Source organism: Dipodomys spectabilis, unplaced genomic scaffold (genome assembly GCF_019054845.1).
Source record: "Dipodomys spectabilis isolate Male_0828 unplaced genomic scaffold, ASM1905484v1 ptg000094l, whole genome shotgun sequence".
NCBI classification, from domain to species: Eukaryota; Metazoa; Chordata; class Mammalia; order Rodentia; family Heteromyidae; genus Dipodomys; species Dipodomys spectabilis.
Window position 1 is genome coordinate 4,432,651 of NW_024870771.1, and position 121,896 is coordinate 4,554,546.

At 40.3% G+C, this 121,896-nt stretch overlaps 2 protein-coding genes and 1 pseudogene across 4 annotated transcripts; 1 reads left to right on the forward strand and 2 right to left on the reverse strand.

Annotated features, from left to right (window-relative positions):
* Window positions 1-3,016: 3,016 nt before the first annotated feature.
* On the reverse strand, window positions 3,017-65,817 carry Mre11 (MRE11 homolog, double strand break repair nuclease). 2 transcript variants are annotated; one of them, XM_042685245.1, is made up of 21 exons: window positions 65,689-65,817; window positions 64,926-65,042; window positions 63,813-63,945; window positions 57,651-57,811; window positions 53,268-53,355; window positions 51,918-52,059; window positions 47,607-47,721; window positions 46,912-47,097; window positions 44,564-44,735; window positions 43,246-43,326; window positions 37,326-37,452; window positions 36,132-36,232; window positions 34,409-34,582; window positions 29,697-29,759; window positions 22,708-22,927; window positions 21,105-21,185; window positions 14,260-14,318; window positions 8,528-8,592; window positions 6,852-6,927; window positions 6,179-6,181; window positions 3,017-3,687 (listed from the first exon to the last, which is right to left on the reverse strand). In XM_042685245.1, the coding sequence occupies exons 2-21, from the start codon at window positions 64,943-64,945 to the stop codon at window positions 3,631-3,633; spliced, it is 2,124 nt and encodes a 707-aa protein (XP_042541179.1). In that variant the 5' UTR covers window positions 64,946-65,042; window positions 65,689-65,817; the 3' UTR covers window positions 3,017-3,630. The 2 variants fall into 2 exon arrangements, with proteins under 2 accessions (XP_042541179.1, XP_042541180.1); XM_042685246.1 differs by lacking the exon at window positions 6,179-6,181.
* A 6,733-nt stretch (window positions 65,818-72,550) lies between these two features.
* LOC122112340 lies at window positions 72,551-74,381 on the forward strand (annotated as a pseudogene).
* Window positions 74,382-76,212: 1,831 nt separating this feature from the next.
* Window positions 76,213-121,100, reverse strand: Iws1 (interacts with SUPT6H, CTD assembly factor 1). Of its 2 annotated transcripts, XM_042685178.1 has the most exons (14): window positions 120,798-121,094; window positions 118,483-118,598; window positions 105,096-106,233; window positions 103,561-103,753; window positions 102,976-103,033; window positions 98,879-98,973; window positions 97,463-97,613; window positions 95,481-95,563; window positions 93,086-93,215; window positions 91,860-91,977; window positions 88,231-88,342; window positions 87,510-87,566; window positions 84,963-85,074; window positions 76,213-76,590 (listed from the first exon to the last, which is right to left on the reverse strand). In XM_042685178.1, exons 1-14 carry the CDS (start codon window positions 120,829-120,831, stop codon window positions 76,459-76,461), a joined length of 2,529 nt encoding a protein of 842 aa, XP_042541112.1. In that variant the 5' UTR covers window positions 120,832-121,094; the 3' UTR covers window positions 76,213-76,458. The 2 variants fall into 2 exon arrangements, with proteins under 2 accessions (XP_042541112.1, XP_042541113.1); XM_042685179.1 differs by lacking the exon at window positions 76,213-76,590 and having other exon boundaries at window positions 84,985-85,074; window positions 88,217-88,342; window positions 120,798-121,100.
* Window positions 121,101-121,896: the final 796 nt, after the last annotated feature.

Consider the following 121,896-nt stretch of genomic DNA (forward strand, 5'->3'; position numbering starts at 1 on the left):
TAGTGGTTAACTATTTCCTGGACTTGCAAATAGTAAAGTGACATGTGGTCACTTTCTAAGACTTTATTGTGATGAGCACTTTCAGAGTTCATGAAAATAATGTTTTTTTGTGTGTATCTGAATTAAAGGTCATTGGCCTAGACACTTGAATTTTCTAAGCAGTTCTATTTCCTAGAATTACCTAAAAGTGTAGTGCATTCATAACTCTGTTGTAGTTTTTGGTAGGAAACAAGACACTGGAAAGAGATTTATTTTCTGGAAATCACAGAAGGATGCCCCACAAATGCTTTCTTCAGATGTTTCCACTGCTCCAAAGGCTGATTATGGGTGGTCTGGAGTCATCAGAAGGCTGAGTACCTATGCATCAGAAGGTTTGAAAAAAAAAAAAAAATCGTCCGGGGGTGACGACCTCCTCCTGAGAACATGCCTCTCGCAAAGGATCTCCTTCATCCCTCTCCTGAAGAGGAGAAGAGGAAACACAAGAAGCGCCTGGTGCAGAGCCCCAATTCCTACTTCATGGATGTGAAATGCCCAGGATGTTCCTTCAGAAGGAAGCAGCACTAAAAGCACTGTGAACCAAGATGAATGGGAAACCGTCCCAATAAACACATTTTGGATTAAAAAAAAGAAGAAGAAAAAAAAAAATCACCCCCACCCCCCCAAAATCAGCAACCAGGGCTGGGAAGGTGGCTCAGTGGTAGAGTGCTTGCCTCACACGCATGAGGCCCGGGGTTCGATTACTCAGCACCACATAAGCAGAAAAGGCCAGAAGAGGCACTGTGGCTCAATGGTAGAGCTGAAGAGCTGAGGGACAATGCCTAGGCTGAGTTTAGGCCCCACAACAACAAAAAAGACAAAAAAAAAAAAAAAAAAACCCACAGATTCTGCTGCCTTCATCTATAAATCAGGATATGGGGCACATTTAACTATGTAAGAACACTTAGTCAAAAAGGGTGTGATATACATTGCCTACTAACAACTCTACTTGAATGAATACTAATGACTCACAAAGTGACTTGGATGAGTGGAAGAGCTTTTCACCCTGGGTACCTGCTGATAAGGACACTTTCCTTTGCAGGTAATTCCATCAGGTTCAGGAGCCCCTTTCCCACTGTCACACCCTGGAGCAATTTTAAGACAAAATTCTTTCTCCGAACAGCCACTAGCTGCCTGAAGATCAGTCTGAGCAGTGTGCCAAGAGTAGGGGGAACACTGGTTATCCCTCTCAGTGTCTACTCTACAACTAAGCCCACAAAGCCTAGGCTAAACCTTTGTTCCATCCAAACGCTAGTAATACTTTGGATTTAAATAAAGATTGCAATAAAGATAAGGGAAAATTTACCCATGAGTATTTGAAGAGACACTGCCTTTTTTGAAATTAATGAAGGCTGCTTGCTAAAACAATCCTATGCTCACGGTTAGAAACAGTTCTAAATGCCTTACCATGTTACACTGTAATTTTTGACTGGGGCCATTTCTTTTCTTTTTTGGGGGGACAAGGTATTACTGTGTGGTTTTGAACTCACAAACCTTCTGCCTCCCAAATTCTGGGATTACTACATTTAGCTGACTTGGACCATTTCTAAAATAAGTCTAACACCATAGCCACTATGCAAATGCTCTTTCTTGAAACTGGACAAATCCAAATTATTTTGATGGTCTTATCTCCAATAAACTACCAGAAAACCAGAAGTGGTACTGTGGCTCAAGTAGTATAGCATAGTATTGAGCTAAAGAGCTGAGGACAACACCTGGGCTGTTCAATCAACCACAATCAACCAAAAAAAAAAAAAAAAATCTGAAGAGGCAACATGTTTACTTCCTCCTTCAAATAAGAAAATATAAACATAACATGAGTTCTTTGACTGAGATTTCTAGGACTGTCCATTCAGGAACCAAAGTTAAAATAAAGTACTACTGGCAAGAAAACTTGGAAATTATATTCCAGAGAAGTTATATTTCTGTGATTTAATCTAATACAATAACATTTAGGTTTTAAAAAGTTCTTCAGGGGCTGGGAATGTGGCTCAGTGGTAGAGCGCTTGCCTTGCAAGCATGAGGCCCTGGGTTCGATTCCTCAGTACCACATAAGCAGAAAAATAAAACAGCCAGAAGTGGCGCTGTGGCTCAAGTGGTAGAGTGCTAGCTTTGAGCTGAAGAGCTGAGGGACAGTGTCCAGGCCCAGATTTCAGGCTCCACGACTGGACCCCCCCCAACAAAAAAAGTTCTTCAATATTTTAAAAATGTATCATTTTCCTCAGGCACTGGTGGTTCATGCCTCTAATCCTAGCTACTCAGGAGGCTGACATCTGAGGATCGTGGTTCAGCACAAGCAGGAAAGTCCGTGAGACTCTTACCTCCAATTAACCACCAAAAAACCAGAAGTGGCATTGTGGCTCAAGTGGTAGAACACTAGCCTTGCGCTGAAGAGCTCAGGGACAGTGTCCAGGCTCAGCGTTCAAGCCCCACATGACAAAATAAAAAGAAAATATACTTTTTTTTTGGGGGGGGGAGGAGGTAGAGGTTAGCACTCTATCACTTGAGCCACAGTACCACTTCCTAAAAATGTATAATTTTCTTAACCTCTTTCTTCCTAAAAGTAGATGGAGAAAATTATTACCATTCAATCTGAGTCTTTGCCACAAATAAAATGAAAAACCCTTCCTTCCTCTAACAAGAACTTTTCATTAAAATACAAGGTACTGCCGGGCGCTGGTGGCTCACGCCTGTAATCCTAGCTACTCAGGAGGCTGAGATCTGAGGATCGCGGTTCAAAGCCAGCCCGGGCAGGAGAGACCGTGAGACTCCTATCTCCAATAAACCACCAGAAAACCGGAAGTGGCGCTGTAGCTCAAGTGGTAGAGCGCTCGCCTTGAGCTGAAGAGCTGAGGGACAGCGCCCAGGCCCAGAGTTCAAGCCCCACGACCGACAAAAAAAAAAAAAAAAAAAAAAAATACAAGGTACTTCTAATCACTCAAAATCTGTGAGGCTGCAAGTACAGGAAATACGACAACAATCAAGGCATATACAAGGTTTTAATTTCACATAATCCAGAACCTCTCAGAAAATATTAAAAATTATGAAGAGGTTAAATTTTGTAAGTTCTTCCTTTCAACTCTGATTAATGTAATATTAAGATAATGAAAACCCTTATCATAAAGCATAAATGTATAATGTTGCATTTTAATCCTTCCTTAAAAACAGCATTTAAGCAAAGCTTTTATTAGAATATACATTACTATATCAGGAATATAATGTTCTAAATTTTATACAACATTCTTAACAATGTTAACAACTACATTTAAAAAAATGAAGAGGGCTGGGATGTAGCTCAGAGGAAAAGTGCTTGTCTAGCAAGAACAACATTCTAAAAAAGAAAAAAAATAAAATACTAGAGAACCTATATTGATTTTATTTCCGTAAACTAGGAAATATGTAAATAATGGAATTATGTTCAGGAAATAGTATATGAAAATATAAACTCTTATACATTAGGTTCTCTATTCAATCTTGCAAATTCCTCAAGTTAACAAATTAGAGACGTTTAAAACATCTCTAACTGTAAAATCTTCTTACAACATTTCCATTTTTTTCCTGTATCCTGAAAATGTCTGGCTTTCATTAAATATATCATCTTCTGTTTCTTCTTAAAGAACTGACGTTCATAAAAGGATCATCATCATCATCCTGAAATAATATATAAATATTAAGTCAGTGACTCCTCCTTACTTTATTGAAACAAGAACTTATTATGCTAAAATATCAGTGAATCACAGGGACAGATTTAATTTTTACATTCCTTTATAAGTGTGAAATATAAATTCAATTAAATGTTTTTAATTATTTTATTTATTTATTTAGACAGATACATGCTAGATAGCCTGTTATATTCTTGGACTCACTCTGTAGCCTTGAACAAACAGTTCTACCTCCCAAATGTTAGGACTACATCACTATGCCCCAAAATAAAGACTTCTTAAGTTATATACCTATGTGTGTATATACATAATACACATATCAATAATATATACACATTCATTTCCCCCAGTTATTAATCTTAATAAAGATAAATGAGAGACAGGTGCCGTGGCTCACGCCTGTAATCCTAGCTACTCAGGAGGCTGAGATCTGAGGATCGCGGTTCAAAGCCAGCCCGGGCAGGAGAGACTGTGAGACTCTTATCTCCAATAAACCACTAGAAAACTGGAAGTGGCATTGTGGCTCAAGTGGTAGAGCACTTGCCTTGAGCTTAAGAGCACAGGGTCAGAGCCCAAGCCCAGAGATCAAGCCCCACAACTGATAAAAAAAAAAAAGATAAATAAGGTGTAGGTAAGCCAGGAAAAAAGGTGTACCTCAAGCCATATTTAATTGGTTTGTGAATAGTTTGTTTTCCCTCATTTACATTATATTACAAATGTCTTCTTTTCTGGAAAGTCAGACAAAAATAGTAAAGCCACATACAGAAGTTCTGACTCCAAAGCAGCTATGATTGTTTATCTGTCCTCTGTTAACTGTCACGAATTGATGGCACTCTCAGACTGATTGAGTTTCCAAACAGGTGTGCCAAGTTATATGCATGGTAAGAATAAGTAGGAATATCACATACATTAATTAATTTTAGAATGAAAAGCCTCAGATAAGCCCAAACTATAGTTTTAAGATAATTCCAAAATAAAGATGAAAAGAACTTGCTAATCATGCTTTTCCTTAAGATTTTTTTAGCTATTAAAATGAAATTTTATGCTGTGTACTTAAGATATACAATATGATACTATGAAATACATAGACAGCAAAATTGTTACTACAGTCAAGCTAATTAACATATCCATCAGTTCACAAAGTTACATCTTTTATGTATTTGTGACAATCAAATCTAAACCATACTCATTGCAAATACAATGCAGATTTTATTAATGACAGATTCATGTTAAACACTGGATATCTTTATCTGTTCATCTTACAAATCTGCGACTTGTGGTTTAGGATATATATCATCACATTTTTTCCTTCTGCACTGACAGCTTTTTTTCTCTTGAAACACCTGCAATAAACAGCCTGAAGGAGGAATGAATTGTGTTGGGCCATGTTTTCAGCATTCATAGGTGCTGGATTCCAGAATTTCTGGGCCTCGATGAAGCAGAACTTTAACACCTAAGTACATGCTAGCATGAGACAGGTTAGCATGCAACAGGTGGACAGCTCTTGCTGTCATTTTTCTTTGTATCATGAGCTATAGCAAACCTTCCCCAGTTACTGTTGTCATATTCATGGAGAGGCTCAAAAGAAAAGAGCTAAGCTCCATGCCACAACATGATAAACCTGTGAATACTTCAAGTATCTAGAGTAGAAAAATACATAGGCAAAGAAAGTAGTGAGAAATGGTAACTACAAAGGCTAAGGAGAAAAGAAAAAAGGAAATATTGATTTGTTTAAGGGATAAAAAGGATACAGATTTTCAGTCTTGTAAGACAAAAAGTTAGAGACCTGTTTTATAATAATGTAAATATATTTATACTACTGTATTGTGCACTTAAAAATGGTGAAGATCAGGCTGAGAAGGTGGCTCAGTGGTAGAGCGCTTGCCTTGCAAGCTCAAGGCCCTGGGTTCAATTCCTCAGCACTACATAAGCAAAAAGAAAAAAGCTGGAAAAAAGGTGAAGATCATTTTATGTTACACGTGTTTACTACAAGGATATTTTCTTTTTTGGGGGGTGGGGATCCGGTCGTGGGGTCTGAACTCTGGACCTGGGCGCTGTCCCTCAGCTCTTCAGCTCAAGGCTAGCGCTCTACCACTTGAGCCACAGCACCACTTCCGGCTTTTTTCTTTTTGCTTATGTGGTGCTGAGGAATCGAATCCAGGGCCTCATGCATGCAAGGCAAGTGCTCTACCACTGAGCCACCTTCCCAGCTACAAGGAAATATCCTTGTAGTGAAGGAGGTCATAGGCCAAAGGAAAACACCTTTAAGCACGTAACAAAAACTTAGAAATTCCTTGCTTTCGTTGACAGCCTTAGAAAGAGAAACACCAGTAGCTTTCAGTTATATAACTTAATTCAAAAAATTAATAAAGGAAAGATAAAAAGTTTGATTCTACTTCTTTCTATTCTTCCTCATTCTAGTTGAGATTTTATGGTTGTCTCCTTCAGACAACCATCTTGATTTGGAGTTTTTCCCACACATCCTGGAGAGAGGATTTTGGTCCATGCCTCAACACTCCATGATAGGAAAATCTCCACCATGATCCTTCTAATATAAAAACAATGTGGAGCACAGACTGGGTGCCTCATAAACACTTTGTTAAAAACTCTTACATTATCACTGCCATTATTTTTCCATATAAATGCAATATAAATGGCAGAAGCTAAAAAAAATACTGATTCTTTTAACAGAGAAAATTAAATAAAAGTTGAGCGGAAGTCATGTTTAAAGTCCCTAGGCCTTTTATATGAAGTAATTATATTGATGGACATCAGCAAATGTTACTTATTGACTTAATACTCAAAGAAAGGTTACCAGTGAAGCTATTTTTAAAATAACTTTTAGAGCCAGGCCCAGTGGTTCACACCTGTAATCCAAGCTACTCAGCAGGCTGAGATTAGGGGATAGCAGTTTGAAGCCAGCCTTGGCAGTAAAGTCTGTGAGACTCTTATCTCCAATTAAAAAATCAGAAAATCAGAAGTTGTGCTGTGGGTCTAGACTTCAGCAAAAAAGCTCAGGGACCATACCCAGGCCCTGTGTTAAAGCCCCTGACCAATAACAACAACAAAAACTTTTAGCATCTAACTACTGGTATTTATATTCATTTTATAAACAGATAAATATCAGTTAAAGTTTAGTAAAATATTTATTACCTCATCTGATTCAAAATTGACTCCTTTAGCTATTTGGCTCTGGGACATATGTTTGCTGGATGATGTACTTGAATACCTGAGGCAAAAAAAAAAAGTTTAAAAAACAACAAATTTAAAAACCAAAACAGTAACAACAGAAACAACAAAGACAGTGAACTAGAACAGAAATTTTTCCTAATCAAAAATGCACTTTTAGCCAAGCACTGGTGGTTCATGCTTGTAATCCTAGCTACTCAGAAGGCTGAGATCTGAGGATTAGGGTTCAAAGCCGGTCCATGCAGGAAAGTCCATGAGACTCTTATCTCCAATAAACCACCAGAAAACGGGAAGTGGTGCTATGGTAGAGCACTAGCCTTGAGCTGAAGAGCTGAGGGACAGGGCCCAGGCCCAGAGTTCAAGCCCCATGACTGACAAAATAAAAAAAAAAAAAAAAAAAAAAAAAAAAGCACTTTCAGGTTTTTAAGCCAATGCTAGCCACTGAACAAACATAAACATATAAAATAAAAATATTAAAAGAAATAAAAGCATTTTTTAAATAGGGCTTTTGGGGTTCAGTTTGGATTGGGGTATGTTCTAACTATTTATAGGTTATCGCATTGAAACCCATGTACAAATAAATTAAAAATTCTAAGAGGGGAATGTGGCTCAGTGGTAGAGTGCTTGCCTCGCATGCATGAGGCCCTGGGTTTGATTCCTCAGTACCACATAAACAGAAAAAGCCAGAAGTGGCACTGTGGCTCAAGTGGTAGAATGCTAGCCTTGAGATGAAGAGCTGAAGAACAGTGCCCAGGGCCCCTGCCCAACTGACCAAAAAAAAAAAAAATTCTATGAAAGAGAAAAAGTTTCTGGAATGTTTGGATTCCAGTTTTTTCATTTACTAGACAACTTACTCAACTTCTCTGTGCTTAAATTTTCTCACCTATAAAAAAGGGAAGAAAATTTTAACTAATACACTTCTTATATTAAAATGTATCTATTACCATCCTACTTCTGAAAATTGTAACAACTTCAAATCTCATTTCTGTAACAAAATCAAAGGATCTTCCGAAATGTTTCTTTTTACCACAGTCCACATTCCTTGCTTTTTCCTGAGAGTCCATACCACATCAAAATGAAGTGTCTGCTTGATAAAATTTCCCATGTACTGACTGACTCAATCACTATTTAGTGGATTTGAATATATCAACTCTTTTCATCAGTACAATTTAACATTGCCTGAAGGCAGTACTTTATTAAACATGCCCTCATTACATCTAATTTAATGCAAAAAGTTTTTAACACAAAGTATTTTATAAAAAGGCCATCAAATATTTTAAACACAAATTTTAGTCAAACACTATTCATAGAAAATGCTAATATACAAGAGAATGGTAATAATCAAGTCAAGCTTAAAAACAACAGGCAAAATCAAAACAAAAGGAACAGCATATCAGTTTTGAAGGTAGTGTGTGTATCATCCTCTTTCTATTAGCTCAACTGGATATATACAAAGTGAGAACAAAGAAGCCAAGTATTAACAAAATAATATCAATAAAATCAATGTGAAATAAAAACAAAAGGAAATGAATTATAGGTTCTCATTGAAAATACTTGCAGTAACAATCCATCGACTTTACAAACTAGTCTATTGTTTTTCATTTCAATTTTTTGGTTTTTTCAGGAAGTTTCTGGCCTACCTTTTATCTGCTCCTGTGGTAGGAAGACTGTTTTCTTCCTCATCAGATTCATCCACTTCAATCATCTAAGAGAAGGAAAGTAAACAAAATAAAGCACAGGCTTTGGAAATTCAACACCTGAATAAAAAAAAATTAAATAACTGAATCTTTAAGTGGTCTCTCTCTCTGTAACTTTTATATACAAGAGTTACAAAAAATGAGCCAGAAACTACACTAAGCAACAAATTTTTAAACTAAACCTAGCCTGATGTCTCCATCCAAATTCCTTCCTTCACAAAAGATATTCTCCACTTCATTTCTTAGCTCCTATCTCCCCTGCACATCACAGGAGCCTTGGTCCTTAAAGAAACACAGATTAGGGAGTGGGGGGACCAAGATGGCGATGGGGCAGTAGGGAAACGCCACAGCTCTCTCCAACCAAAACGAGAGTTCGAGTTCCAACGTTTAATCTCCCCAAGAGACCGACAACAACAAAAAGACGAACACTCAGAGAAAAACCAGAGGTGGAAAATAACAAAAAAAGAAAGAGAGGAAAAGAAGAATTTCAGAACAGAGAAGAGCGAAGACCCCTCCCCCAACCTTTACTGGCCGCGCGCAGTGCGCCAAGCCGCCGGCCAGCCGGCCCAGCGGGGGCTGCCGGAGCCACAGAGACACAGGGGGCTGCTTGCAGATCACCAGGTACCGGATTGCAGAACACCGGATCCCAAGGAACAGAGAAACCTACCAGCCGGGAGTCTCCACGAGGATCCCACCCCCACCCCTCACTCTCCACCGGAGCGGAGAGGCTCCATCCCGCCAAAGCCGCCCTGCACCAGCAGCACGACAAAGGGACCTGTCCGCAGACCACCCGCCCAATCGCGATCGCAACTACCTGGCGGGGGGCCGCCCAACCCAGCCCGCAACCACCCCAACTGAACTCGGACTGCAACAACAACTGACGGACTGCAACAACAACTGACGACCTACAGGGTGAGTACCCATCAGGGGACAGGGAATCCATCAAGGGAGACCAGAGCTGGAGGGAATCCCCAGACCCTGACCTAGACTCCCTACCCCAACACCCGGACCACAGGACCCACTAAAACTGGGAACTGTTCGAGAGCTCCACCAGCCGGTGGAGCACACTCTGCTGGCCAGGCCAGAGCAAGAGCGTCCCTGGAAGGGAGCTTAAATGCCCAAGCCAGGAACAGCGCCCCTGGGTCAAGACTATCAACAGTAGAAGAAATTTGAACTGTGTCCTCCAGGCTGCATAACCTAGGTGGTATACACATTATCACAGGCCTAACGAGCGCGCTCCAGGCTGGGGCCGGAACCAGGCCAGGGGACCGGCGCCTGAAGAAAGCAAAAAGAGTCAGAAGTGGGGCTGTGGCTCAAATGGTAGGGTGCCAGCCCTGAGCTGAAGAGCTGAGGGACAGCACCCAAACCTAGAGTTCAAGCCCACAACCAGCCCAAAACAAACAAACAAAAACACATCAGGAGCCCATAGCAGACTCCAGTATTTGGGAGAGTGCATCCAGAGCATCTGATCTTCCCAAGAGCACCCGCAGGAGCAAACACAAGCAGTCTAGGCTGCTCAACCCTTCCAAAGGCGGGAATTGCTACAGCAGAGAGCTGAGAATCCTAAGTAAGTCAGAATAGCAGCTGGAAATAGGCTCCCAACAGAATCCAGATCAGGCACAGACTCTCTCTACCAATACAGAATCAGCAACCAAGCAAAGACAGACACACCAAAACAAGATTGAAGAGCAGTCTCCTGAACCCCCATGCAAAAATCACAGAGAAAAATCGCAAGGTTTACCACTACCCAGGACAGCAAGCTCACCTCAAAAGCCAGCAGCCACACAGGGGAGAGCCCCAGTGGGAGCAAAGCAGGAATGGAAGACAAAAACTACATCCAAGGGTTGCTGGAGGCAATGACTCAAGAAATAAAGCGAGAAATGGATCAGAAATTGAAAGAGCACAAGGATGAACTATCAAAAGATATACAGGATATCAAACAAAAATTGGATGCAAAAATAGAAGCTGCACAAACCTCAGTAAGAAGTGAGATAAACGCCAAATTAGAGGTAATGCATACTGATCTCACCTCATTGAGAGGTGAGATCAGTACTCTGAGAACCAACATTGAATCCATAAAGGGATCCATTTCCACCATGCAAACCACAATAGAAGCCATGGTCAACAGAGTGAATGAAATGGAAGGTAGAGTGTCAGATACAGAAGACAGAATACACCAACTGGACCAAAAAGTGACAGATATGGAAAAATCACTCAAATTAAACCAAAGGGAAATTCAAGAGCAAGCAGATAATGCTAAAAAATTTAACCTTCGCATAATCGGAGTGGACGAAGGTGAGGAATTCCAGAGCAAGGGAATGCAGCACCTATTTAACAAGATAGTCAATGAAAATTTTCCCCACCTCAAAAACGACCATCTTAACTACATCACAAAAGCTTATTGAACACCCAACAAGCAAGATCCCAGGAGAAACACTTCTAGACACATTATAGTAAAAATGATGGATCTGAATAAGAAGGAAACAATCCTGCATGCAGCAAAAATGAAGAAGGAGCTATACTACAACGGGAAAAAAATTAGAATCACTGCAGATCTCTCCACACAAACAATGAATGCAAGAAAAGCCTGGGAAAGCACCATACGAGCCCTGAGAGCCAATAACTGCCAACCCAGACTGATATACCCGGCAAAGCTAGCATTCACATTCGATGGAGAACTGAAAACTTTTAATAGCAAAGAAAAACTAAATGAATACATAAACATTAAGCCAGCATTACAAAGAATTCTAAGAGGGGGGACACAACCTGAAGAAAGCAACCAGGAACTGGGACCTGCCCCAAACAGGCATTACTCAAAGTCTAACTGAGCAAGCACAGGAGGAAAGGAAAGAAGAAAAACTTAGGAAAACGGAATGGCAGGGACAACAATGCATCTCTCTATACTTTCTCTTAATATAAATGGGCTGAATTCGCCAATTAAAAGAAAACGAACTGAGGACTGGATCAGAAAACAAGACCCATCCATCTGTTGCCTTCAGGAGACCCACCTCTCAGCCAAACATACAAACAAACTCAGAGTGAAGGGGTGGAAAAGGATCTACCAATCAAATTCCCCCAATAAGAAAGCAGGTGTAGCTATCCTGATATCTGACAAAATAAACTTTTCATTAAAATCAGTACAGAAAGACAAGGACGGACACTACATATTAATAAAGGGAACAATCCAAGAGGAGGATATAACCATCATCAACTTATATGCCCCAAATATCGGTGCACCCAGATATGTTAAACAAATGCTCTCAAACTTACAGAATAAAATAGATCCCAATACGATAATACTAGGAGACTTTAACACGCCACTCTCACCAAAGGACAGGTCTACCAACCAGAGGATTGGCAAAGAAGCTACCGAATTAAGTGAGGCCATACTTCAAGCGGAATTAACTGACATCTACCGAGTATTTCACCCTAAAACAACACAGTACACATTCTTCTCAGCAGCTCATGGAACTTTCTCCAAAATAGACCATATCATAGTTCATTCAAGGAACTTAAGCAAATACAAAGGGATCGACATAATCCCCTGTATCCTATCTGACCACAGTGGAATCAAGCTAGCTCTCAATAACAAAGCATACCGCAGAAATTTCTCTAATACATGGAAATTGAACAGCACACTCCTTAACAAGGCCTGGGTAACAGAAGAGATCAGAGAAGAAATAAAGCATTTCCTACAACTCAATGAAAATGAAAACACCTCACAAAGAAACTTGTGGGACACAGCAAAAGCAGTCCTGAGGGGCAAATTTATTGCCCTCAGTGCCCACATCAAGAGAATGGAGACAGACCAAGTAAATAATCTCATGTTGCAACCAAAACAGCTAGAAAAACAAGAAAAAATGGGACCTAAAGCTACTAGACGAAGCCAGATAACCAAATTGAGAGCAGAGATTAACCAATTAGAAAATCAGAAAACCATAACCAAAATAAACCAAACAAAAAGCTGGTTCTTTGAAAAAATAAACAAAATTGATGGCCCGTTGGCAAGATTAATTAAAAAAAGAAGAGAGGAAACCCATATTAATAGGATTTGGGATGCCACGGGAAACATCACAACACGTACCCAAGATATCCAAACAATTCTAACAGACTACTTTCAAAAGCTATACTCTCTAAAGGAAGAAAATCTGGCGGAAATGGATGCATTTTTAGAGAAATACAAGTTACCCAAACTGAGCAAAGAAGAAGTTAACCAATTAAATAAGCCAATATCCTATAATGAGATACAGGAAGCTATCAAAAGTCTTCCAACAAAAAAAAGCCCAGGACCAGATGGATTCACAGCAGAATTCTATAAGACCTTTAAAGAAGAACTAATACCCATACTCCTCAAGCTCTTCAGAGAAACAGAGAAGGAGGGAGCTATCCCAAACTCATTCTACGAAGCCAATATCACACTCATCCCCAAACCAGGCAAAGACCCAACCAAAAAGGAGAATTACAGGCCAATCTCCTTGATGAACACAGATGCAAAGATCCTTAACAAGATTCTAGCTAACAGAATCCAGAAACACATTAAAAAAAATAATACACTATGATCAGGTAGGCTTCATCCCAGAGACACAGGGATGGTTTAACATACGTAAGTCAATAAATGTAATCCAGCATATCAACAGAGCCAAGGTCAAGAATCACATGATTATCGCCACAGATGCAGAAAAGGCCTTTGATAAAATTCAACATTCATTCATGCTAAAAGCTCTGGAGAAAATAGGAATAGAAGGAACATTTCTAAAAACAATAAAAGCCATTTATGACAGACCAATAGCCAATATTATACTTAATGGGGAAAAGCTACAACCAATCCTCCTAAAAACAGGAACAAGGCAAGGATGTCCACTGTCTCCACTCCTCTTCAACATAGTCCTAGAACCCTTAGCCAGGGCAATAAGGCAAGAAGAAGACATTAAAGGGATCCGCATAGGGAAAGAAGAAGTGAAACTATCCCTTTTTGCAGACGACATGATACTATACCTCCACGATCCCAAAAACTCCATCCCCAAACTTTTAGAAATCATAAGTCACTTCGGCAAAATAGCAGGATACAAAATAAACCCACAAAAATCAGTCGCCTTCCTATACACTGATAACGCACAGGAAGAGAGGGAAATAAAGGGAGCAACCCCATTCACAATAACCTCCCAAAAAATAAAATATTTAGGAATTAACCTAACCAAAGATGTAAAAGAACTATTTAATGAGAACTATAAAAAGTGTGTGTGTGTGTGTACGTACCAATCCTGGAGATTGAACTCAGGGCCTGAGCTTCTGTTTTGCTCAAGGCGAGCAATCTTACCGCTTACCGCTTCAGCCACAGCTCTAACTTTTGGCTTTTTTTTGGTGCCTAATTGGAGATGAGTCTCATAGACTTTCCTACCAGCCTGAGCAGCTAGATTACAGGCATAAGCCACCAGTGTCAGGCTGTTTGATTCATTTTTGCTGTCCCTAAGTATATTATATATACAAAATTAATGGATTTCTAACAATATAAATTGTTATTTTTAAAAGAGAGAAACAACTCTTAGAAGTTTATAAATAAATGCTTAAGTTCTGTCCAGTTTTAATGGTAAACATGCTTTCCTATTTACTCTGTAAATTAAAGAATTTATAACAGAAAACAAATTAAAACAGAACTATAAACTTTTTCTTTTTACCTCTGAATAACTTTTAGTAGCAACATTTCGAGAGGGTTGCTGTCTTGCAGATTTGAAAGCTAGAATGAAAAAGATGAAATACCCATTAGGTACTTTTTAAAATTACCTAGAAAAAATCTGCACATTTGTTTAGCTTAACAATTTTGAAGTCCTATTTGCAAAAATTCATGATAATCAATTATAAAACCATTTACATTTTTTCAATTTGAAGGGAAATGGAGTTAACATGTCCAAATAACTCAAAAGCCTACTTGTCAATCTCATGCTGTCCCAGCTCATGCAAATATAGAAACAAGCAGTATTCATAATACGTCACACAATATACAATGTATAAAAAATACCTGAAAGATAAAATCTGATCATCTGAACAATTAAATTAGAAGTAAAGTGTCCTAATCCCTTCCTTCTTTGTAGCTGATGAGATTTTTCTTTGGCTGCATTATTAACTTTCTCTACCTTGGAAGCCACAGTCAATATTTAAATATATCAGAAAAGATTACTATAAAACAGCATGTCTTCTGGCTGGGTGTTAGTGGCTCAAACCTATAATCCTAGCTACTGAGAAGGCTGGGATCTGAAGATATGGTTTGAAGCTAGCCTGGGAAGGAAGTCCATGAGACTCTTATCTAATTTACCAGCAAAATGCCATAAGTGGAGTTTCCCTCAATGACAGTGCCAAGGCAATTAATTCTCTCTCTCACTCTTTCTCTCTCACACACACACACCAGAATGTCTTTTATTCCACAATCAAATTTTCTTTGAGTCCATACTTTTAACATGGTTAGAAACTTTTTATCTTTTCACTTGTTTTCTTGAGATCAAACTTAAAATAAATTTCAAACACCTAATTTGAAGGTTTATTTTTGCCTAACCTTGATAGTTTGTTAATATCAAACATTTCCCCAAAGACAAATCTAATCTGAATGAAACACCCTCAAATCCAAAATTCTCCTAGGTAGAAGAGCTCAGGCCTCTTTCTACCTAGATTAAATTTATTATGTGTTTATTCTTCCAACTACGAATTCTTATGTCTATCTGAGAGAAGAGATTAAAAGTAGAAACAAAATTCTTATCTGCTCTCTCAACAACTGGTTTCACCTATCATCCTAAAGGCCAGAAAGAACAAATGAACAGAAAAGCCAGTGAACATTAAACTTGTAAAGGATATTTCTGTTCAATAATACAATTCTTGTCCATTATGCCCTCAAACCTGGACAAGAAATCTGTAGTGGTTAGCAAAAGATAAATGAATGCTTGTAAAATAAATAATTTATCAACAAATAAGCATTATCTTTTGATAGGAAGGCAATTTATTATGTATGACTGGCTAAATGAGTATGGCCAAATTTCTTTCTTTTTTTTTTTGGTCGGTCGTGGGCCTTGAACTCTGGGCCTGGGCGCTGTCCCTCAGCTCTTCAGCTCAAGGCGAGCGCTCTACCACTTGAGCTACAGCGCCACTTCCTGGCCAAATTTCTTGGCTTCTTTAAATTTTAATTTCCTTATGTGTAAAATAGTGGTAATATCCTATGTGGAAAACTGCTGATAGAGGTACTGCTGCAATGCTTTAGAAAGAGCCTAGCAAGAAGCAAGCATTCTCATGTATGGAGTTATAAGTGGAGCTCAGGAATGCAGCAGCAGCAGTGGTGAGATGCACAAGAGTAAATCATACACAAAGGAAGTAGCCAAAGACATAATTTGTTAGGTCAGCCACTGTCCTCTGCTTGCTATCTTCAATGGAAAAATTGGGGCTATCAACTCTTACTTGTAACTGTTCCTGGCAAAAAATCTAAGCTCCACTTTTCCCAACAAAATCTCAGTGCATAAATAAATCCCCATATTACAAAGAACTTGCTACAACAGAATGTGGTTTTTGTCTTCACTCTTCCATTTATAATGGATGTCTAGAAGCGACATCTTGTGGGGTTTTTTTTTTTTGGGGGGGGGGGGGGGGGTCCGGTCATGGGGCCTGATCTCTGGGCCTGGGCGCTGTCCCTCAGCTCTTCAGCTCAAGGCTAGCGCTCTACCACTTGAGCCACAGTGCCACTTCCGGCTTTTTTCTTTTTGCTTATGTGGTGCTGAGGAATTGAACCCAGGGCCTCACGCATGCAAGGCAAGTGCTCTACCATTGAGCCACCTTCGCAGCGCATCTTGTGGTCTTTAATTTGTTAGAGTTGAAAAAAATATCTCACCCATTCAAAAAATAATTTCTTCTTTTCATTAAAAGGCTCAATATTGTCGGGCGCCAGTGGCTCACGCCTGTAATCCTAGCTACTCAGGAGGCTGAGATCTGAGATCACAGTTCAAAGCCAGCCTGGGAGGAAAGTCTGTGAGACTTTTATCTCCAATAAACCACTAGAAAACTGAAGTGGCGCTGTGGCTCAAGCGATAGAGTGCTTGCCTTGAGCTGGAGAGTGCAGGAACAGCGCACAAGCCCAGAGTTCAAGCCTCACGACACCCCCCCCCCCCCCAAAAAAAGGCTCCATATCAGGAGTAATAAAACTTAAACCAGTGATATATATATCTTGGGCTGGAGGTATAGTTCAATGACCAAGAGCTTAACTAGTGTATATAAGGCCTAGGTGTGATCTTTAGTAAATACATACCCCACACTCACAGCTCCCCAACTGCCTGCACAGATTATAAAACTGTGACTAGGGGCTGGAAAGGTGGCTCAGTGGTAGAGTGCTTGCCTTGCAAACCTGAGGCCCTGGGTTCGATTCCTCAGCACCACATAAAGCAAACAGAAAAAAGCCGGAAGTGGTGCTGTGGCTCAAGTGGTAGAGTGCTAGCCTTGAGCTGAAGAGCTGAGGGACAGTACCCAGGCCCAGAGTTCAGGCCCCACGACCGGACCCAAATAAATAAATAAATAAATAAAATAAAATAAAACTGTGACTAATACTAATTGTAGTAATCACCTACTGAGTTATACTACGTGCTATGGTCAACATTCTAAATGCTTAAAAATTCACTATTAACTATTCTGTGAAGGCTCCTATTTTATAGCTGAGGCTTATTTAATAACCAGTTTATCTTTAGTCAGGGCTTAATCTATATGCACATAATATCAGGTACCTCACAGTCATCTTTTCTCAGTACTCTTCAACATAACCAGGCAAAGGTGAAGTAGAAGCAATCACTACCCCATCTTATATGTGACTGAAATGCAGATGGAAAGCTAAACTAGCCTGCTGAGAGATACACAACTGGTTAAGGAGCTTTGATGCTAATCTTTGTCTTTAGAATCAAGCCCTTATAGTAATGCTACATTTTCTTATAAATAACCTTTCACTCAGTCTTCCTCTGCAACCTAATGGCATGGGCCTGTGCCAGGCACTGCTCTTCTTTATAGTGTGAGTGCACTGCCAGCAGGTGAAGAGCTGGCCTGACTGCACCCATCCAAGTCCGACTCCAGAGCTATGTTCTTCCCGATGCTGCTTCACAAGGCAGTACAAGGATACCATTGAGAAAATCTGTGGTTTTAATTTGACTTAATGACATAGTCCTTTTCATAGATGACTATGATTACTTTAAAAAAATTAGGCCAACTTGCAAAATTGCTAAATCATCTTAGAGACAGGCTAAGTTAATTAGACAAAAACTTCTGCTGGAAACAACACAAGCTGCTATCTCAAACACTTCCCTAGGATACCTATTATTCTGAGAAAATGTTAATACTGGTCTTAAGAATCTTGGAGGAAAAGGAAAAGAGCTAACATATAACTATGAACATTCCCCAAATGGGAAGTACAATCTGTTTCCTCACTATCATAAACTGGAACCACAAAAGCTAACAAGAACATCAGTGGTAAAGAGGCACACAGCATCAGAATGGCTCAGACAGCCCTCAAGTTACACATTTAGCTGAAAAGAGTTTAAGATTTGAGGTGCTCTAGAAGCCTGAGGAAACAAAGAGGAACCTTCTCTAGAGAAAGAGTTTTATCAAAGATGTCAGATTATTTCTACTAGTATTTTCTAGGGTCAAAAGCTAAGCAGAGAGGAGGTGGGGTAGGGAGAGTGGAGGAGGGCGGGGGAAGAGCTAAGTCACCCAAAATGACCAAAATGAGAACCAAAAATGAAGGAGAAAGACAACAAAAAGAGGCCAAAGACATTCAGACCTAGTGGCGACTGAACACAAAATAAGTACCTTTACTATACATACACACGTAAACAAATTAAATAGACCTAAAAAAGCTACATAAAATTCTTAAAGGAAATGACCAGAAGAACTAGGTCTTATTTTAAAACACTAGATAGAAGTTCTATGCTACCGCCTCCAGAAAATATAAGCAAAAAGTTCAGACAGTTTTAAGAATACATGAGTGAGCTGTAAGACTGACCAGATCTAATTATTCAAAATCTAGTACAAGAAGAAAAAACAAAGTACAAGGGAAGTTATGAGCCTTGGAAGGACAGAAAGAAAAGTGTTTTATTTATTTCACTGAAGATCCAGATGAGAGTAAAACAATAATGCAGAAGTAATATATCTGACCTAAAGATTGTCTAGAAATAATGAAAGATACTAATTCACAGATTTATGAAAGCCAATAAATCCTAAAGCATGATTTAAAAAAGAAATACAATATTACTCAGGTGCTGGTGACTCAGGCCTGGATACTGAGGTACCTGAGTTCTGGAGGATCGTGTTTTTTTTCTGTCAGTCATAGGGGCTCCAACTTGGGGTCTGGATGCTGTCCCTGAGCTCTTGGCACAGGCTTAGTGCTCTACCACTTTGAGTCACAACTCACTTCTAGTTTCCTGGTAGCTCATTGGACATAAGAGTCTCACAGACTTTCCTGCCCAGGCTGGCTCTGAACCATGAGGATAATGGTTTTAGGCCAGCTGGGGCAGACAAGTCTTGAAGACTTCATTTCCAATTAACCAGCAAAATGCCAAACTGGAGGCATGGCTCCAGGATAGTGCACCAGCTCTGCACAACCAAGTCAAGCAAATGTTCAAGGCCCTGAGTTCAATCTCCAGTACTACCCTACCCCACAAAAAGAATACATATTTAGATTTATGACAGCAAAACAGAAGAACACCAAAGACAGCAAACTGAATTAAAAGTAGATAACCATCACAACACAAAAAGGCAGCATTTCTCTAGAGCTTATACTTTAACAAAGACTCACTTTAAGTAATGATTCTATCTACTGGTGTCTTCACACAAAATAATGAAGCCAGGAAAGTCAAGGCATCCTAGGCTAAGGCAACTGGTAACCTATGACCCTTTCGGTAGCATGCTCCAACTTTTAATGGTTTAATATAAAAACAACATATTTCTCTTCCTTCATTTTTATAGTATTTCCTAAGTGCATACTAATATATCCATTCTTCCCCGTTCATTTTTTTAGATCTAGTACAAGATGACTGAATTCCCATTTTCATGTAAACAACAGGAAGTGCCTTGACTAACATCGCACAGCTGTGCCATGTTGAACTAAAATTTGAACTCAGCCTGAATCCTTTAAATACAACTCCCCTCTGCCATCTCCCTCCCTTCTTTGCTGTTGCATTGAAACTATCAGGAAGAAGCATCATTCTAAACATCACTTTCTTACTGGCAGTGAAGACTGACTGTTTTATGAAGACACAGTTAAGATATCAGGGAGTTTTCTAACATACTAAATAATACCTGAGTAAAAACATAGCAATCAAACTTTTGTAACAAGGTCCTCAGCAGTCTCTGCTAGTTTGATATGTGTGTCCTTTCTTGTAATGTCAGCTGTTGCAAACTATCTTTAAAGAAATGACTAAACTTTGAGGCAGCATACTTCATCTTCTGGATTATATTACTATATTACTAATATATTAATTATAAGGCTATATAGATTATTGTTAGTTAATAAACTAGGTTACTCTGTATAATTCAAAGAGCTACTGAGAACCATTAGCTAGCTAAGTTTCTAACCTCATCTTGATCTGGTCACTAATGCAGTGGGTCAGTTATTGACTTGGTAGTCCACAGAATTTGAGGATGAATCTAAGTTGTGTTCTAATGATTAGTTGTGTAACTAGTTACACAGCTGAATGCTGGGTTAGTGACTCCCCTTTTGAAGCCTCAATTCCCTTTTCTATAAAATGAGAATAATGTAAGTACCTACGTATCCACTCCCTAGAGCTATAAGAGGCACATATTAACTGTTTTATAAATATTACTTATTATTGGTACAATTAATAGTTTTTATCAACCAGAAAAACCAGCTTTGCTAAGCTACTTCATCTAGAAAATGACGAAGAAAGGCAGGCTCCTAAGTCTTCTAAGATAATTGACTTCAAGCAGTGTGGTTTCGCTTTTTCTCAACCATCTTCTTTGCTTCCGTAGCTTCTTCACCTTCTATGGATTCACAACTCTTCTGTTAATGTTATAAACAACATTATACTGTTTCAAAGTGAGAAGAAACTACAGAAAAAAAAAATTTTTTTTTTGTTAGGTCGTGGGGCTTGAACTTTGGGCCTGGGCACTGTCCCTGAGCTCTTCAGCTCAAAGCAAGCATTCTACCACTTGTACCACAGCACCGGCTTCCAGTTTTCTGGTGGTTAACGGGTAAGAGTCTCATGGACTTTCGTGCCCCGGCTGGTTCTGAACCGTAATCCTCAGATCTCAGCCTCCCGAGTAGATAGGATTACAGACGTGAGCCACCATCACCTGTCTATAGAATATTTTTAAAGCTTACTTTAATAGTTTTAATGCATGACAAAGATCTTATAAAGAATAATCTATCCCATGATCTTAATTTCAGTGGCTGCAAGAGACACAAATGAGCACTACTAATGTAGCTTTCCTCAGTCTTCCTATGTTGTACTTTATAAGTAACTGCTATATATCATTTATACTCCATACTCACCATCTACGATAGACATATTTCTAAATGTTGACCCAGTGGCCTTTGAACTCCTTCTTTGAGTAGAAATATCCAGACCAGTGCCTGTTATGAGAATACTATAGTTAGTATACAATCGTATCACCAATTAAGGCTTTTTTACATCATGCCAAAATGAAAGCTGAACAGTTGTGCCAAAACAACTGATTTATAAAATTCCAATAGCATATTTAAGAATAAAATCTTGAGTTTTACTATTTTTCAAACTATTTTGTGTGTGTGTGTGTCATTTTGTGGTTTTCAGAGATAGGGATTTACTGTGTAGCCTGAGCTGGCCTCAAAGTCAGCATCTTTCTACCTCAAGACTCCTGAGTGCTGAGATTACAAGATTATAACTGTGTGCCACCATGACAAGCTCTGAGACTTTTAGGTTATATCTATGTAGATATGTAGAGTTAAGAGTTTAAGAAAAAAAAAAATCTGTAAATGTAATGATAAGTATGCATCATAAAAAAAGGGAAGATTTCTCTCCTAAGAGTTTAAACTACATTATTTTACCAGCTTAAAATTCCTATGGACAATAACAATGGAAACAAATGAAAATCTTCCTAGGGATAGACTTTGATAATATTACATCAGGAAATCACTGGAAGACAATTTTTCACTTTTTTTTTGGTTGGTTCTGGGCCTGGGCACTGTTTCTGAGCCTTTGTGCTCAAAGCTAACACTCTACCATTTGAGCCACAGCTCCACTTCCTGCTTTTTTGACGGGAGATAAGAGTTTCACAGACTTTCCTGCCTAGACTGACTCCAAACCACAATCCTCAGATACCAGCCTTCTGAGGTAGCTAGGATTATAGGCCTGAGCCACTGGCTCCCACAGCTTACTGTTTTATAACTATTAATTGGCAGTGGCGTCATATTTAATAAAGTGATAATAGATAATGTTAATGATTGTTTTAAGAATTCAAATTGTTTTGAGGTCGTTTTCCTTTTTAAACAAACTTTATGGAGACTTTTTTATAACCATATAGGAATTTTATGGTAACAAAAATTTTATAAATGAAACTTCCATTTGCTATCATTTTTCTTAATTTTTGTCTCATTATTTTTGCACCTGACAGTAAATATGATAACCAATATACCTAAATGGTACTATACAAGAAATACAATGTAGCTTTTAAAAAATATGGATTAAGCTGGCTCATGCCTATAATCCTAACTACTCAGGAGGCTAAGATCTGAAGATCATGGTTCAAAGCCAGCCCAAGCAGGAAAGTCTGTGAGATACATGTTCAATTGGCTACAGCTACAAAAAAAAAAAAAAAAAAAAAGCAAGCAAGCAAGAGTAGAATTATGTGACTCAAGTGGTAGAGAGCTAGCCTTGAGCCCAAAGGGGGAGAGCTCCCAAGGCAAAAAAAAAAAAAATTAAAATAATTAAAATCCTGTGTTGTGTGTGGCCATTTGAAATTAATTCAAGTAAAAAATGCCTGAACTACACTGCACTAAAGATTATCTTTATGCAAAGCAACATTTTTAAAGAACTGTTTTTAGAAACAAAAACTCACAATCTAATATTTCCCACACAGCTGCTTCTAAGTCTGATGAGTGTAAAGATGGTGCTGACCTCGGCCTCTCTGAGTCCCTCCTCTTGATGCTGAATTCTGCCCTCTGCCTCCTCTTCGTCCTCTGCCTCGGCCTCTTCCTCTGCTGGATGCTGGTGAGATGCTGTCATCAGAGTCATCTGCCATTTCTTCTGTTAAATCTTTACTAGTGAGGTCATCAGTGCAAAAGGCAGAGATGAGATCTTCTGACTGAGATCTGAGAGCTCGGGCCCTATTCATCGCCTGGGTAGCAAGAGGAACATTGGTGTTGATAATGTAGCACCCTACCAATCAATCAGTGATTCACATGAACATTGTAGGTTGTCTACATTATTATTTATATTAATTACGAAATTGGCAGTTACTCACCCTCCATTAAACACCGTAAGAGATAGTTGCTGACATGCTTTTTAGAATGGGCTTTTAATAATAAACAACATGAAAAAAATCCTGCAAAAAATAGCTTTTATTTCTAGGTTGTGAAATTTTAGAATGCTTTTTTTTTATTAAGCATTGTATTTTTTCCCTGAAAATACTTTTTTAAACAGGAAAACATGACAATAATCCTTTAAACACATAAACATCTTAAAACCAAGAATAAGCCATCATTTCTTAATTTAATAAAAAAACACAAATTTGAGACAAATATTTTAATTCTAAAATAAATAGGCGTTTTATGGCTTAAAAATAGAAAATCTATTATGATCTAATCTCAATCAAAATATAACAAGAAGAAAAAAACCCATTTTATTACAACTAGAAAATAGTTCAAATCTCCAAACACAAAACTATCAAGCACAATTAACAATACGATAAACATCTGGCCTGGCTAAGGAAAAAACCTAAGAAGTGACAAGCTCTCCAAAATTAATGTATATATACTAGGTCACCATGTCAACATTATTTCTTGCTTGGATAGATAGTTTTGGGTCTAAAAATCTTAAAACTTGTAATAATTGAACTCAAGATCTTATGCGTGCCAAGCAGGTATTCTACCACTTGAACTCTATCTCCAGTCTTTGAGTTTTACTTATGTTCTTTTATTTTTTTGTCAGTTGTGGGGCCTGAACTCTGGGCCTGGGCCAGTTTTAGATTTATGATACCATAAAATAAAAACAGACAAAGTTTCACAAGAAGATGAGAACCAGGGGCTGGGAAGGTGGCTCAGTGGTAGAGCGCTTGCCTTGCATGCCTGAGGCCCTGGGTTCAATTCCTCAGCACCACATAAGCAAAAAGAAAAAAGCCAGAAGTGGCGCTGTGGCTCAAGTGGTAGAGCGCTAGCCTTGAGCTGAAGAGCTGAGGGACAGCGCCCAGGCCCATAGTTCAGGCCCCACGACCGGACCCTCCCCGTCCCCCCCCCCAAAAAAAGAAGAAGAAGATAACAAGGCAGTAAGGGAAAACATGTGAATAAAGTTGGGAAGCAGAAGTTAGGTTGATTCAGTATTCTAATAGTTAGAAGTTATATACCGTGGTGGGTACTTGTAGTCCCAGCAACTCAAGAGGCAAAGGCAGAAGGGATTAAGAGTTCAGGTTTGGTCTAGGCAAAAGTAGTAAATCCTGTCTCAAAACCACAAGTAGGGCTGGGAAGGTGGCTCAGTGGTAGAGTGCTTGCCTTGCATGCATGAGGCCCTGAGTTCGAATCCTTAGCACCACATAAGCAGAAAAGGCTGGAAGTGGTGCTATGACTCAAGTAGTAGAGCACTAGCCCTGAGCTGAAGAGCTGAGGGGCAGTGCCCAGGCCCAGAGTTCAGGCCCCACAACTGACAAAAAAATAAAAGAACATAAGTAAAACTCAAAGACTGGAGATAGAGTTCAAGTGGTAGAATACCTGCTTGGCACGCATAAGATCTTGAGTTCAATTATTACAAGTTTTAAAAAATATATTTAACAAAAAGACTTGTACCATAATTCTGTCTAATTTGGAAAATGAACATATAAACTGATCCATGAAAAGAAGGTATTTACTGGCTAATTATTAAAGAAAATGTGGAGAAAATTGTTAAATGAAAAACAATCCCCAAAAAGATGGCCAGTAGAAAGTTTCAAAAGGCAATTGTATACAATTTTCAAAAAACAGATAATGTACTGCAATTTCTGTAGTGCCAGAGCTCAGACAAAGAAAGCTTCCAACTGCTTCTTCAACAGCCAGCAGGGTATAGTAAAGGCAAGGCACTGCACACACACAAAAAAAAGTATAGAACCTTTCTGAGGAACATGAAAGCATGGAGAATCCAGAAGCACATGGGACCACCAGGTTTACAAAGTGACATGGGATCAGTAAACAACAGCACAAAGGAAAAAACGTACATTCTTTTTTTTTTTTTTTTTTTTTTTTGGGGGGGGTCCGGTTGTGGGGCCTGAACTCTGGGCCTGGGTGCTGTCTCTCAGCTCTTCAGCTCAAGGCTAGCGCTCTACCACTTGAGCCACAGCACCACTTCCGGCTTTTTTTTTGCTTATGTGGTGCTGAGGAATCGAACCCAGGGCCTCATGCATGCAAGGCAAGCGCTCTACCACTGAGCCACCTTCCCAGCCCAAAACCCGCACATTCTTATCTCCTTAGATGCCCAAAAGGTTCCTACCTCTCCAGCCAGTCCTGATTTACACAATACTCAAGGTACATACATAAAAACAGAACTAGGAAACTGGAGGGGATGGATGGGGATGAGACAGACTGGGGAATGTTGGAACAGATGACACTGATGAAGATGCATTGTGCTCAAAAACATGTTGAAAAGAAAGCCTTATCTCAATATTAAGACAAACAATAATAAGCTTCAGAAATGGGCAGATACTTTCCTTTACATAGAAAATTCATTAGACATAAGCTATAACTTTTTCATGTTTGTATTCTTAACAAAAACTACAATGTCTAACACGTTTACTATGTAAAATATCCACTGATGGAAAGCAACAGGAAAAAAATAAATATTTGGCCACAGTGGCTCATGCTTTTAATCCTAGACTCAGTAGTTAAGAGATTTGGCACATTAGTTTCAAGGTCAGACTGGGCAAAAAATTGAGAACCTCATCTCAACAAACATGCTGTGTATGGTGGTACATGGTAGCAATCTCAGCTACAAAGAAAGGCTTGCAAGCACAAAAACTTTGAGATTGATATGAAAATTACAAATTCAATACAATGTCTATCAAAATTCCAATGTTATTCTTTGCAGACAGAGAAATCAGCCATAAGTTCATGTGGAAGTATAAAAGGCCCAAAACAGCCAAAGAAAAAAAAAGCAATACTGGAGATTATCACAATTCCATACAGCAAAACTTACTACAGAATTCTGGGGGCTAGGAATGTGTTAAGAATGCTTGCCTAGCATGCATGAAGCCCTGAGTTTGACTCCTCAGACCACATAAACAGAAAAAGCCAGAAGTGGCACTGTAGCTTAAGTGGTACTGTGCTAGCCTTGAGCAAAAGAAGCTCAGTGATAGTGTCCAGGCCCTGAGTTCAAGCCCCAGGACTGAAGAATAAAAACAAAAAAGAATTCTGATAACAAAAACAAGAAGGTACTGGCACAAAACAGACCCGAAGATCAACAGAACAGACTAGAAGATCTAGAAATAAATCCATACACCTATAAGCCATCTGAATCTTGACAAAGAAACCAAAAATATATGTCTGAAAATCTGTTGTTGAGACAACTAGACATCCATATGTAGAATACTAAAACTAGATTTCTGTTTGTTCTCTTGTACTAATATCAGTTTAAAGTGGATCAAAGAACTCAACGTAGGACTTGAAACCCTGAAATTACTACAGCAAGAAGTAGGGGAAACATTAGAACATATTGGAATATGCAGTAACTTCCTGAGTAGAATTCCAAGACTCAGCAAATAGAAGAACTGACAAATAAGATTGCATCAAGCTAAAAAGCTTCTGCACAGAAAAGCATATGGTTTCTAAGCTAAAAAGATAACCTAAAGTAGAATGAGAGATCTTTGCCAACAATATATCTCATATGGGTCTCATAATCAAAATACACAATGAATTAAAAAAAACTAAACCCCTAAAGCATCAGATAAGAATAAATAGGAGGGCTGGGAAGGTGGCTCACTGGTAGAGTGCTTGCCTTGCATGCATGAGGCCCTGGGTTCGATTCCCGAGTACCACATAAGTAGAAAAAGCCAGAAGTAGCGCTGCGGCTCAAATGGTACAGTGCTAGCCTTGAGCTGAAGAGCTGAGGGACAGCACCCAAGACCAGAGTTCAGGCCCCACAACAACAACAACAACAAAAAGAATAGAAAAAGGAATGGAACACATTCCTCTCAGGAAAAGTATATACAGCAAATAAATACACTAAAACATGCTTACCATCTCTGCCACAAAGGTAATACAAATCAAAACAAAACCAAGATTCCATCTCACTTCATTCAGAATGGCTATCATCAAGAATATTAACAATGCTGATGATGCTATAAGGAGACCTTATACACTATTGCTGAAAATGCAAATAAGGAAAGCAGTATGGAGAGTTCTCAAAAAATAAATAAATAAAGACAGAATTACGTGTAATACAGGGATACTACTCCTGGCATTTATTCAAAAGATTAGAAATCAGGAAAAAATAAAGACACTTGTACACCTATGTTTATTGCTGCACCACTCACCACAACAAAGATAAACAGCCTAGATGCCTTACAATGGATAAATGGATTAAGAAAATCAATCTAACCATTCACCAATCAATTAATCAATCTATCTTTAGAAAATGTATATAGAGATGTATCTATTTATATATCTCTACAGATCTAATATCTATCTATAGCTATCCATCTATATTTGCATCTATAGCGAATGTATCATGTATTCTTTTTTTTTTTTTTTTGGTCCAGTCGTGGGCCTGAACTCTGGGCCTGGGCGCTGTCCCTCAGCTCTTCAGCTCAAGGCTAGCGCTCTACCACTTGAGCCACAGCGCCACTTCTGGCTTTTTTCTTTTTGCTTATGTGGTGCTGAGGAATTGAACCCAGGGCCTCAGGCATGCAAGGCAAGCGCTCTACCACTGAGCCACCTTCCCAGCCCAAAAATACATTTCTTTTCTTTCTTTCTTTTTATTTTTTGTCCGTTGTGGTGCTTAAACTCTGGGCTTGGGCGCTATCCCTGCGCTCTTCAGCTCAAGGCGAGTGCTCTACCACTTGAGCTGCAGCACCATTTCCTGTATTCTTATTTTTTATAAAATATATTTATGTTATATCTAAATTTAGCTGTATAAAACTATACCAATATATACACAAATACACACACAAAATGGAATTTTAATCAGCCATTAGGAAGAATGGAATAATGTCCATTGTGGGAAAATGAATGGATCTGGGGGCAGGGGGAGAGGGGGAGGAACGAACTTAGCAAAGTAAGCCAGGCCCAGGAAGACAAAGTGTGCATGTTTTCTCTCACATTTAGATCCAAGACCCAAAATATATCCACCACACAGGAGCACATGCACTTATACACAGTCAAGTTCCTTAAAGTACAATGTATACAGGCAGTTTAACATTATGAATACAGTCTCCCTGATATGTGGATGTTAGATTCAAAATGTAACGAGATATGACAAAGTAAACAAGACTCCAGACACTAATACACAGTGAAACTGAAAGAGGTCAGTCTTGGAAGAATAACACCAAATTGCAACACCAAGCACCTCTTCATATGTGCACAATATACAGACTGAAATGAACCCCAAGACAAGGAAACAAAGGACCTCTTCTTCATTTGTCTTATTGTTTTTAAATGACTCTATATTCTTTACCTCATATATAGTATACATGTGCACATCTGAGGGAAGCTAGGAAGAGGGCACAGAATCAGAGGAAAACAGGTAGAAAAATACAGCAGAGGGGCTGATCAGCTTCACTGGACATTGATAAAAGGGAACTAAGCAACTCAAGGTCAGTGATGGGAGGGAGGAAATGAGAAGTCAAGAGGGAACAGCTGACACTAAGCAAAAGGAAAGAAATGTATATATAACCCAATGTGGAAGTAATTTTTTTTTGTTTTTATTGTTTAAGTTTGTAGAGTTCATAAGCTTTGTAGATTAAGATAATGGTGATTATCATTGTGAAGGTTAAAATGTGTTTGTGACTTTAGCTAAGTGTAACTATGCCATAGTACTATGAGACTTATGCAATCATCTCAATTTGGTAATTGCAAAATAAAGAAATATTTGGGGTAAAAAAAATATAAATATCAAGGAGCTGAAAACGGTTTGAAGGGGTGGAGGTTAGTGGCAGGATAAATGGGTAAGGGAAAAGGGGTTGAATATAGTCTTAATATTCAATGAACATTTGTGAAAAAGGAAGTGGAAAAATTGGCATCACGGGGGAGAAGTAGGTGGGATAAAAAGGAATGGTAGAACAGGTTACTATGATTGAGATACACTAGATACACAAAATGGACATGTTAAATTGTAAAATAAAATAAAAACCAGGAAAAAAAAAACTAAAGCCAAAAGTACTGAGGGTGTAGCTAAAATTTACAAAAATAACTTTGACATACTAGATAGTAAACATAAAACACATAAAAAAATTAAAAAATAAAAAAGTAAAATATACTTCAATCATGAGTTCACCAAATATAAGACAGAGGCCAAAAATATTAACAAGTGTGCACTAACTTGTTGTTCCTAACCTGCAATGAGCCTAAGACAGTAATGAGGATTCTAAAGCTTATTTTAACCTTTCAGGACAATGACAACTGTCTGTTTACCCACAATAACACTGTTAACCAAAATTTTTTGCCCAAAATGTCAGCTCTAAAAGGTAAGATTTTCTTAAAGTAGTTAAGATGGTCTAGTGGTAACCAAGTATTATTCTAATTACTAAGGGCTCTTTTTTATGTCTTCTTCCCACTCTCCAAACAAGTTGTAGACAAGAGCAAGGGAACCAAAGAATAAAGACAATAATCAAAACTACTTGTAGGCTAAGTAAATTGTATTAAATAAACCAAAAGTTACTATCCTTAGCCAACCCTTGCCCACTCATACCTGCCATGCCCTCCAAAAATTACCTCTCGAACTTCATCATCCTCTTCATTGGTATTTTTTTGTCTGCTTTCTCTGAAGTGACGTACCTAAACCATAACAGAGTAAATCATAAACATATTGGTTATTTCAATTACAAAATAATGGCTATAGCTAAGAAATACTAAGACAGATGCTGGTGTCTTATGTCTGTAATACTAGCTACTCTAAGGCTGAAAACTAAGGATCAAGATTTGAAGCTAGCCTGGGCAGAAAAGTCTGTGAGACTAATATTTCCAATTAATTACCTACAAAGTCAAAAATGGAGGTGTAGTTCAAACGGTAGAACATCAGCTCTGACATCAGAGATAATACTTTGAGGCCATTCCAGGCAAAAAAAACCTCATGAACCCTATTTCGAAGAGCAACAACAGGACCTGAGGCATGGCTCCAGTGGTGGCCCTGAGTGTGAGGCCCAACTTCCACCACCTGAAAAACATGTTCTTTTTCTTATAACACAAAACTTGAAATTTTAAATATAGTTTGTCTCATGAAAGATGCATAGCTCTATTTCTTGGTTACATTCATTAAAATATCAGAAGTGAGCCAGGCACTGGTGGATCATGCCTGTAATCCTAGCTACTCAGGACACTGACATCTGAGGATCACAGTTCAAAGCCAGCCTGGGCAAGAAAGTTCATAAGACTCTTATCTCCAATAAACCACTAGAAAACCGGAAGGGGCGCTGTGGCTCAAGTGGTAGAGCACTAGCCTTTTTTTTTGTCAGTCATGGGGCTTGAACTCTGGGCTTGGGCTCTGACCCTGTGCTCTTCAGCTCAAGGCGAGCGCCCTACTGCTTGAGCCACAGAGCCACTTCCGGTTTTCTAGTGGTTTATTGGAGATAAGAGTCTCACAGACTTTCCTGGCCGGGATGGCTTTGAACCGAGATCCTCAGATCTCGGCCTCCTGAGTAGCTAGGATTACACGTGTGAGCCACCAGTGCCCAGCAGAGCGCTCACCTTGAGCTGAAGGACAGTGCCCAGGCCCAGAGTTCAAGCTCCATGACCAAAAAAAAAAAAATCAGAAGTGTATTCTGAAGAACAAAACCTGATTCTAAGCAAAACTGTACTGCCTGCTGCTAAATGTTCTAGGTCAGTGAAAAGCAGTCTGAAATGCAAAGAAAAACAACACCCTATAATCCTATGGGTACTATACTTCAGCAAAATAATTACAACCAATCTTTCCTTTATGAGGCTTGAACTTCTTCAGTTCACTCTTGTATACTTTGGCCAGAAGAGACCTGGGGGCTCTTCAGTTGTTTCTAAGCCAATAGATCCAGAAAGATCCATTTTTTTCAATAGTCAACTACTGAACACTTACTGGCCATGGCTCTGTAGTGCTTACTAATCCTTGTAGTAAATAAACCAAGGGTCACTACAGATTTCTGTCTCTCTCTCTGTGACTTTCCTGGGACTTGGAACTCTAGGCCTTGTGCTCTCAGTTGAATGTTTTTTCTCATGGCTGATACTCTACCATTTGAGCCACACCTTTACTGTCTTCTTGGTGGTTAATCGGAGCTAAGAGTCTCTTTAATGTGTTTGCTTGGGCAACTGCCCAGCTCAAGTTTTGTTTTTAATGGTTCCAGCTCACAAATCTCCTATAGTTACAGAGTGAGAGATAGCCTGAGTTATTTAACTATCTCCTCAGCACAGATTTACTGAGTACCAACTACTGTAGAAAATTATTATATAAAAATGCACAAAAGTAGTAAAAATTCTGTCCTCAAAAAGTTCACAATCTAGTGAGTACATGGGAGGGAAAGTAGCCAACAGCAAAATAAGTACCCTTGCATTCTACAAAGCATTCAAGACTGAGCTAATAGTTTTAATCCCTTGATATCACAGGGGGCTAGATTTTAAGACTGTGTCAGTTATTGTAGCTATGATGATGTTAGAGGTAGATTTTGCATGTGAATCAAAGTATGTATTAGGCTTTTTCACTGACGTATTCATCAGGACCTTCAGATCCCATTTTATGGGATCTTGCCAAAGTCACTCATATTTTTTAGAGCAGTATAATAGTCCATTATGTATGTGTTCATCATATTTTTTTATCCACTCACCATTTGGGGGGCAACTAGGCTGACTGTACAACTTGGCTATTGTGAATAATGCTCTAATCACAGGTATGCAGGTATTTCTCTTTTATGTTAACACTTCAGATATATATATATATATATATATATATGCATAAAAGTTGCATAGCAGAATCCTAAGGTAAGAATTCTATTTTGGTTTTTTAATGAGCCTCCATGTTTATTTCAATAACATTTACCCTAATGTACATTTTCATCACAGTGTCTACGTATTGCTTTTTATCTAACTCACTTGTTTTCTCCAACACATTTGTTTTCTTGATAGCAATTCAGACTGGGGTGAGATTTATTTTCACTGTAGTTTTGATTTGTATTTCCTTTATGGCTAAGAACTCTGAACATTCAGATAAATTACTTTGTACTTTTTATGGTAACTGTCTATTAAAATTAATCTATCTACTTATTAACTGGGTTGTTTGTTCTTTTGTTCCTTAATTTTTTTTTGTCTTTTTGCATTCTGGATATTCTGTAGTCAATTACTATCTTCAAAAATATTTCTCCCGGGCTGGGAAGGTGGCTCAGTGGTAGAGTGCTTGCCTTGCATGCCTGAGGCCCTGGGTTCGATTCCTAAGCACCACATAAGCAAAAAGAAAAAAGCTGGAAGTGGTGCTGTGGCTCAAGTGGTAGAGCGCTAGCCTTGAGCTGAAGAGCTGAGGGACAGCGCCCAGGCCCAGAGTTCAGGCCCCACAACCGGAGCCCAAAAAAAAAAAAAAAAATTTCTCCCATTCAGGAGATTGGTTCTTCATTTTGGGTAATTGCTTTTGTTACTGTACAGAAACTTGCTAATTTAAAGTAATTTCATTTTCCTATTTTTTTGCTTTTTTTGGGGGGAGGGGGGAGGGTGCCAGTCCTGCAGTCTTAAACTCAGGGTCTAGATGCTGTCCCCAAGTCTTTTTGCTCAAGGATAGTGCGCTACCACTTGAGCCATAGCTCCACTTTTCTTTGGTGAGTTTGGCTACAGGTTTGTCAATCTTGTGGGTTTTTTTGGTTTTTTTGGGTCCGGACATGGGGCCTGAACTCTGGGCTTGGGCGCTGTCCCTCAGCTCTTCAGCTCAAGGCTAGCACTCTACCACTTGAGCCACAGCGCCATTTCCGGCTTTTTTCTTTTTGCTTATGTGGTGCTGAGGAATTGAACCCAGGGCCTCAGGCATGCAAAGCAAGCGCTCTACCACTGAGCCACCTTCCTAGCCCTCTTAGTCTCTTGATACATACTTCTAAGCTAATTTTCAGGAAAGCTGTTCCAACATCATCTATCAGAAGTATCCTTGTATATGACTAGTTTCTCAAATTACTGCCAATCTGAAAAAAAAAATGCTTAAATTTACTTATTAGCCTTGGGTAGGCATCAGTTTGACATACATAGAACAAGTTTTTTGTTGTTGTTCTTGATTTGTTTTCGTAAAACACCTACCCTTGTACTTTATTCACTACTTTACCAAAATGTTCAATCTTTTTTAAAAATAGATTTGGAAGCCGGATGCCAGTGACTCACGCCTATAATCCTAGCTACTCAGGAGGCTGAGACCTGAGGATCGAGGTTCAAAGCCAGCCTGGCCAGGAAAGTCTGTGAGACTCTTATCTCCAATAAACCACTAGAAAACCGGAAGTGGTGCTGTTGCTCAAGCGGTAGAGCTGAGGGACAGCACCCAAGCCCAGAGTTCAAGTCCCACGACTGACAAAAAAATAAAAATAAATAGATTTGGAAGAGCTTGTTAGTACTAATATCAAAAATATTAACCTTGGGGCTGGGAAGGTGGCTCAGTGATAGAGTGTTTGGCTTGCATGCATTAGGCCCTGGGTTCAATTCTTCAGCACCACATAAGCAGAAAAAGCTGGAAGTGGCGCTGTGGCTCAAGTGGTGAGCGCTAGCCTTGAGGGGAAAAGCTCAGGGACAGTGACCAAGCCTAGACTTCAGCCTCCACAACCGACAAAAAAAAATAATAATCTTTTTTCTACCTATATACAAATATTTTCTCATGTCAATATCTTTTATTTTGCAAGGTTCATTTTAAGTCACTCTTAGAATCTGCCAAAGAAGATACTTTCTAAGGAAATAAAATTAACATTAGTTCAATAGCAATCTGATATAAGACTGTTTTAGGTACTTTCTAAATATTTTATCAGTCAATCATTTTATTATCTTTATATAGACATTTCTATCTTTATATGTGCATGTATAATGTATATATACATATATGTGTATGTATATACGCATACATATATAGACCTATATATACATCACATAATATGTATATAAAGAAGCTGAACAATTAGAGCAATTAAGTACTAGTTTTTCAGAAAAAAACAAAAATACTCAAAACTACTTTTTTTTTTCCTTTTGGTTCTGGTCCTGGGACTTGAATGCAGGACCTCAGTGCTGTCCCTGAGCTTTTTTGCTCAAGATTAGCACTCTACAATTTGAGCTACAACTACACTTCTAGCCAGAAGTGGAGGTTGTGGGTGGTTAATTGGAGCTAACAGTCTTGTGGACCTTCTTGCCCAGGATGGCTTCAAATCACAATGATCACATCTCAGCCTTGAAATTCTAGTACCTGGCTCAGCGCTACTCTTGAGGCTGTCTACACATCCAAAATTATTACTTACTTCTTCATCAATTTTATCCTCTAGTGCATCAATATGACGCTCTTTAAGAAATCGCTGTGTTTTTTCCAATTGGTATTTCACCAGTTCTTCGATGGCATCTTTTTCTTCCTTGTCTACAAATTCTTGTACTGCCTCTCCCATCCCTCTTTCTGTTAGTAATGAGAGCTGAACATTCTGTATGAGAGAATCAATGTAGTTACTAGAAGCAGAAATCATGTTTCTATAAAATAATTGCAGATAAGCAAGGAAAGTTATAGAATAGTGTAATCAGAGAAAAAGAAAGAGAAGTAAAGAGCTAGACAGCATATAAACCTAGTGATAAAAATTAAGGGGCAGAAAAAGCAAATCAAACCAGGAAAACGAAGTCTAAGACTAATGAAGGTACAGCAGCCTGAATGGTTATAATGTAGTCTAGAAACGGCCAATGATGATTAAGAGACTAAAGTTAAAACCATTGTGGTAGGCAAAACAATTGCCCCTAAAATTGTGTACATACTGATTTCTGAAACTCGTGAATATGTTAGTTACATGGCAAAGGGAAATTAAGGTTGTCAATGGAAAAAAGGATGCTAATCAGCTCATTATAAAATAGATGATCAAGACTATCCAGGTGGACTCAGTATAATCACAAGAGTCCTAAATAGGAGAAGAGGGAGTCAGGAGAATAAAAGGGTAATATAACTTGTGGAAAAAAAATAAAACACATTACTGTTTTTGGAGATCATAAAGGGGACCAAAAGCCAAGAAACACCTCCCTCAGAGCTTCTAGAAAGAAGTACAGTCCTGATGTGACCTTGATTTCTGTAGTTAGATTCAGCTAGCAGGTTTCTGATATAAAGAATTAAAATAAGCCACATGTGCTGGCTCAAGCCTGTAATCCTAGCTACTCAGGAGGCTGAGATCTGAGGATCAAGGTTCAAAGCCAGCCTGGACAAGGCGGTCTGTGAGACTTATCTCTAAAAAACTAGAAATGGCACTGTGGCTCATCCTATGTAGTAAAGCACTAGCCTTGGGTTCAAGAGCTCGGGACAGTGGCCAGGCCCTAAGTTCAAGCCCATTGGGAAAAAAAAAAAAAATGTAATCAATTTCTGCAGTTTTAAATAAATGTAACTAGAGGATCTAAAAAGAGGCAAACACACTTAGTAGTAATTTGAGTAGTTTCATCATCATGAAACTATTATTTGTAAAGTAATTCTGAAATTACATCCAAATGAGAAAAAAAAATTGTAAATTAAGACTTCTGTAGTAGATAGAAAAAGAAAGAAGAGCTAGGTGCTGGTGGCTCACACCTGTAATCCTAGCTACTCAGGAGGCTAAGCTCTGATGATCATGGTTCAAAGCCAGCCCAGGCAGAAAAGTCAGAGAGACTCTTATCTCCAATTAACAACTAGAAAAACAGAAGTGGTCCTATAACTCAAGTGATAAGAGCACTAGCCTTGAGCAAAAGAGTTCAGGAATAGCATGCAGGCCTTGACCTCAAGCCCCATGACCAACCAAAAAAGAAAGAAAGAAAAAGAAAGATAATATTAACAATAATAGTTACATCAATGTTTTCTATTAAGCATTTTTTCTTGAAATTCAGTAATCATAGATAAATACAATTCAATGTCACCCTACTTCAATACAATCATTGTGAAGATTCATTTTATTTGCTAATATTACATTTCTTAAAATCTGTTACCATGAAATAGCTTGTTGCTCAAAAGGTAAACTAAGAAATTACCTTCTCTGCTGTTTGAAAATACTGTTTTACAAGGTCTTCTACCCTAAGTGTTGTTCCTTCTAAAGGTTTTGTGATAAATCTCCCAAAGTTTATCTCTTCTCCTAGAAAAAAATAAATCCAGCACAAATATCAGCTTCTGTTTTTAAATGTTAAAATGGCCACACTCACTGCAAGTTGTTGATAGTGCAGGAGGTTTGAATAAACACCATCAAATGCTGCTTGCTCAACATGCTAAACTGTGAGGCAAAAACCCAATTTCTGTTAATAGGGTTGTTTTTTTTCCCTATAGTCAGTATTCCCTGCCCATATCCAGAAATTAATTACTTAGCTATCATAAACAGTAAGCAATACAACAATTCTTATTTCAGAAGTCTTAAGTGCTCTTAAATACTGTGTACTCAAAAGTCAAAAAACAAATGCAAAATTATCTGGACATTAATAATATATGGTAAGAGGTAGTTATTTTGAGTAATATCTAAAGTCTAAGTATGTTTTTACTTATCCGTGTTGTTTTAAAACCACTATTTTTGTGGGGTTTTTTTGGGGGGGGAGTCTGGTCATGGGGCCTGAACTCTGGGCACTGTCCCTCAGCTCTTCAGCTCAAGGCTAGCGCTCTACCACTTGAGCCACAGCGCCAATTCCGGCTTTTTGCTTATGTGGTGCTGAGGAATCAAACCCAGGGCCTCATTCTTGCAAGGTAAGCACTCTACCACTGAGCCACCTTCCCAGCCCCTTAAAACCACTATTTTTGGAAGAAGCCTTCCATATTTCTTCAGTGATATCCACAAAGCCTTAAAAAAATGAATTAAAAAAAGAAGTTTTTGTTCAATGTTTTATACTAAAACATCTTCCATTATTTTGTTTTTTACCAAAAACTGATTTAAACTGTAAGAACATTCTAATTTTTTAAAATATTTGTATTATCTTTAAGTAGGTGTACAAAGGAGATGCTATCCAATAAAGTAGTTTATGAATATAGTGGGTCCTGATCAATGTTAACTCTTTCAACATTCTAGCCATCCTTCCCAAACCAGCCGTTCCCCAACTTTTCTTAATTCTGTAGGATATGTTTTTTAAAATTTATTTATTTTTGCCACTTAACAAAGGGAAGGAATAGGCCAAAGAGGAATGAAAATGTTGAAGGAGTGACACAGATCAAGAATATTCTTTAACTTGTAAAATTAACTAGCTTACCTGTTTTTGCCTTTTGTTCTCTATGCCTGAAAAAATGAATAATATCTTTTGGGTTAGCTACCCGATCCACAAATTTCTGGCTAAAGCGAAGAACATTGAAAGGTTCAAAACCTCCAGTATAGTCCACCTAGAAATACAGAATAACTTAAGAAATCTAAAAACCACAATACTTTTAATACTTATTTTCTGATGCATGTAACTTTATGGCTTAATATACAAATTTATAAATTAGTTTTCTATAATACATTTTGTATATATATACACACACACACACACACACACACACACACACACACACACACACACACACACACACACACACACACACACACACACACACACACACACACACACACACACACACACACACACACACACACACACACATATATGGGGGGGTGTGGTTGGTCATGGGCTTGAACTCTGGGCCTGGGTGCTGTCCCTGAGCAATTCAGCTCGAGGTGAGCACTCTACCACTTGAGCCACAACACCACTTCCAGTTTTCTGGCGGTTAATTGGAAATAAGAGTTTCACAGACTTTCCTGCCTGGCCTGGCTTTGAACCACGATCCTCAGATCTCAGCCTCCTGAGCAGCTAGGATTGATTACAGGCACGAGCCAAGGGCGCCCGGCATATTTAAATACTTAAAAAGGTAAAAGTTAAGTGAAATACTTTGTTTGAAATAATCAGGTTACAGCAAGAATTTCTACAATGGTGGTGTGTGCCTCTGTAATACCAGCTACTTGTATACAGGACTGGAGTCTAAGGTTAGCCCAGACATGAGCATAAATAACCTATCTGAAAAACTAACTGAAAGCAAAAGGACTGGGAGCATGGAACAGGTACTAGTGGGCTTACCTACCAAGTATGACAAAAAAAATAACAAGAAGCCGGGCGCTGGTGGCTCACGCCTGTAATCCTAGCTACTCAGGAGGCTGAGATCTGAGGATCGCGGTTCAAAACCAGCCCAGGAAGGAGAGACCGTGAGACTCCTATCTCCAATAAACCACCAGAAAACCGGAAGTGGCGCTGTAGCTCAAGTGGTAGAGTGCTCGCCTTGAGCTGAAGAGCTGAGGGACAGCGCCCAGGCCCAGAGTTCAAGCCCCACGACCGACAAAAAAAAAAAAAAAAATAACAAGAAAAACAAAGAAAGAAAGAATCCCTAAACAAAACACTTCCATAATATTGGATATTTCCCATGACACCAATACCAGGTGTGCCATTTGAAAGGGGATGAAATTTATAAACAAGTTTTCAAGATAAACCCCTAAAAAACTAAAATGTCAGCCTTAGAGATATTAGTGCATTGGTCCATCATCTCAGGGATGGGAATGTATCTTCAAACTGGACAAGAATGAATGCTGGGAAAATACAGACAGGAAAGAATCAGGTCTGAGCAGTGTGAAACAATGACCTTCAAAACATGCTATCTTAGGGCAACTAATAATCTCTCTCAAGGCAAGATCTTCCCAAAGATAGCTATAAACCTTCATCACACTTGGGATCATCTGCTAAGCTTCTGTTCATATATTTGCATTTCTTTGTTATGTCTCTAATTTCACCTCCTACCAATAAGTTCAAAATCTCTCCTAGTTTCTATGTTCCTCACTAGACATACAAATAGGTACTGTAAGATCCATTCAATGAATTTAATAATAGTCCACTAGTTGGCATAATACGTTTGTATATTATCTCCACAATATTTAAGAATGAATTAAAAACTTGCTGTGCTTTGGATAAGGAATGTCGATTTGCTCTTTAAGCCTGGTTGCTTCTAATGACTTCAGACATAGATGAAAAATTACAGGATTTGTTTCCCTGATGAGAGTATTATGTAATTCCTCTGAAGTAACTATCAATGTATTACTCAGATAATCTGCCATATCAAAAAACTGCCATGTCATTAACTACTGCCATGTCATTTTTAAAAAATTCTTAACTAACTAGATCTCTGGGGGAGGGAGAGGTACTTGAACCTGAGGTCTTGTATACGTTACGCAAGTGTTCTAAAACTGAACTATGAAGTTCTACCCAGATTTTAACAGTTTTACTCTAACCTACCTTTATTTATAATTTCCTGATCCTAAGAACAACAAAATTTATTCAGAAAACCAATTTTATTGGATGCCCTTACTGCTCAAAGTACTCTGCTAAATGGCGAGGGATGCAACCATAAATAAAACACAATCTTCAACTAGGCACAGATAGCTCATATCTATAATCTAGGCAACTGAGATCCAAAGATTATGGTTCAAAACCAGCCTAGGCAGAAAAGTTTTGAAGACTACTTCCAATTAATCAGCAAAATGAAGACTGGTAGTTTCGCTCAAGTTTTAGAGCACTAGCAGTAAGCAAAAAAGGGGAATAATAACGCAAGGCCTGGGTTCCAATCCTGATACCAGTAAAAAAAAAAAAAGAAAGAAAAAGAAACAAAACCCTTGAAGCTCCCAAAAATCTCACAATTTTGTTGTTAAAAATTCATAAGCTGGATGCAAAACAAAAGAAATGTACACACCACCCAATGTGGAAGAAATAACTATCGCAAAGCTCATAGAACTCATAAATACCATGATAGACAATTTGCTCCAGGAAAGTTAGAGTGTGTTTGTGACTTTAACTGAGCATCACCATCACACAATACTATGAAATTTGGGAAATTATGTAACCACTTAATCACAATAAAAAATTTGAAAAAAAAAATTCATAAGCTGGGGGCTGGAAAGGTGGCTCAGTGATAGAGTGCTTGCCTTGCATGCATGAGGCCCTGGGTTATATTCCTCAGCACCACATAGGCAGAAAAAGCCAGAAGTGGCTCTGTAGCTTAAGTGGTAGAGTGCTAGCCTTGAGATGAAGAGCTGAGGGACAGCGCCCAGGCCCAGAGTTCAGGCCCCACAACCGACAAAAAAAAATTCAAAGCTGGTGGCTCACACCTGAAATCCTCCTAGCTACTCAGGAGGCTGAGATCTGAGGACCATGGTTCAAAGCCAGCCCAGGCAAGAAAGTCCATGAGACTCTTATCTCCAATTAACCACCAGAAAACCAGAAGTGGCATGTGGCTCAAGTGGTAGAGTGCTTGCCTTGAGCTGGTGAGCTCAAGGACAGCACCCAGGCCCAGAGTTCAAGCCCCACGACCAACCAAAAGAAAAAAAAAAAAAAATCATAAGCTGCTGGAGTTGGGGGCTCTTGTCTTTAATTCTAGCTACTCAGGAGGCTGAGATTTAAGGACCTTAGATTCCAAGCCAACCCGATCCAATCAATCACCAAAAAAGCCAGAAGGAGAACTCAAGTGGCTCAAGAGATGAGTCCTTAGCCTTGAGCAAAAACTCAAGTACAGCACCCAGGCCCTGAGTTCAAGCCCCAAGACCAGAATAGTAACAACAAAATAAATTCAGGAACTGACAAGGAAGATAAATGTAAATAAATCACAAGCAGAGTGTGAATGTTGCTATAAGAAGTATATACAGGGCTGGGAAGGTGGCTCAGTGGTAGAGCACTTGCCTTGCATGCCTGAGGCCCTGGGTTCGATTCCTCAGCACCACATAAGAAAAAAGCCGGAAGTGGCGCTGTGGCTCAAGTGGTAGAACGCTAGCCTTGAGCTGAAGAGCTGAGGGACAGCGCCCAGGCCCAGAGTTCAGGCCCCACGAATGGACCCAAAAAAAAAAAAAAAAAAGTATATACAAGCAGAAAAAGAACAAGCAGCAGTAACTCTTGAGGGGCAGGTTTAAGTGGTGGCTGAAAGAAATAGAAAGCAAGAAAGAAGTATATTTGCACATACATGACATGAGTGAAGGCTGGTTTGAAATTAGAAATTAGGATGTGCTAACAAGGAAGAAGACTAAGAAGTCGGTTTAGATTAGGTCATACAAACCAGGTCTGTATTACTATAAAGTTTTGATTTGTTCTTGTAAGTGCTAGGTAATCATTAAAGTGTATTTAATGAACACTAACTTGGCATTAGTGTGGAAGGCAGACTCGTAGTGGGCAAGGAGGCATCTGAGGCAGAGTTCAGGTAGGAAGTTGCAGTTATAGGCAGTAAGTAACAATAATGGCTTAAATACAACAATGACTATAGGAAGAGCAAAGGGACCAGATTAGAACATTTACTGTGCTCCAGACACCTTTTAATTCACTTGAATCTCAGAGATTTATAGAGACTGAACCGTTCCAGGTCATACTAACTAATGCCATGGCCCAATCAGCCAGCCTTGGCCTTCAACTGTTTTCCCTATACCCCAGAAATTCTCAAGGTTTAATGTGCATACAATCTTTTATGGATATTCTGTAAAAAAGCAATGGTGTCTACTGCCGAATGGGACAGATGTGGAGTCTGAGATTTTATATTTTTGAGCTTCTTGGATGATGGCAATGTCAGTGGTTTAAGGATTCACACTCCCTGAGTATCAGGCTTTTTAGAGGACTCCAAACATACATATCAACAAGGAGCTCTAAAACATAGGAGTCAGCCGGGTGCTGGTGGCTCACGCCTGTAATCCTAGCTACTCAGGAGGCTGAGATCTGAGAATTGCGGTTCAAAGCCAGCATGGACAGGAAAAGCCTTGAAACTCTTATCTCCAACAAACCATCAGAAAATTGGAAGTGGCGCTGTGGGTCAAGTGGTGCTGTGGGTCAAGTGGTAAAGCACTAGCCTTAAGCTGAATCGCTGACAGTGCTCAGACCCAGAGTTCAAATCCTATGAACCGACAACCCCCCCCCAAAAAAAGACTTCCCCAAGGCTCTACTTATAATGCTTCTACTTATGTCACTAGCTAAAACTTAAGCACATAGCCATACCCATCTGTAAAAGAAGCTAAAAAAAATAAAATAAAACATAAGAGTCAACACTCCATAGGACTTTGTTCAAGCCATGATGCCATAAGACAGATAATGAACAGGAAGAGGAAAAGATAACTCAAGAGTTACAAATCAGCTGGGAACCAGTGGCTCACATCTGTAATCCTAGCTATCCTGGAGGCTGAGATCTGATGATCTCAGTTCAAAGCCAGCAGGAAAATCCATGAGACTTTTATCTCCAATTAACCACCAGAAAACTAGAAGTGGCGCTGCAGCTCAAGTAGTAGAGCACTTGCCTTGAGCTGAAGAGCTCAGGGACAGCACCCAGGCCCCGAGTTCTATCCCCACGACCAATAACAACAAAATAAGTTACAAATTGTAATTCAGTGAGATGAAAAAAAAAAAAAATCACTGAATTTGATATTCAATGGCCAGAGGATTCATGTGTTAGATGAAGAATATAGGCTATATACCTAAAACAAAAAATTCATATAATTAGGAAGACTTGTTACTTAAATAAAACAAGGAAGAAGGTAAGTGACATCAGCAGAGTCAGGGAGAAGAACAGGATTGTAATCATAAGGAGGGCAAGCCATAGCAAGGTGGCATTTGAGCAGACTTGAAGAAATAACAATGTACCTGGTATGTTTAAGCAACTACAAGAAGGCCAAAGTAAGAGAGAGCAAGAACAAAAGATGATCTCAATGTATGAAACAGAACAAACTTTTAAAAATGACAAAATTCAAATACAGGGGCTGGGAAGGTGGCTCAGTGGTAGAGCGCTTGCCTTGCATGCATGAGGCCCTGGGTTCGATTCCTCAGCACCACATAAGCAGAGAAAAGAAAAAAGCCGGCAGTGGCGCTGTGGCTCAAGTGGTAGAGTGCTAGCCTTGAGCTGAAGAGCTGAGGGACAGCGCCCAGGCCCAGAGTTCAGGCCCCATGACCGGACTCAAAAAAAAAAAAAAAAAAAAAAAAAAATTCAAATATATCAAACCTGTAAGAATTCAACTGGGATTAGGTCAAATCCTTACAGCTTTATTCCTTTGTCTCCAATGCTGTTCTGACTTTGAAAATTTGCCTTATTTTCAAAACAATCCATGTAAACTGCTATGCTAAGTTCAGAGCTTACTCGGAGTCGTATAAGAGGCTTCTCTGGCTGTTGAGAGTTCCCTAGCCGTTCCCGTTCAGCACTTTCAAGCATTTCTTCAATCTGAGAATAAAAATAAAGATTAAAAACCACAGTACTAAATGCAATTTTAAACTATCTAAATAGTGTTTATATTCATATCAAAATTTTCCACTTTATGGTCATCTTTATTTCCCAGGTGATCTATAAACATCTTTCAAAATATATTGTTTCGTAGCCAGGTGCTGGTGAGTCATGCCTGTAATCCTAGCTACTCAGGAGGCTGAGATCTGAGGATTGTGGCTCAAAGACTCAAAGACAGCCCGGGCAGGAAAGTCCGTGAGACTCTTTTTTTCCCCCCAGGGCTGAGGACAGAACCCAGGGCCTTGTGAGCACCGGGCGGGCGCCCTTCAGCTGGGCTAAACCCCCAGCCCCCGTGAGATTCTTATCCCCAATAACTACTCAAAAAACCGGAAGTGGTACTGTGGCTCAAATGGCAGAGCGCTCCAACTTGAGCTGAAGAGCTCAAGGAGAGCGCCCAGGCCCAGAGTTCAAGACCCACTGCGGGAGGGGGGAGGGAAGGGGGAATGGATTATACAGATATATATTTATATTGGGGGAAATAAATATATATATACACACACACATACTGTTTTGTAATCCTTCCACTAATATCATTCCTTAACATAAAAGGGGGTTTTTGTTTTGTCTTTTTGTTTGCCAATCCTGAGGCTTGAACTCAGGGCCTGGGCACTGTCCCTGAGCTTCTTGTTGCTTAAGGTTAGCACTCTACCACTTGAGTTACAACACCACTTCCAGCTTTTTCTGCTTATGTGGTACTAAGGAATCGAACCCAGGGCTTCATGCATGCTAGGCAAGCACTCTACCACTAAGCCACATTCCCAGCCAAACAGGCTGGGGTTGATGGTGATGGGTTGATGCTGAAGCACAGGGTGCAAAACATTTGGTTTGGACTACCTTAAGTGAAATGGGTGCCTAATGAAGACTATTACAGAGTCTAAGTTCCAAAATATCCTCCCATCTGCCAATGAAATAAACTACTTATCACATGAGGATAAAAAAGAAGAGGGGAAAAACTTAGAAGAGTATAATTAAAGTTTTTCCAAGTCTCACAGTCCTCTATTTCAATGGCATAAAAGAACAGAAAATTTATTTCACACAAACTCATTTAATGAAATGGTAATCTTACTAGCTTTATGAAAACATGAATGTTAAGGCTTCTCTCCACTCTATTGAATTATTTAATTAAAAGTAAATAATTTTCAACCATAGTAGATCTCATTAATTTTAAAACAATTACCTTCTCCAAACAGAAGCTTTGTATGGCTTGGGTTACTTTAGGATTATCTGGGTTAAAAATGTCTGGATGATTAGCAAGAACAATATCCTCTATAAAAAACTGCCGCACTGTGTGAAGAGGAATCTTCTGCATATTCATTTTCCTTCCTTTAATACGCAGAAGACCAACGTGTCTGAAATGGAGATAGTAAGAGCTCAGTTTCCTTATGAAAATGCACAGGTTAAAACTACTTATCACTTTGTTTCTAAAATCAGTCTTACAAATAAATGTTTATTTATTTATTTCTTAACTTTTACACTAAGGAATGGTATTAGTGGAAGGATTCCTGTCATTCTCACAGGAAAAAAAGCAAACATTTCACTTCCTCATCTAACAGAAGTCAAAACTTAGGATGTCAGCAAGATCCTACTTTTTCTGCAAGTTCTAGAGAGATCTATTAATCTTTTCTAGTATCTGATGTCATTCCTCAATTGTGGCCATGTCTCCTCCTTCTCTGTGTATCTGTCTTAGTCCCTTGAGATCTTTTTTTCTCAAAGATTTTTTTTACTGAGATTAACTACATAAATTTCACAGTACTGTGGTGTAGTTATACTTAGCTAAACTCACAAACACATTTTAACCTTCACAATGATAATCATCATCATTCTAATCTATATAATTTACGAACTCTCCGAACATTAACAATAAAACTATTTCTTCCAGATCCAGTGATAGGTATGTTTCTTTCCATTTGCTTAGTATCAGCTGTTCCCTCTTTCTCATTCCCTCCCTCCCATCACTGTCCTTGAGTTGCTTAGTTCATTTTTATCAATGTCCAGTGCAACTAATGGGCCCAGAGTTCTTTCTTATAAGGGTTAATTGTTGTGTTTGGCACCCATCCAGATAATCTGACACAAGCAGCCATGAAACAACTATCAAAAGCTTTACCTCAATCCTCTCTTTTGCCACATAATATTCATAGACTCCAGGGACCTGGAAACAAATATATCTTGGGAGGGCACATGTTTTTATTCCAGCAACATTTGAGCTAGCCCTTTAATGGTGAATAGAAACTTGTCTAATTGCCAAAGGTGAAGGACACATTCAAGTTCCAGTGGCAAGAAAGTCATGAACCCTCTTGGGAGACCAGAAGTTCATGTGTCAGATGATCACGATAAAGAAGAGGAAGTCGGGTTCTGACAGCAGAGCAAGACCAGGGTATAAGTGGCAAACTACCATATGCAGAGCCTAAGTTTTATCCTGCAGAAAATGAGGAACTGTTCATTAAAACACTCATAGAGCACAGGTCACTTTAGTCCTTTCATTTCAAGAGCATGCTCTCTGCTACAGAACCTGGTGCCAACACTCATGCTGCAGAGAAGCCACTGAGCTCACATTTAGGAAGCAAATACCAGGTTGTCTCTAGGATCGCCAGCTCCATTCTTTGCTGACTGTTCAAAGGGGTTTCACCATGGCATTTCATAGGTGCATATGCAGTTTTTAATCAGCTGGAATTACTCATTTTACTCTCAATTTCCCATCCCTACTGCTCCCTATTTGAGAACTTTCAAAAAGCTCTATTTTTTTTCTCTTTACTCACAAGTGCACTGTATTTCAGTACTGTTCACCTCTAATATTCTCTTTTCCTTCTCCCTTTCTAAGCTCCTCGGTTTTAAAATTACAAATGTATGTAGGTATATGTGATCCTGTATGTAATTGCTTACATATGAAGAAATATAGGATTGAACCCAGCTTACTTTGCTTAACATAACCTCCAATTCTGTTATAAAACTGTAGATAGCGGGCTGGGAAGGTGGCTCAGTGGTAGAGCGCTTGCCTTGAATGCCAGAGGCCCTGAGTTCGATTCCTCAGCACCACATAAGCAAAAAAAGAAAAAAGCCGGAAGTGGTGCTGTGGCTCAAGTGGTAGAGCGCTAGCCTTGAGCTGAAGAGCTGAAGGACAGTGCCCAGGCCGAGTTTAGGCCCCGCGACCAGACCAAAAAATAAAAATAAAAAAATTAAAAAAAAAGATTGTAGATAGCCAGATAGGACACACACGCACATGTACAAAACCTAAAGCAACCAAACCTGGGAAAGGAGGGAAACTCAACAAATTTTGGGGGGGGGGGGGGGGGGGGGGGGGGGGGGAATGGGAATGGATGGGAAAGGGAAACAAAAGAGGAGGCAACAATGCTTGATAAGAAATATACTCATTATCTGCCCATGTAATTATAACCCCTCCGTACAGTATTTTCACAATAAAAAAAAAAAAAAGATCAAACTTTATAAGTAACCATTGTATACTGTCCATATCTTGAACCTAGGGTATGATCAGCAAGTTATTACAGCAAGGATTTCTTAAAAACTTACTTCTTTACAGCTTCTCCTGGAGAAAGAGAAGTAACTACAGAGCTTCCAGGCTGCGATATGTAGAAGAGTTGTTGCTCATTTTTGGTTGGAGCTATTTTACACTCATGTTCATGGCCCCAGATAATGAGATCAATGAAGTCATCCAAAAACTGTTCTGGAATGAAGTTAGTACTTCCATGTTTACTCCTACACCAAGATTAAAAAAATAAATAAATAAATTCCTAGAAAAAAAATCTCATATTAAGTAAGTCTATATAGATCTTTAAATTCACTGCAAATAACCTTACAGGTATTTACATTAAAAATGGTTTCAGAATTAAGTCACACAAAGTAATCTTAGTTTTGATTCTTCACTGACAATCTTTAAAAAATAAGGTCATTTTACTAAAGTGGGTGAACTTAAAAACAAATTTGGGAAGCTCACTACTTTGATCAAAAATTTTCAGCTTAAGCCCAGTGCTGGGGGGTCACGCCTGTAACCCTCCCAGCTACTCAGGAGGCTGATATCTGAGGATCACGGTTCAAAGCCAGCAGGAAAATGAGACTTTTCTCTACAATTAACTAACCACCAGAAAACTGGAAGTGGCCCTGTAGCTCAGGTGGTAGAGGGCTTGCCTTGAGCTGAAGAGCTGAGGGACAGCACCCAGGTCCCGAGTTCAAACCTTACTACCAACAAAAAAATTTCAGAGCTTTACCTGTTCTGATGAATCACAAATAAGTTAAACCAAGAGTTCTCATCTTCTTTTGGTCTCAGCATTGTCACTTTTTTATTGACAAACATTCGATAGAGCCTTTCATCTGGAATGGATCCTGAAATGGGAAATTCTAGCAGTTTTATTTTCTTAGTTTGGTGTTAAAACTGAATGTATTTTGGTCCCAAATTATGTTTCTCAAAAGTATTATTATTGCATTTTACTGTTTTGAGATATGTCTGAATTTTGGAATTGCTTAAAAATAGTATCATTTGGAGCTGGGAAGGTGGCTCAGAGGTAGAATGTTTGCCTCGCCATGCATGAGGCCCTGGGTTTGATTCCTCAGCACCACATAAACAAAAAAGCCAGAAGTGGTGCTGTGGCTCAAGTAGTAAAGCACTAGCCTTGAGCTGAGGGACAGCACCCACACCCAGAGTTCAAGGCCCATGATCAAAAAAAAAAAATTTTTTTTTAATTAAAAAAAAGGAGTAAGAAGTGGCCTCTTAGGGAGAATTCTTTTGAGTGTGGTCAATGAAATAAACAGCTAATGCCGGATGTAGAACATCTAATTGGAGACAACTGTCAAGGCATGCAAAGCTAACAATAGAAAGTTAACCTACTTAGGTATCAGAGCCCAAGAACGCTGACAAAACCTGGAGGAAAAAAAAAGTTTGAACCTGGGTGCTGGTGGCTCACACCTGTAATCCTAGCTACTCAGGAGGCTGAGATCTGAGGATCACAGTTCAAAGCCAGCCCGGGGAAGGAAAGTCCATGAGACTCTTATCTCTAATAAACCACTAGAAAACCGGAAGTGGCACTGCGGCTCAAGTGGTAGGGCGCTCACCTTGAGCTGAAGAGCTGAGGGGCAGTGCCCAGGCCGAGTTCAAGCCCTACAAATGACCTCCTCCCCGCCACTCCCCCCCCCCAAAAAAAAGAGTTTGAAGAAAAAGAGATGGCAGTTTAACTTGATGGCCTAAACTACAAAAGAATGGCATGTTTAGAGGCAGAAAAGCAGTGGGGAGCAAAGAGATCAACAGCCCTCTTCTGCTCAAAACAAGATCCTCAGAAGCCTAGTAGAGATGCTTGGAAAGTGGTAAGGTAGAGAACACATCTGGAGAAGAAACCAGGATGCTAAGGAACATGCTGATTAAAAGATTATTCTAGAGTGCACAATCAAAGGGAAAGGTGTGGGATAGATACAGACCCCAACTGGGGAAGGTAGCACAGGATGAAATGACCCATTGGGAGAAAATGGTAAATGAAGAGATGTAATTTAGTTATAACTCAGATGTGCTGAGTTATAGTGTAGCTCAATTGGTGAGGCCAACTGAGATATGATTAATTTGAATGCAGAAAAAGAAACCATTTTTTGAGGGCTTCTTATTTCTAATATGCAGTGATTAAAACCAATCTTTTTGCTGTTTTTTTTTTTTGGTGGGGGGAGGGGGAGGGAGTAGGAGATACTGATGTTTTCTCTTTTTTTTGTTGTTGTTTTTGTTTTTTGTTTTTGGGTCTGGGCGTGGGTCCTGAACTCTGGGCCTGGGCACTGTCCCTCAGCTCTTCAGCTCAAGGCTAGCACTCTACCACTTGAGTCACAGCGCCACTTCCAGCTTTTTTCTTTTTGCTTATGTGGTGCTGAGGAATCGAACTCAGGGCCTCAGGCATGCAAGGCAAGCACTCTACCACTGAGCCACCTTCCCAGCCCCTGGTGTTTTCTATCTTGACTACCAAGAGTTCCCAAGCATTCAGCATTGTTCTTCATGCTTTTTTCTTTCCTGGTTTTTTGTTTTTGGGAGTTTTGGGGTCTTTGTTGTTGTTGTTATTGTTTTTGCCACTCCTGGGCCTTGAACTTGGGGGCCTGGGCACTGTCCATGAGGTTCTTTGGCTCAAGGCTAGTGCTCTATCAACTTGAGCCACAGCACTACTTCTGGACTTTTCTGTTTATGTGTTTCTGTGGAATCAAACCCAGGGCTTCATGAATGCTAGGCACACACTATACCACTAAGCACATTCCCAGCCCTTTCCTTGTTAACCTGAACTTTTCTGCCTAGGTTGGCCTGGAACCATGATCATCTAGCTCTTAGCCTCCCAAGTACTTAAGATGACAGGTGTGAATCACTTATCAGTGCTTTATCACTTTCTGCTTTATCACTTGAAAAATCACATACAGAATAATTTAAGTTAAATTAAAATAACTGATAGCTGGGTACGAGCAGGTCATGCCTGTAATCCTAGCTACTCCACAGGCTGATATCTGAGGATTGTGGTTCAAAGGCAGATCAGGCAGAAAAAAAAATACTTAAAATATACTTAAAAAGGACTTGAGAGGGCCAGGAAGGTGGCTCAGTGGTAGAATGCTTACCTTGCATGCATGAAGCCCTGGGTTCCATTCCTCAGCACCACATAAATAGAAAAAGAGCTGTGGTTCAAGTGGTAGAGTGCCTTGAGCTGAAAAACTGAGGGTCAGTACCCAGACCCAGGTCCCATGACTGACCAAAAAAAAGTACTTGAGATACAAAACTTACAAGATAATAAATGTGATCTTTCATTTTACCTACTAAACACTAAATAAATTAAAGACACTAAATAAAGCAGGGCTGCAAATGTGGCTTAGTAGAGTGCTTGCCTTGCATGAAGCCCTGGGTTTGATTCCTCAGTACTACACAAACAGAAAAGGTCAGAAGTATCACTGTGGCTCAAGTGATAGAGTGCTAGCCTTAAGCAAAAGAAGCTCAGGGACAGTGCCCAGGCCCAGAGTTCAAGCCCCAAGACTGCCAAAAAAAAAGCTAATAAAGCAAATAAGCAATTTTTTTTTTTTTTTGGTGGGGTCCGGTCGTGGGCCTAAACTCTGCCTGGGCACTGTCCCTCAGCTCTTCAGCTCAAAGCTAGCGCTCTACCACTTGAGCCACAGCACCACTTCTGGCTTTTTTCTTTTTGCTTATGTGGTGCTGAGGAATCGAACCCAGGGCCTCATGCATGCAAGGCAAGCACTCTACCACTGAGCCACCTTCCCAGCCCAGCAAATTTTTTGATACTGGAGATGATATAGCTCTAAACTTGTACTGTCCAATAGCTGTATAACACATGATACTACTACACATGAAATAAATAATTTAAAATTTTCTTGGGCTGGGAAGGTGGCTCAGCGGTAGAATGCTTGCCTTGCATGCATGAGGCCCTGGGTTCGATTCCTCAGCACCACAAAAGCAGAAAAAGCCGGAAGTGGAGCTGTGGCTCAAGTGGTAGAGCACTAGCCTTGAGCTGAGGAACAGCACCCAGGCCCCACCAGCGGCAAAAAAAAAAATTCTTTTTTTTTTTTTTTTTTTGTCGGTCGTGGGACTTGAACTCTGGGCCTGGGCGCTGTCCTTCAGCTCTTCAGCTCAAGGCGAGCGCTCTACCACTTGAGCTACAGCGCCACTTCCGGTTTTCTGGTGGTTTATTGGAGATAGGAGTCTCACGGTCTCTCCTGCCTGGGCTGGCTTTGAACCGCGATCCTCAGATCTCAGCCTCCTGAGTAGCTAGGATTACAGGCGTGAGCCACCAGTGCCCGGCAAAAAAAAAAAAAAAAAAAAAAAAATATTCTTGTAGTCCTATTAAAACTAAAATGGAAAAGTTATTTTTAACTTATCCCATTTGTTAATAATAGATTTTGATTTTTCCTTAACCTCTTAAATGTTGTGTTTAGTTTCAGCAAGCAACAATTTGAGACCAGCCATATTTCAAATGCTCAGTATTTACGAGACTAATAGTTAACATGTGTTGTACCAGACCTTTCAAAGGCTTTTAAGACCACAATTCAGTTGTGAAATTATTCTGTAATTCAACCATCAAAAAGAAAAAGCCCAAAACAATAAATAGTAAACAAAAAATTTTTTTTCACCAAAGCTGCAATTAACTAGTATGACAGCTATTGGCCCTTACTTTAAAACATTTTTAATAAAACCTTCCATCAATTTGTAGTCACTAGTAAAGAATGATCAGATTTGCTCTTTTTTTTTTTTTAAGTCAGTTGTAGGGCTTGAACTCATGGACTGGGCACTGTCCCTGTCTACTTGAGCCACGGCACCACTTCCAGTTTTTGAGTGGTTAACTGGAGATTGTAGTCTCACTGGGACTTTTCAGCCTGGGCTGGCTTTGAACCACAATCCTCAGATCTCAGCCTTCTGAGTAGCTAGGATTATGGACGTGAGCCACAAGTGCCCGCCCGGATTGTTCTACTTTTTTCACAGGGCTACAAAGTTAACTTCAAAATTTAATCTCCTAATTGTTTAAACAATTATTTGTAGACATAATAGTAAAATAAAGCCATCTTACCTAAACCATACAGAGCAATTTTTGTGCTTCCTTTTTGAAGCAAAACTGGGTTAATGTCTATCTTCTCCACAGACATTGAACGTCCAAAGTGATTTACAAATCCAGCACAACTTAAAATATCCAGAGCACAGAGTGCATCTGCCTATACAAAATAATATTGTATATAGAAGAGTAAGTGACCTGAAGAACTATCACATTACTTATTAAAGCAATATATCCTATAGGAAACATATTTCTTACATCCAAAATGAGAATATTTCCAAGTTTGGAGTCCTTACATGTCAGAATATGTGGACAGAACTTACAACTAAGCATCCTAAACCAAAAATCCAAACTGTACAAATTATCCAAAATCCAAAACTTTATAAGCAGAAACTTTCAGATTTTGGAGCAGTTTGGATTTCAAATTTTTGAATTAGGGATGTTCAACCTGTTCTTACAAAAGTGTAGCTTAAAACAGTATCCTAATCTAGACCTACAACAACTGAAATTACATACCAAATAAATGCCAAGTTAAGATCTCGTCACAAATGAAATAATTCCTTTGAAATATTAAGGCGTTACCCTCCCCCACAGTGTAACCCCCGCTTTCACTATATTTGATGTCAGTAGAACTTGTGGAGGAGATGGGGACAAACAAGTCGTTTAAGGATTCAGGTGGACCTGTTGCAACAATGAGAAGTACAAAATGTCATGTCAAAAACGAGCTTTACAATGTCGGTGTTGGGGGGGGGGGGGAAGGATTGGGTGGGGGGGAGGGGGGAGGAAAAAAACAGACAAATAAAAAAAAAAAAAAGAAATATTAAGGCGTTAAAAAAAGGGGGGAGTGGAGGTGGGCTGGGAAATTGTCTCAGTAGTAGAGTGCTTGCCTCGCATGCATGAGGCCCTGGGTTTGATTCCTCAGCACAACATAAGCAGAAAAAAGCCAGAAGTGGTGCTGTGGCTCAAGTGGTAGGGCTCTAGCCTTGAGCTATGAGGGACAGTGTCCAGGCCCAGAGTTCAGCCCCACAACCAACAACAACAAAAAAAAGAAGTATTAAGGCGTGAGCCACCAGCACCCGCATTAGCAAACATTTCTTATAGTGAGATTTTAAGAGATAAAAGCACTGGTAAACTTAGAAAGCTATGTAAATCCTACTCCTGGCGATTAACTGTTAAACTCGGCTCCAATAAATTAAAGAATGCCTAAAGAATGTCTACATTTTTTAAAAAAATCTGAAAAGCAGCATAAATGCTTATACTAATGACAACAGAAACTCAAATTGACTATAAACTAGACAAAATACAAGAATGTTTACAACAGATAATTAATGACTTCTAAAATTTCAACAAACTATAAGTAGTAATTACCCCTGTGGGATCATCATGATTGCCATGAATGCTGAAGACTGGAATTGAAATGTTGAGATTGCCATCTTGGTAGTTCACCCATGGAAACCTAAAAAAAAAAAAAAAGATAAAATTTTCTATAAAGTACAAAACATTCCCCAACATTGATGCAATAAATAGCAAATGACGCCCAGATTACAGCTTTGTATTTTTAAAATATAGTTAAGTAATTTTTAGTAATAACTATCATAGTCATTTAAACATATTTCCCTTATCCTAAAACTTTATCACTCTTCTTCCCAATCAGTTGTCCTTAATGCCTGGCGGGAGATAACCAATGAATTTCATTTTCTCATTATACACATAGTGTGTCCTTTTGAGAGATTAAAATAGATGTAATATGATATGCTTTGCTTTAGGGTCTGCCTTATTTCATTCTCCATGTTTTTCCTATTTTTCCATATTGCTGAAAGGATCAGTTACGCATTGCTTTTATTATTGAATAATATGTCACTATATGAACATATCACAATCTATTATCTCTCTACCTGTTAAAAGACTTTCATGTGTTTTCCAGAGCTAGGCTACTATAAATAAAATAGATAAATAAACCACACAAGTCTTTCTGAGTAGATATATTTCATTTCCCTTAGATAAATATGTAAGGGAATTGCTGAATTACCTTGTAATGTATGTCTAGTACTTTCTAAAAAACTGCCAAGCTATTTGTCAATGTCTGTATTTCCTTCCTTCCTTGAGAGAGAGAAGGGGGGGGAGGGAAGACAGTGACAGAGAGAGAGAGAGACAGAGACAGAGACAGAGATAGACAGAGAGAGTGTCCTGGGGTGGTTAATTGTATATAAGAGTTTCATGGACTTTCCAGGCTGGCTTTGAACTGTGATCCTGAGATCTCAGCCTCCTCAGTAGCTAGGATTACAGGTGTGAGCCATCGGTGTCTGGCTTGCCAATGTATTTTTACCATTCTACCCTCTTAAAAATCAGGGATGAGGGGCTGGGAAGGTGGCTCAGTGGTAGAGTGCTTGCCTTGCTCAAGTGCTTGCTCAAGTGGTAGAGCACTAGCCTTGAGCTAAAGAGCTGAGGGACGGTGCCCAGGCCCAGAGTTCAGGCCCCATGACCAGCAAAAGAAAACAAAATTGTTGCTCAAGGCAAGCACTCTACCACTTGAGCCACAGCGCCATTTCCAGTTTTCTGGTAGTTTATTGGAGATAACAGTTACACAGACTTTTCTGCCTGGGCTGGCTTTGAACTGTGATTCTCAGATCTCAGGCTTCTTAGTAGCTAGTTTTACTTCCAAGTATGAGCCACCAGTGCCCAGCTCTATAATTTTTGTGTAAGAATTTTCTGAACAGAGAGGAAAGCATAACAATACATATCCTTTGGAATCCAAATGACATAAATTAACAATCCCAGCTATCACCACTTTCTATCCAGGCAATTTAATCTTCTATCTATCCCTACTTCTAACCATCCAGTTCTTGTGGTAATTAATGCTAGCACTTTCTATTACACATTTTCAAAAATATGTCTCTACATGCTTAAGGATACATTTTTTTCCTTCTTACATTAATGGTGGTACCATATAGATTTCTATACTCTCCTTTAATCACTAAACATAGTTTCAAAAACATGCCATAGTGATAACCTCTATAAAGAGCTTGCTTTTACATTGGTTTGCCTATTTTCCTATATGAATTAGTTAACTGGAAGAGGAAGTTAAGCAGAATTCATACAAGGCAAAGTAAAACAGTAAGAGCTATAGGTATAGTTCAGTGGAAACTGCTTGCTTAGACTGTGCAAGGCTCTATGTTCAATCCCCAAGAATCTCTCCTCTCAAAAAAAAAAAAATCAGATAGGAAAGAATGGAGTACAATGTAATGGATAAAATTCAGAATTGCTGAACAAAAATCAAAATGCCAAGAAACAGAATTAACTCCATCACTAAATAAGACTATAAATGCTACAGACGAAGAGAAAAATCTATTTATAATAAGTATGTTAGTCTTTTTTTTTAATGCCAGTCACTATTCTATTCATTAACTTAATCTTCACAACTCTGTAAGATTGGCTATGTATTAGTTTATAAATGATGGATTAGCTGGGCACCCGGTGGCTCACACCTGTAATTCTAGCTACTCAGGAGGCTGAGATCTGAGGATCGCAGTTCAAAGCCAGCGCAAGCAGGAAAGTCCGTGAAACTCTTATCTCCAATAACTACCAGAAAACCAGAAACGGCACTGTAGCTCAAGTGGTAGAGCACTAGCCTTGAGCTGAAGAGCTGAGGGACGGTGCTTGGGCCCAGAGTTCAAGCCCCACGACTGACCAAAAAAAAAAAAAAAAAGAAATGATGGACTTGAAGTAGAATGGTTAAGTGACTGACTCAGTCCAACTAGTTACAAAACCAGGATTTGAACTCAGAACACCTAATCTAACATCTTAATTACCATGTCTCACTCCCTTTCCAGCAACTATACTTACAGTAGACTTCTCAAAAGCAATAGATAAGTGTTCACTCCTTATAGATACTCCATTACAAAAATTACCATAAGCTATTTCAGAAAAAGCAAAGTACCCAGGAATGGTGGTACTCAACTATAATTGTAGCCTCTTGGAAAGCTGAAAGAGGACCTTAACTTCAAGGGCTCTCTGGGCAACACAGTGAACCCCCACCTCAAAAAAGAAAGTAAAAAGGATTGGCTCAGGGGCTGAGGCTTTGTTTGGCACATGTGAGGCCCTAGGTTCCATCCCAACTTGGGGGATGGAATATAAGAAACAATAGTAAAGAAAAAGGCAAATACAGAAGTGGCGCTGTGGCTCAAGTGGTACAGTGCTCGCCTTGAGCTGAAGAGCGCAGGTACAGCGCCCAAGTCCAGAATTCAAGCCCCATGACCAACAACAACAAAAAAAGGCAAATATGTCTATAGGTCTGTTGGGGTAAAGAAAGCAGTTTAAAAAGAGAGTATACTTCAAAAATAAGATGAATGAAAAGGAAACATAAGTAAAATAATGTTAAATGTTACAGAAATCTTTTAGAATGCAATTCTAAATAAAATCACTAATCACAAGAAAAGTTAAAAATAGACATTTCTTACAAAAATCTCAAAGTTTGTCTCCCAAAATAATTTTTAATGTTTCTCCCAAAATATTAATAACATATATTCCTAGTCTGATTATTTCTCCCTCCAGAAGTAGAATTGAATTCCCCTCCCTCTGAGCATGGGCTGGACTTAGATACTACTCACTTATACATAGAAAGGGAGAAGTAACTTTACCCTGAAGAAACCTGGCAGTCACCTCCACAACCAAACCATCAATGTTAAACCTCATCAATAAAAACTCCTATCTATGCATATACCTACTGACACTATCAAATGAGCCTCATTCCCCACTATTCCAATGTACAGAAAAACAAGAGAACATAAAACAGTTACAAAAATGCTTGACCAGTACTTTTCAAAAGTACCATCATAAGAGACAAAGAAAGAAAGAGAACCACCGGGCGCCGGTGGCTCACGCCTGTAATCCTAGCTACTCAGAGGCTGAGATCTGAGAATCCCGGTTCAAAGCCAACCCAGGCAGGAAAGTCCATGAAACTCTTATCTCCAATAAACCACCAGAAAACTGGAAGTGGCACTGTAGCTCAAGTGGTAGAACGTTAGCCTTGAGCTGAAGAGCTGAGGGACAGAGCTCAGGCCCAGAGTTCAAGCCCCACGACTGACCAAAAAAAAAGAATGCGAACTTGACACAGGAAGGAAATTTAGAAACATTCAATTAAATGTAATGTGTATCTTGAACAGTAATCAAGAAAAAACAATGGTTTCTTTATAAGGCTCTGGAGGAATACTACTAGAATAAGATAAACAAGTACATATCTTCAAGAAAATGAATGATATTTGACTACATCAAACTTAAATCTTAACAAAAAAGCCCATTAAACAAAGTCAAAAGACAAGCTGCTATTAAATATATATATATACATGATTAATACAGGCTTATTATGTTGAATATGTAATTTCTGCAAATCAGGTATGAAAAGACAAAAATTGCAATTTTCACGTTAAATTATGATTATGAACAGAAGAAGACAGCAAGGAGGAGAAAGAAATCTAAGGAGTGTGATAAAAGGATAAGATTGATCAAACACGTGTGGAGATATAACAAAGAAATCCACCCCACACACCGTATTACAATACAAGCTAATAAAATGTAAGAAGACATGTAACCCCTAGTATTAAATGCAGACTAACACAATGGTATACAGAAAATTCAAAGAATTACATTTGATATGAAACCAGACTACATGGAAGATTTAATGGTTGTTAATGTGTGTATCACAAAGAAATCACACCTAAGTTAACACCCACTTGAATACATAAATATACTTACTTACTAAAACCAAAGTTGACTGACTGATCACTGATGATTTCAAACTGCACAGGACGATCACCCATACAATATTTTCTTAGTAACTCAAGGCAGGTATGCAATGTTTTCCTTGAGGGCTTATTTTCATGAAAAAGATCACCACCTAACAAAATGAAATCCACCTAATAAATGGAAAATGGTATTAAAATAGTTTTAAAGGCAAAAAAAAAGAAAGAAAGAAAATCACAGATAAAAGAGAAAAGAAAAAGTTTTGTTTCAAGGCATAATTCCATTCCTTGGGAGGCTGGGGTAGAAGGATGATGAATTCATTAAAGGCCAACCCAGCTTCCAATGCTCTTGTACACAGAAAACTTGTCTCAAATCTCTGCTTCCAGAACAATATAAAAAATTGTATTTAAACCCAGGCACTCATGGCTCAAGCCTATAATCCTAACTGCTCAGGAGGCTGACATCTAAGGACTGTCATTCAAAGCCAGCCTACACAGGAAAGTCTTGGGACTCTTATCTCCAATAAATGCACAAAAAGCCTAAAGTAGAGCTGTGGCTCAAGTAGTAGACTGCTAGCCTTGAGAAAAAAAACCTCAGGGAGAACAGCCAAATCCTGAGTTCAAGCCCTAGGATGGGAGTGTGTAGGCACACACATGCACATACTGGACACACACATTTTAAAAGACATTATTAACAATGTTCAATAGGAAGTGTACTCATTACCTTACTCATGTAACTGTAACCCTCTGTATAGTATCTTTACAATAAAAAATTTTAAAAAAAGACATTATTAAATGTCTGAAATTTTGAAACCTTATGTTTCATTTACTCAAATGACCTTTCAATTTGGACCTTTCAAATCAAGACAATTAAGCTGACTCTTAGATTTGAGTTGTTAGTGAACAGATATCATTTATGCAAAATTTAAAAAGTTCTAGAGATTAACTGTACAGCAATATGAATGCACCTAATACTATGATACTGCACACTTTAAGGTCAGTAAGTTTTATATTCATTCTACAACAATGTAAACATTAAAAGATATTTTTTAATATTTTAAAGGACTTTAAATGATTTTTTTAGTTATTTTAAGGGCTTGACTCACTTCTGTTTGTATTCCTGCCAAAAGTGCGGAACCTATATCTAATCATAAGGAAATGTTATCCAGACATATCCAATTTGAGGACTATTGAGCATAATAACCAGCCTGAACTTTAAAAACATCAGGGCCATGAAAGACAAAGGCAAGCAAATGTACTAGATTAAAAGAGAATGCCAATTAAATATAACACTTAATTCTGGCTTGAGTCCTGGACACAACCTATAGACAATCTTGCAGCATCTTAAAACTAAAGGAAATTTTGGTATGTGTGCTACGGTTAACCATGGAATTTATTCTCAAACACAGAGGAAGGTTAAGAAGGAGATTAGGAAGATGGAAGAGGAACTGAGGGAGAGGAAAAATTGAGAGGGGCCGGGCGCTGGTGGCTCACACCTGTAATCCTAGCTACTCAGGAGGCTGAGATCTGAGGATCTCGGTTCAAAGCCAGCCCGGGCAGGAGAGACCGTGAGACTCCTATCTCCAATAAACCACCAGAAAACCGGAAGTGGCGCTGTAGCTCAAGTGGTAGAGCACTCGCCTTGAGCTGAAGAGCTGAGGGACAACGCCCAGGCCCAGAGTTCAAGCCCCACGACCGACCAAAAAAAAAAAAAAATTGAGAGGCAGAAAGTGAAAGAATAAAACAAAAAAAGAGGGGAGAAATAAAATGAGATAAAACCAGGCACCAGTAGCTCATCCTAGCTACTCAGGAGACTGAGATCTGAGGATCACTGTTCAAAGCCATCCCAGGCAGGAAAGTCCATGAGACTCTTATCTCTTGTAAACTACTCAAAAAAGGCTTACATAGTGCTGTGGCTCATATGATGGAGCATTAGCCTTGAACACAGAGAGGTTTAGGGACAACTGAGTTCAAGCCCAAGGATGGGGAAAAAAAGAAAATTAGATAAAATGTTAAAAATCTGGGTTTTAGTACAAAATTCTTGGTAATAAGAGAGTTTCTTTCTTTTTTTTTTTTCTGTAAGGCAGATTATTTCAAAATTGTTCCAGCATGAGGATACTGGAGAGAAGGGAACAGTGAAGAGTAATGGATTTGAGAAAAAGTATTGAAAATGAAAAGGAAAGGGGAATGAAGTCCAAAGAAACTTGGCCTCTGAGAGAATTGTTTTAGGGCTTAAGAGTCACAAAAGAAAAAATACATGCAAGATTCTGTGGGAAGGAATATACCTGCTTTGTTAGTTTTTCTGCCCCAAGCAAAAAAGAATGTATCTTTAAAAGAGATAAAAGCAGCCATTCCTTCACTCAATAAATTTATAAATGTAGTGAGCCAAACCCACCTGCTAGTCACCTAACCTACTGCTTCTTAGATCCTTTCTAGGTATGAGGATATAGTATAAAGAAGCAGAAAAAAAGCTTGAGCATCATGGTACAGCCTGTAATCCTAACTTCTTAGAAGGTAGAAGATCAAGAGCTCCAGTCCAGCCCATGTAAACTTAATGAGATCCTGCAACAAAAAGGTTTGGGAGCATGACACAAGTGGTAGGGTGCTTTCCTACCAAGCACGAGTACTGGGTTTAACTCCAGTACTGCCAACATCAACAACAAAAGACTATTTTCAGAGTTCTACTTTAAGTAATGTTATAGAGTTCCTGGAGATATCAAAGAATCCTCTTCAAAAAAGCAAAATGTGACCTGAGAAGTCAGCCCCTCTAAGAGCAGGGGCTGCAGCAGGGAATCCAACCTACACTGTTGTGGAATGGAACATGCCTGCATGGACAGAGCAGGATACACCAGGCCAGATCAAGTTAGTCTTGTAGTTTCAATTTATTCTAGAATTAACAGGAGGCCACTTGGGAGATTTTAAGCAGCACAGTGACAGAATTTGACTTATGATTTTAAAAGTGAATGGATATAGGGGAAAACAATGAAAATGGAAAGACAAATGGGCAACAGTCTAGGAAAAAGAATGACCAAAGATATGTGTGTGTGTGTTTGAATGAAGGGCCTCACACTCTCACTGGTATTTTCGTGTGTGTGTGTGTGTGTGTGTGTGTGTGTGTGTGTGTGTGTGTGTGTGTGTGTGTGTGTGTGTGTGTGTGTGTGTGTTTGAATGAAGGGCCTCACACTCTCACTGCTATTTTCTCTGAAGGCTGGTGCTCTACCACTTAAACCACACGTTGAATTCCAGCTCTTTGGTGGTTATTGGTTATTAAAAGTCTCATGAACTTTTCTGCCCTGGCTGACTTCAAATCTCACTCCTTAGATCTCAGTAGCTAGAATTACAGCTGGGAGATACTAGTACCTGACATAAATTTTGTACTAATTTTATAGATATGAAGATAGACTAGGCAGACAGATGCTCAGGAAGAACAAAAGGACAGATAAAACTGAATAGAAAATCTCCAGAAAAGTTAAGGCTGGATGTGTGGTGTTGTGTCAGGCAGCATCACTATCCACACGGACATTTCTCCCAGCTCTGCTCCATCTCTCCAGACAAGACCCCATGGAGAAAGAGAATTGGACATGAAGTAAGGAGGTCAGGTCTGGCTGGTACCATATTGGCCACATGGGGGATGGCAGGATCTGGCATTTGTCTTCATGCTGGGGGAAGGAAATGTCCCCACCTCCCAGGTGAGGGGTATGTCCAGATCCCTGGAGGCAGAGGCAGGCACTTGGCTGATAGGTTACTGAATTTGTCAATCAAGTACCTGGGACTGGGAATTTCCTTTGGACCTGCCCCCTGCACTGATCCTATTTAGGCCTAGACCAGCACTGGTGCCATTAAGCCATGCCACGTGTGTCTCCATGATCAGGTCTGTCTCCTGTCTTCAGTCTCGTCTCAGGTCATCATGGCATCCCAATTCAGCTCTAATAGAGAGCTGAACTGGTTTGTTGCTATTGTTTTTGTTCATTCTTTCCTTGCTAGCCTGTTTCCTGACCATGTTATGTATATTTGGGGGCTGCAGGCCTTTGTTACTATGGGCAACCAGCAGACTGCTTAGTCTTGTAATAAAGACTCTAAAATTCCACCTACCTAAATGTGGCTTTGCTAAGTTACCTTACAACAGACACAAACTACCAGGCCAATCACATAAAACTCTCCTATTGTCTCAAGGAAGAAAAAGAGGAGATTACTGGGGCTGTTGTTTTTGCTAGTATACAGGGATTTCTCAGTGCAATCCAAGAGCCACAAGTCGGGAATCTCTGAGAAATTACTAAAATTGAGAAACAGCTGGGCACAGTGGCTCACACCTGTAATCCTAGCTACTCCGGAGGCTGAGATTTGATGATCACGGATAAAAGCCAACCCAGGCAACAAAAGTCCTTAAGATGCTTATTCCCAATTAACCAGAAAAAAAAAAAAGAGTAGCTGTGGTGCAAATGGTAGAGTGAGACTTGATAGGGACAGCACCCAGACCCTGAGTTCAAGCCCCAGGAATGGCACAAAAAAATAATAAAAATAAAATAAAATAATTGGAAATCAGGACTCAAAGCTATATTTTGGCAAGCAACAAGATATCTTAAGAACGACCATGTGTGACTTATAATTGGAACTTTGATTGTTAGATATAATAAAAAAAAAGTTAAGCTGGAAATATTAGTTTGCAGGTCACCAATATTTATGTTTACTCTTCAGTTCTCTCTCAGCTCTAGACTGACACTTAATTACCTGCTAGAGTAAGTGTAAATAAAAAATTCATTAATGTAAATAAAAGTCCACTCTCCACACACACACACACACACACACACACACACACACACAACTCTCTCTCTCACACAGAAATAGTCATGGGGCTTGAACTCTGAGCCTGGGCATTGTCCCTGAGCTCTTCAGCTCGAGGTAAGCACTCTACCACTTGAGCCACAGTGCCACTTTCAGTTTTCTGGTGATCAATTGAAGATAAGAGTCTCATGGACTTTCCTGTCCAGGCTGGCTTTGAACCACAATCCTCAGATCTCAGCTTCCTGAGTAGCTAAGATTACAGGCATGAGCCATCGGTGCCTGGCTCTCCACATAATTTTGATGTGTGTGGTACTGAAGGCTTTCAGGGCCTTTACCACTTTAGTCACACCCCTAGTTTTGTTTTTCGGAGGTCTTGTTAATTTTGCCTGGGCTGGCCCCAAATCACAATCCCCCTACGTCTGCTTGCTTCAGGAGTTGCAGGGAACATAGGTGTTTCTGTGCCCAGCTCGCTTTTGAGATAGGGTCTCATTAAGTTTTACACATACTAAGCTTGAACAGTGATTCTCCTATTTCTGCCTCCCAAGAAGCTGGGATTATAGGTGTACGAGTGGCATTCACTCATTGTTTCACATTCTTATTTCTACTATGGTATCATCATTCACTCTCAGACTCAACATAGTTGAGACACTGTAATACCTTTCCCCTCATTCTCAAGCCCTCAAAATTAATCAAAGTTTGCCAAGCCTATTTTTTGTATTTCTCCCATTCACTTCCTTCCTTCCCATCCTGAATGCCACAATTTTTTTAAAGCCCCAATTAAGTCTCCACAAATCATACTGTAATGCTCCTGCTGAGAGACTAAATTCTTACAAATTGCACATTCTAGCAGTTGAAGCCTTCCTTAATGTAGTTCATACCCTTCTTTTTAAGACTTTCAGCACACATTGCATGTAAGTGAACCAAACCTACCTACCAGTCACCTAATATAACTCAGAAAATGTCTCACATCAGGGCCCTAACTCCTGCTTCACCTAGAGCATACATTCTCTATGCTCTCTCAGTCACAAAGACTATGTTTCCTTGAAAGTTTTATGGCGCTTATTACATATTGCATATGAGTATTCTAGATATGCCTTATCTCCCATTATGGCCTGCGTATGTTCTTTAAAAACAAAACCATGAAAATAATCTTCTCATTTCAAGTAGAAGTTGCCATAGTATTATCACACTTATTTTAAGTACTTTGTAAGGATTTATAAACCTTAAGACTGCTTACCAAAGTACTTCTTGAATCAGAACACACAGCACACAAAATTATCAGGCAATGTGAGCATGTGCGGGAACCTTTAACAGTAACTCTAACTTAGGAGAAAAGAGAACCTGTGGACTAAGGAAAGATAGCCGAAATCAAAGAAATGTGAATCAAACTTACTTCATTTTCTTGGGCAAGTCTTAATATTTCATCAAATGTGACAAATGTGTCAGGTCCTCTCACTGCATCTTTCTCCATAAATCCAAGATGAATATCCGTAGCAACTAAGATTTTAAATGTATTTTCATCATCACTGAAAAACAGTGCAGTGTTTTTTTAAAGTTCAACGTTAAAAGTATTAATAGTACAGTCTATTCAAGAAATCTGAGTATAGGGCTGGGAAGGTGGCTCAGTGGTAGAGCACTTGCCTTGCAAGCATGAGGCCCTGGGTTCGATTCCTCAGCACCACATAAGCAAAAAGAAAAAAGCCAGAAGTGGCACTATGGCTCAAGTGGTAGAGCGCTAGCCTTGAGCTGAAGAGCTGAGGGACAGCGCCCAGGCCCAGAGTTCAGGCCCCATGACCGGAAAAAAAAAAAAAAAAAGAAAAGAAATCTGAGTATAGTCAAGCAAATTGGGACTTTAGCATAAAATCACAGCAGTTATGCAGTAAAATCACTTTTCTAGCCGTAAACTTGGGTCTGAAAATTGGAAGTATTCAACAGATCTTTAATATCAGATAGTTTTCCTGATCATGAACTTAATACAGAATGTGTACAAATTTTTAAAAGGTTCTATTAACTTCTCAAAAAGTTATAACTTTATTAAAACAGATACATATATAGGTATATATATAGATATATCTCCCAGACCTTAAATCCTGCTGTTTTAATACTCCATTCTACCACCAAAAAAAAAAAAAAAAAAAAAAAAAAAACTTCTATCCTGATTTGGTGTTTTAGAATACCAAAAAGAAAAATCATCAAAAAGAAAAAAATTACTCCAGGATTCCAATATATAGCTACATAGTCCCTTAAGTTAGTAACATATGGTATAGATTTCTAAACACTGGGAGTGTTCTTTGTGATGACTAACACTTCTGCTCATAGTTGTTATTTTTGTCTACTAAATAAGTTTTTTCTTTTTGACATACTAGCTCTTGGACTCAGGCCCTTAGAGTTGACAGACAAGGGCTTTAGTTATTGGGCTATGGCTCCCAGTCCAATTTTCTCTTAAGGTGATCATGGTTCATAGATTTCAGATACTCAGAAAGATTCCAGAAGTTAACAGGCTTACAGTGGATCTGCAGGACTCATTTTTATGGTCGGTATAGAACCTCTAGGACAGGCTTCTCTCGGCGTATTCTTGGGTCATGTGTTCATAGGTCAGCAAAGAGGCACTTAATTTCAAATTCTAAAATAAAAACAATTATAACACGTTTTTAAGTGGAAAAAAGGCTTCACATATATTCTATTTTACCAACATGAATTAAGACTACAGAGCAGTCTGTTCCTAGCCAAGCAGACTGGCAATTCTGAAAGTCTTACGATCTTCTAAGAACCTTACGTTTAATAGGCTAAGAAAACATTGTATTTCCGATGCCACTCCAACTTCACTATCACGATTAAGCTATCTCATCTTCACCTTCCTTGCTTTTAATGTGAAATTAGTGTTAAGTTAAATGAATGGGCAAAGAAAGGATCGAATACGGTTCAGGTTCAACACATAACCCGGGATAGAGAGAAACATCCGTTTCCTGCCGGAGCACAGGGTTTGGTTTCGTTTGGTAAGATAAGTTAGCTACTGGGAGGGATGGACCCCAGGTTTGAAGCCGGAACACACATGTGGTTCGAAGCTACACTGCCAGTGCCAGCGGGACCCGGGCTACCGGGTCCGCCGTCCGGGCTGCGTCTACTTCCGGCCCAGGACGAGCCTCGCGGGCCCCCCGGCAGCAGAGGGCCCGGCCGCTGGGCTGAGGGTTGGACCGGACCGCGGGGCCCTCCCGCCGGCCACTCCGGCCCGGCTCAGGGCACCAGCAAACCCGAGAGACAGAGGATACCTGCACCAGGTGCTCCGAAGCCCACCTCGGGGGCTCGAAGGAGTCCCACGACCCCGGAAATGCAGGTGCTAGTCGTCTGAGCAGCGACGCGCCCGATTTCGCCCGCCCGCCAGGCCACCTTCCCCCACGAGCCGCAGCGGAGGCTTCTCGCGAGACCTCTTTCAAAACGAGGGCGCCTCAGGCTCCCTGGATTCTCATTGGCTGTCTACCCCGGAGGGGGCGGGGCGGAGGCACCGCGGAAGCGGAAGTGCGGGAAAGCCAGGCCTCTTCCTGGGTCATTCACACACACCGGCCGCCCCCTCCCAGTAGAGCTGAGTTAGAAGTGGGAGCGTCCTCATGCGAACCCCGGGAAAGCGTCGTGACTCGAGTCCGTGGCCCGCGCTCTCGGACGTTTGGAAAGGCGCACAAACAGCTCCTGTGCGGATGCGCAGTGTATTTTAATTAAATCATTTTAGTTCTCATTTCAAGTGTTTGTCTGTGTGTTGGGGGGGGGGGGGATCACTGTCCCTGAGTGTGCTTTTGCTCAAGGCTAGCACTGTACTACTTGAGCCACAGCTCCGCTTCTGGCTTCTTGGAACCTCAGCCCTGCTCCTGCTGTTTCCGTCTCTGCTTTGGCCCATCATGAGACAAGCAGCTCTGCTCCACCAAGTGCTCTTCTCCATGAGGTTCTTCCTTACCACAGGCCCGAAGCTCTGAAACCAAGAGCCAAAGTAAGTCATGTCTATGTGTGTGTGTGTGTCTGACTGTCCGTATATGTGTTGATGTGCCAGTACTGGGTTTGAACTCAGGGCCTGGCTTAGATTTGTCAGCCTGGGCTGGCTTCAAACCATGGTCCTCAGATCTCACCCTCACGAGTAGCTAGGATTACAGGTATGAGCCACCAGTGTCCAGCAATCTTTTCTTCTTCAAGTTTATTTTCTCAGCTATTGTCGTAGCAAGCTGACACACTATGTACACAGAATCAGAGTAAGCTAGAGTAACTCCTTTTATGACCTAGCATATTATCTGTCGTGTCAAATGTGTTATGTGCTCTTTTTCTTTGTGCCATTCCTGGGACTTGAACTCAGAGCCTGTGTGCTGTCACAGGCTCAAGGCTACCATTCTACCACTTGTGCCATACTGCCACTTACAATGTTTTGGTGGTTGATTGGAAATTATAAGAGATAAGAGTCTCATGGACTTTCTTGCCTGGCTGTATTGAATATGGATCCTTAGATCTCAGCTCCTTGATTAACTAAAATCATAGACATGATCCGCCAGTGCCAAGCCTCCTGTGCTCCTTAGAAGAATTCATCTTACTTGATACAGTGTATCTTTTTTGTTGTTGTTGTTGTTGTTCTTGGTCGTGGGGCCTGAACTCTGGGCCTGGGCGCTGTCCCTCAGCTCTTCAGCTCAAGGCTAGTGCTCTACCACTTGAGCCATAGCGCCACTTCCAGCTTTTTCTGCTTATGTGGTGCTGAGAAATCGAACCCAAGGCCTCATGCATGCAAGGCAAGCACTCTACCACTGAGCCACCCTCCCAGCCCACAGTGTACCTTTTTTAAAAACTAACTTCCTATCTTACTGATAAAACACTGAAGGTTTTTCCCTTAGTTCAGGAATAAGAAAATGATGTATGCTGACATACATCTTATTTATCATTATACTGAAAGTTCTGGTTGAGACAACAGAATCACCTTCCTTGGTGATTCTGGTGTGAACTTTGAAGACCAGAATGCTGGCAAAAATGCAGACAAGTCTGCTCACAATTTTCAAGTGGAAATGAAGACTACTGGGAGTTGGACTAGAGTCTTTCATCTCAGTTTTGGCAAGAAATTTACCTACACTTTGTCTGTGTCCTGAGATCATAAATAAAACTGACTTTAAAGTAATAAAACTAATGAATTTGGCAAAGGAAATTTCAAGACAACATGGCATTGGGTTTGGAGCATAGATGTTGCTTGCTGGCTGCTTTTAGCCAGGTTTACAGTGAGAACTGGAGCAGGAAGCAGAGCAAGAAGATTTTTAAAATATGCAGTTTGGTCAGGAAATGAGTGTCTTTATAGTTGTGAACACTGAAGTCACATTTATTAAAGAGAATCATGCCATTAAAAAGGCCATCCTCACCCTAATAATATAATAAACTTTCTTACCACACATTCTCACCCTATAACCTAATAAACTTTCCTATCACCTTTACTACACTTTACAAGTTACTGAAATTATCTCTTGGATACAGGGATGGAGACAGAGAGGTGCACTGGTGTTCCGTAACACTTTTTGTGCTGTGATTCAGGTGGAATGTCTGTTTCTAGGCAAGCACTCTACCACTGAACCACCTTCCTAGCCCCTGGAATGTCTGTTTCTGATTAGGATTCCTTCTTGTGTGTAGCTACTATATTTGCTTGTTTCTGACTGGGATCCACAGAAGGAAAACTCACCATCTTCCCTCCTCATACGTGGGGTTAAGATATACCAAGTTACGCTGTCTCCAGGCTGCGGACACTGGTACTCTTGATTCTGACTCGGATCTAAGGTGTCTGTATTTGCAGGAGGATTGCACCATCCTCCCTGGCTTTGTCCAGGTTCAGACATACTTGTTCACTGCTCTACAGGTTTTTCTTCTGTTGGATGCTGACTGATTTCTTTTCCTCACTCAATATTATCTTTGGGCAGCTCAGCTTACGCTTAGGTATAACTTGAAATTCCTTCTAGGAGCTGCCTATTTTCCTTCAAGGTCATTAAGTACCAGATGCCTCCTTTTTCCTACTAGAAAATCTGCTCACTCAGATTTCCAGCCTTCCCATAGCAGGATTGGGCTTACTTTTCCCTTGTTAGACAATGAACATGGCCACAGGGAAACACAGACATTGGAAGAAATAGAGGTATGGGGAAGGAGCTACACAACACATGTCCTGGTTACTAGAAGTATGTTTTGAAAGTGCCTCTCATTGGTTTACCTGCCTTGTGGGCTATAGTGATGAGCTGTCCTAAACATAAGCTCTAGCTGCAAGTGTCTCTATAGGAGGGACACTATGTCTAGACAATAGCAGGAGCCATCTTCCTTTGAGACACACTATCACTATCTACACACTCACCCCTCTGCTGCATTCTTTATAAGGTGGCATGGCCAACTTACAACTAGCCTTGACAGCACATTGTCTTGATCTTTTCTGCTGTAATTCTTTTTTTTTTTGCCAGTCATGGGCCCAGAACTCTGGGTCTGCGCCACTGTCCCTGAGCTCTTCAGCTCCAGGATAGTGCTCTACCACTTGAGCCACAGTGCCACTTCTGGCTTTTTCTGCTTATGTGGTACTGAGGAATCGAACCCAGGGCCTCATGAATGCAAGGCAAGCACTCTACCACTGAGCTACCTTCCCAGCCCCTGTAATTCTTCTAAATGGTTTGACCTGCCTTGTGTCTAGTTCTTTGTGTCCCTATCACAGGACCTAGACCTACAGAAAGGTTGTCAGATGTGTCTGTCTATTCAGGACATCATAGGATATCCCTGCTTCTCTTCTGTTCCTCACTACAGTTTTATAGACCCCCCTGGCCCTTTTCCCTCTTTCTGGCACTATGTGGGTTCAGCCATCTACTTTATAGGACTGGTGTGTCATTAGTCAAAATGGATCCTTATCTGTTTCTGAGAAGAACTTCACATTTAAAACTCTACCAAGGAGCTGGAAAGGTGGCTCAGTGGTAGAGCGCTTGCCTTGCATGCATGAGGCCCTGGGTTCGATTCCTCAGCACCACATAAGCAGAAAATTAAAAAAGCCGAAAGTGGTGCTATGGCTCAAGTGGTAGAGCACTATCCTGGAGCTGAAGAGCCCAGAGTTCAGGCCCCATGACCGGACCCAAAAAATTAATTAATTAAAAAAAAAAACTCCAAGTGGCACTGTGGCTCAAGTGGTAGAGCGCTCGCCTTAAGTTGAAGAGCTGAGAGACAGCAATCAGGCCCAGAGTTCAAGCCCCACGACCGACAAAAAAAAAAAAAAAAACTCCACCAAGGTTGAATGAATCCTCTCCTGCACCTTGTATATGTCTCCCAAGAAAGTAACTGCCTTTCCAGGTTTTTGTTTCCTCTGGAATCCTTCCACTTGGTGCCTCTGTTGAGAGGTTTTGCTATTCCACTCTCTGCACTTGAAAGAACTTTTCTTCTCCCCCCGCCCCTCTACATACTGCTGGTTAAAGTCTAGGCTGATTAGACTCATCTCCTCAGGGTTTCAGAAATTAAAGCAAGCAGTCTCTAGTGTGGGAGCTCCTTAAATTGACTCCTTAAATTGTTCCATGCTATATTTATATGTTGTATATAGCATGGCTTCATATTCTATCTGAATGCTCTTTGGAAAAACCTTGGTTTTAATTGTAACAAGGAGAGCCTAATGGTTCTAACAATGCTATCAATATTATTATCCAAAAATACTGTGTACAATAGAATCAGGTTGTTCACTCAGTTGCTAAACTGTTTCAAAATTTCAACCATGGCTGTTCTAAGTCTTTTGTTACAGTGATTTGATCTTTCTCTGGAGCATCTCCAATAGGGCCTCTAGAGGATGGATCTTAAAAGCACTCATTTGTCACAAGTTAGCTTTTGCAAACTCAATGGATTCCAGGTAAATCCTATCTTCAAAACTCTTTGTTGCTTAAATTTGGCCAAAAGGGTTTTACTGGCACAGACCTACGTAACCTGCATGTCACTCCCTTGGAATCAGACAAAATGGGACATCTAAACCCAGACACATGGAAAGACCTGCTAAGACAAAGCACTTTGTGGCAACAGGAATCATTCAAAGAAACACAGTTTAGAAGAAAATTATCTGTGCAAGAGGGAATAAAAGGCATCTAAACTGGAAAGGATGAAGTAAAACTACCTGTTTGCAGATGACTTGTTATAAATGCCCAACGATTCCATAAAATAAAAAATCCACCCAACAAAATTGCTAGAATAAACAATCAGTGAAACTGTAGAACTCAAATGACCTCACAAAATCACCAGTATTTGTACATGCTATGAACTACCCTAAAAGGAAATTAAGATCACTCAATTTATGATAGCATGAAAAACAATAAAATATCAAAAAAAACTTAGCAAAGGAGGCTAAAGACCTGTACACTACAAACAGTGCTGAAAGAAGTCAGATGCAAATAAAAGATGTTCTCTTTATGAACTACAAGACTCGATATTGTAAATATAATGATAACACCAAAAGTACAGGAAAATAAAAGAAGTTAAACTACATTAAAATTAAAATCACTTGATGCCAAAGGACACAAAAGTGAAAAGAACACCTATATAATGGGATAAACTATTTGCAAGTCGTATATCTGATGAGGCATTAATACTAGAATACATCAAAGAAATAGGTACCTACAGTAGTGAAAACCAGAATGTAGAATGGCACAGTTGTCAAGTGAGATGGAGAATGGAGAGGTATTTATTGGGTATAGTTAGTTTTGCAAGGAAAAAAATTTCTAGAGATGACACTAATAGTGGTGATTGTATGAACCTACACAATGCTACTATACCTTTAAATACACTTAAGATGGCAAACTGTTATCTTTTAGTACACTAAACATTTTTATTAAAAATGAGAGCAATTCTATATCATATTCAAGTGATTAAAGTTAACATCACCAATCCCAGCACAAATTAAACTGCATGTCAAGAGAAACGTGTTGAAGTACTTGAGGCTTTGGGAGAAAGATAACAACAGGCTAAATATACACAGGTCTGCAAAAATCCCAATATGTATATAGAAGGTGATTAAAGAAGGAAGAAAGTGATGGAGGATACAAGGGAGTTAACCTTACTATCCTTTGCTCTCACAACTACTGTAAATTGTATGGGCTGGGAAGCTGGCTCAGTGGTAGAGTGCTTGCCTTGCATGCATGAGGTCCTGGGTTCAATTCCTCAGCACCACATAAACAGAAAAAGCCAGAAGTGGTGCTGTGGCTCAAGTGGTAGAGTGCTAACCTTGAGCTGAAGAGCTGAGGGACAGTGCCCAGGCCCAGAGTTCAAGCCCAGAACTGGCCAAAAAAAAAAAAAAACTATTGTAGGGCTGGGAAGGTGGCTCAGTGGTAGAGCACTTGCCTTGCATGCATGAGGCCCTGGGTTCGATTCCTCAGCACCACATAAGCAAAAAGAAAAAAGCTGGAAGTGGTGCTGTGGCTCAAGTGGTAGAGCGCTAGCCTTGAGCTGAAGAGCTGAGGGACAGCACCCAGGCCCAGAGTTCAGGTCCCATGACCGGACCCTGCCCCCCAAAAAAACTATTTTAAATTGTAAATATAGAAGTTGTTCTGAGAGTCCATGCTTGAAGCACCATGGATAATTTATGCACAAGCTTCACCCCCCCCCCCCCCCCGCCCTTTCAGCAAGTTCCTTCTCATTCTGAATTCCCCAGTTATTCACTTTATTACTTGGTGTCATTAAGAGTTTTACCCTAGGGGCTGGGAAGGTGGCTCAGTGGTAGAGAGGTTGCCTTGCATGCATGAGGCTCTGGATTCGATTCCTCAGGCCCAGAGTTCAGGCCCCATGACCGGACCCCCCCAAAAAAAAGTTTTACCCTACGCAAATGATGTTTTTCAGATAACTGGCATCTATCTATCCAAAGACCAACAGTTTTAAAAACTTTAAAACACTGAGTTGCTTTAGAAAGGCTTCACTAGATGGATAAGCCTTTTTGTTCTCAAATGTTTCTGAAAGTAAATAAGAGAACACTGCAGAAAGCAGTTTGTTTTCATCTAGTGGCCAACTGTTATTCTAATGTCTTCACATATAAATTACTATATTCTATGTGTGCTGGTAAACTTGTTCAAAATTAAGTGGAAATAAGTTGAGTGGTTCTCAAGAATAAAGCATTTTGGTCACTTGGACCCTCTAATGATGGAGGGTCTGAATGTTTGGCAGAGTTGGCCTCATCCCTGGTCCTCTCCCCAGGCCCAGAGACAATCCTCCAACTCCAGTTATGCTGAACAAAGTCTGGAAGCAGCTGACTATGAAGTGCTATCTGTGCAAGAGCAGCTACCTCACAAGAGGATTCATGGTACATCATCTCAGTGCTCTACAACCTTGGCCACGTCTTCCTGATGCGCTTCAGGAAGCCTGCTGTGTTCACCAGAGGCTGATGAAGATGCCACAGTCAACAGGACTGCACTGGAGCTGTGCACCTTTGCCCTGGCAGTCACCAGGGTGCTGTGCTGCTCTCACCCTTCCCCATAATCACCAATGAGGTTCTGCTCTCACTCCCACACAACTAGCACATCCAGTGGCTCCATGGCTCCCTTATTCTTGGCCTCTGCAACCTTAATTCTTCTCCAATTTCTTCATCTTTCTCACACGCTTTGCATACTCCAGAGTCTGAGGGCTTTGCTAGCTCCAGAAAGGGCTGAGATGGTGGTGATGTTGATGTTCCCTACTTGGCATCAGTCATTGTGGACAAGGCCAGCAGAGTCACTCTGACTTCTGGGATTACTACCTCCCCTATCTCCACTCCTACACCTCCTTCCTTAGGGCTCTGTTGCTCCTGTGCACCCCAGTAGGTCTTGCCCTCATGTTCTCCTTCACAGGAAAGCTGCTGGTCAAGCTCCAGCTGTTAGATGGGAAAACATCTGAACTGTTCAGGTTGAGGCAGCTCTAACCTGTAATCCTACCTCTTGCTGGCAGGATCTGTAATTCCACCTCTTGCTGGCTGCCTTTACTCAGAGCTGCTACAGACAGGTCCTGGCTGTTTGGGGTCCTGCTAGAGAAGCAGTAGAAGGCTTCAGCCTGGCAGCAGAATCTGGGCTACAGCTGGCCATGCTGTGCTCGCTGGTGTTGACCCTCTGTCTATGCTCACTGTGGATATCCATGTTCCAGAGCTGCTCATCAAGGGGGCCAGGCGGCAGGGCATGCAGGATGCTGCCTTGGGTCAGGTCTCCTCCAGGATGGGCGCCTTTGATATCTTTACTTGATGGTATCCTCAAGTGTGGCTTCTGAAGCTCTCCTCTCTTCTGAAGTCTCTGGTCCAGATAGCATGACACCATCATGACACAGGTAATTGGCAACTATGTCTGCTCCTGGTCCTGAGCTCAACACTTCTGTCTCCTTTTGAACCCTGGGCCTGATTTGCTTTGACTTGCTGGGTGACCAGATGCTTTAATTGGCTAAGTAATGTTTTTTTGTTTTTTTTTGTCGGCCGTGGGGCTTGAACTCTGGGCCTGGGCGCTGTCCCTCAGCTCTTCAGCTCAAGGCGAGCACTCTACCACTTGAGCTACAGCGCCACTTCCGGTTTTCTGGTGGTTTATTGGAGATAGGAGTCTCACGGTCTTTCCTGCCTGGGCTGGCTTTGAACCACGATCCTCAGATCTCAGCCTCCTGAGTAGCTAGGATTATAGGCATGAGCCACCAGCGCCCGACTAAGTAACGTTTTACATTGTGTTCCTCTATGCCTTTACTGACCCCACCACAGTGACTGGTAAAGACCTTCACCACAGCTGTGACTGAGCTGATCTGAGCCGCTGGGCTGGACAAACTGCTGCTGCCTGTCTCCTGTTTCCCCAGGCATCTAGGAAGACACATCAGTGTCTTCCAGCTAGGGGTGGAAGAACTGGACACTGCCATCTGCTGCCTAGTCCTGGAAAGGAGTCCAAGGTGGCTGGACCTCAGGATCCTGAATCTGAAAGGATGGGTCAGCAGAGGGAAACTGAGCATCGCATCCATGCATAATCAGAGCTAGGGTGTGGGACCAGGCCAGGGTTTTCAGACTTACCTGTGGCCTCAAATGGGGTAGTTAGGTGACTGGGTCTGGCTTCTGGTTCCCAAATTATTTATATATCCTTTTGCCCCATGGCTGTTTCAGACAAGCCCATAGCCATGTTTATGTGATTTGATATACAATAGGGTGGTATGGGAATGGGTAGGCCAGGGGCTAGTTCAAGATAACAGTTGTCTCCTTTGCCTTTTGGCCAAGCAGATCCTAAAGCAGTGCTAACCTGGAGGGACTGTGGAACACTGCACAGGTAAGGAGAGGCTGCACAAATCAGCAATAAAGTTGATACCAAGGTTTAGAAAAAAAAATAGCATGTTAGTGAATTTCATGTAATTTTCAGTCCAAAGATCTATGGCCAGCAATATTCTCACATTAAAAAAAAACAAGGCCACAATTTTTTTTTTTTGTCGGTTGTGGGGCTTGAACTCTGGGCCTGGGCGCTGTCCCTGCACTCTTCAGCTCAAGGCCAGCATTCTACCGCGTGAGCCACAGCGTCACTTTCGGTTTTCTAGTGGTTTTTATTGGAGATAAGAGTCTCACAGACTTTCTTGCCGGGGCTGGTTTTGAACCGTGATCCTCAGATCTCAGCCTCCTGAGTAGCTAGGATTACAGGCATGAGCCACCGGTGCCCAGCTTAAGGCCACAATTTTTTTTTTTTTATCAGAATAACACTTCTATAATTAAACTGGTTTAATACCAAATTTCTCTTGAGCTTATAGTCTTCATAATTTAGTATATAGACTATTAATTCTAAAAATCACAAAGATAAATCAAGAAATAGTTTTAAGGTATATAGTTTCTACATCTCCCCTAACTATCCAACTGCTATAGGCAATCAGTCTGGTGACTTTCTTACATCTATAGGATTTCTTAACCTTTTTTCCCCACTGTACTGCTCTATGAGAAAAGCAAATTTAAGATAAAATCATTATTTCCTAACACAATTTGTTGATACCATATTTCATCCCTGGTTATTGCAGTCTTTTTTTCTTTTGAGGTTTACGTAGCCAAGGCTGGCTTCCAACTCACAATCCTCTTGCTTAGCTTCATGTGTGCTGCAATTACAGATATGCCGTGTTTGCAATGAAATTCTAACATTAAATGCCCAGGGTTAGTGTCAGGCCCCACAGATTGAGGGCTCAGGCCTCTTTCTACAAGACTGCCTACATCCAGATGCCAGCCAGTAATTGAGGTCTCTAGGCCAGCCACAGGAGTAGTTGTAAACCTTTTGGTTCAAGAATTTGCTACGATGTCTCACAGAACTCAGAAAAGGACCAGGTCCTCTTACAAAGCACTATATTTAGCTTTATATTTCTATATTTCAATTTAAAGAATATAAATGAGGCCAATCAATCAAATAAAGATATAGGTAAGATGAACAAAGTACACAGTGCTTTTTTTCTTCCTTCTTTAAAACAATATATAGTTCAGATTGGCCTTGAACTCACAATCCTCCTGCTTCAGCTTCTGGCATGCTGGGATTACAGATGTGCACTACCATACCTAGGTAGTCCAGAACCCAAATTGAGGTTTCACTATGCATGCATGGTTGATTAAAGCGAACAAGCAATGTGACAGGACTTCCTTCAGTCCCCACCTGACTGGAGAACCAACTCACTGGCACACAAGGACATTCTGAACTGTTCCCAACTAAGGAAAAGGTCAAATTCCTCATTTTTGCATAGTCAATAGAATTCACAGGGTCACAAAACACAGCAGTCCCCACAGAATTTCCTCTTTAACAAAGGATCAATTTTTTGCCCCAGAACAATCTTTAAGACAATGAAGAGACAGCCCACCAAAACCAGAATGAAATTTTATTGTGTAAAGTTTATAGAAGTATGACTAGTATTCTCCTGTACAAAGCACACAACAAACAGTTTTAAATACAAATGAGAAAAATGGGAGTCCTATGACAATGTTTGATACAAGCTGAACCATTTACAGACACGCTAAAAAAAAAATTTAAAATCTTTCTTCAAAGAGTCCACTGTGCATATATTAGAACAGACATAGGAACACAGCCAGGTAAGGTCAGGCAAGGTCACAATGGCATTTTATTGCCTTCGATGCTGATTTTCACTGCATGTGCAGATCTGCTTTTTTTCCTTATATCTGTGAATTTTCTCATCTGTTTATCCAGTCGACTGATACCTTTCTTAGAAGAGGCCTGAAACTAATAGGAAAAAAATTAGAAGGAAAATTATTGCAATACATTAATCTTTCATATAGTTATTGAAATGCATTCATAGTTTTGTATCTGAAAGTTAGCATTAGAAGAGCTCCTAGTTCCAAAATAACCAGAATAGGCTTTACTCACCTCAGGAACCAGAGTGAATATATACAAGCAGTTTTACAATCTTATTGCACTCATTAATGATTCCTTTTGTTGTTGTCTATGCCTTATTTTTAATTTTTCTGGTTATATAGAAATTTACTTAAGAGGAAATATTGAGACTACAACTGTTCTATTTCCATAATTTATATTCCATTTTAACTGTATGCTTTCCTCTTCAAAGACCACATGTGGAGCTGACCACTTGACATGCACTTTCAAACAGTTCAGACAAAAAAACAACAATCTTCCAAAGGAAAGTCAAGTCATCTATGAAAAAGTCTTAAGCAGGAGTGGTAACCCCCTACATGAATGAGTGGTAGAGCTGCATACGTGGGGTAAGTCCCTACTCTGCCTCTCCTGTCTGTAATCTTGGGCAAACAATGCTATGGCCTGCACTCCTGCCAGGACTCTTCCCACTTAACTCTTACATCTAATGGTTTAATTATTTCCTTTATATTTTGAAGATCACATATAATGCAAAGATATGGCTTCCAAGAAATTTAATTAGGAAGTTAGTAGAAAGGTACTGATGTCAAAGGTTAAGATGATATTAAGACGATATTGTTAGCACTGCGGTGCTAACAATTCAGGTGGTTAAGAATGGTGATCAAATGGATTAAGAAAATGTGGTGTAAGCCGGGTGCCGGTGTCTCACGCCTATAATCCTAGCTACTCAGGAGGCTGAGATCTGAGGATCAAGGTTCAAAGCCAGCCCGGGCAGGAAAGTCTGTGAGACTCTTATCTCCAATAAACCACTAGAAAAACCAGAAGTGGCACTGTGGCTCAACCAGTAAAGCATTCGCCTTGAGCTGAAGAGTGCAGGGACAGTGCCCAAGCCCAGAGTTCAAGCCTCAATGCTGACAAAAAAAAAAAAAAGAAAACAGAAAATGTGGTGTGTACACACACACACACACACACACACACACACACACACACAATGGGATTTTACTCATCCATTCAAAAGGAAATGAAAAAAGTTGGAAAAAATTATATTAAGTGAAATAAACCATACCCAAATAAACAAACATTGCATGCTTCTCCTCATGTGTGATAGAGCACACCTATAAATCTATTAAGTAGAGCTGGGAAGGTGGGTCATTGGTACAGTGCTTGCCTTGCATGCATAAGGCACTGGGTTCAATTCCTCAGCACATAAGCAAAAAAGCCTAAAGTGGCGCTGTGGCTCAAGTGGTAGAGTGCTTGCCTTGAGCTGAAGAGCTGAGGGACAGCGCCCAGGCCCAGGGTTCAGGCCCCACGTCGGTGGGGGGGGAACCGGGGGGGCGGGGGGAGGAACCGGGGGGGGGGGGGCAGGGGGGGTGGCTGAGAAGGGAGGTGAAGGGTAAACAAAGGAGGAGGCTGCAATGCTTGGTAAGAAATGTATGCATTATCTTGCCCATGTAATTGTAACCCCTCTGTACAGTATGTTCACAAATAAAATAAAATTAAAAAAAAAATCTATTAAATAAATTGAGTGGTATGCAAGTGCTTATAAATGAAGGAAGTAAAATAGACTCTATAGAGCTCAAATAGTATAAATTTTTAGAAAGATTAGGTCAAAGTTCAACAAAATCAGTACCAGAAAGTGGGTACATGCAAGGGGAAGAGGGTTAGGAAACAGGGATAAAAGAATGGAGGGCTGGAAGGAGAATGCAGTCAAGAATTCATTGTGGAAGTGGCGCTGTGGCTCAAGCAGTAGAGCGCTCTCCTTGAGCTGAAGAGCGCAGGGACAGCACCCAAGCCCAGAGTTCAAGCCTCACAACCGACCAAAAAAAAAAAGAATTTATTGTAGGGCTGGAAAGGTGGCTCAGTGGTAGAGAGCTTGCCTAGTATGCATGAGGCTCTGGGTTCAATTCCTCAGCACCACATAAGCAGAAAAAAAAAGCCGGAAGTGGTGCTGTGGCTCAAGCGCTAGCCTTGAGCTGAAGAGCTGAGGGACAGCACCTAAGCAGAGTTCAGACCCCACAAACAACAAAAACAACAACAAAAAAGAATTCATTGTAAAGCCAGGTGCTGGTGGCTCACACCTGTAATCCTAGCTACTCAGGAGGCTGAAATCTGAGGATCATGGTTCAAAGCCACCCTAGGCAAAAAGTCCCCATAAGACTCATCACTAATCACTCAAAAGCCAGAAGTAGAACTGTGGCTCAAAGTGGTAGAATGTGTCAGCCTTGAGCAAAAGAGCTCAGGGACAGTGCCCAGGCCCTGAGTTCAAGCCTCATGACTGACCAGAAAAAAAAAAGAAGGGTGGGCCAATGTGTGAGAATGTTGAAGTGGGTGACACTGATCAAGATGCATTGTATTCATAAACTGCTTTGTTAAGGCACCTCCTTTGTACAGCTACTTGAAGATAAAAAAAATTTAAAGAGCAATGGTAGACAAACACAGTCATAATACTCAATGTATATTAGTGAAAATTTGAGGAAACATGTTAGAATGGGTAGATGGGATTGTGGAAGAAACTGATAAAAGGGGCACATTGATCAAGATGCACTGTAAATATGAACAGACATGTTAAACTGAAACCCCTTAGTACAGCTATTTGTTAGCATTTTCTGCTTGTAAAATATACTTATTCCTAGAAAATGTCTAGAAATCAGGAAAAAAATCCGAATGAAGAAAAAAAAAGATGATTAACCTGTTCAGCAACAGAGCAGACAAAAACTTGAGATTCTAACCAGCAAAGAGCCAAAAGTACAGGTGTGGTTCAAGTAGTAGAGTATCAGCCATGAGCAAAAAAACTGAGCAAGGAGGTCCAGAATTCAACCCTAAGTATCAGCACAAAAAAAGGGGAGGTTTTGAGACAGTTTTTGATGATTCTTTGATCATTCTTTTCCCCAGATGTTTATTACTAAATCATCTATAACGTTCAATTAAAAAAATGTCAGGTAACATGGGATTAGAGAATGAGTACCAATGTGCTGAGTTCTTCGAATTCCAGCTTTTAAACATGGCAGGACCTCTAGTATGAGGCAAATATGAAACAAGGAACAAACTCTCCATGTGATTAAAAATTTTTTTTGCTGTTCCTGCGGCTTGAACTCAAGGGCGAATCACTATTCCTGAGCTTTTTTGCTCAAATCTAGTGCTCTACAACTTCAGCCACAGACCAACTTCCAGCCGTTTTTGGTAGTTTAGTGAAGGTAGGTGAGAGTCTCACCAACTTTCCCACCAGGTTTCAAACTGTGATCCTCAGATCTCACCCTCTTGAGTAGTTAGGATTACAGATGTGAGCCACTGGCACCTGGCTCTAATTCATTCTGAAGAGTTATATTGACTGTTCATCCTAGATATGTGTGTGCATGCATGCTTGCCAGTCAAAGTCTAGGCACTATCCCTGAGCTTTTTTTGTTCAAGGCTAGCCCTTAACCACTCTGGCTTTTCTGGTGCTTAACTGGAATTAAGACTTTCCTGCTCAGGCTGGCCTCAGATTTCAGCCTCCTGAGTAGCTAAGATTACAGGCACGAGCCAACTGGCACCTGGCCTCACCTTAGATTTTTTAGGGAATTTTCTAGTCTCAATTATTTTATATGTTTCAAGGCTTGGCACTAATATGCTGTTAGCATGAAAGTCAGATGTGAGAGCTATGCCACCATCACAATATCCCTCAGAGTACATAACTTCTTCCAAATCTCTCATTTTCCTTCAGACCTTATGTCCTCACTTTAGTTCTAAGAGGCAACATGAAAAGCCTTACCTACTCAGGTCTTTGAAAAGGCATAGCTCCCAGATGCCCTACTACAGAAAGCTGGACTGCTTCTCTATGTTTCTCCTTGGAACATCTCCTCTCTAAGTATCAACCCTCATATCCAGATTGCTGCTAGTCATATATAATATGTAGCTGGCAGATGATTTGTTACTCCAAGCTCCAAAACAGACCTACTTTCTTAGTATGCCAAATTCAATGATCGCCCTTCCCAATTCATCAACTCTATACCACACTTCCTTAGGACATCAAAAATCTATTCTGCACTGTTTTATTAGAAAACAAACAAAAACACCCAAAAAGCAACCTGAGCATGGTGGTGTACATTTGTAATTTCAGCTAATTGGGAGGTAGAGGTAAGAAGATTGTGACTCTGAAGCCAGTCCAAAAAGTGTGGGACTCTATCTCAAAAACAGAAGAGTTAGGGATGTGGATCGAGTGTTAGCACCAACTCACCTAGCATGCTCTTACCCCTGTGTGAATGTAATAGGCAGTATTTAAAACACACACACCACCACCAACAACAACAACAACAACTTAAAAGACTAGCATGATGGATTTCCTTAGAAAATACTAGGCATCCCTCTGTATATCACCTTTATAACAACAATTTAAAAAATGAAAAAAAAAAAAAATACTAAGAAGCTTGGCACTGGTGACTCATGCCTGTAATCTTAGCTACTCAGGAGGCTGAGACCTAAGGATCGCAGTTCAAAGCTAGCCCAGGCTTTAGGAAAGTCCATGAGACGCTATCTCCAATTAACTACTCCAAAAATGCCAGAAGTGGAGCTGTAGTTTGTGGTAGAGCGCAAGCCTTCAGCAAAAAGCCCAGGTACAGTGCCCAAGACCCTGAGTTCAAGCCCTAGGACAAACAAAAACAAACACCTATGGCACAGTTGTATAAGATATTAAATCACTTAAATGTTTTGCCAAATGGAATTTTAACACATTAAAAAACAAATGAGCAGGGCACCAGTGGCTCACACCTAGAATCCTAGCTTTCAGTAGGCTGGGATCTGAGGATCACTGTTCAAAGCCAGCCCGGGCAAGAAAGTCCATGAGACTCTTATCTCCAATAAACCACTAGAGAACCAGAAGTGGTACTGTGGTAGAGTGCTAGTTTTGAGCTGAAGGGCTGAGGAACAGCGCCCAGGCTCAGAGTTCAAGTTGGACTGACAATTAATAAATAAATATCAACCAACCCAACAAGGCATAAAGGAGTATAATACAGTTGCTTAAAAGATGTATTTGTACTGTGGCTCAGTGGCAGAGTGCTTGCTTAGCATGCATGAAGTCCTGGGTTCGATTTCTCAGCACCACATAAGAAAAAAAGTTCGGAAGTGGCGCTGTGGCTCAAGTGGTAGAGTGCTAGCCTTGAGCTGAAGAGCTCAGGGACAGCACCCAGGCCCAGAGCTCAAGACTCATGGCTAGCAAAAAGAAAAAAAAAAAAAAGATACATTGTATGGAAGCCAGGCACTGGTGGCTCACACCTGTAACCCTAGCAACTCAGAAGGCTGAGATATAAGGATCACAGTTCAAAGCCAGCCTGGGCAGGAAAGCCCATGAAACTCTTTATCTCCAATAAACTACTAAGAAAAGTTGGAAGTGGATCTGTGACTCAAATGGTAGAGCCCTAACCTTAAGCAAAAGATGCTCAGACAGCACCCAGGCTCTGAGTTCAAGTCCCAGGAGCAGAAAAAAAAAAAAAAAGATATATTTTGTATTCATAAACTGCTTTGTTAAATGGCAACTCCTTTGTACAACTACATAAAGATAATTAAAAAATTTTTGCCGGGCACCAGTGGCTCACGCCTGTAATCCTTGCTGAGATCGCAGTTTAAAGCCAGCCTGGGCAGGAAAGTATGTGAGACTCTTATCTCCAATAAACCACTAGAAAACTGGAAGTGGTGTTGTGGCTCAAGCGGTAGAGCACTCGCTTTGAGCTGAAGAGTGCAAGGACAGTGCCCAAGCCCAGAGTTCAAACCCCAGGACTGACCAAAAAGAAAAAGAAGTATTTTTAAAAATACATTAAATTTTCATGCATGCACATAAAAACTAAGAATCCACAACAACCTAAAATGTTAATATTAAGTTGTGGTGAGATTATAGGTTACAATAAATTTATGTTTTTTATATTTTTGTAAGCGTATATAAAAACATGCATTGCTTCTTCCATTTTAATGTTATTGTTAAAATGCACTTCATGGAATATACATGATATGGCATAGTACAGGTTACTGCACTTATCAATCAGAAACCAGAGAATGAATAAATTATATATTTATATCATGATCACACAGATTTTTATAATTAAAAGTGATGAACCTTCAAAGATGGGTTAATATGTAGAAATGACCCAAATTGAACACCATAAGCTAGCTATTGAGGATCTAGCAAAAAAGTCTTATTTTGGTGGCCTTGATAAATACCAGCACAGTATGAACATGCAGACCATTTGGGAGCTCTCCTGGAAGACCCCTGTCTCCTCATGTTCCAAAGGGGCTCTTTTACCCTTTCTTATGTACACAGAAGGGTACAGAGATACACAGGCAATATACATGAACTGTGCTGTTTGTGTGTACTCTGCAAACAATCTCAAAGCACAGCACGGTGGGTCAGTGTTATAATCACTTCAAGTTTTTTTTACTTTTGTTTTTGTCAGGCGTGGGACTTAAACTCAGGTCTGGGTGCTGTCCCTCAGCTCTTCAGCTCAAGGCTAGCACTCTACCACTTGAGCCACAGCACCACCTCCGGTTTTCTGGTGGTTAATTGGAGATAAAAGAGTTTCATGGACTTTCCTGCCCTGCAATCCTCAGATCTCAGCCTCCTGAGTAGCTAGGATTTCAGGCATGAGACAGTTTTTCAGTTCTTTTTCAGTTTTCTATACTAAGTATTCATCAAATAGTATCTCTAGTCAGTATTCAATATAGGTCTTTACATTGAGTTCTGAAATGCATGTTGGCAAGCCACTGACAACTAGAAACCAAGCTACCATTCTTCCACCACAAAGCTACTAATCAGTTTATATGCCTATAATACAGATCACTATGACTCTGGGCCTTAACAGAGGTCTTTTTCATAAAAATGGTACCAGTTGGAAGATGGCTGAGTGGTAGAGCACTTGCCTTGCATGCATGAGGTCCTGGGTTCAATTCCTCAGCACCACATATGCAGAAAAAGCTGGAAGTGGTGCTGTGGCTCAAGCAGTAGAGCACTAGCCTTGAGCTCAAGAGCTGAGGGACAGTGCCCAGGCCCAGAGTTCAGGCCCCATGACCAACAAAAAAAAAAAGATACCAGTTAAGGAGAACAATTTGCCTATAGGGGAACTGATTTATTATTCTCTGTGGTTCTGACAGAGGAAAGGACTTCCACATCAACTTCCAAAAATCCAAGAGTCCTTCGATGACCAAGGATGCCTGCAGGGGTCATTATTTCAGAAACAAAAGGAAGGTCAGGCCTTTTCGGGTTAAGTAGACACACACACACACTTGTTTCTACTCTGCTGACAATTCAAGTCCATGCACAGCCCATGCTTCCTTAGGGGTACCTCTTGGACACACTACGGGAGAGCCACGACTATAAAGGCATCCTGTTGCCTTCAATGCTGAACTTGACAGCACGGTGCACTTTGCTGAGTCGCTTCTGTTCCGCAAACCGCCTCTTATGCTTTTCCAATCGGCTTAGCCCTTTTTTAAGAATACCCAGCTAGAAAGAATGATTTGATTGGAGAATAAAAAAGATTACTGAGTAATGTTTGAGTTAATGTCTACAAGAAGAGAGATTGTGTCTGCTCTGATAATTTCATGACATAACTGTAGAAGCAGGTAAATAGTTTCTCATGATACTTAAAGAATAAAAATAAATTCATGGGGCTGGGAAGGTGGCTCAGTGGTAGAGCACTTGCCTTGCATGCATAAGGCCCTGGGTTCCATTCCTCAGCACCACATAAGCAGAAAAAGCCGGAAGTGGTGCTGTGGCTCAAGTGGTAGAGCGCTAGCCTTGAGCTGAAGAGCTGAGGGACAGCGCCCAGCCCCAGAGTTCAAGCCCCATGACTGACCAAAAAAAAACAAAAATAAAAAAAATTCACTATTTAAAAAGTGATAAGAATTGTCCTAGTTTAGCAATGTTATATAAGTCTGAAGAAGAGATCGATCATAAGCAATGAGCTTTTTGTATTTAGTAATATTTTTCTCTTTCTTTGATTGGTGATTTGGCCAGATAATAGACTGGAAAACAGGAGGGAAGGGATGACAGGGGAAAAAGAAAGGAGTGCGTAACAGTGCTTGATAGAAAATGTACTCATTATTTTACTCACACAACTGTAACCTCTGTATGGTATTTTTACAATAAAATATATACATATTAAAAAAAAAGAGAGACTGGAAAACAGGTATCTCTGAATCTGATAAACCATAATTATTTTAAGGGCCATTATACATAAAATTTTTTTAAAAATCCAATGTCCACGTGCATCTGAAATCCCTCTGCTCCTTCTGTGCTTGCTTACCCTGGATGACTCCATCTCTACATTCCACTTGGGCCTGACGACATAGTCCTTATTTGAGGGCATGGGGACTCGGGCCCGGGCACAGAATCCAGGGTCTCCAGGCCTAAGAGCCCTGAAAGAAAAAACAGACAGCACATGGTGTTTATGGATCATTCCACACTCCCACTCCTGAATCCACACTGCTCAGCTGCTTTGTTTCCCAGTTTCAATTGTTAAGTCACCTAACCCACCCTCCGCTGGCAGCCTCAACTCTTCTCTTACCTAGCCATGTAACTATACTGCTGTACTATATGAATTCCTAACTCTCTCCAAATCCCCAGTTAGTCAATGGTTATATGTACTTGAACCCTTTTGATCTTCCTCAGCTTCACATACAATCATACCCTCTCCTTTCCAAGGCTCTGAATCCTAAATTCTCTAGTCTAGTGAGTAATTCAGGAGTAGATGGGAGAGGAAAAATCAGGCAATTAGAATGATGCCTCAAAACTCTTAGTACATGGATTTGCATATGAAACTCAAACATTAATTTTCATATTTCCTTTTGTAGAAAACTTTGGGGACAATTTCAGATTCACACACAGTTGTAAGAAGTAGTACCGAGAAATCCAACATATCTCCTAACGGTAATAACAACTTGCAAACTAGGGCATCACCACCAGTATTTTTTTTTTGTCAGTCATTGGGCTTGAACTTTGGGCCTGGGTGCTATCCCTCAGCTCAATGTGAGCGCTCTACTGCTTCAGCCACGGTGCCACTTCTGGTTTTCTGATGGTTTATTGGCGTTAAGATTCTCACGACTGTCCTGCCCAGGCTGGTTTTGAATTGTGATCCTCAGATCTCAGCCTCCTGAATAGCTAGGGTTACAGGTGTGAGCCACTAACACCCAAATTCCACCAGAATATTTGTGTATAATCTACTGATCTGCTTACATCCCCCTGATTTTATTTACACTTATTGTGTGTATTATGTAATTCTAGGCAAATTTAAGAACCATGCTAGATACAAACATTACTATCCTTCAAAAGTAAAGGTCTGCTGTAGATATCTGACATCCAAATAACTCAACATTTAGGGGAAAAAAGTCCAGTAAAGGTATATGGAGAGTGGGTCTACATGAGTGTGGGGTATAGAAAACACACTTATCTACAAATGAATCACTGGCTCAGCTCCCACTTCCCTCCTGCAGATTTGGTACCATCACCACTAAGCTGCTCAAATACCCTGGTATACTATCTGTCACTGTCCATGCTTCTGCCACTGCCCACCTGCAGTGCAGCCTCATTATCCTCTGGCCTCCTCTCCAATGGGCAGAACTGTATCCCTTACTCTCCACTGGCTATTCTGCTTGACTGCATACCTTTATATTCTTGACTCCACACATGTTTCCTATGTAGGTAACCATTGTCTCTAGTCTAAATTCCAATGTCTAGATGTATGACATTTATAGGAATATTTCATTAGGCACCTCACACTGAATGGCTTAAGACACAACTCACCAGTGCCCTCAAACCTTATCTAACTGCCTTCAGTTCTACTGCCCCATCAGTCCTATGTGATTACCCTCAGAATCAGCACTTCCAGCCAAATCTGAGAGCTTCATACTAAGCTCAAAAATGCTAAATACAGCTAGCTGGGCACTGGTGGCTCACGCCTGTAATACTAGCTTCTCAAGAGGCTGAGATCTGAGGATCACGATTCAAAGCCAGCCTGGGCACTAAAGTCCGTGAACCTCTTCTCTCCAATAAACCACCAGAAAACTGGAAGTGGTGCTGTAGCTCAACTGGTAGAGCGCTAGCCTTGAGCTGAAGAGCTGAGGGACAGCACTCAGGCCCAGAGTTCAAGCCCTGTGACCAACAAAAAAAAAAACTCAACATATCAAAAAGAGAAGTGAAATTTCCTCATCTTATTATTGGTCTACATATATATATTTCAAATCTTATTTTTCACCATATGGTACCAGTGCCGGCTACCCAACCACTTCTGAAAATAAGCCTTATACACTTACCCCACATATCTGGTCTATCATCTCTCTATAGATATATACTTTTTGAAAGCATAAACTATTTTTAATATGCTTTTATACTCTCGAAACTTATAAGACAATCTTGAACTTATTAAGCAGCAACAAAATCTTTATTGTAGGGGGGTGCCCACTGTTTCACGCCTGTAATCCTAGTTACTCAGGAGGCTGAGATCTGAGAATCGCAGTTTGAAGCCAGTTCATGCAAGAAAAGTCCATGAGACTCTTGTCTCCAATTAACCTTGAGCTGTGGCTCCAAGTGGCAGAATGCTTGAGTGCAAAAGCTCAGGGATGGCACCCAGGCCCTGAGTTCAAGCTCCAGGACCGAGAAGAAAATAAACAAATTTTTATTGTATGAGCTATTTTTGTTAATATTCTATAACATCTAATACAATGTTTTGTAGATACTCCACCAAAATCAGCCTTACCAATGTAAACATATCATTTCATTCAGTATTTTTCTTAACACAAAGTAGCAAAGAGCAATATTTTATATCCTCTAAGAAAGTTTAATATAAAACCCTTACTTCTCTTCTCCTGTTAGCACCTTCTCCAGGTCCCTTCGGGGTGTCTGACCACCAGTGCTAAGGAAAAAAGTAAATAGTGAGATACTGGGAGCCTTATAACTAAGCAAAGAATATGCCAAAATACCAACCTTAGAACAGAATTATCTCCTAACAATTGAACCATACAAAGTAACTCCTAACTGCTTTACTTCAGTATTCATCTGCACAATAGGTTTCGTTCTGGGTAAGCCAGAGCCACCACATTTGTACCTAATAACTGTGCTCTCTGGGATGAAAGCTTATTTTTAGTAGATAGATACAAACTGAACTTATAGTATTTCTTCTTCTCCTTAGATTTTGGAAATGGGACTGAGAAAGTTGCTTTCTGCAAGTGTGTATAACAACACAATCTCCAAAAACTTTGAGAAATACTGTATTTAACCAAGTTGAACCAGAAGGTCTTGGTGTAGAGGGAAGACTTTCATACAATGCACCACAACATTTAAACAAAAGGATATTATGAACGATGTTTTTTCCTCAGACATAACAAGATCTTTTTTTTTTTTTTTTTTTTTGCCACTCTGGGGGCTTGAACTCAGGGCCTGAGCACTGTCCTGAGCTTCTTTTGCTCAAGGCTAGCACTCTACCACTAAGCCACATTCCCAGCCTCATAACAAGATCTTAGTCTTATTTACCTGAGTTACTGGCAACAGTAACTGCATTCATACCTGTTCCCTCATACCTGCTCATCCTTCGTCTCTGAGGCATTTGCTCTAGATCTCTCTGCTCCCTTTCTTCTCTTGTCATACCCTTGTAGTTTGAGGTAAGACCAAATATAGGCCGTGACCACTCATCTACAAGAAACAGACCATTATTTAGTCCACAGAATAATATATATATATATATATATATATATATATATTTTTTTTTTACTATTTTTGTGAACAATTATATGTTCAGGCAAGTTAATGCTCTCATCTGTTTAAAATATTCTTTTTTTTTGGCCGTTTGTGGGACTTGAACTCTGGGCGTGGGCTCTATCAGTTCAAGGCAAGCACTCTACCACTTGAGCCATAGTTCCACTTCCAGTTTTCTGGTAGTTAACTGGAGACAAGAGTCTCAAAGACTTTCCTGCCCGGGCTGGCTTTGAACTGCAATCCTCAGATGTCAGCCTCCTGAATAGCTAGGATTGCAGGCATGAGCCACTGGCGCCCGGCCAGCTAAAATATTATTTTTAAAAATGAATTCATTATTTCAGGACATAGCATAATATCAATATTAGAACTGGCTCTTCTGGAAAATACTGTAAAAAGACCTGTCAAGCTGGGCCTGGTAGCACAGGTCTGCAATCCCAGTGGAGGCAGAAGGATGGCAAGTTTGAGGATAGCCTGGGCTACACAATGAGTTCAAAGCCAGCCTGTGCTATGTGGAGGGACCTTGTCCTAAAAACCAAACTGAACCAACCAAAAGACCTGTAAAGTCATTAATCATTAAAGAGAAATACAAAAAGAATAATATGTAGTTGTTGAGTTGATATCTCATAAAGTCAACCTAATTTTCTCTAGCTATTTTAGTGGTACTTCAGTGCCTTAGGCTTGCTCAGCCTGTTTGATGGGCTGGCCACTTGAGCCATGCCTCCTGCCCAGTTTCTTGTTGGTTATGTTGGAAATGGAGTCTCACAGATTTGTTCACTGAAGTCTTGTGTAGGATAACAAAGGACTTGATACTTCCCAGAAAAATTGGGCATATAAATAATGGAATTTCTGTATGACAAACTATTTTTTTTTTAAATATTTTATTTTATTTGAGAACATACTGTACAGAGGGGTTACAATTACTTGGGCAGGATAATGCATACATTTCTTACCAAGCATTGCAGCCTGTATGACAAACTATTGCACTGTCTTGTTTTTGACAGTCCATGAGTTTGAACTTAAGGCCTCAAATTTGTTTGGTGAGTGTTCTACCACTTTGAGCCAACCCTCTAGCCCTGATTTTTATTATTTTGGAGATAGGATCTCCTAGACTTTCTGCCTGGGCTGGCTTCAAACTGTGATCCTCTAGGTCTCAGACTCCTAAGTAGTTAGACTATAGGTATAAATCAAGTGCTTAGATCTAATTGTATTTTAAAAACATTGTTACCATAGTACTCAGTAGACACTGTGGAAAATGAACTATGCAACTTGTGGGCAGGGATGAGAAAGGATAACTGGGGGAAAGTGAAGGATAGGGTGACACTGTCCAAAAAGAAATGTACTCATTACCTGACATGAAATGGTAACCTCTCTGTACAACACCTTAATAATAAAAAAAAATTGTACTGTATTAAAAAAAGCTAGAAGTGGATCTGTGGTTCAAGTAGTGAAGTGCCAGTCTTAAGTGGAAAAGCTAAAGGAAAAGCATCCAGGCTCTAAGTTCAAGTCCCACAACTGGCATTAAAAAAAAAAAAAGACAATGCCTTTCTTTACACTGGGTATCATCATTATAAAAGAACATTAAAATGCTTATTATCTAAAAAAATTGTTTATCCTTAAAATGCTACCTAAATTTTAAGCTTCTCCTCTGAAAATAGCAAATCTCAATATTACTTTTTAACCAAAAGTTTACTTTTTAACCAAGTTCTCTTATCAAAATGGTCTAAAATGTTAAAAACTACATTTTTTTTTTTTTGCCAGTCCCAAGGCTTAAACTCAGGGCTTGAGCACTTGAGCCACAGGGCTTCTTCTGGCCTTTTCTGTTTATGTGGTGCTGAGGAATCAAACTGAGAGCTTCATACATGTGAGGCAAGCACTAAGTCACATTCCCAGCCCTTAAAAACTACAGTTAGGGCTGGGAAGTTGGCTCAGTGGTTGAGTGCTTGCCTCGCATACATGAGGTCCTTGGGTTCGATTCCTCAGCACCCATAAACAGAAAAAAGCCAGAAGCGGCACTGTGGCTCAAGAGGTAGGGCACTAGCCTAGAGCTGAAGAGCTGACAGTGTCCAGGCCCAGAGTTCAGTCCCAACAACCAACAAAAACAAAAAACTACATTTGAAGATTGTGGATATAGAATCTATATTTGATGAAGTTTAATCAAGATGCTCAGGTTACCACAAAAACTAGTAATACATGCCCATTGATGAGTCAGTAAATATTCAGAGGTGCTGACTGGTTTTTTGGTTCAATCGTAATGAAGCTTATTGTTGCATTCATGTACTATAAAGGACTGGAGGCATGGCTCAAGTGGTAAAATGCATGCTTAGCAAGCATAAGACCTAAAGTTCAATTTCCAGCACTACCAAACAACAACAACAACAACAAAGAGACTAATTTTCAGGGAACGCACATTATCTTCTAAAACAACCCCACCCCTAGATTCAGAATCTCTGTTTAAATTGTAAGTACCAAGCTGGGCGCTGGTGGCTCACGCCTGTAATCCTAGCTACTCAGGAGACTGAGATCTGAGGATCACAGTTCAAAGCCAGCCTGGGCAGGAAAGTCCGTGAGACTCTTATCTCCAATGAAACACCAGAAAACCGGAAGTGGCGCTGTAGCTCAAGTGGTAGAGCGCTCGCCTTGAGCTGAAGAGCTGAAGGACAGTGCCCAGGCCGAGCTCAAGCCCCAGAACCAACAACAACAAAACAAACAAAGTCACCAAAAGTTTAACTGTTCAGTAGGTAGTAAATTATATATCAACAATTAAGACTGAAGTATTTCTCTAAGTTTTGATAATTTGAAAAATTCACCAAAAAGTAACTATTCTATCCAAATACAGAAACAGCTCTTAAAATTTCTTCCCAATGTGTAGTACAGACTTAAGAATAATGAAAATAAACATGAATTTCACTTTAAGACGGAAGATTTCATAAAATATGTGGTATTTCATTGCATCTATCTCAGAATCTGGCCCCTTTGCCATTATTAAACAAGAACATGGAAGGGTTTTGAAGACCATCATGCAAGTAATAATAGTAGCAGTGTCTGACACTCCTGAGTACTTACTACGTACCAGGCACTGTGCTTCTACACATCCTCTTATTTAATCTTTGTAATAACACAAAGACAACCTAATTATCTCAGTTTTACAGAGGAGGAGACCAAGTGTTTAATTGGTAGCTAAGGCTATGTAGGTAGGTAAAGTCATGATGTAAACTAGGTGCAGCTAACTTCAGGGCCTACATTCCACCTTTTCTCCACACCCTTGGCCTACAAGTTGAAGACACATGCTGACAAGCATTTTAAGGATAAAACAACTGATACCTATTAACCAGTTACTAAAATTTTTCTATTCCATTTTACTATAACACTTTAAGTACTGATAAAAATAGTTTTTATATATGCATCTCTCTATATGCAGACATAAACACAACAAACAAAAGCAAATTTTACATACTGATTAATTTCCCTGCCATGTCCTTGTTGGACCTTGATTCCTTGGGGTGTTTATAGAGATACATCACTGCTCGTCCAATCCCACTATGCTTCAGGGTCTCCTGGCTCACACTAGGTAGCTGGGGAATATAAACACATACACACATATTAATCACTCAGAAGCTGAAGGCTTGCTAATCTAAAGGCCTTTAAGACCTAGTTTATTCATATAAAAATATCAAGAGTCCACTTTCAGGATCTACTTGATACAGAACACAGACTGTGTTTGCAAAGAGTTGAATTTGGTATTACCACTGAAAGCAAAATCTAACTACGGGAGTGTGTGAACTAAGATACTCAGAGCTCAACACTTTAGTACAGGAGTTAGCCCAGGCCTCAAGCCAGCAGATACAAGACTGAGCACAAGCACTGCTACCTTCTAGCTACATGACCTTGGACAAGTGATTTTAACTTCTGTGTCTTTATTTCCTCATCTGTAAAATGGAGACAATACACCTACCTTAGACTGTGAGGAACAGATGAACCAGCACATAAACAAAGCACTAGCACAGTGGTTGGCACATAGCAGTGTACTCAACAATTCCTTCAGAAGTTAAGTAGCTTGCCCAAGGTATCACAGCTATATAAAGGGAGCCCAGCTCCAAGATTTCAATAATTTTTTTAAATTTCAATAATTTTTAAAAAGCTTTATCTTTTAGCTGTACAAAGGAGGTACTATATAACAAAGCAGAATACAATCGTACCAGTGTCCCCACTTCAACATTCTCACCTCCCTTCCCTTATGTTACTTAATTTCGCGGCATATACAATGGATTCTTGACTGCATTCTCCTCTGTTCCCATCTTCTTTTGTCTACCTCTCTTCTCTTTGGCGCCACTACTGCTCTTGCATGTACCCAGAACACTCAAGTAGCATCATCTTTTAGGAAGACTAGGTCAAAGCCCAAAAAAATCAACTCCCTAAATCTGGTGTTCTTCAAGTATGTCCCCAGAACAATTATTCGTCTACTCTTCTACAGGACAAATATTCCAAGATTACTTTCTTTCAATACTATAGTTACATGAAATTTTATGCTCACTTTTCTAGATAGGTTCCTTTTTCCAAACTCCTATTCTGACAGGCTGCATGCGAGCAAATGTATAGACACATGGCAAAATACAGAGATCCTGATAATACGAAACCACACTAGGTAACAAAGGAAGAATTAATGGACTGTCTGCCACTAACCTCTTGTAGAATCTTCAGTAGCTCTTCCCGGATCTTCAGTGCTGGCAAACTCCTATCTGGTAGAGGTGAGAGCCATTCTTTGATGGCAGACATCACACCACTATCAATAAATGTTTCTTTAAGGTCCTGCCTGCAATAATGATAATAGTAAAAAGTTTAGTATGAACTTTAGTTCCATTGTGATTCCCTGACCTTCCTTAAACAGTAATGTTCTCAAAAATTGTTTTGAAAAACTTACAAGCCAGGAACCAGTGGATCACACCTATAATCCTGAGGACTATAAAGCTAATATCTGAGAATTGTGGTTCAAAGCTAGGAAAGAAAGTCTGTGAGACTCTTTTTTTTTTTTTTTTTTTGCCGGTTGTGGGGCTTGAACTCTAGGCCTGGGCGTTGTCCCTCTCTGTGAGACTCTTATTTCCAATAAACTACCAAAAAGCCAGAAGTGGAGCTGTGGTGCAAGCAGTAGAGAACTAGCTTTGATCAAAAAAGGAAAAGGTCAAGGAAAACACTGGCCCTGAGTCCAAGCCCTAGGACTGGCACCAACCTCCCCACGCCCCCAAAAGTCACTTATGTACACTCAGTATTTAGAAAACTTCTATTCTGGTTCCAAAAGCCATATGAAACTTAGCTTCTATTTTTTAAGAAATGTATATACTTGACAAAGACAATTTTCTTAATACAAAAAATAACAAACAATGTATATGAGGTAGATTCATACCCATATGAACAGTAGAGGGTAAGAACAGTCAAGTTCAAATTATTAAAAAAACAATAGCCTCAATCTATCAGAATACTGATTCTCAAATAGTTTTGGTTCTGAGAATCCAGAATCCTGCTATTCTTTTGAGGAAACTGAGGAGAATTTAGTTCTCTGGGCAGGAAAAAGGTCTCAATGAAACAGATATTTAAATTCTATTTTATGCAATAGAATTACAGTAAAAGAAAACTATATAGCTAGGTACAAGTGGCTCACATATGTCATTCTTGTTGGAGTGGCTGAGATCAGATAATCTCAGTTTGAAGCATCCTGGACAAAAAATCCCAGAGACTCCATCTCCAATTAATCAGCAAAATACTGGACTAGAAGGCTTGCCTAAACTGGTAGAGTGCCAAGTATGAGTAAGCAAGTCAAGCCAAGACTGTGAGACCCTGAGTTCAAGACATGGTACTGTCACAAGAAAAAATAAATAAAATGAAAACAGTATTATAAATATGGAAGTCACTGATAGCTTTGCCAATCGAAATAGAAGAAACCTTTATTTTCCTGATGTCATTACTGGAGCTTGAACTCAGGGCATGGGCACTGTACCTGAGCTCTTTTGCTCAAGGCTGGCATTCCACCACTTATGCCACACCTCCATTTTTGGCTTTTTGATTGTTACTTGGAAATAAGCATTTCATGGACTTTTCTACCCAGGCTGGCTTTGAATTATTATCCTCAGATCTCAGCCTCCTGAGTAGCTAGAATTAGACAGGTAAGCCATCAATACCCAGCTGTAAGCCGTTTTCTATTTATACATGTCCTAAGCCATGCTGGGTGCTCACTGATACACTAAGGTATCTCTTCACTTGTCAAAACTAGGCTGCAGCTTTATTACAAGAGAAAGCAAAGTTACTCATGAGTATGATCAAACCAATAAAGAATTACAAGGATTTAATATGCAAGGCATCATTACAAATTGATCAATGATTGTGACACAGAGTGATACATGTCTGAAGACAATATGTGCTTCACAGCAGAGGTGGGCAACCTCTTTTTCAACCAAGGATCATGTGGACTTTTGTAAATGACTGTGGGTCTTACATGAACCTTGGGCTGAATGTTCCTCAACCCTGTGTAGCACACTTATTTTTTATCAATCACATCAGGAAAACAGGTGCAGTTCTACCAGACCCCAAATGTCTATAAAGAATAAAACAGCCAGGCGCTGGTGGCTCATGCCTGTAATCCTAGCTACTCAGGAGGCTGAGATCTGAAGATCGAAGTTCAAAGCTAGCCTGGGCAAGAAAGTCTGTGAGATTCGTATCTCCAATGAGCCATCAGAAAACTGGAAGTGATGATGTGGTTCAAAGTGGTAGAGTGCTAGCTTTAAGCAAAAGAACTCAGGAACAGCGCCCAAGCCCAGAGTTCAAGCCCCAGGCCCGACCAACCAAACAACCAACAAACAAAAACTAAACAAACAAAAGCTAGTAGTTTTCAAAATTTCCTTTCAACAGTATCAGATTTCTATTTGTTCTGTTTATATTAAGAAAATTCTACAAAGAAAAATAATTCAGAAAATGTTACTAATTTTTTTCTGTGAAGGCTATCATTATTTAATTTTCCTAAAATATCAGTATATAGGATGAAAATCATTCCAATGAAAGGAAACATATTAAAAAAAAAAACACTTACTTCTTAAGGTGCATAACCACAGTAGGCAATAAAGTTAGTTTCTTCAGTGCTGGTTTTTTTTGATTATTTAACTGTCTGTCTTCCTAATCACAAAAAAGATTTAAAACATAAAACAGTTATTAACTATGAATTGTAGCTACAATAATTCAGAACTTTTAAAATAAAGCAGTAGCTTCTCAAAGAAATTATCATTTTTCTTACAAGGAAGGAATTTAGTATAACACAACACCTATCTCTGCATTGTCTGTTAGTTAAACCCATTAGAAGTTACTTTTAACAATGTCAAGTTGAGAGGCACAATTTTAATCTAAAATATTGGCATAACTAAAGTTTTCAAAAGTTCACTCAAAGGAAAAATTATAGCTCGGAAATTTTTGTTTATTCTCAGAGTAATCTTCCAGGCTTAAAAGTTGTGTTATATATTACCAAAGAAGAGTTTCAATTTTACTTAGCTAATAGAAATTATTTTTTTATTGGGAAAAAAATTATAAAGTTCTTCAAATATAGAATATACCTGTTACTGTGCCCAGGTCACAAGCTTAAGCCCCATGACTGACATCCCCTCCCCCCCAAAAGAGAATATACTTGTCATGTACATTTTAATAATCGAACATACAGGGCCACTTTTATTTTAGCTAGATCTTTCAACCTTTAAGTTGTCTGGAAATAAGTCTCAGACAGATTACAAGTCCATTAATATGTCAGCAAATGTTTGAAAGATCAAGAACCTGATTTGTCGACTTATAATTTTACCAATTTTTATAATTTGTCAGTTTTTTTTTGTCAGTTGTGGGGCTTGAACTCAGGACCGGGGTGCTGTCACTGAGCTCTTTCTCTCAAGGCTAGCACTCTACTACTTTGAGCCACAATGCTACTTTGTTTTCTGGTGGTTAATTTAAGATAAGAGTCTCACGTACTTTCTTGCCCTGGCTGGTATAGAATCATGATTCTCTGATCTCAGCCTCTGGAGTAGATAGGATTATAGGCATGAGCAAGCAGTGCCTGGCTAAGATTTTTTTTTAATGCAATGAGTCAGCTGTAGTCTCTTGGTCAGGATAAGAGAATGACACACAATTCTACAACCCTTTTTATATAGGAACAAGCATAGAATTAGCAAAGCTAATAAAAAAATAAAAATGTTTATTTTAGCCCAGTATGGTGGTACATGCCTTCAATACTGGCTACATCAAAAGTTCAAGTCCTACACAAAAGTAGGAGAACAAAAACAAAACTAAAAGCAAAAGGACTAAGAGAGCCCTTATTTAGCAAGCAGAAGAACCTGAATTCAAATCCCAGCACCACCAAAAAAGATCATTTTACTTACTAGTCTTTTCACTTTTTCCCTAAACCTATGATTAAACTTTTAAGACATTAAATTAATTTCATGCTGGGGCTGGGAAGGTGGCTCATTGGTAGAGCGCTTGCCTTGCATGCATGAGGCCCTGGGTTCGATTCCTCAACACCACATAAGTAAAAAGAAAAAAGCCGGAAGTGGCTCTGTGGCTCAAGTGGTAGAGCGCTAGCCTTGAGCTAAAGAGCTGAGGGACAGTGCCCAGGCCCAGAGTTCAGGCACCACGACCGGACACACGCCCCCCCCCCAAAAAAAATTATTTCATGCTTAAAATATGGAGCAGTAAATACTTTATTAAAAAAAGAAAATATCGGGCTGGGAAGGTAGCTCAGTGGTAGAGTGCATGCCTTGCAAGCATGAGGCCCTGGGTTCTATTCCTCAGCACCACATGAACAGAAAAAGCTGGAAGTGGCGCTGTGGCTCCAGTGGTAGAGCACTAGCCTTGAGCTGAAGAGCTGAGGGACAGCGTCCAGACCCAGAATTCAGGCCCCATGACCGGCAAAAAAGAAAAAAAGAAAAAAAAATAAAAAAAGAAAGTATCTTCAAGGTAGTTTACAGTTTTGTTTTTTTTTAAGCCACGTAATCAATTTGGTGAGGAAAAGAAGAAGGAGCCTAAAAGTAACCACCTCACCTCAGCGGCTTCATTCATCTTGACAATCATGGCACTCACAACATCATCTGCATCACTAATAAAGGTGCCACCGTCACGATTACGTCTGCGCTTGCCACTCATACTTTTTTTCCGCTGCAGCATCATCTCAAAATCTGACAGAAAGTCCATGCTAACCAGGAACAAAAGCATCAAATGAAAACAAGTGCTTTTCATTATTTACTTTTATTACAATTAACATCAACTTGCTAAATTCTAACTCAACGAAGTGGTACTTTTTTTAAAGTACAAATGCTTTGACTCTACTATGAAACAAACAGCGGTTCCTATTCCAACTCCTATTCTAAGTCAAATATTCATCATTAAAGGCTCTAAAATTTCATGTGCTACATTGTTACCTGCACTATCAGCTTCAGAAGAAGCACGTGGAGGTTCTCACTTAAGGCCTCACTCAGTTTTAGTTGTACTGCCTTTTGGGGACTAGGAGAGTATTATTTGAATGTTTTTGTCGTATATTATATGAAGATATAACCTGTTTTTAATAATAGGAAGCATAACTTAAATCAGTTTGACTGAGCTCAAGACAGAAACATACTGGTTTCCTAATAGCCTCAGACCTTTACAGCTTTCATCAGAATGACCATACTTTAAAAAGCTAGGGACATGCCCTCAGCAAGCATGAGTTCAAAGCTCAGTTTGCAAAAAATAAGAGTTGTAATAAACATGCCATCTGCAATCCCAGCACCAGAGACTAAGGCAGGAAGGTCATGAGTTCTAGGCCAACATGGGCTACAAAGAGGCCATGTCTAAGAAAAAGAATTGACTCACTTCCTACTACTATTCATATCAATTCAAAATTCAAATTTCCAAAAGTACCGCCTAACTCATTTAGCATTCATCTGAATTCTTGTATATCACTAGGAATTAAGGCATTATCAATACAACTGTAACTAGTAACTAATCATTCTATACTTGTATGGTCCTTCTTAAGGCATTAAGACTTTTCTGGACACAGTTCTCAACTATCTTAACAAAAATGAGTGAAATACAATTACACAGTACATCACTGGTAAACCTTTAGAATCATTATCTTCCATCTCCCAATGTAAGCTTTCGATTCAAACAAAAATTAGGTTATTTTCACAAGTTTAGATGGTGCCATAACTTAAAAGTCTGTTATTATATAGACATATTACCACAAATTAAGACAACCTAAGCACAAGTAACAGGAAAATGACAGCAAATAATTCACTGACAGTGATGCATACAGAGAAGGTGAAAGCAAAAATACAGGAACAGGCTTCTTTCTAAACTTAGGAGCCAAAATGAAAAGCAAGTCTCTGCCTTCACTTTTTAGTTCCCTTTAAAATTCCTTGAAAGGAGAGAAGGAAAGAAGGAAAGAAGATAGGAGGGGGAGAGGGAGAGAAGACCACTTACTGTTTTCCTCTTTTTATGTTATCATCAGAATCAGAGTCTTCTTCTTTTACCTGTGTTTCACCTTTTTCTTCTTCTAAATCTTCTTGGTTAAAACCCTAAAGGCACAGTGAATTATTCAAAGTTATCACAATCTCCTTACAGATTTACTTCTGTATAATTCCCTTTTGGTATTTTTTAAGAAATATAGCCACAAAAACTACACATTTCTTCCAGAAATAGTCTACATTAGTATGAGCACCTTTACATATACAAAAGATTATAATATTTTTCCATACAAAATATCTATCGAACACTATCCAAATGGCAGCAGTGGATAGAAGACATTGGTCTGCACTTTCCAAGTTTCATTAACTCTAATCTCTATTAACATAGTTATTTTTCAAGGCTTCACCTTCATACAGCTATAAACAACTACATATAGCTATAGCTGTAATTTGTTTACACATTTGCCTACTGATACTGTTAGGTGTATTTAAATTTTTGAGACTGGCCGAATTTTCTTCTATAGATTATCCCAATTGTTTTTTGTGTCATATCTGGGTGCAAGGGCATGAACCTATCATCCCAGGCGATATGAAATAGCAGGTGGAAGACAGGCTCAAGTGGTAGAGTACCAGCCTAGCAAGTATGAGGCCTGCTTCAAACCCTACTCTTGCCAAGAAAAAACAAAACATACACCTGGCAAACAAACATCAGCATAAAAAAACTCAAACAGCGTACAATTACAGCTTTGTAAAGCTTCTGTAACAGAGGGCTAATTTTCTGAATTTTTAATTTCTTTTTTTGTGTCTGTTCCAGTCCTGGAGCTTTAACTCAGGAACTAGAAACTACCCACTTTTTGCTTAAGGCTACCACTGTACCATTTGAGCCACAGCTCTACTTCTGGCTTTTTTGGTAGTTAATCAGTGATAAGTTTCACTGACTTTTCCTATCCAGGCTAGTTTCAAAATGCAACCCTCAGATCTCAGTCTCTTGAGTAGTTAGGGTTACAGGCATGACCCATCAGTGTCCAGCTAAGCTTATTAATATATATATGTATTTTTTGGTTCGGTCATGAGGCCTGAACTCTGGGCCTGGGCGCTATCCCTCAGCTCTTCAGCTCAAGGCTAGTGCTCTACCACTTGAGCCACAGCGCCACTTCTGGCTTTTTCTGTTTATGTAGTGCTGAGGAATCGGAACACAGGGCCTCATGCATGCTAGGCAAGCGCTCTACCGATGAGCCACCTTTCCAACTCTTGAGCTACTTTTCACTGCATATTAAAAAACTAATGAACTAAAATGTCTTTATTATGCCACACTGAAATGTCTTTATTTTTTGCCAGTCCTGGGGCTTGAACTCAGGGCTTGGGCACTGTCCCTGAGCTTTTTTTGGCTTAAGAATAGCAGTCTACCACTTGAGCCACAGCACCTCTTCCAGCTTTTTTTATGTGGTACTGAGGAATCGAACTCAGGGCTTCATGCATGCTAGGCAAGTACTTTACCACTAAGCCACATTCCCAACCCTGAGATGTCTTTTGTTTTTTGGTCACACAGAGGCCTTCTGAACAATTTACCATTTTCCCTTGAACTAACATTAAAACAAGTTTATGTTTGCTCTCCAAGATAAGATAATTTTATACTATAGTGCTTACTTGTGTATGACCTTTTTGACACTGTCCAAAGCCTCTGGCACATGTTTGCAGGTGTGTGTGTGTGTGTGTGTGGGGGGGTGATGTACACACATCAGTACTGAAGCTTGAACTCTGGCTTTGTGCTGGTTCAGGACCTTGTACTCTGGCTCTACTTTTCCAATCACAGCTAACACTCTACCACTTGAGCCTAATCTCCTAATATCTAGTTCCTTCAATGAATTCCTTTTTTTCCTTTCATTTATATTGAACTCTAAAATCATCTACTCTATTTTCTTTAACTTATTGCATTTTACTAATCTACTTAAGTATAGATTTCTATTAATCCTCGCAATTTGTGTAATGCATAGCTTTCATGAATCATTTCTGCCTATATTGCCTCTGCTTTATTTGTATTTTTCACCTTTCTCTGGTACATCAGTGTTCATGTTAACCTTTCTCATGTACAATCATCTATTTTTTATTTCATTTTCTATAAGGATTTCTTCCTAGCTTGTCGCTGGTGGCTCATGCCTGTAATCCTAGCTACTCAGGAGGCTGAGATTTGAGGATCAAGGTTCAAAGCCAGCCCGGGCAGGAAAGTCCGTGAGAGTCTTATCTCCAATAAAAACTACTACTAGGAAGTGGCGCTGTGGCTCAAGCAGTAGAGCGCTCGCCGTGAGCTGAAGAACACATAAATAAAGAATATCTTCCTGCTTCAATTTCCTTATCTTCCAGTTTACCAATTTTCTTTACAAAAAAGGTTTCTTCAGTATCCCTTTTGTGGTAATGAGAATTGAATCCCAGGACATCAAGAGCTTTACCACTTGAGCCATTCCCCTAAGCCCTCCCTAACTTTTCCCAAGCTCATCTCAAATAATATCCTGTCTCTGCCTTCCAAGAAGTTAGAAGACCAGTGTACTGTATTAGTAAAGTTATACAGTTCTGAAATATCTACTTGGTACTTTGCCAAGTCTGTCTTGTCCCTTAAAACATTTTTGGCTCTGATGAATTCTTTTCATCTATTTGAATACACATCTTAAAGGCATTGTTTAGAGCTCCCTAGTCTGTTTTTATTGTCCTTTGTTACTATCGCTCCCTTATATACTGAACATATTAAAAACAAACCATATCCAGATTTGAGTGTAAGGTTGTATAGTCTGAAACATAATTTAAAAGTGACCTAAAATCTAAACAAAAATATTTTATTTTTCTGTCAGTCCTGGAGCTTGAACTCAGGGCCTAGGCACTGTTCCTGAGCTCTTTTGCTCAAGGCTAACACTCTACCACTTGTGCCACAGCACTACTTCTGCCTTTTTCTGTTGATATGGTACTGAGGAATAGAACCCAGGGCTTCATGCATGCTAGGCAAGCACTCTACCACTAAGCCACATTCCCAGCCCAGCATAAATACTTTATTTCCAAAGTCATCTTAATTCTATGGTGCTACTTTTTGGAGTGCTAATCCAAGGTATAGAGTTTTCAGGGTCTCCTAACTTCAGCAGACCTTAAACTTCAAATTTTATCTCCAAGCAAGCTTTGAGGCTATAAAAAATATAAGCAGCCTCTTGGCCTGATAAACAAAGTCTCACACAAAAAAAAAAGCAGATCTAAATGCTGGGTTACCACATTAGATTTGTTTTCTGGCTTAGTTACTTTTTTCTTTTCCTTTTTTTCTTTTTTTATCTTGAGGCTTCAACTCTGGGCCTGAGCACTGTCCTTGAGATCTTCAGTTCAAGGCTAGCACTCTACCACTTGAGCCACAGTGCCACTTCCAGTTTTCTGGTGGTTAACTGGAAATAAGAGACTCATGGACTTTCTTGCCACAGATCTCAGCCTCTTGAGTAGCTAGGATTACAGGCGTGAGCCACTGGTGCCTAGCCTGGCTTAGTTATTTCTTGCTACCTTGTTCCTTAGATGATAGGCATGTTTCCAAATGCATTATTTTTTTCTTTGAGTTTGAACTCAGGGCCTTGTGCTAGCTTGGCTGGTTTGCCCAGCTAGCCTTCTACCACTGGAACTATGCTTCCAACTCTCCTTTTTGCTGATTCCTTTGGAGATGAAATCTTATGGACTTGTCTGCCTGGGTTGGCCTCAAACCCAATCTTTCAGATCTAGGCCTCCTGAATATCTACAATTAAGCCACTAACCACTGGGCTTACAAATGCTTTTTAGCTGTCCACAGCAGAAGGGTCAGTCGTGGTTAACTAGACATCCATTTCTAATGTTGGAAATTCCACAATTACTGCATGTCTCTACTTTAGTATAGAACCTTTTGTTGTCTCTTAATATGTTCCTTCATCTCATCAATTCATTTCTTCCTGTTACTTTCATTTTATGCCTTTGTATGCCCTTTTATTTTCGAAATTTTTAGTATAGATTTTGCTCCAAAATACATTATAATTATTTATTCCTCCTTTTTGGTATCACTAATCAGAGAACTGAAGCCATAAAAACAAAATAAAATATTCTCATTTCCATTATACTTACTGTAAATTCTTCTTCTTCTTCATCACCAGACTCTCCAAATATGTCTGCAATAAGATTTCTAGAAAAACATACACATGTGCACACATTTATTTGCTTTCTTCCCATATGCGTATCTTTTTTAAAAAGGACATAATTTATGCTTGGTAAAATGTGCAGCTCTGAAGTGTCCGGTTCAATGCATGTTCATGTAACTAGCACCATAATTAAGATGTAGAACAATCCCACCCTCTTAGAAAGTTTCTTTATTGCTCTAATCAGTCCTCCAACATCAGCATCCTAGAAGCAACTGTTACTGACTCCCAGAACTAGAAGTTAACTATAAGTTAACTGCGTAGAAATGGAATAATATAGCATGCCTTATTTGCTTCCTTCTCAAAATATTATTTTTAAGATCTATCCATGTTTGTACAGTCTGTAGCAGTTCAAATTAAAATTCTAAATGCCCCAAATCATATAAATAGGCAGGTAAAGTGTTATATATGCCTCACCAAGAAAACCTAAAACAAGTTTAAAAAAATCTAAAAGCCTCTCCACTATCTAGTAGGAACCTTGGAAAAGTCACATTATACTATTACTATTACTTACTCTTCTTCATTGCCAGACTCACTATCACTCCCAAATAGATCCTTTTCTTCATTTTTCTTATCAGATAATTCTTTCCCTACTTCCTCTTCACTGTCAGATGCTACAGTCTTCTCTCTTTTGCTTGACTTGTCTGACATAACATCGCTGTCAGAGTCATCAGCATCAGAGACAACACGACTCTTCTTTGCTGATGCTGTAAAAGAAAATCATCTTCTTACTTCATCATAGCTATATGATAAAGCTCAACAGGTGTTTTAAAATGCCACTAACTGGAATAAAAGAAACCAAAGAACCACCCCTAACATATAATTCAGAATTAAAGGAACAATTTTTAAAAACTAGCTCAGTGGTAGACTGGGACTTGCCTAACATGCATGATGCCCTAGGTTCCATTTTCAGCACTAGAAACAAACAATCTAAAAGGCTGAGACATCCTTCACATTATCTTATTTTGCTTAGGAAAAAGTGACCTAAAGACAAAAGAAATCATCAATATAAAGTGGACACCAAAAGCCACCCTTCCTTCAGGGGATGGAGAAAAGTAGCTTAGCCTAATGGGCAGGCTTGTCATCCTTCCCATGCTGCTCAGTACCAAAACTAAACAGGACTGGATACTTCTTTTGTCAGTCATGGGGCTTGAACTCTGAGTCTGGGCGCTGTCCCTCAGCTCTTCAGCTCAAGGCAAGCACTCTACCACTTGAGCCACAGCGCCACTTCCAGTTTTCTGGTGGTTAATTAGAGTTAAGAGTCTCACATACTTTTCTGCCCTTGCTGGCTTTGAACTGTGATCCTCAGATCTCAGTCTACTGTGTAGCTAGGATTACAGGCATGAACCACAGGTTCACTGGCTGGATGCTCCTTTTAAGGAATAGTCTCCATGTTATTTGTTGTTGCTAGACAGTTAAAAAATTTCTTATCTTCTTGACAAAATGGCAATACAAGCAGGACTCCTTTTCTGTTCTATTATATTGAACAGCTTATAAGGAATATGTCTTTTGCACAATAGGTAAGTTTAATAAAAGTCATTTGATAAATATTACTACCTGTAAAAATGGAGTACAAGGTAGTAAAGACTTGTATCATTTGCAGAGCCATGGAGTATGTCGACAGAACCTCCCCAAACCTGCCTGTATGTGGGTATATGACAATATTTGACATATGAAGAAAAGTAACTGGGGAATTTCAGTTTCTGCTTGGATGGGATCTAGTGAAACAGCCATCTCAGAGAACCTTACTAACTCTGGAATCAGTCAAGGGTTTTGAGGTTGAAACATTACCCTTCCCCCAAAAAGAGAATCTTTTATACCTCTATTGATTTCTAGTCTAACCTACTCAAGCAAGATAGCTGGAAATCAGTATGTGCTGCTAGAACAAGTCAAAGAAAATGTAATTAAAGCTCAGCTAATGATAACCAGAGAAAAAGAATGTCTCTATTTTAGGATATCCATTGAATAACAAGGACCGATCAAACAGAAAAGGACACACTGTTCCAGTCATAACAATAAGGAAGGCTTCAGGCCAAAATAATTCCTTACACGCTTTCTCTTCATCCTCACTATCAGAAAGTACAGCAGCTTTTCGTTTTGCTACTTTCTCCTCTTCTCCCTCTTTTTCTTCATCATCACTGTTTTGCTTCTTGGGTTCTTCTTCCTCACTGTCGGAGCTATGAAATCTTTTTCTGTCTGTATGGCTATCTGAATGAAAGGAATTGTTCTGCATTTCGGTTCCCTCTTCCTTATTCTCCCCTTCACTGTCATCATCAGATCCTGGCTTCTGCTGGTGTTTTGAGGCATCCTCAGCTTCTGAGTCACTAGCAGGACCTTTCTGAGGCTCCTCACTCTCGGAGTCACTGACTCGGGGTTTGGGGAGCTCCTCATTCTCAGAGTCACTGGCTTGATGCCTTGGAGGGCCCTCACTTTCCGAGTCACTAATTCGGGGTTTGGGGAGCTCTTCATTCTCTGAATCACTGGCCTGTTGCCTTGGGGGGTCCTCACTTTCCGAGTCACTAATTCGGGGTTTTGGAAGCTCTTCATTCTCCGAGTCACTGGCCTGATGCCTTGGGGGGTCCTCATTTTCTGAGTCACTGATGCGGGGCTTGGGGAGCTCCTCATTTTCGGAGTCACTGGCCTGATGCTTTGGGGGATCTTCACTTTCTGAGTCACTGATCCGAGGTTTCGGAAGCTCCTCACTTTCTGAATCACTTGTCTGAGGTTTGGGGGGCTCCTCATTTTCTGAATCACTGGCTTGGGGTTTGAGGGGTTCTTCACTCTCAGAGTCACTGACTTGAGGTTTTAGAGCATCCTCGGTTTCAGAGTCACTGGCAGGACTCTTCTGGAGTTCTTCTATCTCAGAATCGCTGGCAACATGCTTTTGAACATCTTCGTTTTCAGAGTCACTTGCATGCCCATTTAGAAGCTCATTTTCAGAATCACTCCCAGGTAACTTCTGGGGCTCCTCACTCTCAGAGTCACTCCCATGCTGATGGACATCCTCGTTTTCAGAGTCACTTGCAGGAGGCTCTGCTCGCTCCTCAGATTCGGAGTCACTGTCTTTGGGCCTGTGTAGCCCCTCACTCTCAGAATCACTAGCATTAAGATTTGAAGTCTCATCATTCTCAGAGTCTGTCACGTGGTGTCTTTTCATCAGGCCATCTTCTCCATCACTAGGCTCATTCTGAAAGAATAAGGAAATTAGTAACATACAAAAACTTCGGTAATGTACTTTAAAATTTTTTCAACAATTCTTTTTTTTTTTGGCCAGCCATGGGTCTTGAACTCTGGGCCTGGGCATTGTCCCTCAGCATTTTAGCTCAAGGCTAGCGCTCTACCACTTGAGCCATAGCACCACTTCTGGTTTTCTGGCAGTTTATTGGAGATAAAAGTCTCACAGACTTTCCTGCCCGGGCTTGCTTTGAACCGTGAGCCTCAAATCTCAGCGTCCTGAGTAGCTAGGAGTACAGGCATGAAGTCACCAGCACCCAGCTCAACAATTCTTTAAATGGATAAATGTGTGCACTTAAATGTAGAATTCTTACTCTCCTGAAGGAGAAAGACAACAAAAAAAATAAAATAATAAAATAAAATAGAAAAGCATACACCTAAGGCCAGATTTTAAAGAAATGCCTTACTTCCTTTATATAATTCTAGTTCTCCAAAACCTATATTCCAAAGAAAAACAAGCAAGTATGTAATCAAGTTCCTTTACAAATGTCTATTCTTGGGTTTTATAAAGTTGAAATCAAAAGAAAAAATTATAAAACTTAGTTTTAAATAACATACAGCATCCCAGCAAAATCTAAACAAAGAAGAGAATTTAGACAACCATCTCCTAAGTATTAACTTTCCTAAGTCCCTCAGTACCACACTTGGCTCTCTCTTGTTGGATCATTCCTTCGCAACAGTACTTCTCATGGTAAAAAAAGAGAGAGAGAGAGAGAGAGAGAGATTTTAACCAGATGTGCTGGCAAACACTTGTAATCCCAGAAGAGGCAGGAAGAAGATCAAAAGTTTGAGGCCAGACTGAGCTACATAGTAAGATCCTGTTGCAGAAAAAGAGGGAGAAAGGGAAGGGGAGAGGGAGAGAGAAGGGAAGAGGAGTTAGTTTGAAGTAGTCATAGTCAAGCATCAAATAATTCTAAAAGAGAAGGGAGAACAGACTAATCTAATTAAACTGATATATAATGTAACTTAAAATAACTACCTTAAAAACATGCTCAAAGATACAAACTCGATATACACATATAAAAATGCTGAGAAATATTACAAAATGAAACAAATCAAAATATCCCAAGTATTTTAGCATTAAGAACACTACAATCTCAGCTTTCAATAATATTCTGATTTGAAAAGTGAAAGTAAGGCTGCATGCCAGTGGCTCAAACATGTAATCCTAGTTACTAAGGAGGCTGAGATCTGAAGATCAAAGTTCAAAGCCAACCTAGGCAGGAAAGTCCATATGACTCTCATCTCCATTAATCACCATAAAGTCAGAAGTGGAGTTATGGCTCAAATGGCAGAGTACTAGCCTTAAGGGGGGGTGGGGAGGACAGCCCAGGGACAGCATCCAGGTCCTGAGCTTCAGTCCCAAGACTGGTAACAAAAAAAGTAAAAGTAAGCAGGGCATGGTAGGTATCATGGTGCTGCAATCCCAGAGCACTAGAGACTGAAGCAAGACTGCAAGAGAGAGGCCAATCCAGGCAAGAGTTAACAAGACCCCATCTTAATCAACAAGACAAGTGCGGTGGTACAGCTATACAGGACAGGTAGACAGATGGAAAGTCTTGAAGCTAGCCCAATACTACAAGACCTTACTGAAAAATTACTAATGCAAACTTAGCAGTACTGCTAAATAAACATTTCTGAGTGTTCCATCTTCCAAGTCTACTGGGCTATATCATATAGTTATGTTAGAATATGACAATAACTACAGGATCTTGCCACAGATCTATTTTCTTTTTTTTATGTCAGTTGTGGGCCTGAATCTGGGCCTGGGTGCTGTCCCTGAGCTCTTCAGCTCAAGGCTAGCACTCTACCACTTGAGCCACAGTGCCACTTCCTGCTTCTACTTATGTGGTGCTGAGGAATTGAACCCAGGGCCTCATGCACACAAGGCAAGCACTCTACCACTGAGCCACCTTCCCAGCCTTACAGATCTATTTTCAAGGAGCAAAGACTCTAATGATAAATAGCAGGAAGTTGTTTTCAGAAAACTGACATTCAACTTACCCTAGGCTCATTTAAAGAAGGCTAACTAAGTACACAGCATTTACTCAATTATAAAATAAGCAAGCCTAGAAAGCTAGTCTTAAATGTCCATATTGTATTACCACCACAACAGCACATCATTGACAAGAAACTCCAATTCCTAAATATAAAAATAAAATAAAACATGTTCAGGAAATTTTCAAAGAGGATAATCTTTTCCAAATTCCCAAAGGCATTTTCCTCACTGGGCACTCCGCATCAATAACTTTTTGTGGCGTATCAGTGTAAATGGCACTATAGGGAGAGCACAGAATTTTTTTTTTTTTTTTTTTTTTTGGGGGGGGGGGGGGGGGGTCCAGTCGTGGGGCCTGAACACTGGGCCTGGGCGCTGTCCCTCAGCTCTTCAGCTCAAGGCTAGTGCTCTACCACTTGAGCCACAGCACTACTTCCAGCTTTTTTCTTTTTGCTTATGTGGTGCTGAGGAATTGAACCTAGGGCCTCATGCATGCAAGGCAAGCGCTCTACCACTGAGCCACCTTCCCAGCCCATGAGCATAGAATCTTGTAATTATTATATAGTACTCCAAACACTGTTTCAAATTAATTTCAGTCACCATTCCCAATTTAAAAGAATTTTGGATGAAAATTTTTATTTAGAACTTCGCTCTACAAAGGCAAGCATTTTTGTTTTCATCACTAAAATATTTCTAGAGCTCAGAATAGTCAGCAGAACATACTATTCACATCATTTTTTGAATAAATAATCAAAGAGTTAAGTGGGGATAACATAAAGCAGATAATAAATTATGCAACAAGTATTTATTTAGTGTCTGCAATTTACAAGGTACTAGCAATCAATGGCCAGATTGTTTCAGTGGCTGGCCCTTGGAAGCCAAGGTTTAATGAGCCTCCCAAACATACCACTAACTACACATTAGTATGATATGCACTAGTGTATTTTAAAAACCTTTCACAGGAAATTGACCTATGTGAAACTGAGCTGCAAAGATGTATAGACAACAAGTATTTGTTCATTTAAGTGTGTGATGACCGAATAAAGAAGTTAACTAGGGGGCTGGGAAGGTGGCTCAGTGGTAGAGGGCTTGCCTTGCATGCATGAGGCCCTGGGTTCGATTCCTCAGCACCACATAAGCAAAAAGAAAAAAGCTGGAAGTGGCGCTGTGGCTCAAGTGGTAGAGCACTAGCCTTGAGCTGAAGAACTGAGGGACAGTGCCCAGGCCCAGAGTTCAGACCCCACGACCGGACCCCCCCCAAAAAAAAAAGTTAACTAGAATGGGGGACAGTAGGCTACAGGAACCAAGAGGCAAAGGAGAATATGAAAGTGCTTTTGAAATGCTTTCCATGACATACTCATCATATAACTTTTTATTATTTTTAAGCAATTGTACAGAGATTATAATCCCATAAGTCACATAACTCTTATAATCATATTCATGTTTGACTAAGTTTATTTTAGCTGAAAATAGGAATTATTTCTGCCTACATCCAGAAGAAAGAACCATGTTCTCAAAATCCAAATACTATGAATGACAGAAAAAGTAAAAACCAAGGCAGCTCAGAGAGCTAAGTCTGTCAGAAATATGACTTTAACTGTGCTTAAATTTCAGTGTCAAGAACCTCAACTTTAGGGCTGGGAAAGTGGCTCAGTGGTAGAGTGCTTGCCTTGCACGCATGATGTCCTGGGTTTGATTCCTCAGCACCACATAAGCAGAAAAAGCCCAAAGTGGGGCTGTGGCTCAAGTGCTAGAGCATAGCCTTGAGCTGAAGAGCTGAGGGACAGTGCCACCCAGGCCCAGAGTTCAGGCCCCATGACTGGCAAAAAAAAGAACCTCAACTTTAAATTCCTGAAAGAAATTATTTGATCTATTTGTTACAGGCAGAGCATAGTCAACAGGGAACCATTCCCAAAAGAGGAATGCTACAAACTGTCAGTCATCCCCAAACACCTCTTCTATCTTCTACCCCTGGATCTCAGGACACATGCAAAACAAGCAACTTTATGAGGGAATTACATATGATAATGATTGTTTAATGAATTTCCATCAATATTAAGGAGCTTCTGAAAAACCTGTATATTCTTTTATTATGTGTAGCATGTTGAGGAATGGAAATAAAAAGTAACAAAGTCATACTCAAGCCAGGTGAGAGGAAGAGATGAGATGAGGCTTGTGGTTTGTAAACAGCCTAGACAAAGGAATTTCATGAGACTCCATCCTAACCAATGACTATGTACAGAGGTGTGAGTCTATCCCCAGCAATCCCCACAATCTTAACTGCCAAGAGAAAAAAGTGAGACTCTACACTTTGATAATGAAGGCAAAAAAGGTGGGAGGTGTGGCTTAAGTGGAAGAATACCTTGTCTAGCAAGCTCAAGACCCTGAGTTCAAGTCCTAGAATCACAAAAAAGAAAAAAAAAAGTGTTAGTCAATAGAATAAAAAATTTAGATGTAACACCACAGAATTTAGATCTATTAGAATTTAGATCTATTAGTGACTACTAATGGCTCACACTGGCATTCTAGCTACTCAGGAGGCTGAAATATGAGGACTGCAGTTCAAAGCCAGCAAGAAAGTTTATAAGACTCTTATCTCCAACTAAGCACTACCAGCACCCCCAAAATAAGCCAGGTGTAGAGCTGTGGCTCAAGTGGCAGAATGCTAACTTTGAGCAAAAAAGCTCAACAGAGCCCAGGTCCTGCATTCAAGCCACAGGAAGAGCACCAAACAAGGGAATGGGAGGGGATTTTAAAACTCTTTTGCAGGGCTGGGAAGGTGGCTCAGTGGTAGAGTGCTTGCCTTGCATGCATGAAGCCCTGTGTTAGATTCCTCAGCACCATATAAGCAAAAAGAAAAAAGTTGGAAGTGGCGCTGTGGCTCAAGTGGTAGAGCAATGGTCTTGAGCTGAAGAGCTGAGGGACAGCACTCAGGCCCAGAGTTCAGGCCCCACGACCGGACCCCCTTCCCCCCCAAAAAACTCTTGGCCAGTTATGGAGCTTGAACTCAGGGCCTGGGCACTGTCCCTGAGCCTTTTTGTGCTCAAGGCTAGTGCTCTACCACTTGAGCCACAGCACCACTTCCAGTTTTCTGGGTGTTAACTGGATATAAGAGTCTCATGAACTTTCCTGCCTGGGCTGGCTTTGAACCAAGATCCTCAGATCTCAACCTCCTGGGTAGTTAGGATTATAGGCATGAGCCACCACACCAGGCTAAAACTTTATTCTTTACTACAGCATGCACATAAAAAAATGAAACTACATACTATAGTGTCCCTTGTGTCAGAAGCTGGTTTGATCTTAGGAAGTCAAAAACAAGAAGAAAAAAGCTTTTAGACAAAGCTTAAGTTTGGATAATGACAAAGGCAAATGACACATTTCTGCCCTTTCAATAAGATCAACCCTATGAGTCTTACCACCAGTCCCCACCCAAACTTCAGTGTACATAAGACTCACTTGGGGAGCTTTGGTAAAAACCATATACACTTTTGTGCTGATTATCTGCAGGTATTAACTAGGTAGGTCCAGGGAAAGGTGCCTCTATTGCATTGCTAAGCATGAGGCCAGTGCTGCCAAAGTGTTCACCCAACTTAATGTCGCTATACTCTGAAGATCAGAGACTATTTTAAAAACATATATTTTACCAGAGGCATTGAAAAAAGATAAATTCAAAGAAATAAAAAAGAAACCCATAAGCAATGCTTAACAGAAAATGACAGCACAAGGAACATGCAGATGGAATCAAGCACTAGTAACAAACAGAGTGAACAAGCACAGCTACGGCAAAGAAAGTCTACTGTTTTGATGTGTTCACTGCAATAATGTGTTCCTTATACTAACATGAACTCTTGGTGGAAAGACTGAAACAAAAGCAGACCTTCATCCTTACTGAACTCAAAGTTGATGATGAGCTAAAGGGGTTCGGGGCTGGTGCCAACTTCAACAGCAGATGTATAACTGGGCCCGCTGCATCTGGCCTATAGTCAGAAAATGAAAAGGCTAGGTTCTATTTCAAACCACTTTCTGAACAGTGTTAGGTTCTATCTGCCTGTGGAACCTGCAGAACACTCTACTTTTCTTAGTAGGTGAAATCTATAGATTTTTTAAATTTAAAAACATTCCTTTTAGGGCTGGGAAGGTGGCTCAGTGGTAGAGCGCTTGCCTTGCATGCCTGAGGTCCTGGGTTCGATTCCTCAGCACCACATAAGCAAAAAGAAAAATAGCCGGAAGTGGCGCTGTGGCTCAGGTAGTAGAGCGCTAGCCTTGAGCTGAAGAGCTGAGGGACAGTGCCCAGGCCCAGAGTTCAGGCCCCCCAACCGGACCCCCAAAAAAAAAAATTCCTTTTAATAATATTTTCCACAAAGGAGAAACCAGCTGACTTAAAACCACAGTTAATTTTATGCTAAAAAAATATTACAGTAAGCTGGGAGCTGATGGCTCACACCTGTAATCCTAGCTACTCAGGAGGCTGAGATCTGAGGATGGCAGTTCAAAGCCAGCCCAGGCAGAAAAGTCCATGAGACTCATCTCCAATTAACCACCAGAAAATCAGAAGTGGCGCTATGGCTCAAGTGGTAGAGCACTAGCCTTGAACTGAAGAGCTGAGGGACAGCGCCCAAGGCCAGAGTTTAAGCCCCATGACCAACCAAAAAATAAAAAAATAACAAAAACAAAATAAATAAAAACAAAAAATAAAAACAAAAAAAACAAAAATAAAAAAAGTAAAATAACAAAAATTAGAACTGGCAACTAGTTAAAATTGCCACATTCAAGGGCCACCCATTCCAAGAGGTACTCAAATGGCTCTACTCCAGCAGAGTGAGTTCTCAAAGTGCTCTACAGTAGATAAACACTCTTGGAAAACCCACAATTGAGCAAAACAGATGTGACATTAAAAATTAAGCACTAGGGCTGGAGGCATAGCACTGGCCCAGCAGGCACAAGGATCTCACCTGAGTTCAAATCCAATATTGCATCCCTTTCTCCCCCACCCCCGCCCCCACAATCACTTAAATATATAATCAAGTCTAATACCAGCAATATGTCTGACAAAGGCCTAATATCCAGGATACAAAGAACTCAAGAAATTAACCTCTTCCAAAGATAATAAACCAATCTCTAAATGGACAAATGAGCTAAGGAGAGACTTCTCAGAAGAAGAGGTGATAATGGCAAAGAAACACATGAGGAAATGCTCATCATCCCTGGCCATAAAGGAAATGAAAATCAAAACAACTTGGAGATTCCATCTCACCTTATTGAGACTGGCCAACATTGTAAATTTGAGCAACAATATATGTTGGTGGGAATGTAGGGGAAAAGGATTCCTACTGCACTGTTGGTGGGAATGTAAACTAGTACAACCTCTCTAGACAACAGTCTGGAGGTTTTTTCAAAAAACTAAACCTAGATATCCCCTACCACCCAGCCATATCACTCCTGTATAGCTACCCAGAACATCATAAGCCAGGACACCATAAAGACCCTTGCACATCCATGTTCACTGCTGCACTACTCAAAACAGCCAAGCTATGAAAACAGCCCAGATGCCCTACAATAGATTAATGGATCAAAAAAAAAAAAGTGGTAGCCATACACAATGGAATTTTTTTTGGTGGGGGGGAGGGAGGCGGTCGTGGGGCCTGAACTCTGGGCCTGGGGACTGTCCCTCAGCTCTTCAGCTCAAGGCTAATGCTCTACCACTTGAGCCATAGCGCCACTTCCGGCTTTTTTCTTTTTGCTTATGTGGTGCTGAGGAATCGAACCCAGGGCCTCATGCATGCAAGGCAAGCGCTCTACCGCTGAGCCACCTTCCCCAGTCCCTACACAATGGAATTTTAAACAGCCATTAGATTATTATGTCATTTGCAGGGAAATGAATAGACCTAAAACAAATCATGGCAAGGGAAGTAAGCTAAGCTCAGAAAGACAAAGGGTGCATGTTTTCTCTCATCTGCAGTACCTAGATCTAAAATACACTAGGACATGATTAATTAAATTATACAGGACTCTAGACATTCACACACAGGGAGGCCAAAAGAGAATACTTTTAGGAGAGGAACCGAAAGGCACAATGCCTATGTGCATCTCATCATATAAAATAATATTTATTGAAATATTTAATGAACTCCAGGAAATGAAAACAAGTTTTTTCTTCGTTGCTGTTTTTGCTTTCTTCTCTTTTTGTCTTGTTTGTTTATCTGTCTTTGGGAGGGTAAGGAGGGCAGAGAAATGAAAGGACAAAGGGTGAACAAATACAGCATTGGTACTCAGTAGACACTATGTTGAAAAAGAATTATACAACTTGTGTGTGGGGATGGGAGGGAAAAACTGGGAGAGAGTAAGGGGAGGGAGACAGTGTTCAACAAGATTGTACTCATTACCTCATTTATGTATCTGTAACCCTTCTGCTGGGCACTGTCCCTCAGCTCTTCAGCTCAAGGCCAGCGATCTACCACTTGAGCCACAGCACCACTTCCAGCTTTTTCTGCTTACGTGATGCTGAGGAATCGAACCCAGGGCCTCATGCATGCAAGGCCAGCACTCTACCACTGAGCCACCTTCCCAGCCCCCTGAGCAAACCTTTATAAACAATTTTAAAAAAAGAAAAAGAAAACCAAGGTAAAGATAATGCTCAAAGACTTTTTTTTCTTTTGGTGCCAGTAGTAGGGCTTGAACTCAAGAGTGTGGGCACTGTCCCTGAGCTTTTTTGTTCAAGGTTAGTGCTCTAGCACTTGAGCCATAGGTCCACTTCTGAATTTTTGGTGGTTAATTGGAAATAAAGAGTCTCACAGACTTTCATACCTGGGTTGGCTTCATACCATGATCCTCAGATCTCAGCCTCCTGAGTAGCTAGGATTATAGGCATGAGCCACCAGTACCCAACTAGGACATTACTTGTAATTTTCATTTCAGAACTGGCAGAAGGGCTTAAGTGGCAGAGCATCAAACCCCAGTAACTCAATAAATAAACAAATAAATTTTATATGGCAAGTATTTTTTTAAATAACTATAACTATTTTTTGTAACTATCTGTGACTTAGCTTCCTTAAAGTAGTATCTGCCCTAGTACACTACAGAAAAAAAGATAAATGTCATATCACCCAAAGATCATCATCATGTACATTTTGTTACAAGGAATATCCTTTCTGTCTCTTTATGTAAAATTATTTTTAATAATTAAATTAAAATCTAGAGTTGCAATTTTTTTTAATGGTGAGGACTAAACCTAGGGCCGTAAGTATACCAAACACATTAAGCAAGCACTTTTCAACTAAACATCACCCATGATCCCTGAAGTTATACTTTAATAACTTATATTTGTCAAGTAACACAATGTGTTATCACTAAATATTTCAAAACTACACTGTCATTATTTTTATTATTATTATTTTTTTTTTTTTGTCGGTCATGGGGCTTGAACTCTGGACCTGGGCGCTGTCCCTGCACCCTTCAACTCAAGGCGAGTAATCTAACACTTGAGCCACAGCACCACTTCCAGTTTTCTAGAGGTTACTGGAGATAAGAGCCTCACGGGGGGGGGGGGGGGGGGGGGGGGGGGGGGGGGGGGGCGGCGCTGGGAAGGTAGCTCAGTGGTAGAGCGCTTGCCTTGCATGCCTGAGGCCCTGGGTTCGAGTCCTCAGCACCACATAAGCAAAAAGAAAAAAGCTGGAAGTGGCGCTGTGGCTCAAGTGGTAGAGCGCTAGCCTTGAGCTGAAGAGCTGAGGGACAGTGCCCAGGCCCAGAGTTCAGGCCCCACGACTGGACACACACACAAAAAAAAGAGTCTCATAGACTTTCCTGCCCAGGCTGGCTTTGAACCATGATCCTCAGATCTCAGTCTCCTGAGTAGCTAGGATTACAGGCATGAGCCACTGGCACCTGGCTTTACACTGTTATTCTTATGTTTATGTTTTAGCCACTCATCTTCTGTATTGCTTAATGTTTACTATTTCTTTGTTTCCCACAACTCATTTGTCTTTTTCAGGTTTCTGAATCCAAGGTTTGATCTAGCTCTTCACTTAAGGGGAAATTCACAAAGATAAGGGACCATATGTGGTTGTCAGTGATGGAGGAGGATGGGGTATAGGCATTTATTTTATTGAATGTATGGGGAGCCAAAATGTCAAATATCCTATTATGTACAGGCAGGCATGTACCCAAGTGCCCACAGCTGGCCTGGCAAGATCTCTTGATCAATAGGAAAGCAATAGAAGACTACTTACTCTATGTGCAGGGTGGCCCATGGACAGGACTTGGAGACCTAATTCATCCACACACAGAAAAAGAGTCAAGGAAAAGAACCTAAAGGACCCAATGGACATCATGGTAAAACATACCGAGTCCCTCTGGTTTTAAATGGAGGAATATGGAAAGGCTTAGTCAACTAGAAAAGATAAAAATTAAGCCCAATTGGGGCTTGTGAAACTATGACATCAGAAGTTCTGTTGACCTGCTCCCCTCTGAAACCAATGAGAAATTATTTAAAAACCAATCATTTAAGACCTCCTGGAAATGAGCCCAAGTGTAAAGAGCAAATGGAACATCTGTGAAAATTCAGTAAGTAGCTAATCTCTGGTATCTGAACCAACATCACCCTCTCCTTCAAACCTCACTGTATTACAACAACCAAAACCTCTTCCCCTTCTCCCAGTGAGAAGGCTTTCTTCCCAAGGAGAGGAGGACATCCTGGCTCAGATGCCAGTTAGAAAAACAATGGTCCATGGTGAGCACACTTCAGAGACAGGACTCTCCATCATCTTCCTAGAAGGTTTTGAACATGAAAGGTGGCTCTACCTTAAGTGCAGCCCACTGACAAAACTAGAATTCTCATCACATACACCCCATCTTTTAAGAACCTGCCAGGAGAGTGGCTGCTGCCTTTTTCCTGCCTCCCACTGAGAACTCCACTTCTACAGTTGGGGTACCATTCAGGGAGATACTTGCCATTATTCTACCAGCAACTCCAAAGCCCTGGGGAAAATGAAGGCTATAAACCAAATAGCTCCAAATCTCTTCCCAAAGAAACTGGCTTCATTTGCAACCAGATTTGGAGAAACTGTAGTAGAAGGTACTTTGGAAGAGAATCAAGACACAATCTAAACTATAGGCCAGCTAGTATGCAGGACCAAATGAGGGACTAAAACAGTTAAGAGAAATCTGAGGTTAGAATGTTATCAGAGGAGCCAGAATTTGGTGGGATTAGATTGCAGAGCAATTCTTGCCCAAGCACAGTGTTGAAAACAAAATCACAATCAAAGCTGGGCTCCGGTGGCTCACGCCTGCAATCCTAGCTACTCAGGAGGCTGAGATCTGAGGATCGTGATTCAAAGCCAGCCCGAGCAGGAAAGTTTGTGAGACTCTCTCCAATAAACCGCTAGAAAACCGGAAGTGGTGCTGTTGGCTCAAGCGGTAGAGCACTTGCCTTGAGCTGAAGAGCACAAGGACAGCACCCAAGCCCAGAGTTCAAGCCCCATGACAAAAAAAAAAAATTATTAACAAAACCACAATCAAGGGGCCACAAGAATTTACTAGCCAGGTATGGCCAGAAAGGGGGAAAAATAGTGACCTGCTATCTAAATATCAACAATTAGGGAGTCTGTGAACAACACTCAACCAACCACATACTGCAGATCAAAAATTATTTGAAAAAAATCAATGTGACATGTTGCTGGTATATACTATAAAGTTAGTTATCTATCCTTATGCAACTATTTACAAAGCGTTCTCATTGTATTAGCTACTATTAAGAATCTAGAGAGATCGAAGTATACAGGTTGAAGGAAGATTATATCCAAACACTATGACATTTTAGGGGGGAAAGGAGGGACAGGGGTAAGGACCTAACCTAAGACTCCGAGTATGCTAAATTCACACCCTATCCCACTGACCTGTACCTACACATCCCTATGTCACTTAACGTAAGGATTTCCAGAAAGACTGACTTGTTTTTCTGAATATGTATTTTCAGTTTAAAACTGTCCAATATTTGAAATTCAATCCAGTAAAACTTACTTCTTTGATTTCATCAGTAACCAGAACAACCCTGTTTATGTTTTTAAAAAAAGTTTTGTACTAATTTATATTCATTTACTCCGAGGAATAAAAGCCTAAACCCTATGTGGCAGGGTGTCTACCACTCCTAAATAAAAGGCTTCCCAGAAATACAAAGTAAAAGCATCCCCAAAGAAGTTGTTTAGCTGATACCTCTGAATGCCGCTCTACACTTCCAGTGTCTGATCCGGAGGGCTGCTCATTTACATCGTCCTCACCATCTGATCCTGAATCTCGCTCATCCTGTACTGGAGTAGCACCACCATCATCTGCTTAAAAAGAAAGCACAAAGCCACTTATGCTGTAGGATGACATCTACAGCTAACCTGGACATAGTATATCAAGGAATTTAAGAGTTGAAGTTACTACCATCAAAGAAGCAAAATCCAACAGTCATTAACATGTAATGTGACAGATGTAGCAGCAAATCAGCTCTTTGAAAGAATGTGAAGCTTAAGGAACAGCACTGAATGCTGGGCATTGGTGACTCATGCCTGTAATACTAGCTACTCAGGAGACTGAGATCTGAGGAATTTGGTTCAAAGCCAGCCCCAGCAGAAAAGTCAGTGAGACCCTTATCTCCAACTAACCACCAGAAAACTCGAAGTGGACCTGTGGCTCAAAGTGGTAGAGCACTAGCCTCGAGCAAAAGAGCTCAAGGACAACACCCAGGCCCTGAGTTAAAAGCTTCATGACCAACGAAAGAGAAAGGAAGAAAGAAAGAAAGAGAGAAAGAGAGAGAGAAAGAGAGAAAGAGAAAGAGAGAAAGAAAGAAAAAGAAAGAGCGAGAGTATGGAATACCAACTCAATTTCTAAATACTGGGCTTTGAAGCTATTTCAACTTCATACTGTCTCTCCACACCACTAATCATCTCCTAATCTACATAATTTACAAGGTATTTTGTTTACTGTGGCTCTTCAATTCACTTCTGAATCGCTGGACTCAGAACCCTGGATCCCAGAAGCCTGGTGTATTATTTACAAATATGTCTATTTATGAATGAAGAATACAAGGAACTCTGGTCCAGAAATAGTAAAAACTCTTTAAAGAATATACTAATGGGCTGGGAATGTGGCTTAGTGGTAGAGTGCTTGCCTAGCAAGCATGAAGCCCTGGGTTTGATTCCTCAGTAGCACATAAACAGAAAAAGCCAGAAGTCGCACTGTGGCTCAAGTGGTGAGTGCTAGCCTTGAGCATAGAGAGGCTCAGGGAAAGTACTCAGGCCCTGAGTTCAAGCCTCAGGATTGGCAAAAAAAAAAAAAAAAAGAAAGAAAAAAAAGAATATACTGTATTACAATGTGCATGGTAAATATGAATTGCTACCTAACTTTAACCTATACTCTTCTGAGACGATTATAATGTTGTTTAAGGACATAGGAAGAGGTTTAAAAATGAATTTTAAAAAATGAGGCAGCCAACTACAGAAACCCCAAAACGTTATATAAAAATGGAATCAGTGTTATACTAATAAGCCTCTTAACAAAAGGACTTAAATTTATATAATCACAATAAAAATAATAACAGTTTTGGTGTTTAACAGTTATGTTGCAACAGTGGGACCATGGGAGAAGAGCACACCTAGGGGTTTTGTTAAAACACTGCCCCACATAATAAGAAGTCATTACAGATGCCTAAAAATGAGGCAACAACAGATAGCATAAATTAGGGAAAGACAGAGAAGACCAAAGGAGGAAGGATGGTCTCGGAACTGCTTCCTTTCTTATTATTTCCATCTTTATTACTTCTTTTAATACAATCTATGCACTATAAGTACTTTTAAAACAAAGGAACTGATTACTGAACGGCTTTAAAGTACAACAGCAGTGCGTATTCACAAAAGCATCTGCAGTTTTATTTGCTGTCTTAAAGACACATACTAAACTCAGACCGCCAAAGAGCGTCACCTTTAAACAATGTAGGCACTTTTGATACAGAGCGAGATGTTACGCTAAGGGAAAAGCAATGCACCCCGTTGGATCTCCGGTGCCTAACACGGGGAGGCCCAGGGTGCGTACACGAATAAGCAAGAAAAAAAGACAAAACCCGGGTGAGGAGAAAAGGGAAGGTCGCCAGAGGAAGCCCTGAGGAGCGGCGGACGCAGCCTTCACCCACGTCCGTCCCGCACGTCCCTCCCAGGCAGCCCGCGCAGCAGGCGGGGGAGCCCAAGCGGAGCGAACTAGCCACGAGGGACCGCGGCTCGCACCGAGCACTGGCATCGGATTCTCGGGCACTCTCGAGTCCCGGAAAAAAATCCCCGAGCGGGAAACACTGCTCCTGCACTCGGCGCGCAAGCTGCTGCCCCGGAGTGGGCAGAGCCCTCGGCTGACCGCCTTGCCCCCCGGGCCCGCGCGGCCCCGCACTCCCGCGGCCAGACCCGAGGCGGGAGCAGTCACCAGCGAGAAGACCGAGGCGGGACCGGCGCGGGCCTCCCCCGGCTGGCCGCAGGGGCGCCCGTGCCCGGACCCACCTGACTGGTCGCCGCGGTAGTACTCGGAGTCCATGGCGGGCGGGCTCTCGCGGGCTGTCCGCGCCCCGCGCCGCCTCGGCGCGTCCTGCCCGACTGTGCGACCCTCCTCACGGCCGCCCGGCTCCAACAACGCCCGCCTGGCCGGAGAGCTCCGACGGGGCCCAGCTCGGGAGAGCAGCCGCGACCAAGGCGAACCCGGGCGAGGAAGGCCGTACCTGGGGGCAGGGCAGGGTACGGACGCGGGCTCTACCTCCCAGAAGCACCTCTGGGCCAAAATGGCGTCTGCCCGTGACCCTTAAAGATATGCAGTGCGCAGGCGCCGTCACCGCCAACCAACCAATGAGAAGGCGGAACAGAAAAGACGCAAAAGAAAGGAGACTACTGGGAAAGTTTGAGCGGAAGGCTGGGTTCTGCTAAGTGATTTCTTCAGGAGACGCCGGGGCTTTCCTCCACGAAAACTCAGTTACTTGCTTGCTCCTTCTATGGGGGAGCATCTCATTTGCCTTCCCGAATAGTGAAAAACCGCTAAGATAACATTTTTTTTATCGTTTGTATAAATAACTAGCGTTTCCATCTTGCAGCGAGGGCTTGGTTCTGGCCGTGCCTCCCGGAAGAGAGCGGCGCATTGCTCTCTGGGACTTGTAGTTCAAAGGCCACAGATTCGGAAGGGTTGCCCACTCGAGTGATCAAAAGACTGGCTCCCGCCTATAATCTATCCTAGCTACTCCGGAAGCTGAGATCTGAGGATTGCCGCCAGCACCGGAAGTAAAGTTCGGAGACACAGGGAGAGAGGAGAGAGTAGAGGAGAGAGAAGAGAGAGGCTCCCTGCTGTAGAGCTAACCTTCAGCAAAAATGCCCAGGCCCTGAATTTGATCCAGTGAAGACAGGAAAAAAAAAGAAAAATCAAAAGTGCTTCACACTTGCTCCATGCCCCGAGTGTGAGGAGCCATTTCCCCAAGAATTTGCTTCTCCAGGATACATGGCTCTTAAAAAAGAAAAAAAAAAAAAAGTAATAATTCTTAGTTTTCAGAGCACACTCGTTGTTTAGAGCCAGGAGGCAAGGTCAGCTGGAGAAAGCTGTTCTTGCTCCTTTTTTTCC

What these genes read in the sequence shown, in the direction of transcription:
- Mre11 (XM_042685245.1), bottom strand. Translation starts at nt 64,945, where the DNA reads ATGAGTCCTGCAGATCCACT. An exon ending in AATTGCTCTGTATGGTTTAG is followed by an intron (nt 47,722 to 51,917) that starts GTAAGATGGCTT and finishes TTCCCATTTCAG; the next exon opens with GATCCATTCCAGATGAAAGG. An exon ending in CCAGGAGAAGCTGTAAAGAA is followed by an intron (nt 44,736 to 46,911) that starts GTAAGTTTTTAA and finishes TCTCCATTTCAG; the next exon opens with ACACGTTGGTCTTCTGCGTA.
- Iws1 (XM_042685178.1), bottom strand. Translation starts at nt 120,831, where the DNA reads ATGGACTCCGAGTACTACCGCGGCGACCAGTCAG. An exon ending in CTACCGCGGCGACCAGTCAG is followed by an intron (nt 118,599 to 120,797) that starts GTGGGTCCGGGC and finishes CTTTTTAAGCAG; the next exon opens with ATGATGGTGGTGCTACTCCA. An exon ending in CATGGCAGGGAAATTAATCA is followed by an intron (nt 88,343 to 91,859) that starts GTATGTAAAATT and finishes TGTTTCTTGTAG; the next exon opens with ATGAGTGGTCACGGCCTATA.